This window comes from Protopterus annectens, chromosome 1.part0, assembly GCF_019279795.1.
Source record: "Protopterus annectens isolate FY-2018-M chromosome 1.part0, PAN1.0, whole genome shotgun sequence".
Classification (NCBI taxonomy): Eukaryota; Metazoa; Chordata; order Ceratodontiformes; family Protopteridae; genus Protopterus; species Protopterus annectens.
Genome location: NC_056725.1, coordinates 891,754,501 through 891,898,679, shown reverse-complemented (window position 1 = coordinate 891,898,679; position 144,179 = coordinate 891,754,501).

Below are 144,179 nucleotides of genomic sequence, written 5' to 3'. Positions count from 1 at the left end.
AAAGAAGTCAACCAGGTTGAGCAGGCATGATCTACCTTTCACAAAACCAAACTGCATGGGATCTAGAGTTTGGAGATTCCCTATATTCTTGTTAATTAGGTCCATCATGATGCATTCCATAGCCTTACATATCAGACTCATCAGGCTAATGGGACGATAATTCCCAGGGTCTGCAGTCAGTCCCCCTTTATAAAGAGGTATGACTGTAGCAGTGCACCATTTGGTAGGGACAAAGCCTGAGATGAGGCTGTGATTGAACAGGACACACAGATGTTGTGCCAGTTCACTTTATAGTTCATGTAGAACACACCTAGGGATATTGTCACGTCCCATGAAAGCTGTATTCTTGGCCTTGGACAATGCAGCTTTAACCTGTGCTGCAGTAATGCTGGGTGCCTGGCATACCTCCAGTATTGTGATTGGTCCTTTGAGGGTGCAAAATGGGTAAAGTTGTCACTAAATCTGTTGGCCAGCATGTTGGCAATATCTGTTGGCTCAGTATAGGCTGTACCATTGTGCAGTAACTCAGAGCAAATATTGGTATTGCCATGGAGATTCTTGATATAACTATAGAAGGCTTTGTGGTTGTTTTTAGTATCTGCTGCAATTCTGCCTTCATAGCTGGCTTTAGAGGTTTTGATGTGGGATCTCAACTTTTTGTTGAGGCTAATAAGGGAGTTTTTCCAGTCTTGGGACTTCACCTTTTTCTGCAACAGTTTCTCTTCCTTCTGTTGTAGAGTTAATTAATGACAGGGGACCACTAGATTGGCTTCCTTTTTTGGAGGAGAGTGTCTTGGTTCTATTGGGTATGGCTAGTTCCATGCATTTATGTACATGTCTGTACAGTGCATTGGTGTATAATTTGGCAGTCATACATCTATTTTCCATTGACATGGGTGCCATGAAGTTAGCCATCTCTGTTTTTAGGAGCCCAAAATCAGCTTTGGAGAAGTTTTTTCTGGTGGTTACCTTTGTGTGTGTGTGTGGGGGGGGTGAGATATGGATTTCCATGGTGATTCATTTGTAGTTGGATCTAACCAAGGTGGAATTCACTATTGGTGTAGAGCAATGGTTGTCCATGTTAGTGATAACCAGGTCAAGGATGTTGCTTCCTCTAGTGGGGGTAAGAATGAGCTGGTCCAAGGCATTGAAATTGATGAATTCCAGGAAGCATTGGCCCAGTGTATTGGGGCATGAGTAGTTTTCCCAGTTGCTAGAGGGGTAGTTGAAGTCACCTAGTATGAGAGTGTTGGGTTGGACCCGTAAAAGTTTTCAGGGTGCTTAGGAACATGGAGTGAGAGTCTTGGGACATGGTTGTGGACCTATAGCAGGCTACGACCTGAATAGCCATCTTACCCTATGTTAGTTGTACCTGAAGTATCTCGGATGCCTTATGCTGGGCTACTAGTCTGAAGGTGTGCATATCCTTTATGAATATAGAGACACCACCGCCTTTGGAGCTTCGGTCCAAGTTCTGGGGCCGAATTGTGTGGAATGAGTTATAGCCTGGTAGTGCAGTGGTGCTTTCTGCTGCCTTGAACCAGGTCTCTGTTACAGCACAAATGTCGATGTTCTCCATTTTAAGGAGTACTTTGAGCGAGTGCATTTTGAGATTTAGACTTCTATCATTGAGCAACATGACTCTCAGATTGCATTTGTTTGTAGCTTTTATGGTGATAATTTGGCCTTTGGATCATGACCTAGAAAAGGCATTATAGGGGTGGCAAGAGCCTTATCCAGTATCTGGATACCCAGGGGTAACAGATGCAGGCCATCTCTGGCAAAGCATTGAGGTCTGTCAATCATGTCATCCCAAGCAGACAGATAATGGATCTCCTTAGAATGACATCAGAAATGTAGCCAATTGTTGAAGTCAATAATTTTCTGCTTGTACTGTGGTATCATTCTGGGCAATGGTAGGATGCTGCTCAGGGCTAGGGTCATACCTGCCTGGGCCACATAATCCGAGAGCTCCTCCATGTCTCCTTTCATGTAGTCCAGGGTGGTGTATCTCAGGTCATTCACACCCACATGGAGAATGACAGAGTCATCCTAGTACTTGTTGTGGTGTGATCTGAGTGTGTGTGTTATGTGTCAGATTCTGGCACCTGATAGACTGCTGACTGTTACCTTCTCCTTATTCATCCTAGTGAGTGGGACATCAGTTTGCTTCACTATCAAGTCATCTATGATTAGTGTAATGGTTAAGCTGTTTTGCCTTAGGGGCTTAGGTTGAGGAGCACACTGTGTAGGTGAGCTATGTGTCTTGTGGTCTGTGCTGTGTTATGGTGGTTGAGTGCATTTCTGCCTTGGAGGTCTCTGATGTTTGAGTAGATTTCTATTGAGAGCTTCTGCAAAGGTGGTTATGCGGTTTGTGTTTTGATGTGAGAGCTATGATGGTGGGTGTTCTAGAGGGCTGTGTGTTGCATGTGTTGTGGTGTGGTGCAGGTGTTGACCTTCTCCTCTTGACCAGCTATTCCAGTCTTGGCTTGAAAGTGCATTGCTTCCAATTTGGATAAATAAGTGCATTTGTCACAAGTCTGAGTATTGGGAGGTAAGAGAAGGAGCAGAGGGTTGTCTGTGTACATGAGGCAGTTGCTACACTGCCTCAGAATTCCCAGATTCACCAGGTTAATAGGAGAAAGTGCAGGGAAATGACCTTTAGACATGCCAGGAGGGATGGTAATTATTACTAAGTACTGGAGCTGTTTACTTATATATTCCTTTTACAGGAAAAATGTCACTCATGGTGTCTCAGTCTGTACAGAGCACTGCCAAATACTTGTAGAGAAACTAATACGTATAGCCTGAAAATTTAACAATGAAGTATTTAGGCAGGTATTCTAAAGTTGGAAAGAAATCAAGCAGTAGTTACTGAAAAATAAAGAATTAGCTTGTCAAGAATTATGAAAATAGGGGAGTCACATGAATGGCTACTGCCTGGCCACTACTAGTGCTGATCTCACCAAAGCTTCAATTTGTTGGGATACAATACTCATTTGTTTCTTCTCTCATCAGAAGCAAAATGTTAGCAAAAATCCCAAGAAGAAAAGGAGGCCACGGCCTGTTTAGCGATCCACAGTCTTGTCCCAGATGATGCAAGGGTCTGCAGGCTTGTAGCCTTTTTCTGGTACATGCCTCGAATAGCAACCAGACCAATCAGGTATGTTAAGCACAGACACTCACTCCCAAACAGAAAGAGTCAGGAATCAATGCACTCTGCTCCTACTCTCACCAGGATCAGAATATAAGCACAGATTCCAAGCTTTCAGCTATAAAGCAGTTATTAAGCTTTCTGGTGATCACCAGTCCCCAGGAAATTTTGTAACTGCATTCCTTCTCACACCAGGGGAAAGCAGAAGCATTAATCCCAAGATGACTACTGAGAGGCAGGATGTAAGTTCTCCAATAACTGGCAGTGTGCACTAGAGGAGTTAGATGTGAAACCTGAAAGTAGGTGACTTAAGTTTTACTTGTCTAGAAAGTTAAGTTTTAGTGAAGAGTTAATATTTTTAAAATAGCAAGATAGATTGAAAGGGGGTGGTCACTTTTGTATTCTGGTACTATGGAATACAGTAGGATGGCTAATAAACTGAAATAGTTGAAGGGGAGTGATTTCAAAAAATTATAATTTAGTGCTTACACCAGCCAGTAAAAGCAGAGAAGAAATGAGATATATGGTCAAATTAACATAATGGGCAGGCAATTAGAAAGACAGTGGTATTTAAGATCACAATAGTAACTGGGTGAGAGGGTGGGAAAAATTTCTGTCTGACTCACAAGAGACAGAGCTGGGGTCTCTTTTCAAGTTTTAATAGGTTCATAGGTTCATACTAGGCTATCTGCCCAAGCGCATTTATAAGCCTAGCCCAGAGTTTTGTGGCTTTCGCCACCCCTTTAGTTTGGAGGATACTATGCCCATTATTTTGCTGTGCCTCTGTCAAGCAGTGACACTGAGATAATCCCTGGGGTATATCTGCGATCTCCCATCCATTGGTCAAGATTTCTCTTGAACAAAGCCAGCGAGGTGCTCTGCCTCACATGTACCGGGATTTTGTTCCACGGCATAGGGAGTCTCTGGGTGATGAATCTGTCCCTCCAGCATGTCCTATTAATAACCGTGTCAAGGTTCAGGTCTCCCGCCCTTGTAGTTCTGAGGGATCTGTATTTTTTGAGGTGAAGCATGTTCATCAATTCTGGGTTGGACATGGCCTTGTATGTCAGGCACAGGTCACCTCTGAGCAGACGGTAAGCGACTGAATAGAGCTGAAGTTCCTTCAGTCGGGCAGCATAGGACATATTTTTGAGACCCTTTATCCTTTTGGTGAGGAACTTTTGGGGCCTTTCCTACTGCTGTAGGTGTCATGTCAGATACATTCCAAATGGGGCATTGTACTCAATCATTGGTCTGATGAGTAATGAGTTCAGGGGGACGATGACTTCCCTTGATCTAGATGTTAATCCCTTCATGATCAGGTGGGCAATGTAGAAGGTCTTCCTAACTACTTTGGCGACGTGAGTGTCAAATGAAAGGTTACTGTCAACCTGGGTGCCCAGGTCCCTGATAACCTTTTCTGTGCTTAGTGGGTTGCCACCTATATGGTAGCTAGGGGTAACCTTGTTTTTCCCGAAGGGTATGACTATGCATTTTTTGGTGTTTAACTTTAGGCCATGGCTCTGGCACCAGTTTTCCATTTCTATAAGACCCTTTTGAAGGATATCTGTGTCAGATGTGTTCTCAACTATGGCGCCCAGTTTGCAGTCATCTGCAAATTTTGTCAGCCATAATCCTCCTGTGTTTGCTTGTACTTCTGAAAAGTAGATACTGAACAGGAGAGGGCCCAGGACTGAGCCCTGTGGGACACCACTTGTGACAGGCTTTGAGTCTGACATGGCACCAGCAACTCTGACCCTGTGGGTTCTGTCACTTAGCCAGTTTGCAACCCATCTTGTGACGTATGGGTTTACATTTAAGCTGATGAGTTTTTCAATGATACCTGAGTAGGGTATTGTGTCGAATGCCTTTGCCAGGTCGAGGTAGGCTGTGTAGACTGCCTTTCCCTCATCAATGGCCTTGGTGACTGTTTCGAAAAAGTCAACCAGGTTTAAAAGGCATGATCTGCCCTTGACAAAGCCAAACTGGGTCGGATCCAAGGTCTGCAAGTCTCCTATGTCTTTATTTATGAGTTCCATTATGATCCTCTCCATAGCTTTGCAGATCAAGCTTGTCAAACTGATGGGGCGGTAATTTCCCGGGTCGGTGGAGGCACCGCCTTTGTGAAGTGGGACCACAGTTGCCGTACGCCACTCCTTAGGCACGTATCCTGAGGTGAGGCTGAGATTAAACAGCTGCCCTAACTGCGGGTTTAATTCCTCATTGAGTTCATGGAGCACACATCCGGGGACACCATCTGGTCCCATGGATGCTGTGTTTTTTGCCTTGGAGAGAGCAGTTCTCACCTGAGCATTTGAGATGTTTGGGGGGCTATAATTCTCTGGTATAGATATCTCACCTTTGGGGGGGGGGAGAGTTTGCACTGAACCTGTCAGCCAGTATGTTGGCAATGTCTGTAGGTTCAATAATTTTACATCATTTTGAACTAATTCTGAGCATATCTGGGAGTTTCCTCCCAGGTTTCTAACATAGCTAAAGAAGGCCTTATGATTGTCCTTTGAGTCCTTAGCGACTCTTCTCTCAAAATATGCCTTGGATGATTTTATGAGAGATCTTAGTTTTTTACTTATAATGATCAAGGGTGTTTTCCCTTTTAAGGATTTTGCTCTATCTTGTAGTAGCTTCCTCCTTTTGTTGTAGAGCTTGTTTATGGCTGGGGTCCACCAAACTGGACGCTTTCCTTTGGTACAAAGAGTCTTTGTTTTGTTTGGGATTGCCTGATCCATGCAGTCCTGTAGGTGCTGGTATAAGGCATTTGTAAGTGATTCAGCAGCTTGAGTAATGGTTTCCGCAGTCTCGGGGGCCTTAAAAGAGACCACACTAGCCTTTAGAAGTGTGAAGTCGGCTTTTGAGAAGTTCTTCACTGTGGTCTTTTTTATCTCCGGTGTGGCCGGGATGTGGACTTCCAGTGAGATTAGTTTATGGTCTGATCTCACCAGTGAAGGGTATACCTCCGGTGTTGAACATTGTGACCCCATGTTTGTGATGATGAGATCTAGTATGTTAACTCCTCTTGTGGGGATGGTGACTAGTTGTTCCATGGCATTAGAGTTTATGAACTCTAGGAACCTTTGGGCTAGAGTGTTGGGGCTTGAGTAGTGATCCCAGTCTATATTCGGGTAGTTGAAATCACCTAGTATGATGGTGTTTGGAGATACATTTATCACCTCCAGTGTTTTCAGGAAAGCTATGTGAGGTTCCTGAGATTGAAAGGGTGGCCTGTAACATGCTACAAATTGTAGAGCCGTCTTGCCTATGGTTAATTGCACCTGGATGGTCTCCAATGCATCGTGCGTTGCCACCAACCTTGAGGTGTGGGTGTTCTTGATGAATATAGACACCCCCCCTCCTTTCTTGGTGTTGTCTGGATTTTGGGGCCGGAACGCATGCTATGAGGTAAAACCTGATAGTGCCGGGGTGCTCTCAGGAGCCTTGAACCAGGTTTCAGTCACAGCACAGACATCGATGTTCTCCATACTGAGAAGGGCCTCGAGTGCGTGCATCTTGAGGTTGAGACTTCTGGCATTGAGCAGCATTACCCTTAGTTTTTTTCCTTTTTTGTGTTCTAGGGTGGTAGGTTTAGAATTTGAGCCTTGCCTAAAAAAGGCACTATGGGGTGGCAAGAGCCTTTGCCAATATCCGGAAGCCCAGGGTGACAGGTGCAAGCCGTCCCTTGCGAAGCAGCGTGGCTTGTCCAGCATGTCATCCCAGGCAGACAGACATCGGATCCCCTTTGAATGACACCAGAGTTTAAGCCAATTATTAAAGCTGATCATCTTGTCACTGTATTGTGGCATCATTCTTGGTGAAGGTAGGATACTGCTCAAGGTCAGGGTCATACCTGCCTGGGCTACATAATCAGAGAGCTCCTCTATGTCTCTTTCATGTAGTCCAAGAGGTACGTCTCAGGTCGTTCACACCAGCGTGGACAATGACAGAGTCGTACTTGTACCTGCTGTTGAGAGACCTGAGTGCTTGCATTATGTGGCGGATTCTAGCGCCTGACAGGCAGCTTACTGTGACCTTTTCCTTGTTCAATCTGGTGAGCGGGACGTCAGTGTGTCTGACTATGGAGTCACCAATGACGCAGTGTGTCTGGCATTGTGTTTGGCCTTAAGGGCTGTGACTGTTTGGCACACTGACTATGTGGTCTATGTGTTGCATGTGTTGTGTCCTGAGATGGCAGTTGTTTGGGTGTCTGCTTTGGTGGCCTCTGCTGTTTTGGTAGATTTTTGATCAGAGCCTCCGAATATGTCTTTGTGTATTTATGTGTATGATTTGAAGTTGTGATAGTACTATGTGAGACTGGGTTTGTGGTGTGTGTGGTTACCTTCTCCTCCTGTCTGGTCTTACCAGTACTATGTTGAGAGAGCTCAGCCTCCAGTTTGGCTATATAGTTGCATCTCTTGCATGTATTTGTGTTTTGTGGGAGAAGGAGAGGGTTGTCCGTGTACATGAGACAATTGTAACATTGCCTCAATATTCCCAGATTCACCAGCTGAGCAGGAGAGGACACTAGCAACTGATCCCTCGACATGCTAGAAGGAATAGACAAGGACTTTAAAAGACTCCGGGGGATGTGGGTGGTCAGAAGGGGTTTTTGGCTGGTGGGGTACTATGTATAATAAAAGTGCTATATCAAGTAAAAAAGTACTTTAGGAGCAAGTGCTAGGCTTTACAGATAGAGAAAATTCTACTTAGGAATCAAGTAGAGTTGAGCTTTTTAGATATAGAATACGCTGGTTAGATCAGCAGTACAGTTCAAGGAAGGCTGTTTTAAGGGAAAATTTGAAGAGAGGACTTTAGGTAGCCCGAATAGTTTAACCTTGATTAACCGCCGCTGCTCTTGTGTGCTCCTGTGGCAACTCTGCGCTAAAGCGTGCTTTATAGCAGGGGGCTGGAAAAAAACAGGAAATGACCCAAAATGGCCAATGAATTACCAGTTACTGTCTCTAACCACTCCTCTGAGGACAAACAGGCAGCTCAGTACTCCCCACTCTCACTGGTGAGTAAAGAAACTTCCCTCTGGCCACACAAGAAAATGGAGGAACACAGGAACCAAATACAAAGCCCAGGGATCAGCAAAATCTGATCACTGGAACAACTAGCTAGGAAAGTTAGGAAAGCAGAAGTATTTTTTGGGTTTTTTTTAGTTTTTTTACACACAGACAGAAAATACAGTAAATGCTTTGTTATTCGACTAAATGCTATCAAAGGCTAGTACACTTGAGTGTATTAGCCTGTATGCAGCTACAAGCAAAATACAAGTAAAACACAATGTAAAGAAAACAAATCACAGTATACAAAATAGAAAAAGGCAATAAGTAATACAAAATACAACAAATAAAAAGCAAACTAACCTTTCCCTCACAGCAAACTGTAGCAGAGTCTGGGTGAGCCTTTCCAGTAAATTAATTTCCTTTAAACATCCCTCTTCTATATTGTGTTCTCAATAATTATAGCTATATCATCTGTGCATGTCAGAACAACTAATATCACCACCTCCTTTTGCATCAAATGTCTAGTATAAGCTACTTCACTCACTGTCACATTTATCCATAATGCAAACAATATCCCACTCATTGGTCATCCTTGTCTTATACCATATTTAATGCATATTTCTTTAATCAGCCACCCCTTCACTAACCCTGCGATCCTATTATTCTGAGATACTGACATGCATACTTTCCTAATTCTATTACTTATTCCATATTTCTTTATAACATTCCACAAAGCATCATGTCCCACTGTATCAAATACCTTACTAATATCAGCTACCATAAGTTTCACATCCTCCATTTTACTTATAGCATCAACTACAATTTCTCTCAAAACTAATAACAACTCTTGGCATTCCTTTTGTTTTACACCATGTCTACTTTCTTCTGTAAATATCTAATCCTGCATTTAATTTTAATCAGCATTATTCCCATAAAAATATTACAATCTGTACTATTTAAAGTAATGGGGCTCCAGTTTTTTATTTCATTCTTCTCATCTTTCTTCCATATAAATTGCAACATCTCACTACATAACTCTACACAAGAAAGCCTTTCTCCATTCATTCAGTACATTTATAAAATGTCCTCTTTGCCAGTCCACTGATTTATTCTGCATAGCATATTTTATACCATCTGGGCCTGATACTGAATTAACATTTACTGTCTTAAGTACTTTACCCAATTCACTAATAGTAATTTATTGTTCAAATTCTTTTTAACTTTATCTGTACACAAGACCTAGTCCTAATAGCGCTATCAAAAGCTACAAATCTGCATCAATGGGTCCTGACAATATCCCTGGATGCATCTTAAATAGCATGAAGCATGATTTATCCACACCTATAGCAACACTGTTCAATCTCAGCCTCTATGCAGGCTTTGTACCAAATGAATGGAGAACAGTTGCAGTCATTCCCCTGCATAAGGGAGAATCTTCCACAGACCCAGAAAAATACAGACTCATAAGTCTGATCAACTTCATATGCAAAGCCATGAAAAGTGTTATCATGAAACTGATCGGTTAGAATATAAAAAACCTCCAAACACTGACTCCAGGATTTGTCAAGGGCTGGTCATGCTTACTCATCTTAGTGGATATTTTTTGGGAAAGTTCACCAAAGCAAGTGATGAAGGCAAAATAGTACATACCTCATACATCGACCTGGTCAAACCTTTTGATACAATTCCTTACTCAGGCATAGTAGAAAACCAAATAAACTGGTAATAAACCCCACTGGATTGCCATCTTGCTCACAGATAGGACACAGATAATAAAACTAGGGAAAGTTACTTCCACAAAGAGACCAGTCAGCAGTGGAGTCATGCAAGGTTCTGTGCTTGGACCTCTACTGTTTGGCATTTATTTTTCTGAAGTAAAAGCCAATACCAAAGGGTTCTGACTGACTAAGTTTGCAGACGACTGCAAGCTAGAAGCAGTCATTGAATCCACAAATGACTTAGCCAACCTGCAGGAAGGTTTGTTTCAAATAAATAAATGGTGTCAAAATCACGGTTTGAAACTAAATGGCAAAAAAATGCACTGTTATATCCTTCAGGAAGTCATCTACTCCAGGGAATTACCACAATGACAATATTCCACTAAGAGTTAATCCCATTGTTCAGGATCTGGCACTTCAGTTTCATCCCATAATTTTTAATTAATTATTTTTATTCCCTTTCATATTTTAATCTACTTCCTTTCTACTGTTAACTCCATATTGCTAAATGGTCTGAGAAACCTGTCACAACTGTATCACCATCTGCTACCCACAAGACTTCTGATAATGCAAAATTAATCAGTTTCAGATAGAAGTGTCTCCTTCTGTAAGATCACTGAGTTTTGTTTTACACACCTAACTTACAACATTTTATCACTTAGTGTATTTTTTAATTTCTTGCCCGATCTTTTTATGTCTCCTTAAATCACAATTAAAGTCCCATGTAATTATAATTTCCACGTTAATCACCTCAATCTAATATTTGTGGATGCAATGCTATAATTCTACAAACATGTTCTCTCTATCTCATAACAACAGTTAACCTTTTCAGTTTTACCAACATTCAGGGGCGGCCTGTGCTATCGAACTGCTGGACTGCAGCCCCCTCAACAAAAAAAAAAAAAAAAAAAGAAAAAAAAATTTTTTTTAAATTCGTGGACTTCGCGCATGCACAGTAGCCCAGACTACTGCGAGTCTACTGCGCATGCTCCATGCAGTCCGGCAGTCCAGGTAAGGAAACATAGGAGACGTCTGTGCACTTTTAAAGTGCACAGACTCGCTGGGAAAACACGTCGGGGCCAGACTGCAACAGCAGCAGTCAGCGTCGGGACTGTGGATTAGGGTTTGGATCACGGGAATCTCACGGGACTGTGGATTATTGCACGGGCATTTGGATTAACGTTATGGAGAATGGGCAGCAAGGACAGGTAAGTGTGTTAATTATTGTTTAGAATAGTAGGGAAGTGTGTGAATGAATGTATGCCTATTTGAATGGACTGGTGTGTGTTTAGAATGGTAGGGAAGCCTATTTGAATGGACTGCTGTGTGTTTAGAATGGTAGGGAAGCCTATTTGAATGGACTGGTGTGTGTTTAGAATGGTAGGGAAGCCTATTTGAATGGACTGGTGTGTGTTTAGAATGGTATCGAAGCCTGTGTGTGTGTGTGTGTGTGTGTGTGTGTGTGTGTGTGTGTGTGTGTGTGTGTGCGCGCATATGTGCCTGTGTCTGTGTGCGTGATTGTGGGTGGATGAGTGAGTGTGGATGTAGAGGTGACTATCAAATCTGTCAATATGGTTGCTCAATAATTCTGGACATAGCCAAAGGTAATGGAGGAATAAATGGCCATAGTCAAGATCATTTTAAATACCGGAGTTCCGTTGTGGCGACCCTAACTGGGAAAAGCCGAAAGACACAACAACTAATTCATTTAAAAAGTTATCAGAACAGCAGGCATTCTATCCACATAAATGGTCAAACAATAAGAAGCGTGAAATTCTTAAATCTGCTATTATTGCATGACTATAAGCCTCTGTAACTTAGTCAAATGAAAAATGATACAAAGAGCACACAAATATATAAGGCACCCTGAGGATATTTGGCAAACTTGTGGGCAGCTGAGAGGAATGATATCTTTGCCAACATGATAATTGGACAGCCAGAGGACACAACTGCTGCAAGGTGATTTTAGTACCAGCAGTACCAAACAGTGACTCAGAGAAGAGGTCTTTCTCACTGAGACTAAAGCTGTCTTTGTCTCTGAATTGCTTTTCCACAGTTTCATAAACTGATCTATCTGTGGTAGGCATTTTACACAATCTTGGAACTTTGCTTCCGAATCTTGCCCACTGAGTCATTTACAGTGACTTGTTTTCTTCACTTATAACACAAGCAGTACTAAATTTAATCTGTATGAATTAAGTCACCGTGTTGAATTTTTAGCACGTACACTGTCAGAAACATTTGGACATCTGTAAATAAGGTACATTTCATAGTACTTATCATTCTATTACTTACTAGTTTTCTCATACAAATATGTTTTACTAGACGATTACTCAAAATGTAATAATAAGTTAATGAGAACACCAAAGCCAGTACACTTTCAGAAATAGTATCATCATGGTGTAGTAGCAGCATTGTTGCTTCACAGCTGCAAGTTCTCAGGTTTCATTCTTGGCTGGGGTTCCTTCTTTGTGTGGTCTGTATCTATTCCCTGTGTTTGTGTGGATTTGCTTTTGTGTCCTCCCATGTTACGAAGACATGTCTGCATTATTTCTTCCTGGACCTCTGCTGAAAATTGTTTTTTTGTTCCAAGTCAGACTGTCCTGATTAACAAATGTTAAATAAAATTGACAGGCATTTGAATTTCAGACTTCAGGTTTCTGAATGTTTAAATTCTTACATATTTGATGGTGCAGTGGCAGTATTGTTGCCTCATAGCTACAAGATTTGTGGTTTGATTCTTGGCTGTGGTGCCTTCTTTGTGGAGTCTCCATCTTATCTCTGTGTTTGTGTGGATTTGCTCTGGTATCTTGCCATTTCACAAAGACGTGTCTACAGTATTTCTCCCTGGGCCTCTGCTGAAAATTGATTTTGTTCCATCAGAAGTAAAATTGACAGGCATTTGAATTTCAGACTTCATAGTCTTCAGAAAATACATAGTAAAACAACTTTTTATTCTAGCAATAAATATATAGTAACACAACCTTTTATTATAGCAATTTTTTATGTTTATAAGATGACTGTTTGAAATTTTTCCTTATTTTTGGGACTGTAATACCCTGTTAGTGGCTTTGTCCGGGTTTTTTGTGCTAAGGTTGACAGCTATGGCAAGAACTGAATTCACTGAATATGTTTGAGGGCTGTATTCCCTCATTACTGGGTTTGTCCAGGTGTTTTGTGCTAAGGGATTGACAGCTATGATGAGAACTGAATTAATTAAAGGATAGCCATTTAAGTTTCAGACTTCCTCTCATTCACAAAACAGCTGATTTGGCGTAGTGGTATGTTGCTCTTGACTGTTTTGCACAGGGACCTTGTCTGTAAAATGTACGATGGTAACACAGCATTTTTCTTTCACAAAGCAGGTGATTTAGCATAGTGGTATGTTCTGACTCTTTTTTGCACAGGGACTTTGGCAGTAAAATGTATGGTGGTACCATGGTAACACAGCATTTTATTCTAGCAGCTTTCCAAGATTATACAAGCAATGTTTAATGTGTCCCTGGTTTTTGCCCTTTTGACCCACCCCAATAAATTTTGCTTTTCCCAGACTTCTTGTGCTGCGAAGTTGAGATGCAGTTGAGTATTGAGCAGATTTTACAAGGAGCTGAGAGCTGCAGGGGAAGAGAAGTTTAGTGCTAATAGCACAACAGGCTGTGTGCTTGCTTTTGATGCAGAAGGTTGTTGGTTCTACTCCCATAAGGGGTGAATGCTGAAAGTTAAGATACTAATTATGAGCCTGTTATCAGTTTGCCATCCGTTTCCTATTGGAATATTACTCGCTTATTTTTAATGTAATTTAGGCAATTTATTCCACAGGGGCATCAGACACTTTATTGTTCGATGAAACCATGAAATGTAAAGGTGATTGCTAGCACCAACCTCTTCATTACAGATTTATTTAACGTGGAATTATTTAGATTACTTTTTTACTACTTCAGAGATTGTGCATATTTACTGATAATGGTGGACTGTAGAATTGTGCATATTTACTGATAATAGTGGACTGTAGAAGTTTGAGTAGACTTTTATGATGGAAATGTTCTGAATTGGACAGTTTTGTTTCATTGTTTACTGGAAAAATGTTCAAAGCAATAGGAAGGTGCATCAAAGAGCACATGTATGTTTCATATGCAAGGGGCCTATGATTTGAAAACAGCCCAGAATGAATTTTTATCTGCCACAAGTAAAATGTATTTTCTTTGAATGTGGATTTTAATGTTGTTTCAGTGAATGTGAGTTTCAAGGGCAGAGAAGGTTTAATGCCAAGTTTGTTATGTCTTAGTGTTTGTGCTGTAAAATGCAAAAATAAAACTTTCAAATGAAGTTCAAATCATCATAGAAGTAAATCAGTATGCACATTAGTGTTTATGGTAAATGGAGTGAAATAGCAAATTAATGGATCATTGGAATGGCTGCAGGGAGGCTGCATTCGACCAGGGTTTTGTGAGGGGGGAAGGGCAGCAAATTTAGACAGCCCCAGCTGAACCATACCTCCCAACTGTCCAGATTTTCAAAGAATGAATAGATGTTTTGCTTCTTATTTTTGATTTGTTCCTCATAAAAATTTGTGGTTTTCTGGCAAATCATTTAGGAATTAAGTCACTAAATATTTACACACCTAGTTTCAGACTTCATAACCTTCAGAAAAATGCATGCTAAAGTAAGACCTGTTCTATCAACTGTCCCAGTTTATAGAAGAGCATTTTTAGTACTGTTTATATGTTCCCCCCAATATATTTGGCCTTGTCCAGATTTATGTCCCAGTTTATACAAGAGCAATTTTAGTACTGTTTATATGTTCCCGCCAATATATCTGGCCTTGTCCAGATTTATTGCATTAACAGGTTGAGAGGTACATGCAAATAAATTGCTTTACAGAATTAGGCATAGCCAAACCTCTGAACTGTCCCTGATTTTGACTCAAAATGTTGCTCTTCCCATAATGATCCCTCCATAAAATAGCAATTTTGGAAGAAAACATGGAGGGTTTATAATTAAGAAATAACTGTAATAATCAGATTACTTTTATTTCAGAAATGCATGTAGATTATTTTATTTTGTCAGCTGCTCAAGTTAGCAGTACTAATATTAAAGTGTCCCTTCTTTGACAGGTTCCCAGCTGTATTGTGTTGCTATTTTATATTTTTACATCACATTTTTGGTCCATTTTTCATAAAATTGTGTTTGGCAAATTAGTGACAAATAATTAAAGACTGAAGTTAGAAAATAATGACAGATATTTGAGTTTCAGATTTCATACCATTCAGAAAATTCATACTAATGCAAGACCTCTATTAGCTTTCTAAGGTTATAAGAGCGATATTTTAAAAATTGTCCTTATTTTTGAGCCTTTGTCCCATTTCTTTGTATGGCTTTGTCCAGATTTCTTGCTCTGAGGTTGAGAGGTATGACAAATGTGTCAGGGCCATCAAAAGTCAGCCAGAGACATTTCAAACTGTGACATACTTGTTACACCCCACTCCCCCATGTAGTGACTCTGGATGTGTCGAAGCAAGGCAAGGAGTAGTTATGCAGTGTAAATGTGCAGAGAATCCCACCCATCCAAGGTAGACACAAGTACTAGAGTGGCTTTTCATCTGTCCTTGATTTTTGCAGAATGGTCTGGTTTCTGTCATATTTTTTGTACTGTTGATTTATGCTTATTACTCAAAGTGCATGTTGCTCTGTGTTTACGTAGCAATACTTTAATGACCATCAGGTAAGCTTGGCTGAGATTGCAAGATGCAAGTAAGCTTTAATAAGCATACTGTTAAAGAATTGCCAACATTGAAAGCCTTTCTGTTGCCATGTAGAGAATACTTAACTAGATAATGTATAAGCCTTAGGTATTGAAATGCATATGCCAGTATTTGTAATAAAGGACAGAATTACATTATTTTAAGAGTCTCATTACACTTGGAGACTTACAGTCATCTCTGCAGGCTTTAACCATAAACTGAATGCCAATCGTGTGGTCTATAACCTGTACAGTAATCCTTTTAAGAAATGTATCTTGAGCTTATTTCTTGTTTGCTTTTCATTTTTTACTTTGATCATGTTTTCCCCATGAAACAAGTAGTTGTTAGGCAGCAGGTCTTTTTTTGGATAAGGAACATTTTTACAAGTGGGGGCATCAGAAATGTCTACATTCAGCATGTTACTTTAATAAAGCTGAATATAAATTATAATTAGAACTGCAGTGCAAGAAGTGGTTTGAGTTGAGTGCTGCTTGTTTTTCTTATACTTGATTTTGACTGGCATTCCATTAATGTACTTAAAAAAAGTAATTTATTTCTTCAGGCCTCACAACCTTTTTTGTTTCCATCTAGATATTAAGCTGTCATGCAGCCAATGCATTGAAATATTTTTATTCTTCTACACTTCATTTTGTCTTGATTGGGCTCTCATGACAACTGTTTGGCACCCAATGCAGTATATTTAGTTTTTGTGGTTTGCTACTACAGGTGTTTGTGTGTGTGGTAGGGAATACCTCAGGCTTGAATCCTGTACCATGTATGCAGGTTTTAAAGACCTTAATTCCCTACCCACCACCATTTGTGAAAAAAAAACTGCAGATTTTTGCCTCATGTTTGATCTGATCTGTTCCTCATAATATCTGTGGTTTGTAAATGCTGTAATGCTTGATATTTGATGGGGCAGTTGTAGCATTGTTGCCTCACAACTGCAAGTTCTCAAGTTTGCTTCTTGGCTGGGGTGCCTTCTTTGTGGGGTCTTTATCTTCTCCCTGTGTTTGTGTGGGTTTGCTTTTGTGTCCTCCCATGTTACAAAGACATGTCTGCATTATTTCTTCCTGGGCCTCTGCTGAATTTTTTTTTGTTCCAAGTCAGACTGTCCTGATTAATAAATGTTAAATAAAATTGACAGGCATTTGAATTTCAGACTTCAGGTTTCTGAATGTTTAAGTCTTTGCATAATTGATGGTTCAGTGGTAGTATTGTTGCCTCACAACTATAGGTTTTCTGGTTTGATTCTTGGCTGGGGTGCCTTCTGTGTGGAGTCTGCATCTCCTCCCTGTGTTTGTGTGGATTTGCTCTGGTGCCCTATCATTTTACAAAGACTTGTCTGCAGTATTTCTCCCTGGGTCTCTGCTGAAAATTGTTTTTATTCTGTCAGCAGTAAAATTGACAGGCATTTGAATTTCAGACTTCATGTTCTTCAGAAAATACATAGTAACACAACCTTTTATTCTAGCAATTTTCTAAGTTTATAAGATGAATATTTGAAATTTGTCCCTATTTTTGGGAATGCATTCCTCATTATTGGCTTCGTCCAGGTCTTTTGTGCTAAGGTTGACAGCTATGGCAAGAACTGAATTCACTGAATGTTTGAGGGCTGTATTCTCTCAGTACTGGGTTTGTCCAGGTGTTTTGTACTAAGAGGTTGACAGCTATGGTGAGAACTGAATTCACTAAATGATAGCCATTTAAGTTTCAGTCTTCCTCTTTTACAAAGCAGCTGATTTGGCGTAGTGGTATGTTGCTCTGTTTTGCACAGGGAGCTTGGCAGTAAAATGTATGGTTCTAGCAACTTTCCAAGATTATACAAGCAATGTTTGTGTCCCTGGTTTTTGGGCTTTTGACCCCCCCAATACATTTTGGCTTTTTCCAGTTTTCCTGTGCTGCAAAGTTGAGTATTGAGTAGATTTTACAAGGAGCTGAGAGTTGCAGGCGAACAGAAGTTTAGTGCTGCTTAAGTGAAGTTGGTTTGCCTTGTTAATAGCACAAGTTGTGTACTTGTCTTTGATGCAGAAGGCTGTGGGTTCTACTCCCACAAGGGGTGGATGCTGCTGTACTGAGAATGTTCTCCTTGGTGAAGATACTAACTATGAGTCCGTTATCAGTTTGCCATCCATTTCCTCTTGCAATATTACTAGCTTATCATTTTTTAATGTAATATAGGCAATTTATTCCTGAGGAGCAACAGGCACTTTATTTTTCGATGAAACCATGAAATATAAAGGTGTTTGCTAGCAGCAACCTCTTCATTAGTTACAGATTTCTTTAATGTGGAATTATTTAGATGACTTTTACTTCTTCAGAGATAGTGCATATTTACTGATAATGGACTGTAGAATTGTGCATATTTACTGATAATGGTGGACTGTAGAATTGTGCATATTTACTGATAATGGTGGACTGTGGAAGTCTGAGTAGACTTTTATGATAAATGTTCTGAACTGGGCAGTTTTGTCATTATGGGTGCATGCATTTTGTTTCATTGTTTTCTGGAAAAATGTTCAAAACAAATTTAAAACGCCCTCTAACAACTGTAATATATTGTACAAGGAATATAATTTAATACAATGAGGAAGGTGTATCAAAGAGCACATGTATGTTTCATATGCAAGGGGCCTATGATTTGAAAACAGCCCAAAATTAATCTTTATCTGCCACTGGCAAAATGTATTTTCTTTGAATGTGGGTTTCAATGCTGTTTCAATGAATGTGAATTTCAAGAGCAGAGAAGTTTTAATGCTAAGTTTTCATTGTGAGACTGCATTGCTTTGTTTAGTAGATGACTTAGTGTTTGTGCTGTAAAATACAAAATAAAACTTTCAAATGAAGTCCAACTCATCATACAAGTAAAGCAGTATGCACATTAGTGTTTATGGTAAATGGAGTGAAATAGCCAAGTAATGGTTCATAGGAATGGCTGCAGAGGCTCTTCAACCGTGATTTTGTCAGGGGGGAAGGGCAGAAAACTCAGACAGGCCCAGCTGAACTATACCTCCCAGCTGTCCAGATTTTCAAAAAATGAATAGATTTTTGCTTCTTATTTTTGGTTTGCTCTTCATAAAATTTGTAGTTTTCTGGCAAATCATTTAGAAATTAAGTCACTAAATAATGATACACTGAGTTTCAGACTTCATAACCTTCAGAAAAATGCATGCTAAAGTAAGAACTGTTATTCTATCAACTGTCTCAATTTATACAAGAGCAATTTTTAGTACTGTTTATATGTTCGCCAGTATATTTGGCCTTGTTCAGATTTACTGCATTAACAGGTTGAGAGGTACATGCAAATAAATTGCTTTATAGAATTAGGCATAGCCAACCTCTCAACTGTCTCCGATTTTGGCTTAAAATGTTGCTCTTCCCTAATAATCCCTCCATAAAATAGCAATTTTGGAAGAAAACATGGAGGGTTTACAATTAAGAAATAACTGTAATAATCAAAGTTATAGATTACTTGAAATGCATGTAGATTCTTTTATTTTGTCAGCTGCTCAAGTTAGCAGTACTAATATTAAAGTGTCCCTTCTTTGACAGGTTCCCAGCTGTATTGTGTGGCTATTTTATATTTTTACATCACTTTTGGTCCATTTTTCATAAAATTGTGTTTTTTGGCAAATTAGTGACAAATCACTAAAGACGGAAGTTAGAAAATAATGGCAGACATTTGAGTTTCAGATTTTATACCCTTCAGAAAAGTCATACTAATGCAAGACCTGTTCTATTATCTTTCTAAGTTTATTAGAGCAATATTTAAAAATTGTCCTTATTTGTGGGCATTTGTCCCACTTCTGTGTATGGCTTTGTCCAGATTTCTTGCTCTGAGGTTGAGAGGTATGACAAATGTGTCAGGGCCATCACAGTCAGCCAGAGACATTTCAAATTGTGACATACTTATTGCACCCCACTCCACCATGTACTGACTCTGGATGTGTCCAACCAAGGCAAGGAGTAGTTATGCAGTATAAATGTGCAGTGTGTCTCCCCCTCTCCCCCCCATCCAAGGTAGACACAAGTACTACAGTGGCTTTTCATCTGTCCTTGATTTTGCAGAAAGGTCTGGTTTCTGTCATATTTTTGTACTGTTGATTTATGCTTATTACTCAAAGTGCCTGTTGCTCTGTGTTTAAGTAGCAATGCTTTAATGACCATAATGTAAGCTTGTCTGAGATCATAAGATGCAAGTAAGCTTTAATAAGCATACTGTTAAAGAATTGCCAACATTGAAAGCCTTTCTGTTGTTGCCATGCAGAGAATACTTGACTAGATAATGTATAAGCCTTGGGTATTAAAGGACAGGATTCCATTATTTTAAAAAGCTCATTACACTTGTTGGAGACTTCCAGTCATCTCTACAGACTTTACCCGTAAACTAAACAGAATGCCAATCATGTGTGGTCCATAACCTGTACAGTAATCCTTTAAGCAATGTATCTTGAGCTTGTTTCTTGTTTGCTTTTCATTTTTTACTTACATGTTTTCCCATGAAACAAGTAGATAGTTGTCAGGCAGCAGGTCTTTTTGGATAAGAAACATTTTTACAAGTGGGGGCATCACAGAGATTTCTACTTTCAGCATGTTACTTGGCACTTTAATAAAGCTGAATATAAATTATAATTAGAACTGCAGTGCAAGGAGAAGTGGTTTGAGTTGAGTGCTTCTGGCTTTGCTTGTACTTGATTTTGACTGGCATTCCAGTAATGTATTTAAAAAGTAATTTATTTTTTCATGCCTCACAACCTTTTGTTTCCATCTAGATGTTAAGTAAGCTGTCATGCAGCCAATGCATTGAAATATTTTAATTCTTCTACACTTATTTTTGTCTTGATTGGACTCTCATAATGATGGTTTGCCATGCCACCCAGGGGAGTGTATTTAATTAAAGTTAGTTTTTGTAGTTTTGAGCATAGCTCCTCCCCTTTCTGGTTGGCCACACCCCATCCCCTTGACTCCACCCATTCAGCTGACTCCTGCAGCCCCCCTTTGATTTGAAGTCACCAGCCGCCACTGCCAACATTGCGTCTAATATTTCTATTGTTTCTACACAACTCAGCTTCACTGGACAACTTTCACTTCAATATTATATATCACTGCTACACTCCCCACCCCTCCACACACAAACACACTCACACACAGTTTTTCTTGGGTCTATATCACTTTGTCTAACACTCTATTTGGAGAATCTGAATTAATCAAACTCACTTTAGAGAAAGTACAATTTAGTGAATTATCGTTTCAGCAAATTTACTCATAGGGAAAGGAAGTAGTTGGCCATCATTGGGAATTTACCCTTTTCCCCACTGTAGTGTGATCTTGGAGTTGGTATATTTAGTTAGGAAGTGTGTGGGAGGCACAGCCCCCCCATGGGGAGGTGCAGGGTAAGCCCCCACTTTTCTGTGTTTTAAATTGTGTAGTGTTTCGTACGGTTGCTAGCCTACCCACTAGTTTCTTTCCCTGTCAGAAAATTCACTGAAATGATTGTGCGCTAAAGTGAGCTTTCGGTAAAGTGAGTTTGCTTAACAGAGATTTGATAAAAAGACTGTTCGATTAAGTGATATAGACCTGTTTTTCTGTTTGCAGTCTTCTTTTTTTTTTCAGGAATTTTGCATCCTCTAACATAACATCATGTTTAAAACAACATGCCAGTATCCATAACCTTCTTAAAGTATTAATAATACTGTTCATATTTACTGAAAGTATACTGAAATTGTTACTTTACTTTCTTTTTAAGTTTACGGGAAATATTTTTAATTTTTGCTTTCTTATTTTTACTTTTTCCTCCATTGAATGTTTTTCTTCACTTTCTGCAGAAATAAGCCCTTGATCCTCAGTATTAGATTTTTTATTGACTTGAACTTCAAAAAAATTATAGTGTCAGTCCCTTCTTCTGACCTTTTTTTCCTGCATGCAAACTCTCTCTTCGTTTTTCCCCTTACATATTTTTTTTCTTTTTCTATTGTTTCTTCTTCAGCTAGCGCCCATTAGCCTCATATTGTCTTTCCTCATGTGCATTTTCTTCCCTTTCCCCTTCTTTTTCATTATTTACTGCTCGCTCTTGACATTATATCCAGAATCTTCCTTCTTTTTACACAACCTGTATTCAGCCACACATCTGCTTGCATATGTCTTTTCTCTCCACACTGGCTGCATTGCATTTTGCCACAATCAATAATTAAATGAGAAAAGGCCCCACAAAAGAAACATGATTTAGGTAGGCAAACATATCTTAATATTACTCTATGATCAGACACAAAAATAACACTTTGCAAATATTTTAACGTTTTTTTTTTCACATTTCAAAACAGCTTTCAAACTCCACCCTCCATTCCAAAAGTTTTACTCATCTGTAACTTTCACAATGGTAACTATAGAGTCACAAAAAATCCTGCTTGCATTTTTTAACATCTTCTTCCAGTTCATTGGTTCTAAACTGCAAAGTAACATCTAACATCTTTTTTAACATTTACATTACTACCAGGAAACAAATAATTGTTCCTTGGAAAAATGTCCTTCCTTTTTCACAGAATTCAAGAAATTTCATCAATAACCCCTCAGACTGAAATATTAAGTCACAAAAGTCTCTCTCTCCCTGTATGTATAAAAATAGCAACATTTCTTGAGCTTTAAATTCCAGAATAGTTAACAAATTATTCCATAAATAATATCTGCCTATTCCGTTCTTATTTTTGTTTTTATTCTCGCAGTTGGCCTTGTCTTCTTTTTAAACAGTTTTACTTACAGTTTGTTGTTCTTCGTCTTTTTTACCTGATGTCGCTGCTGCATAACTTTTAGCTGCTGCATTCTCTACTGCCGCATCACCTAGCTCCTTTTTCACATTACCATCCTCAGCACTTCCAAAAAAGTTATCTGCCATCTCACTCCGTGGAACAGCAGAACTTTTACCTGAATCACCCTGCTTGATTATTTTCAACAGAACATCATCGACAAGCCCTTCTAACACCAGTTTTGTTATCTGCACCACTCCAACAGACTCAGCTACTTCATTCACCATTGAGACAAACAGCTGAACACTGTTTATTTGTATCATCCACCACACAGGAAGCTTTATCTGCTTTTTGATTCTCCATATCGAGCATTTTTTTCCTCCAAGTTCTCATCTTCCACCTTCACATTCTCCATAGCTTTTCTCTTTCATTCCATGCTGCAGCTTTTCTTAGGTCTCTTCCTTGCTGCTGTAGCAGCAGTCTGGCACCATCTAGCAGCTCCAAACAAACAAGAGTAGGGAAGTTTTCCACAGTCAGTATGAATATCACCTTAGCTATCCTCCTGAAACAAGGCTATTCAGCCTAGTGGGACTAATCCTGTTGAGAAAGTGTAAATAAATAAATAAACTAATTTATTTGTGTTTCATGGGCAGCTACAGTGGTGCAGTGGTTAGCGTTGTCGCCTCACAGCAAGAGGTTTCTTGGTTCTCTCCTTGGCTGGGGTGCCTTCTGTGTGGAGTCTGCATGTCCTTCGTGTGAGTTTCCTCCCACATCCCAAATATCTGCTGTAGGTGGATTGGACAGTCTAAATTGGCCCTAGGTGTGAGTGCATGTGTGTGTGTGCCTTCTGTGGAAGGTTTAGTGCCAGGCTGGCAACTTGACACTGTAAAACTCCACTGCCAATCATGAGAGGACAGGTGATCTGCTGTGGCGACCCCTAACTGGGAACAGCCGAAAGAAGAAGATGAATTTATTTGTGTTCTATTTTTACCCGGTTGGCATAGGCTTTTGATGGGTCTGTAATAGCAGTTGCATGCAACTCCAAAACACTGATTAAATGGGTTACTAATTGCATTTTCAGCAATTACTTGAGATGCTTTTAGGTAACCTCAATTTCAGAGTGAAGTTGAAGAGGTTACACTGCTTAAAAATAATGAAACTAACCATCCCTGTTTAATAAGCCAGCACTGACCCTTTTATCCATACAATCTACAAACATACACTTTTCATACTAAATGAAAGCAGATCATGCTTTAATACAGACCTTATATTTTGCATGCAAATAGCCCACAGATAGGCCAAACAAGGATATATTGGGACATTTACATGTTTCCCCTATCCACGAGGGACAGGGATGCTAGATTGATGTGAATTTGTGGTTACTCTTGTATTTGTCCAAACTGTAATTGAACTGAGTAAGAGAAGCACTTTGATTTATGTGGAGTGAAAGATGGTTCCATAGATGTAGTATCATCTGTGATACAAGTGTAGCCCTCCAGGGCATTCTATTTATTTCATAAAAAAAAAAAAAAAAAAAAAAAGACTGAGATCTCTTGAGCAGGTTTTTATGATACCACTGGACTTGTGAATGTGAAATATGTCTGACAGAATAGGGTCTGATGAAGCCCATTATGCAAGTAAGGGGTCATCATTCAGTTGCAAGCATGATACTGACAACAGAGATAAGGCTTTGAGGTGGTCTGTATAGTTTTTACAATTTAGGACCTTTATTTTTTTAATGAGAAAACACTGTATTCATTGCAGTTGTGACAAGTGTTTGGACAGGTACACACTGAGTGGCGTGTTATACTCAATGATCAGTCTAGCAATTGCTGACTTCAGTGGAACAATTACATCCTTAGATCTAGACACATTACATTTACATTGAAGCTGTGCAATAATTAAAGGACTTTCTTACAACACTGGCTATGTGGTGATCAAAGGACAGTATATTGTTGACATAGGTTCCTGATTCCTAACTACAGAATCAATTTTCAGAGGTGTGTTATCAATGTCATTTTTGCAAGAGGAGTCATGCCCGCTAAAGGATAAAGTTATAGACCTCTTGGAATTTTGTTTTAGTCCATGTTTTTTGACACTAACTATTTGTTTAGAAAAGTACATCTTTTAGGATCTTGCTGTCCTCTAATGAGTTTATGATAGCACCACATTTGCAGTCATATGTAAACTTGGCCAGTTACAAATCTTTAACATTAGCTTTATTTCCAAGAAGAAAATATTAAGTAACAATATCCCAAGGACTGCACCCGGGTGTGCCTTCATTGAAGGTTGAATGTCAAGCTGGCACCTCGGCTTTCGTGAAAATCTAATGCCAATCATTAGCGGACTGGAGTTCTGCTGTGGCGACCACTAACCGGGAAAAGCCGAAGACAAACAACATCCCAAGGACTGCACCTTGCGTTTAGGTTTAGATGCAAGAACCAGCTTCATCTTAGAAACAACTTCAACTTATCGTAGGTTTTGGCTAACTTTACCCACATCAGATACAATCACTTTTTCCCCTGTAAATGTCTCTTTACATCAAACTGTGCTTCTGATGGCAGTCTGGGAAATGCCAGTGCTTCTCTATTTTGATAGCTGTTTGTGATGAAACTTTTGTGGTCAGAAATAATTTTTGCATGACTGCAAAATGCTGCAATGCATCTTAGGAGTATGATTAGGGAAACAACAGCCAGCACACTCATAAAAGTAGTATAAACATATCAATGCCGTAACCTGAATTACAGCATTGTGCTTTGACAAGGTCTGAAAAAAGACATGTATAGTGTATCTTCTATGTCTGCATTTTACAAGTTATTTTGTGAGACCCTTTCATTTCATGCAATTTTGTTTCACACTGAACCTTTCTAAATGATTTCATAGTGATCTGAATATAGTATATATCAGTTTTTTTTATTATAACCGACTTATGATGTCTTTTTGACATGGATGCCATGAAATTCATAATTAGAGCAAGGCGTGAGAGGTGAATCTTGGCATCCATGTCAACAACACAAATCAGAGGTTTATGAATAGTGTGCCCCAATCATATTGTCCTCTAGTGCTTCAAACAGATAACAGTCAGAAATAAAATGTCCCTCTGAAGAAAGAACAGCTGTTAGACAGATCATTCGGCCACAGAGTTTGTATGTGTGGCTGAGTGAAAGTTTAACAGCACTGAAAACCTGCTTTGCATTCCGCCAGTGTTTATCCCTACAGCAAGACCTGATCTTAACATTACTAAGGGGGCGTGTAACAAAAGTTTATTAAGCAGCTTATTTACATCAGAAAGGTGCTCTACAAGTTTGCCCTTACTGGAATATGATTGCAAGCTCTATACACTGCAACTTATTAATTTAGTTTCTTAAATGCAATTGTGTTACCCTTTGAAATATGTTTGCATTGACAACATAGTTGTGAATTATCCTTTACTCACATAGTAATGGGTGTCTTTTTGAAGCTTTTCTTGTCAAACTAATTTCAAATCAGTCTGCTTCTGCCATAGACTGATAATATTTTCTTTCTCTGCATTCGTATTCCAAGTGTCTCTTAATTTACTGCTGTTTCCAATAACTCAACTTACTGCTGTTTCCAATAACTCAAAATACACAAATGATGCTATCTCATGAACAGCATAACATTCACTGACAGAGCTAATGAGACAATTTACTAAAGCTGCTTGCTGAATGTGTATAGGTTCATAGGTTGATACTAGGCTATCTGCCCTAGGGCATTTATAAGCCTAGCCAGAGTGTGTTTGGCTTTCGCCACCCATTTTAAATTAATTTTGCTATGCCCTTTTTCGAGGTTAGTATACTGTGCCTCTGTCTAACAGTGACACAGAAGTGATACCCGGGGTAAACCTATGATCCCCCATCCACTCATCAAAGATTCCTCTTGAAGAGAGTCAATGAGGGACTCTGCCTAACCTGGACTGGGATTTTATTCCAGAGTGAAGGTAGCCTCTGGGTTATGAATCTGTCCCTCAAGCATGTCCTATTTATTTCAGTGCTGAGGTTCAAGTCTCTCGAGCGCGTAGCTTGATGGGATTTGAATTTTCTGAGGTGCAGCATGTCCATTAATTCGGGGTTGGACATGGCTCTATACGTCAGGCACAGATCGCTTCTGAACAGGCGGTATGCCACTGAGTAGAGCTGGAGTTTCTTTAACCGGGCAGCATATGGCATCTGTTTGAGCCCTTTGATCCTCTTGGTGAGGTACTTTTGGGGTCTTTCCATTTGCTGCAGGTGTCTGGTAAGGTACATCCCAAAAGGGGCATTGTACTCAATTATGGGCCTGATGAGGGATGAGTAAAGAGTTACGATGACCTCCCCTGGTCTAGATGTGAATCCCTTCATGATTAGGTGGGCTATATAAAATGTTTTTCTAACCACTTTGGCCACGTGGTTGTCAAATGAGAGATTGCTATCAACTTGGGTCCCCAGGTCCCTAATTACTTCTTCTGTACTTAATGGATTACCACCTATGTGGGAATTTTTGGGCACATTGTTTTTGCCAAAGGGGATGACTATACACTTTTTGGCGTTTAGCTTGAGGCCATGGCTCTGGCACCAGTTGTCTGTTTCTATGAGGCCCTTTTGGAGGATGCTTGTGTCAGCTGGAGAGTCGATTATAGTGCCCAGTTTGCAGTCATCTGTGAACTTGGTCAGCCACAGTCCTTCTGTGTTGGCTTGTACCTCTGAGAAATATATACCGAACAGGAGAGGTCCCAGGACTGAGCCTTGTGGGATGCCACTTGTAACTGGTTTGGAGTCTGACATGGCTCCAGCAATTCTAACCATGTGGGTTCTGTCCTTGAGCCAGTTTGCAACCCATCTAGTGACATAGGGGTTTATATTTAAGCTGGTGAGCTTATCTATAATGCCCAAGTGGGGTATTGTATCAAAGGCTTTTGCGAGGTCCAGGTAGGCTGTGTGTACCACCTTCCCCTCGTCAATGGCCTTGGTGACTGTTTCAAAGAAATCGACCAGGTTTAAGAGGCAGGATCTGCCCTTAACAAAGCCAAAGTGGGTAGGATCCAGTGTCTGTAGGTCCCCAATATCTTTTTTTATGACGTCCATGATGATCCTTTCCATAGCTTTGCAGACCAAGCTAGTCAGGCTTATGGGGCGATAGTTTCCAGGATCCATTGAGGCACCTCCTTTGTGGAGAGGGACCACTGTTGCTGTATGCCACTCTTTGGGTACATATCCTGTGGTAAGGTTGAGATTGAACAGTAGTTTTATGTTTGGGTTTAGCTCTTCTTGGAGTTCATGTAGGACGCAGCCCAGGACACCGTCTGGTCCCATTGATGCTGTGTTTTTTGCTTTGGAGTGGGTGGCTCTTAACTGAGCATCTGAGATGTCAGGGTGGCAGCACTCTGCTGGGATAGATATTTGCCCTTTTGGTGGGGAAGGGGGGGGGGAGTTTGCACTGAACCTGTCAGCTAGGATGTTGGCAATGTCTGTGGGTTCGGTGTATTTTTTGTCATTTTGGACTAATTCTGAGCATATCTGGGAATTCCCACCCAGGTTCCTAACATAACTAAAGAAAGCCTTGTGATTATCCTTAGTGTCCTGTGCAATTTTTCTCTCGAAGCTGGCCTTAGACGATTTTATGGGTGCCCATAGTTTTTTGCTAACACTGATCAGAGATGCCTTCCCTTTTTGGGATTTTGCTCTATCATGTAGTAGCTTCCTCCTTCTATTGTATAGTTTGTTTATGGCTGGGGTCCACCAGACAGGACGTCTGCCTTTGGAGGATTGGGTCTTGGTTTTATTTGGCATTGCATGATCCATGCATTCCTGAAGGTGTTCATAGAATGTGTTTATAAAGGATTCTGTGGTCTGGGCCATATTTTCCACAGGCCCGGGGGCTTTGAAGGATTCCACCTTGGTTTTGAGGAGTGTGAAATTTGCTTTAGAGAAGTTTTTCACTGTGGTTTTCTGGGCAGGGGGTGGGGCCGGGATGTGAATATCCAATGAGATTAGTTTATGGTCTGATCTTACCAGTGATGGATACACTTCTGGTCTGGAGTATAGAGTCCCCATGTTGGTGATGATCAGGTCCAGTATGTTTTCTCCTCTTGTGGGAGTGGTAACAAGTTGTTCCATAGCATTTGAGTTTATAAATTCTAGGAACCTTTGGGCTAGGGTGTTGGAGCTAGAGTAATGTTCCCAGTCTATGTTTGGGTAGTTGAAGTCGCCCAATATAATGGTGTTTGGAGAGACCTTCATATTTTCCAGTGTTCTCAGGAAGGCCGAGTGGGGTTCCTGGGTTTGGGAGGGTGGTCTGTAGCAGGCTATAAACTGGAAGGCAGTTTTACCCACTGTTAGTTGCACATGGATAGTCTCTGATGCTTCGTGCTGTGCCACCAACCTGGAGGTGTGGGTATCTTTGACGAATATTGATACTCCCCCTCCTTTTCTGGTTCGGTCCAAGTTTTGGGGCCGAAAAGCATGATATGAGGTATAACTTGGTAGTGCTGGGGTGCTCTCAGGAGCCTTGAACCAGGTTTCTGTTACTGCACAGATATCGATGTTCTCCATGCTAAGGAGAGTTTCGAGTGCATGCATCTTGAGGTTTAGACTTCTGGCGTTGAGTAGCATAACTCTTAGTTTCTTATCCCTTGTGATACCTATGGAGGTGGGTTTGTCTTTTGAGCCTTGCCTAAAAAAGGCACTATTGGGGTAGCAAGAGCCTTTGCCAATATCTGAAAGCCCAGGGGTGACAGGTGCAAGCCATCCCTAGCGAAGCATCTTGGCCTGTCGAGCATGTCATCCCAGGCTGACAGGCATTGGATCCCCTTTGAATGACACCAATACTTAAGCCAATTGTTGAAACTGATCATCTTGTCTTCATATTGTGGCATCATTCTTGGTGAGGGTAAGATGCTACTCAAGGTCAGGGTCATACCGGCCTGGGCCACATGCTCAGAGAGCTCCTCTATGTCTCTTTTCATGTAGTCCAGGGAGGTATGTCTCAGGTCATTCACACCAGCATGGACAATGACTGAGTCATATTTGTACTTGCCTTGGAGTGACCTGAGTGCTTGTGTTATGTGGCGGATCCTAGCACCTGACAGGCATCTCACCGTGACCTTCTCCTTGTTCAGCCTGGTGAGTGGGACGTCAGCATGCCTGATGATAGAGTCACCTATTACAAGTGTATCAGGTGTGTTGTTTAGCCTTAAGGGCTGTGACTGTTCAGCACACTGGCTTTTTGAGCTATGTGTTGCACGTGTTTTGTTTTGGGGTAGCAGTTGCTTGGGTGTATGCTTTGGAGGTCTCTGCTGCTTAGGCAGATTTTTATTTAGAGCCTCCGAGTATGTTTTTGTGTGTTTATGTGTTTGGTTTGCTGTCGTGGTAGGTCTATGTGAGACTGGAATTGTAGTGAATGTGGTTTCCTTCTCCTCCTGACTGGTTACGCCAGTACTGAGTTGAGAGAGCTTAGCCTCCAGTTTGGCTATATGGTTGCATCTCTCAAATGTGTTGGAATTTGTTGGGAGGAGGAGAGGGTTGTCTGTATACACGAGACAGTTGTAACATTGCCTCAAGATTCCCAGATTCACCAGCTGGACCGGAGAGGAAATTGACAACAGCAGGCCTGGATCTAGTCTATGGCTTGGATCTAGTCTATGCTACAGCAAACAAGGTGCACCAATTCCAGTAAGAAACAGTTCAAATATGCAGGCACTATAAGCCTTTAACCAGTAATTCCCAGCTCAGAAGGGCAGAGTCCAGCCTCTCCTCCCACAAGAGTGCAGACCACGAACCTTCTTAATGTAAAATAACTGGCCTGAAGCCCAAGTGCTTAAACCAGAAATAATACACTTTTAGAATAACAGACCCTGAGCCCTCAATCAGCAGCTCCCAACTTAGAAGGATGTAAGCTTCCTGTCCTGCCACCACAGTGCAGGCCACAAACCTTCCTAATGTAAAACAACTGGTCTGAGCCCAAGTGCTTAATCCAAAAGACTTAGAATGATAGCTACACTTTAATCAAGTTACTACCAAGCAGTAATAGTTTGCACCTAGAAATGGTGGATGCCATGCCTAATTGCGACATATTATTCACTGCCACTCTAAAGTGTGATTATTAATGTGTGATTCTATCTAGATTGCATTATACTGAGTATTTTGACTTTCTTTGAGGCACAAAAATCTCAAGAGTTATTTCATATAAGTTGCAGAAGTGGGGGGCACACCCTCACTTAAAGGGTATGGGTCGGTTATGACACCCTGCATAAAGCTTTATAGTATATTTTTCATTTTTAATTGATGTCAGTAATGCTATTTTTGTGATCATATTTACAACTGTAGACCACATAACAATTTTATTTCTGTCATAGAGCTGAAAATGGTATTTGATCATCATATTAATGCTATTCGATAAGTTAATTGCTTGTTTATTGCTAATATTAATAGGTTTTATCAGTGGGTCTGGATGCAGTATATAAAAACAAATAATAAAAAGGATCAGTCTGTTTACTGAGAGATTGCAGTCACTGAGACTTGGTTCAGGGCTATGGAGAGTACCCCGCCCCTGCAGGGCTGCAGTGCCTTCCACACATACAGACCCCAAAATGAACATGAAATAACCAAAAGCAGAGGTGCATCCATTTTCATTAAATCCAAATACACCTTGTGACTGGTGAAACAGTACAACTGTCTTTGGCTACTCCAGGTCTAAATAACTATAGGCAAAACTCCCTACCACATCATAGTTAGCTACAGATCTCCACCATGAAGCAGCAGAAACACACCACTTACCTGGACTTGCTTGAATCTCTCAGTATACAGCCAAACACCTTGGTCATGGGAGATTTCAACTACCCATCCTTCAACTGGGCAGCTTACATAAGCACAAATACGACCACGCTGAGGTTCCTGGACATTGTTAACTCAAATGCACTGGAAAAGTTAGCTTGCACCCCAACAAGGGGCTCAAACATCCTAGACCTAGTACTTACCAACATGGGGGCTACTGCACTACCCCCAGTATGCTGCCCTCCCTAGTTAAGTCAGACCATAAATCTGTCTTGTTTGAAGTGAAGATCAGACCAGACACACCCACAAGAGAAAAAAAAAACAAGAACAAATTTCCCAAAAGCAAACTATCACCTCCAAATTGATGGTATAAATGATTTCAAAGTCCCTGCTAACACAGGTAGCAATTTGTATGAGTAGAAGTACACAGATGCCCTATATACCCACTTAAGCAAATGTATTGACTCAGTAGTACCTGACAGGACTAAAACTGGGTCCTCTTGTAAAGTCCTCTAAACAAGTTACAAGCCTAGACTGGCATCCCTAACAAAAGACAGTTATAAGGCATTGTTTGGCTATGTCAAAAAACCTCAAAGGGAATACCCAGCTAGGTGCTAAACTTATAGTGAATAGCATCATTCACATGAAACCTGAAGAAATTGCCAACCTGCTGGATGACAGATTTGGCAACAATTTTACCCCATGTCCCTACCAACCATACCCCATAGCATTCCTGACACCTGTCTTCCACCATTTATCTCCAAAGAAAAGGTTATTCAAGCACTTTCCAAGGCCAAAGACATGGCCTTTATGGGACCAGATAGCATCCCAGGCTGAATACTAAGCAATCAAATACAAGACCTAGTGGAAACACTTAGCTGTCTCCTTAATCACAGCCTGAGCACTGCTTTTTTGCTGGATGAGTGGAGAACAGCAACAGTAATCCCTTTGCACAAAGGGGGTTTCATCAACTGACCCTGGTAGAACCATTAGCCAAACCAGCCTTGTCTGCAAGGCCATGGAAAGAATCATCATGGACCTTATCAACTAGGACATAGGCAGCTTTTAAACTCTTGACCCAACCAAGTTTGGTTTTGTCAAGGGTAGATCTTGCTTATTAAATCTGATGAACTTCATTAAGAAAGTCGCCAAAGCAGTACACACTGCCAGTCTTGATTTAATCAAGGTGTTTGACACAATTCCCCACTCAGGAATCATTGAGAAACTCTTGCAGCTGGGTATTAAACCATTCATCACTAGATGAGTAGCAAAGTGGCGCATTGAAAGAGCGCACACTGTTAAAGTTGGGGTATCCAATAGACCAGCTACCAGTGGTATACCACAAAGGTTTGTACTGGGCCTTCTACTGTTTGGAATTTATTTTTCTGAAGTCTGGTCAAATGTTGATGGCCTGTGGCTTGCTTACTAGGTGTGTAGATGACTGTAAACTGGGAGGAATCATAGAATCCTTAATGACATCAACAAATTAGAGAAGGGACTGACACAGACAAATGACTGGTGGCATAGGCATGCACTGAAGCTGAATGCAAAAAAAATGCCTTATTATCCCTTTTGACAGATAAGTACTCCCTGCTAGTTATGATATACCTGCATATGTGGAAGATACCTGCATATGTGCTATCAACCCAAAAGTGTCTATATCACAATGTCGAAGACACATCTTCATTGCACCAATAAAAACGACAACTGAAAACAGCAAAACTACATATGAGCGATTTCTTTCCCAGCCTCAGTGACCACTCATCCACATACCTCCTGAAACATCATGTTAACTATGCTAATCCCATAATTTATAGACAAATCCATAACAAAATAATATTCAACCCCCACTCCTTCATCTCTTCGCTACAAAACTGTAACTGGACACCACTAAAGCACCTCCGTCTAGATGAAACTGTCCACTTCCTCTAGTGTACCTTCCTCAACATGTTACATACACACACTCCACTAAAAAACACCAAAGTTAAACCTAAAAACTCCCCATGGCTTCATAAAACCACCCAGGAATTAATGAAAATCAGAGACAAAGCCTGGGATCACTGGCGTTTAATAAAGCACCCCTCTGCTAGGCAATCATTCCTTGAATTACACTATAAGGTAAACTACAAATAACAACAGATAAAGCCCATTACTAACTGCCTTAAACTCCTCCCACAACAGCCCTAAGCAATTGTGGTCCTCTATAAACTCAGCACTCCACCCAGGTAAAGCAGACACCCCCTTACCTGTCATCCTCTCTAGCTCCACCAGTATTGCTGACTCCTTCAATAAACATTTTCCTGAAACCATTCTATCCCTAGACAAACATTTTCAACCCTCATCCACCCCCTCACTCCCAACCCTGATTCTCTACCCCCTCCTTTTCATTTTCCTCTGTACCTACCTGTTATATAAAAAAACTCCTAACAAAACTTAAGCCCACAAAACCCGCTGCTGACAACATTCACTCAGAATACCTAAAAATTGCAGCAGACACCTTAGCCTACCCTATCTCCATTCTGTATCAGAAAGTTATGTGCCCTCACTGTGGAAAATTTCATACATCATTCCCCTTCACAAGGGAGGCTCCTCCACTGATGTTTCCAATTACCACCCTATCGCCATCCTCTCCCCACTCTCTAAGATCATGGAGAAATCCATTAACTCTCAGGTACTTCACAACCTCCTAGCTAACAATCTTCTCTCCAAAACCCAACATGGCTTTAGGCCATATCACAGTACAACTACTGCCTTGACCTCTTTCAACAGCACTATCCTCCATCATAAAAACAATAGATTATTCTCCTCCGCTATATTTCTAGAGCTATCTAAGACATTTGACATGGTATCACACAAAATGCTACTCTCCATTCGCAATAATCTCTTCTTCTCCCACTCTGCCACCAACTGGTTCCAAAGCTATCTGTCCGGCTGATAACAATCTGTCATCTGGAAAAATACCCTATCACCTCATCTTCCCATTTCTCTGGGTCTCCCCCAAGCCTCCATCCTTGGCCCTCTACTATTTTCCCTGTTCAACAACAGTCTTTATACCTCCACAAAACATGCTTCCTTCATGCAATATGCAGATGACTCCACCCTCATCTGCTGTGCCCCCACTCTACCTGAACTTCTAAACATCACTCAATAATCATTTCTATCTATATAAAGCTGGCTATTAAACTCCTATCTTCTACTAAATCCTAACAAGACCAAACTCCTTATCTTCCAACCCTCCAAATCCAACCAATCACCCACTTCAACATCCTTGCCAAAGACAATACCATCATTTCCCCTTGATCACACCAAACTTCTTGGTGTTGAGATTGACAAACTCATATTTGATGTCCATATATCTCTTACCATGAAAAAAGTATACAAAACTTGGGGCACTTCATAGAAATAAACTATACCTAACCCAGGCAGCTAAAACCTCTATTGCCTATTCCCAACTAATATCCACCTTACTCTATGCATCACCAGTGTTTACAAACCTTAGGCAGTCCAACTTAAACAGGCTTGAAACCTGCTATAATAAAATAGCAAAATTTGCAACTGGTGCATCCTACCGTAGCCATCACTGCCACTCATTAAGAGAACTAGACTGGCTTGAACTTCCACAAATTTTTCACGTAAACCTAGTTTCTTTTGCCCACAAACTAATAAACCATCCTCATAAAATCCCACCACTTCAGAATCTTCTCCAAATGTACTGCTCCTCTAGATCCCTATGATCCAACCGCAAAATTCTTCTTCTCATCACCAAACCCAACATTTCCTCAGTGTAGCCATATTTTCTTATGCCATACCAAGACTTTGGAATAACCTTCCTCACTCTATAACCTCCTTATCTTCTAGCAATCAGTTCAAGACTGTACTCAAGTTTTATCTAAAACTACACTGGCTCTGCCCCGTGCCCCTTTCCTGAATAAAAATACTCATTCATGAAACAATCTTAAACTCTCATCTATATGCTGCAGAGCATGTTAGATCTAAGTTCTTCTGCCTTTACAATGTTATTGCAATAAGTTCTATTTGTCTCAGTCCATCAAACTTTAACCAAATCTCTACCTGTTTTATTGTATTTTTTAATTTGTTATTATTCTTGTATCGAATGTCTTAATTGTATATTATTATTATGTATATTTTTGCTCTGCAATCTACTGTTTGCCAAGATCAATACTGTTAACACAATTTATACACATGGAGCTTTTCTTGCTGGGCCTTCACTGAAAAAGGACCTGTGTCCAGTCGGAATTTCCCAATAAACAAATGTAAATACATAAATAAATAATATAGACAACACCTTTCTAAGCTGAAACACAGTGGTGCCTGACTTGAGAATGGAGGTTGATAGCAATCTAAACTTCGATCACCATGTGTCCACAGTAGTAAAGAAAGCATTCCACACTGCCCATCTCATAAATAAGGGCATCACATCCAAGACCGGGGGGGGGGTCTTTACTCTACTTTTCTCAGCCGTTATCAGGCCACTGATTGCGTAAAATGTTCCCCTCTGTATGTATCTTGCTAGACACCTGCATCTGCTGGACAGACCACAGAGGTTTGTTTCTGACTAAGAGAATTCAGGGCCTCCAAGGCATGCCCTTTATGGAAAGACAAATCCCTATCACTGTACTTGTACAGGCCAATGAAAGGCAACCTGTGCTTGGCCTACAGAACAATCTCTGACCCTTTCCTAATGGAAATGCTGCACATCTGCAAATCAAATGGAACAAGAGTCACTCACTCCAGAGATCTCAACCTGGCCTGTGATGTTAATAGATCTTTTTCAAGAGACAGCTTTGTCTCCCAGCAATTGCTGCTGCTCTGGAATAAGCTCCAACTTCATATGAAGCAGAGCTCCTCAATGACCCTATTTAAGTACAGTCTTGACAATTGGATGGGAAGCTACAAATTTACCCTAGGGATGGCACTTATGGCCTTCATGGACAGGGCCACTCGGTGCTGATCATAGTATCAATGACCATCTAAGGTCAACTAGTGTACTCTGGGTTTTTACATGGCTAGGTTCATAGAGGTCCTAGGGGCTTTATCCTATTAGCCTCCTATGAAGCTATGGACATGTTATTTCTTGAATGTTATAGGATGCAGACATCTCCGTATTGCCTACTCTGTCTGCTGCTTACCTTCTTTGGTTTTGTTTACTTTAACATAGAGGATTGTGATAAGGTCTCCAAGTATAACCAAGCTGAAGTGCATGGAATGCATTGATTATGCTCAAAAATCAGCTAAAAGATGAACATATTAAACATTTTTAGACGTTCAAAACATGAGAAAAATAACTTAAATGGAAAATCTTGGAATCTAAGCAGTGAACACAAAATAGAGTTATGACTGGAGATCAATCATAATTATTTGTAGTGCATGGAGCTTGAAATATTTTACTGGCTTGGGAAACTGGCAAAACACTCCTTAAACATTGTCAAACACACAGCAGCAACTTCTTTGCTTAGGAATTCTGGACAAATTCAAACATAATGGGTGAGCAAAGAATCAAAACCAGTTTTAAATATTACTCTATTCCAAAATTTAATAGAGCAGCAGATTTTGCATTAGTATGCATATTCTCAACATAGGATGTTTAATACTTTAATGTCTGACATTATTGACTGCCTGTAGTCCTGAGTAATATATTTGAAAATTAAAAATTTTACAAAGGACAGGGGAAGTATGAGGCAAAATCAGGGATGTTCTGCATAAGTGGTGACTTACAAGAACTACAGTAAGAAGAAGGTAAAACAGCTTTTAAAGACTTGAACACTTCATTCTCCCACACTTTTGCTTTGTAAGAATGGTGTTCTAACAGCTTTTACAAACTGCTCTACCTTCTCCTATTCTTCTTTGACAGCCATCACTGTCCAGTGTTAGTCCCTAGAGCAAGAGCTGATCTTAACAATGTTTAGGGCACCCTTAACCAGGTTTGCTAAGTAGACTTAAGTACTGTTAAGATCAGATCTCACTCTAGGTGAGCATTTAATTTTATCTTTTTCCTGATTTTGTAATTTAAATAAAAATATTTATGGGGTAGGGTTGGCATAATGCTTAAGTTTTTACCTCACAGATGCAAAGTATGCTTTTGAATCTGACCTCTGGTTACTGAAACTAACATACCCCCTACATAACCTTTTGAAATGTCCTAACTATTATACTTTTTCTAATAAATGCACATAATACATAGTGACACAATTGGGTTGGGTTATACAGTTAGGCTTATGAAGACCCTGGTGGTTGTTAGCCTAGTATATACCTATGAATTGTGATATGTGAGGCATCACAAAACGTATACACTTCCGTGACTCACAGAAGTGCATAAGAAGGTTGTCTTTTCCCAGTTTTGGAACATAATCAGTATCTGCCATGTATAACATATTTTGTTTAGCACATCAAATGTATTTCTTACTTTTTTAAATACTTAAAATTTTCAAGGATTCTGAATATGCCTGCAGTGATAAGAGGCATCTAAATGTATGAGAGGTCGTGCTATTAGGACAGTCACTACAATAGGATTTTGTGTGTGTGTATATTTGGGGGTTGAGTGTTGAAATAAATAATTGGCAATACTGGTTTGATGAAGTTGATTTGATGCTTCAATTTTCACACTGAGGGAGCTAAGAATTCAGATATATGGAAAAATCTGTAATATCTAATCAAATGCCACCAGAATGAAACCAATCAAATCAGTGATCATTAATGTCTGTCTCTATACAGTTGCACAACTATTAGCTGCTTTGCAGGCCTTACTACAAATCACAATTTGATTGTGTGTACAGCTTTCTAAAAATGACAAGGGGTGGTACATGTTTTGAAATGATTATTCAGACTAATCAGATATGCTAACTCTTTGAGCATGGCCATATATCCTGAAAAGTGTGTGCAGTATGCTTTGTCACAGTAAGGACAGTTTGTACATCACATTAGATGAAGATTTCATCCATCATCACCTGAACATGTTAGCAATGGAATCCTACAGATGATTTTAAAACACTCCACAGTACATGAGCACTGATAAACTACTGACTTAAGGTAACATGTTAGTATTATCCATTAGTACTGTCAGGTTAATCTGCAGACACCATCCACCAACCTAATAGATATACACATGTACAGAGGAGTTGGAGTGATTGGATGAATACAAAGATGAGCATACACCGAGTACTTTTTTGGCACATTAATGGTAATTTTTTGGTTTGTTGTCATTAATAACATTATATGCTGTTTTGGATGAAGTGAGTGACATTAAGGATACGAAAGGCTTAAAAGAGAGACAACAGGATTATGACAAGCAGAATAAGGTTAGCTAAATATGTGATAGTAGTGGGGATGGATGTCACTTCAGATACTCTTTTTTGGGCAGTAATCAATATATTTCCATGAATAATCATGACTGTGGCAAATTTTAACATGTGGGTGATTAGAGCCTACACATATATCATCACACTAAGAAATGCTGAAAGAGGCATGTTGAATCAAATACTTGAAGCTATTGTCAAAAATATCTTCAGATAAGTGATTTATTCAAAACACCCCATAGGAAGTTGAATTTTATTACATTCAGCAGTCCAAAGAACTTTCAAAATAAATGTTTCAAACTACCGCCTTTACTTTGTTTCACACTGTGTTTCTTTAATGCAATGAGTTTAAGCAGCATTGGGCAGAGAAAACCAGACTACTGTGGCCGATGGCAAAAACTTACCAAGTTTTGCCATAGGACATGAAGATTTATTCACTGCTGGTCAGCATTGGTATGCCATGCCAAACTCAGTGCAAATGCAGAGGACAAAACGTGAAGGCTTTATTATGGGCAATTTCTGGCCATGTGTGTTGTGTGTGATTCTATTTGACCAGAGGTATAAAAATGGGATAGATTGAAAAGTAGTGAACCAGAGGGCAAGCAGGGGGAAGAACAAAGTGGAAACAATAAAGGAATTTGCAGGAGAGAATTAGGAAAGAATCATAGCTATCTACTTCTTTAACACTGTAATGTGAACATGGTTAGAACATTTTATGAATTTGGACTGTCACCACAAAACAAATGGGTGTCAACAAAGCACTCATGTTGTATAGCCAGTTGGACTCAATCAAATGAGTCAAGAAGACACATATGTGAAGAGGAGAGATATGCATGGGACAATTTTTTTTTTGTGGGGCAGCTGCCCATTTTTTTTTTTTTTTTTGATATCAAGAAGAGAGGAATGTGAGGAAAGGGACATAAGAATATCAGGATCAAGTAGGTAGGGTAGGCGAGGAAGCATCTGCAGACAAACAAAAGAGACACGGTGATGGTGATGGACAGAAAAGGTTGGGGGACACCATGATTGGAGTAGGTAGGAGACATCAGAGGCACATATACATCAAACATGGCAACAATGACAATATAGTCCTCACCATCAGACCTGTCATCACTGTCCCCTTACATGGTTCCCTGTGAAATTGCTTGATGTGGGGGTCTTTTGCATTCTAAAGAATAACTTCTCCAAATGGCTGAGGCGGGCACAAATGCCACTTTCTATCAATCATGCACCATCCTGGCAGCTCTTGGTGGATGATGTAATCCCCATCTCCACCAATACTCCCATAGGGTGCCAATGCACCAGCAGCTGTGGCAATTCTACCTGATGTGGATGAGCCAGGTACTGCAGGGACTGTGAAGCCTGTACTGCCAGTTTGCATCCCAGAGGTGCTGGGTGCTGATGTGACAGCTGGTGGAGGGTTGGCAGGCTGAGATGCAGTGGTTTTTGTTGGTTGGCAGAAAAGTATGACATCAAAAGAGTGTGCTCCCATTTATAAAAAAAAAGAGAAAGGGATAAGGGGTGAGGTGAGAAAAAAAAAGAAAACTGATGTTTAGAGCCATTATATGTCACATTCAAATTCTTTATTACAATAAACATACATTTCTTATTATATAGCTATATAGCTTTCCAAATCCAAAGTAGGATTGTGAATTGTAACAAATAATCCCTGCAATAATCAAATATTGCATATATGCTTTTAAAGACAATACAGATTAAGTTAACAACATGGCATTAAATCCAATTTTGTGGGGATTAAAATTAAAAAAATGATATTTTTGTAATTTGAATGTATTTGTTACTTGAGGGAATGGAACCCACCAAATATGAACACACTATTACACTTGCCCAATACAAGTCCCAAGACACACAAAAAAAGCATGCCTACTTGCTTTTACCGTTAAGATCTACATGCTTAAGTCGCTAGTTATATATATAAGAGCAATGATTTAATACAGTCGTTCCTTTGTGCTGCATACAATCACCTTGCCTCTCTGAGTCTTTCCAATGTTTCAGCATGCGCCTCCCTAAAATTTCCTGAGCAGCTGTAAAGTAATGAAGAAGAGAAAAAGGGACATGAAAGCACTATGCATCCCAGTCTTAGCTATCTACAGCTTTCCATAACATTTAAAGTTGCATTATCTGTGTAATTACACAACTGTGAGGTGTCAGCATTTTTAAACTTATCCAGCCACTGGTTGAGTTGTGCCTGCTTGCACTGTTTCAGGTCATTATAGTGGTGCCTGCATTGCTCCCCAGTACATGGTATGCAATTTGTACTGGAGACAGACTTGGCTAGACTGTTCCAAACTTCAGCCTTATAATGAGATTTTGACTATAGTCCCCCTGCAGCAGCCTACATCTGTAGCCCTTTATTAGGAGTGCAACAAATAGTTTTGCTTCCTTCACACTCCACCTTTCAGCCCTGAACTTGGCACCAATCATCCCAGCTCCTGCCATGCCTGCACAGGTCCTCTAGCAACCGTAAAACTGTTTTCCTGCCAATTTATAATATCTGGTTTTACAGCCAGTGTGCAAACCCACAGAACCATGCCAACCACATATGCACAATGTTAAGAGAAGAGCAATGTTGCCAAACAAAGAGGAAGGAAATTTATGAAATAGGAAGAATAATGTGACGGTCGGCATTAACTTGTGGCATGTGTGCTGCTATACCTGGCAATAGTTTGTCCAGTGGTCAACAGTGAGATGGTAAATGCGTTGTCTTTTAAGACCTGGATTTGCAGGGATCAATTTTATGTTTTCACACATATTTTGTGGAACCCTATGCACTGATAAAAATAATTTGTACAATGTGAGATTCAAACCTATATATCAAAAAGAATACATATTTCTGCATAAGCATTTTTTCCTCATTGCTACCAAACAAATATTTACCAAACATGGTCATTACTAATATAAACCTTAAAAGTGACTGATGCTATATTTCAATTAACCATGTATGTGTTTGCCACAACTAGGTCCTGGTTTATGCATTCTCAGGTGTGATGCATGAGTAATGTGTGACAATATACTGAATATACTTGTATTACTTTCAGAGTAGATTATTGAGTGCTGGTTCAGACCACACAATACATTCTATTTTACAGCTATAATAGTATTAACAGATGTATGTAGATGACTGTCAGTAACCTATGAAGTCCATCCCAGATCGGAAAGTACATTTATAATTACAGAATCATAATTGTCATGCTAAACTAGTTACATATTTAATAGATATAACACCATGTGTATGCTCAGTCAACCTGCTATACATAGTTATTATTATACATAATTATTTTTACATTCTAATATTTATGAAAAATTGCATGGGACACCATTAATAAAAAAGTAGAATGTTCTGGATTAGAAACCTGTCTCAGCTGGGATCTAGCCATGAACATACACCTGATGCTGCAAGGAAAGCTAGGCAGCAGGTGTATTTTTTACACTCAGTACTGTCCAGAGTGGTAATGGCTGTGCATTGCCACTTAGCCTGTTTGATCAAAGAAAGGCAAAGCAACTAAAGTGTTTCAAGTTTTTCATTAAGCAGAGAAACATATTTGTGCACAAGTGTACCAGGCAATAGTGAAGATATACATATTTTGTTAATACTCATTATGATCCTTCCTCAGTAAAAATAACTACTGTGGAACTCAAACCACAGTTTACCTATCTTATATATTGTATACCTCAATTTATTTGCACCTTGTGCTGCACACACAGTTGAGTCACAGGTGTAATTCCTGCTGTCATTATTATCCAAGTTGTTAACCTTGTGCAGTGCCATTAAGCTTGTTTGCACTTCTTAAAGCAACTGACATTTTTTAAATATTCATACATTTAACCATGTTTGCATTAAGCCATGATTATTGCAAATATTAAAGACAAAAAAATAAATAAATTAAACAAATGTTAAACAATTACTCAGCTCTGGATTTGAACTATCAGAGTAATGAAATAACAAAACACAGTTGGAGTGTGTTATCTCTCTTTGCCACAGACACAGCTTTGCAGCAGCAATCAAAGTATGTGCATACAAGCAATTCACATTTTCTCTACAGTATTAACAGGTCATACACTTGAACAGTCTCAGTTGGTTGTACATGTGTTACATAACATGCCAAGAGTGATCACGCAACCATTTATGAATATGTTTGCACAAATGCAGCTCTGTCTTCTCTTTGTATTCTGCTCATTCTTCACTTATCTCTGCTGTAATCTCAGACAGCATTTTGTATAATTTTTCTTTAAATCATTGATAAAAATACATGACAGTGAACAGCAGTTTCCATCAAAGGCAGGAGAGTCTTGTTATTAGTGACAAAAATTGTAAATGTATAGTGTTTTGTTTTATTTAGAAGCTTACTGAAGTTAGTTCCACAATTTGTAAGTGAATCCTCTTTGACACACCCTCCGTAATGAATGTTGTCTGAATTGCAGTTGTGTTTCCTTCTCTCTTTTCACAGTTGCAAGCCATTAGCAACAAACAATGGTGTAGAGGCTACACTATGTTTACATCTGCTATATGAAGTCAAAAGTTTGGTATTCAGCAATTCTAAAGAATTCACACCTCATTTACATTTTCACAGTGCTCACAGGCCTGAATCTACACAATATTAGAATTCCCTTTGAAAGTGATTTCTCTGAAGAGAAGGCTTAATTTTGCTAGTGTATGCTTGTATTATTCAAGAACATTCTAGATTTTTTAAAATGTTACAAATGTATCTATATATTCAGGAGAAAAACAGAACATGTATCTGTCTACAATTCTTATACTTCATTGTTGGCAATAGGCAGTTTTGGCAGGCTTTTACATTTCTGAGAAAGGTTATACTTTCAGCACAATTATATTCGTAACATTTGATTTTTCAGTGTTCTATGTTATTGGACAGAAATGTAATGTACATCTTGTTGATACTGGTGCTATGCCTCTGAGGTGACCCAAGGCAACCTCCACAGGAATGGTAAGCACAGAGACTGGCATTCATAAATTGACTTTTCTGTTGAAAAAGTGCAGGCATCCTGATAATTGTGTAGAAAGCATATATGCATTACTTCTGTGGTATTCTGGTATGTACAAATCTTTGTTTGTTTTTTTTTTTGGTGATTGTGGAGCCTGAGAACAGTTTGTTAAAGTGGGGGTGGTCCTGATTACCAAGCCACCACTGACATCAGCTGACAAGTTACTGTCCACTGTCTGCAATCCAGACAACACAGTAAAGATCTTGCACCATATACTTGACATTTGTGCTGAAGTGTGTTTCATGGTCTTTCTCTTGAAAGTGTGTAGGCATACTTACATTTCTGTGAAAAACATGTAAAAAGTACTTATGTGGTATTCCTTGCTATGTAGAAACCTTTGTGAATGAGGGGAGGTGGGACAATCACCTAACATTCAGTTGTAGTAAATTAAATGTTTGTTTTAAGTGCTTATTGTTGACAAAAGGATACAGCAACTGATTATTTTTGTAAGAAATATATTGGTTATGTGATATTTATCTGTTTTATCCTTCTCGTTTTTTTTTTTGTCACATAGGATTATGTCATCCAGGCCTACAAATCTACAAAAAAAAAAACATTTCATTCATGATAAAAATGAGGTCATAATACAGGGTCTGAGGGAACCTTTCTGCTTGAGATAGGCTTTGGGGATATGGCTGCCAGAACAGAGACTGGAACCAGGTAGTCAATGATGTAAATACAGTCGGTGGTCGCAGCTGCAATTATGAACAAGTGTGACATTGGCCACTGATATGATTTCATCAGCATGGAGGAGGAGGATGGCTGCAGTTGCCAAAGAACAGATGGCTATGGGGGGTAGTCCTGCTACTGAGCCACCACTGACACCAAATGAGGAGTTCCTGTCCACTGTCAGAGATCCAGGCAGCTCAGTGGAGACTGTGCACTGTGTGCTTGATGTCAGTGCTGATGTGGCTGGGAGGACAAGCGTGTCCCAGCAGCAGAATCTAGGTAAGTTTGCATGTGGCAACATTTATATTTGCTTGTAGGATAAAACATGTAATTTGACTACTTCCTGTGATAACATTTTTTTCTATATGTACCTATTAGTAAGTTATACAGTTATACAAGAGAGATGTTCAGTACACATGGGGGTGGGTGTACATCTCAGCCAAGTTTCAGTTTCAGCTATTCTTTAAAGGACATATAGGTGATTCTGTATTCATTACCCCCCATGTGTTATTCCCGTTGTGATGCTTACTTGCCATCATTTCCTTGCTTCAATGCTGCCACGACCATCCTTCCTGCAAAGTGTGGACACATCTGCACATGGTAAAGAAATGTTTATTTGCTTATTACTAAGCATTTTTATACATCTGCGGTGGTGCAGCGGTAGCATTGTTGCCTCACAGCAAGAGGTTCTCCCATTCGATTCTCGGCTGGAGTGCCTTCTGTGTGGAGTCTGCATTTCCTCCCTTCAGTTGGTTGGGTGTTCAAAAGACATGCGTAAATGGGCGTGCCTTCGTTGAAGGTTGAATGTCGAGCTGGCACCTCAGTGTTTGTCAAAATCTACTGCCAATCATTAACGGACCGGAGTTCCGCTGTGGCGACCCCTAACCAGGAAAAGCCGAAAGATGACAACAACTAAGCATTTATTAGATATATAATTATCTGTATGTGTGAGAAATGTGCAATGAGTGAATGTATTGCTGTAACATCTGCAATTGTGTGATCAGTGTTACTTTTTTATCCCCTATGTTGGTTTAATATTTAGTGTAGTAGTAATTTCAGTCCTGTGTTTGTTGCTTGTTTTCACAAGTGATCTTGACAGTGGAAATGTAGGACTCTTATTCCCTGATGTGGGAGTATCGATAGACTCTGATGATGATGGTGGTGGACAAACAAGAGCACAGTCAGGGGGTGCAGAGGTTGAATCTGGCACTGAGATTGTGACTAACCCATCCCCTCTATTTTTTTCAGACACAGTCAGTATGCCTATGCCTGCCCATTCCACTGAGCCCTCAGAGAGTGGACAGGTTGGGGGTGACACACTTGATCAGGGTAGTGTGGTTACTGTGACTTCAGTGCCAGTTGATTTGGCTGTAGCCAAAGTGTGGGCAAGGTGCAACACAAGAGGGTTGGTAGAGGTGCTTGGAGGAGGCCTGTTGTCCACCCTCCACCTGATACTGGTGTGTCATTATGTGCCACTCGACGTATGTTTAGGGCCAACATGGAGGAACAGGTTCATTCCACTAGGGTCTCCAAGGACATGCTTAGTGTTCTAGATGTGGCACAGGCTGACTTGCATGACTGCCTCTACCTTGTGGCCAATTCAATGGATTAGAATAATGATACAATGGAATGGGCAGTGTCTGTGATGGAACATCTACTGGGAGGGGGACGGCATCCATGTGGCTGTAGATCCACAACATCATCTGCTGTTAGCCAACATGGCTGTGCCCACTCCTATTCCCATGCTGGCACTAGTTCCACTGCTCCATCAGTGGTCGAGGTGTCCAAACCCAGATGGGCAAGCGACTGGGTCTTAGACCTGGGCATAGTGATGAGGAGCGCTCATCCGGCAGACATTGCAGGTAGCACCAGCACATCTGACCATGTTCTCATGGTTGGGGGTGATGACAATGAAGTGATTCTTCTACCTTGCACAGCTCAAAGCTGTCTGACAAGCCAGGATGTAGAGGAAGCATACAGTTTATAGGTTCATAGGTAGATACTAGGCTATCTGCCCTAAGGCATTTATAAGCCTAGCCAGAGTGCATTTGGCTTCCGCCTCCCTATTAGATTAGCCTACTGTGCCTCTGTAAAGTAGGTCACAGAAGGTACCCTTTTAAGATTAGTTTACTGTGCCTCTGTCTAGCAGGGCACAGAAGAGATCCCAGGGGTGAATTTGCGATTTCCCATCCACGCGTCAAGATTTCGCTTGAAGAGGGTGAGCGAGCGGCTATGTCTAACATGAATTGGGATTCTATTCTAGAGTGAGGGGAGCCTCTGGGAAATGAATCTGTCCCTCCAGCATGTCCTATTTATTTTTGTGCTGAGGTTTAGGTCCCTGGAGCATGTAGCTCTAAGGGACTTGGATTTTTGAGGTGGAGCATGTCCATTAATTCTGGGTTTGACATGGCTTTGTACGTCAGGCATAGATCGCCTCTGAGTAGGTGGTAAGCAACTGAGTAGAGCTGCAGTTTCTTTAGTCAAGCTGTATAGAAGATCTGTTTGTAGCCCATGATCCTCTTGGTGAGTTACTTTTGGGGTCTTTCCAGCTGCTGCAGGTGTCGGGTAAGGTACATCCCAAAAGGGGCATGGTATTCAATTATGGGCCTGACGAGTGATGAGTAGAGGGGCACAATGACCTCTCTTGATCTAGATGCGAACCCTTTCATGATAAGGTGGGCTTTATAGAAGGTCTTTCTAACCACTTTGGCAACGTGATTATTAAAGGAGAGATTACTATACTATCTACGTTGGTCCCCAAATCTCTAATTACTTCTTCCGTACTTAATGGATTACCACCTATGTGGTAATTTGTGGGCACCTTGTTTTTCCCAAAGGGGATGACTATGCACTTTTTAGCATTTAGCTTGAGGCCGTGGCTCTGGCACCAAGCATCCGTCTCTGTGAGACCCTTTTGGAGGATGCTTGTGTCAGCTGGAGATTCGATTATGGCCCCCAGTTTGCAGTCATCTGCGAACTTTGCCAGCCATAATCCCCCCATGTTAGCCTGAACCTCAGAGAAGTATATACCGAACAAGAGAGGTCCCAGAACCGAGCCCTGTGGGATGCCACTTGTAACTGGTTTGGATTCGGACATGGCACCTGCGATTCTGACCATGTGGGTTTTATCTCTTAGCCAGTTTGCAACCCATCTTGTGATATAGGGGTTGATATTTAAGCTGGTAAGCTTATTTATGATGCCCGAGTGGGGTATTGTGTCGAAGGCTTTTGCGAGGTCCAGGTAGGCTGTGTGGACTACCTTGCCCTCATCTATGGCTTTGGTAACTGTTTCAAAGAAATCAACTAGGTTTAAGAGGCAAGATCTGCCCTTAACAAAGGCAAATTGGGTAGTTTCCAGTGTCTGATGCATGATACATGTTAGCTGACGGCTGTAGGCTTTTGTACACCAAATCTTTTATTTTTGCTACTGCTCTCTCCTCTAAACATGATAACTGACTCATGCTTATATTTGTAACCACAGAGGAAGGCAGGTGCCCCAACGTTCACTAGTAATCACAAAAAAAGCACCAGAATCCAGGAAAAGTGACACGAACAGTTTAATTCACTAACGCTGAAACTTCACAACACGTTTTCGTCCTTGACTTCATCAGATACCAACACTCTTGGTGCACTCATCTTAAATACATTAACTAATTAATGGTAGCCAATGACAAACAAATTGATTAATTAGAGTTAGTTAAAAGCACATACACATATATATATATATACACACACACACAGATTATACTTCCTAAAACCACCATAAAATTCATACCCTATAATAAACCACATATACAAAACTTGAATGATTGTGAATATAAATTTAAATATATAAAAATGAAACTTAAATAAAACTATGACATTATGTTCTAAAAAAAATTTTTGTAATGACTTTTCAAACTCATACTTACATTTTACTAGTTCACATCCACCCCACCAGAAGAGAAGTGTAGTTAAAGGTCAATTAGTTCGTCTTAGTAGAATGACCTCTGAAGACACTACTTATTTTAATGAATGTGGATTTTTGAAAAGGTTATTTTTAAATAGGGGTTACCCGAGTGAACTTTTTGATCAAATATGCAGTGAAGTTACTAGGGAAAGAGGAGGAAAATTTGCACCTATTTTAGGTATAAGAGGAGTATTTAATAGACAAGATTCAAATAACCTAAATAATGGTGTGGATTTTGAATCTGGTATCACAACATCCTATGATGGTCAGTCAGGACTGGTAAAAAGAATTGTTAATAGGGAATGGAACAACTTTGTTAGACTATCTGACTTGCACTGTATTTTTGATAAGGAACTGAAATTCACCTATAGGAGGGGTACTAACATTAAGAATATTTTGGAGAGAGGTACAACTGAAAAATTGTTTGGGAAAGCTACTAGGAAAAAAGTAGGTTTATTTAAATGTGGAAGTTGCAGTTATTGTAAACATCTTAATGTTGGACAAACATTAGACTTACCTATTAGACAAAGGACATTAACTCTAGGAACATATGTTAACTGTAACACCAAGGGTATAATATATTTAGCTACCTGTACAAAGTGTGATTCATTTTACATAGGGAAGAGTGAGAGAATGTTAAAGCAAAGAATCTATGAACATTTATATGACATCAGGACCAAAAAGGAAAACAATGCATTATCCAAGCATACCATTACATGTAAACTAGCTACATTTAGATTTTTGTGTTAGAATGTGTAATGGTTGACCCTAGAAAACACTGGTGGAATACAGAGAACTATTTTGGCAAATTGTTTTAGAAGCAAATAGAAAACCAGGTCTCAATAATATGATTTCAGCTCAGTTTTAAAATTGAGATCTGCTAAATTTTGGATTTTATGCAGACATTATTTTAACATCAATATTGTCATTACAAAAATTTTTTTAACAGGTGCATGTCATAGTTTTATCTGTCTCAGTGGTCATTAATAATTAGTTACATTTCTGCCTGCCTGCCTGTCTTTCTTACTCACACACACACTACTTTTGTGTCAGTCATGGCCTCCTGCCCCCCACCCCCACCCCACCCTGTGCAAATGATGATAACTGTGTCATCACTTTGTTTCTATCTTTTGCATTCATGGATGTATATGTATTTTTTCTGATGCATAGGATGCATAGATAACTGAGTGCTTAGTATATGTATTGGTGATGCTATTTTTAAACTTTTACTGATTTCTTACAGATTTTTTAATAAGTCATTGGAGCTCATTGCTGCACTTTTGAGAATGTAATTAGACTCTGGACTGCTTTTCTGTTGTGTGTATTTTAGATGCATGATACATGTTAGCTGATGGCTTTAGGCTTTTGTACACCAAATCTTTTATTTTTGCTACTGCTCTCTCCTCTAAACATGATAACTGACTCATGCTTATATTTGTCTCTGCTAATTGTTGCCCCAAATGACTAAAACAAAAATCTACATGGTGTAACCTTACTGCTTACCGCTGCTGAAATAACAAGTGTAGATAAAGTATAGTTATCTAGTTGTTTTTTATGAATGTATAGCATCTATTGTTTTGTTGTACTCTTTGTATAAATTGTTCTTTTCTCTTGGAGCTTTTCTCCTCGGGCTTCTACTGAAAATGGACATATATCCAGTTAGACTAGCCTGGTCAACAAATGTAAAATAATTAAATAAATGTAAAATAAATAAATGGCAAAAATCTATTGACATAAGTCAGTCCTGTCACATATTGATGCCTTTGCTGGACATCTCACACACATTCTATCCTGGCACATTTTCAAGTAACAGTATGCAAATATTTGCCATTCATTTGTGTTCTTACCCATTTACTTTCATGTTCCAAGTTCAACACCTACCTTGATAGTCCTGTAGTTACAACTGTTGTAATTTAGGGCTGACTTTGTCTGATGCTAGCAGTACACAGCCATTATATGGTAAAGAAAGGTAGTGAGCATTGCCTGGTATCAATTTTTACTGTATGTATGTGCATAGGATAAAAGCTGTACCCCTTAGGTGGTCAGAATGTGTGTAACCATTTCCTCTTGCCCAGGGTGAGGGTATATTGTACATGCCTAAACCTACCTATCCCCACAGCAGGTGGTGGTTCCCCCTCTGAGTCCTCACCTGTGTATGGCTGTAGTGACCTTGCCAGTGGTTGTGGAATTGAGTGCTTCTTCCCAATGATGTTCCTGTTGCAGCCATTTTCTCAGGATAATAGTGTGTAGAATAGCTCTGACTGTAATAATTTCAGAACAAGTACTGGGATCATATGCAGGGCACTCCCCCCGACGTACCTAGGCACTGAAAACCTGACTTCAGCAGCGCAAACACACACTCTGTGATATTTCTTGTTTGAGCATGTGCCTCATTACAGCATTCCTCCATGGGTGTGAGTGTGCATTTCTGATGGGTATCATCAGCCATGGTTCAATTTCATACCCTGCATCCCCCAGTAAATTGCCTTGAGGAATATACCCCCTGAAAAATCTCTGGTAGAACTGTGACTTGTGCCAGAAATGGGAGTCATGGTAACTGCCAGGGTTGCCAGCACAGACATTTAGGATGATTTCCTTAGCCTTACACATGACTTGGCAGTTAATGGAGTGGAAGTCCTTTCTGTTTATGTAGACTCTTCCCTGTTTCCTGGATGGTGCTTTGATCTCAATGTGCATGCACTCCATGGCATCCAAGCCTTTAGGGAAGTGTGCTATTGAACAGAAATCCTGAATAACTCTAGTTCTATCCTTGGAATACAAGGAAAATATATATAATCACTGGCATACAGTAGCATAACATTCAGGAAATTATGTAGTATCCTGGATGCTGTTGCTTGTGGCACCCAAAGCATCTCCCATGTTGGTCTCTGGAAGGTTCCTGTAGCTAAAATTCTGAGTGGTACACATACCTTAGTCTCCAAAGGTATTGGCTCCCCTTGGCTTGCCCTTGCACTCAGTTGAGGATGACATATGTTGCAGAGTTTCTGAAGTGTGTCTTTATCCACCCTGTAGTCCTCTACTATTTATAACTCATGCCGACCATGAAAAGTTAAATGGGGTCTAAATGCCCTTCTCCTTCTTGCTTGAGATCTTTCAGCTGCAGTAGCAGCATAGACTTGAGCCTGTTGCAAATGCACATGCAGAAGAGGAGTAGCAGCCCCTAACATTCTTTCCCTCCAGTGTAGTTTATGTGGTTGTAATCCAATAGGCTTTGGAATTCGAGGCAAAAAAACTACACTAACTGTACATGATTGCTTTATAGCCTGTTGAATAGCTCTGCCATCTTGGATTGGTTGATTAACATACAATTCAGCTGGTTATGCTAAAATTAACATGCCATGATATTTACTGTGTTTGTGTGGCTCGACACATTATGTAGAGCCACTTACTGAATACAAATCGCTGCACTACTGTGTGTGTGTCATGTGAGCTGTGTAGTGTTTACTGAATCCAGCCCTAAATCTCACTGAAAGGAGAATTTAAAATCTCATTTTAGCATCATCTGGGAGGTTCTGAGAATGCAGCCATGCAAACCTCCTGCAAACAGTAGCAGTGGCCATAACCTTTGAAGAAGTGAAACAGAGTCAAATACACACTGAATAAAATGAGTAATAACTTGAACAACAGAAAAACATTTAATTATTTAAAAGTGTTTTCCTCACAAGAAGAAACTGCAGGCAAAACATTTGTCATACTTTCACAATTAGTCAGGTCAAACATTAACATACAAATTCAAAATTTTGAAAATCAAAGTTGCAGAAGCATACACTTTTTTCACATACTTATCAATAATTTTCCTTTCCTTATCAAAAACAGTAGGACTGGAATTAATCAAATGCTTAAGAGCAGAAGGATTAACTAAAACTAACGGCTTAAACTTAAACGTAAACTTAAGCTTAACTAAAGCTGGATCAGGTTTTAGAAGAGTGTAGAAAAGCTTAAAAGACAGGAACTTTATGCTTTCTGTCTACCTTTTTAGGGCCAGCGAGCTGACTGAAAGGAAAATTGCAGATGGTAACACACATCCTCCAAAGCTGATAAAACTGGACGAATGAGTGCAGGTTCTGGAAATTCTTTCTATAACAGCTCACAGTATTTTCTGAGGGACAGAAAATCCTTATTGTTATCCTTCCCTAATTCCACTCCCAGAACTGACAATAGTAACTCACCCTTGCCCACTGAGTCAACCCCCACCATTGTAATGGATGTGGTTAACCCCCTGTCCAAAGTGGCTAAAGGTTACACCAGAGGGATTTGAAATAAAAAACAAGTGATCTGAGATACAATTAATAGCCACAGTAGAGTCAACCACATGTGGCTGAGGCAAATTGCTAGCCTACTGTGAAGGCAAAAGCTGTTTGCTTAACTTTTTCTTTCTGTGGCTGGAAGAAGGAACAACTGTGAGACTGACAGGTTGTTCCATGGTCAAGCCAAAAATGGTGTCTGTTTCCCAGGAAAAACAAACAGCAAATATTGGTAAAACTAAAAAATCTTTAAAAGTCACTTCTTTCAGAGACAAGTACAGTACAAACCATTTTGATCCACTTTGGCATCCTGCAAAATAAAATAAACACAATTTCTCCACAAAAATGCTTATCAGTTACTTTAAACAAATTTTGAACTGACAGGAAATAAATGTGCTCCCATTTAACTACAGAACAATCTCCTGACAGTCCCTTAAAACACAAACTCTTAGCTTTAAAATAACTTTCCTGAAGAGGAAAGTATAAAACATACGCAAAAATATTAAATGGAAATGTTTGTTCCTAAGTAGAACTTATCTTCCCTGCAAAAGGAACAGCACAAACTGACCCTCAGGTCTCGAAAACCTCAGAGGAGTGTAATCTTCAGTGGCAGTAAAGCTTTGGAGGACTTGGCACCAACACATATTTTTAGTCAGCTCAGCTTGACTTGCCTGACAGACTGGGTGGTTGGAACATGCCCTGAAGCTTTGGAAGTTGGCCAGCTGTTATTCCCTATCCTTGTTAGGATATAACCCATATAGCTAAGGCTACTGTAGCAGTGATCAATATGATGAACATGGATAGTGTTGCAAAAATACAATCACACAAAACAAGATAATAAATTGTTAATGGCATTAAAGACACTGATGTTTCAATGGTTTGAAATTAGTTAAATGACTAACATTAAGTTTGAAGTGGTAACTAAAAGTTAACCATCTAACATCTCTTAATGGTATGGCTTGTCAGACAAAAAGTGATAGTGCCAAGAAATTAAATGTTTAAAAAATATAAGATCGACAGAAGTAAATCTTTTCTAAATAATGAAATAAACTGCCTAGATAGAAGGATCAAACTAAATGCAAAAAGGAACCACCATAATGATGAAAGAAAGCTTATTAAAATATAAAAGATGACAAGAAAGAATTTCTCCGAATAAGTCCACAATGGGAAAATCATCATGCATCTAATAAACAGATTATTACACAAGATAAAATTATAAGAGAAGAAGATGATGTTATTAGGCTTTCCTCTGAATTTTGTATCCAGCGATATCCTTCTATTCCCATGTTGTAGCATTCATAACATGAGAGATGGAGTATATATATATATATATATATATATATATATATATATATATATATATATATATATACACACACACACACACACACACACACACACACACACACACACACACACATAATTTTGTGAAGAATTATGTTTTGTATTGTTATAGATACCAGATGATTTAATTTTTATTTGTCGGGAAGGTTTTGGTGAAGTACATGATTTTGCGAAGGACTTACACGTAAAAATGTTTATAATATATCTGTTAATGGATTACAGTATGGCAGTGAGGTTACATTTTTAGATTTATGTTTGAGGGGCCTTGAAAATGGTATTATTCTTACATCTGTATATAGGAAATATATTGATGGGGGCAGTATTTACATGGGGGGAAGCTGTCACCCCCCCATTTAATAACATCTTTACTCTATGGAGAATTATTAAGATTTAATAGGATTTGTAATAATTATACAGATTTGTATGAGGAAATTTTACAAACGTCAGTAAGGTTTTTGAACAAGGGATATGACTTTGATGTTGTTAAGAATGCTTTGAATAAAATTGGGGGTGGGATATAACTTGCACAGAAATAATTAGAATGTTGGTATGATTAGAAGGACTACGCAAGGTCAAGAAAAGGTTTATTTTGTCTTGACTTATAATATTTTAAATAAAAAGATAGGGGAAATAATGAAATATTATTGGAAATTTCATATTAATGATGGTGAATTATCTAATATGATTTGTAATATGTCATTTATTTATTTCTTATAGCCGAGGACAACATTTATTTATTTATTTAACATTTGTTAACTGGGAAAGTCCTTATTGGAAATTTCTTATTAATGATGGTGAATTATCTAATATATTTTGTAATATGTCATTTCTTTCTTTCTTTTAGCCAAGGGCAAAATTTATTTAACATTTGTTAGCTGAGAAAGTCCAACTTGGAATGAAGCCAATTTTCAATGGAGGCCCAGGAAGAAACTCCCCAGATGCATGTCTTTCAATGTGGGAGGAAACCCACATGAAGGCAGGGAGGACTTGCAGACTAAACACAGAAGGCACCCCAGCCAAGAATTGAACCAGATAATCTCTTGCTTGGAGGTAACAATGCTACCAATACACCACTGCACCATCCGCAAAATTTTAAGTAAATGTTGGTTCGGGCATATTTTGTGTCTCCTAATGAAAATTTTCTTGTTTTTCCCAAGTTGGCTACTGTTCCTTTCAGAAATTGTAATGTATGTCAATTTATAGTACCTAGTTTTAAAATGATAAATAATATGAGATTTGATTTTGCTGGTGCATTTTCTTGTGGGACTGAGGGTATATCTATGCACTTAAGTGTCCCTGCAACCTGTTCTATATTGGTGAAAGTAAAAGAATATTTAGAACTAGTTTTCAGGAACATATTAGGGACATTAAGAAGCAGAAAACAGAAATTTATATTGCTACTCGTTTCATGGAATATCATAATAGTGATTTTACATTGTTACAATTCTTGAAAAAATTAGGAGACAATTTTATGTTGAAAGATAAATTTCTTTTTAAAGAGTCAGTTTTTATACTGAAATGTAATACCTTGGTACCATATGGTCTAAACTGTGAGATTAATTTGAAATATTTAATTGTTTTATTGTTTTATTGATTAAATAATTTGTGTATGTTTGTCATATAAGGGGATGTTTTACATTGCTGGTTACTTCTTAAAGGCTGTTGGACAGAGGCACTAAAGTTTTGTACAATAAAATCTTTTGGATCAGTAGCCTATTTATTTTATAAAATCATGACCAGTGTCCTGTATAGGGTCTGCACACAATGACAAGGCATGCGTGATTTGTCAGGTGTTTGTCCCTAAGATGCTCTGCTGTCATTTTGTTCCTTAAATATTTATCTAGACAACAAGAGACTTAAGAGATTAGCACTTGCTATGGAGGGTACACTGGGTCTGTCCAGTGAGCCTCTGAAGAAGAAGGTCAAAGAACTTAGGCTTGAATCTTTGGTGCGCATCTGAATCTGGACATCCCTGTTGAGGTTGATGAAGGCCCAGAAGTCTGTACAGTTGCTGGCTGTTTTCCTGTAGCAGGTACTGCTTCAGAGGTTGCTAAGGAAATTGCCATTAGCACATCTGCAGAGGTTTTGCAAACATCTGGTCAGGATGGTAAGGGGGAACCATGGCTCATCTCTTCAGACACTATACTAAGTACTTCTCTATACAAAGCTGGTGAAGAGAGTCCTATGTCTGTGTCAGAGGGTAGGCCTACGTCAGTCCCTTCCTCTCAGCCTAATGCAGATCCTCCTCTTAAAAAGAAACAAAAGCTTAAGCATATTTCACCTCCTCAGGGCCCTACTCCAGACTGGTAGGCTTTTTTCACAGGGCATTCTTAATGCCTTTATGACTTAGAGACCTTCCTCTGCTGTTTCTCTTCCCACAGTTTCTCCCACTTCTATTCCAAGGAGCTCTTCTTTGGAGTAGAGGCCTTCTGAAGATGAAGTTTCCTCTTCAGTTGACTCTCTTGCCTATTCCACCCACATAGTTTCTCATTTGGGTTATGCTCCCCTGAAGTAGAGTCAAATGGTACTAACTACCCTGAGGAGGACATTTCTTTAGTAGAAAGTATTTCCAGTATAAAATACTTCTTTAAATGGGATTAATCTCATGTCTCAGAGGTGCGGAAGAGGTACTATGATCTTTTACAAATTAACTCCCCTTCCCCTTCTGCTATACCCCCTGTGTTGCCTGCCTTTTTGGATGCCTTCCTGTCAGCATCCAAAGCACCTGACTCTCAAACTCCTGCCCCAAAAAGGTCAGATAGATTTTAAAATGTGCCAGAGGACAATGTGCAGATAGACTTTCTAAATGTTTGCCTTCCACTTCCTTACTTCTGTCTGATAAAGACAGTAAGATGATGGAGAGACTGGGTAGAAAAGGCTATACTTCATCTACACTTTCCTTTAGGGCCATTAATTACCAAACACATATGTCCAAATATGGTTTGGTCCTGCTCTCGCAGACTCCACAGCTGATGTCAGACAATCCAGACTCTACATTCAAGGCTCAACTCTCCTTCCTCTTTACAGCCTCTTCCCAGGTGACTCATCATTCAATAAAGTGCAGCTATGATTCAGTTGAAATATCTGCCAGATCAGATGCATCTGGCTTGGTCCTTCGAAGATATTCTTGGTTGAGATTACAGCCCTCGCCTGATGATATCAAAGCAAAACACATGGATGCTCCTCTTGATACCTCAGCCCTCTTTAGTGCTAATACTGCCACCCTTTTTCAACTTACTTCAAGAAAAAGGAAAGGAATTACAGGAACATAAGCATATTTTTGTGTCCTTAGTTCTTAAGTACCACAGAAATTATCTTTGTGAGGAAACAGTCCTGCACCCCTCCTTCTACTTCCAAGAATGGGCCTGACAAACAAAGCTCTTCCAAGACTCAGCCTGCCACTGCTCAAAAGCCTCCTTTTCCAGACAAACCAGGTTGTCTGTGACTACCTACCCAGTCTTACAAATAGTACTCTTTTCCAGCTCCTAGCTCACTCCCTTTCTCCTTGGACAAACATTACCACAGACAAATGAGTGTTTTGTATTGTCCAAAATAGATATTACATGGTATGGAACACTATTCCACCCTTCACGGGTATCCCTCAGGCCCTTCAAGACCAGCTTTGTCTTTTCCCTCAGGTACTTCATGACCTGATTTCACAGGGAACCATTCAATAAGTCTCTTTCCAAAAAAAGAGGAAGAGGTTTTTATTCCAGGATGTTTCTAGCTCCCAGGAAGGATGTCCTATGGAAACCCATCTTAGACCTGTCTCACCTCAATCCCTTTCTTCAGGTTCCCACCTTCCACATGCTATCCCTCCAAACCTTTTTCCCACTTTTACTGTCTCAGGCCTTTCTGGTTTCTCTGGAAATCAAACATGTATATCTTCATATCCCCATTTATCCCCTTTACAGGAAACACTTAAGTTTTTATGTTGCTTCATCTTATTTTCAGTTTTGCACTTTACTCTTTGGACTCTCCATGGCCCCAAAGGTATTCACAAAATGCTTGCCTCCTGCTATTGCCTTTTGCAGACTTCAAGGAATCCATATTTATCCTTAGCTGGATAACCTGATCATTTAAGCAAGTCATCCAGAAATTCTGCTGGAGAACTTCCACTCAACCATCAGCTTGCTTCTAAGCCTGGGGTTCACTGTCAACTACAAGAAATCCTCCCCCACTCCTTCTAAGGACCAGGTCTTCCTGGGCTGCAGTTTAAGGACAGATCTTATGATGGCATTTCTGCCCCTGCAGAAAGTGCAACCTCTTGTAGTCTACTTTCAATAACTCCTACCACTCACTTCCTTGACAACCAGGGAGTTTCTATGACTTCTATGATTTATAGTATCCATTATCCCCATGTTACCCTTGGCCAAACTCCACATGAGGAGATTCCAGTGGCATCTGAAGTCTCTCTGCTCCCAGCATGCACTTCCCCTGGATTTTGTTCTTCCTTTTCTTCCTTGTCTGAAGAAAGAACTGCAGTGGTTGATTCAGAAAATTTGCTAAACCCAGGGCTCCCTCTGCAGCCTCCTCTACCTGTGCAGGAGCTGTTCACAGATGTCTCAGACCTCTGATGGGGAGCAACACTGGGAAACTTAAAGGTCCATGGTCTTTGGTCCCCCTCTATAAGGAAGGAACACATAAACATCAAAAAAATGAGAACTTTGATTTTTGCTCTTCAGACTTTCCAATTTTTCCTTCCCCCAGGTTCTCTGAAGCTGTTCACAGACAACACCACAGTCCTTTGGTATGGGAACAAACAAGGGGGAACAAAGTCTTATCTGCGTTGCAGGTTGGCTCTTCAGGCTTGGGAGATTGCTTCCAAATCAAAAGTCACATTGCAGGCAATTTACATTCCTTCAGCTCAAAATGTTCTGGCAGACACTCTAAGCAGGTCTATGTCTCAATCCCATGAATGGATGCTCCACAGGGATGTGTTTCAGGACATTCTTCACTGGTGGGTACCTCTGAAATAGATCTTTTTCCTCCCCTCTGAACAGACAACTTCTACAATTGTGTGCCAGACTCTCAGGTCCTCCGGTATGGAAGGTGGGCACCCTTTCAGCACCTTGGAAGGGGATGTTTCTTTATGCATCCCCTTCCCACTGAATCAGAAAGCCCTGCTGAAGATTCAGAAGGACAAACCAAATATCTTGTTGGTGACTCCCTTTTGACCAAGGCAGCACTGGTTCCCTCTTGTTCTGCATTTAGCCAAAGGCAGTCATTACAAGTTACCTTACAGGGTAGACCTTCTCACACAAGACAAGGGATCACTCATTCACCCACACTTAACAACCCTGAACCTGACTCTTTGTGTGATAGGCTTTTGATCCCTTTTTGATACCTCTTCTCTAAGGACATGCTTCTAGTCCTGCAGGAAACCAGGAAACCTACCAGGAAACCTAATACTAGGAAATCCTACTTGTCAGAATGGAAGAGGTTCTCCATCTGGTGTCTAAAGAAACAGCTAGATCCATTTTCAGTTGATATCCCTCTAGTTGTGTTTTATTTGTGTGAGCTGCTTAAGGCTGGATTGGCTTATTCTTATGTAAAAGCCAACTTATCTGCCATTTCTGCATGTCTGCCTCTATCCCCTTCCTTAGCCTCTAGGCTAGAGGTTAAGCTTTTTCTTAAAGGCATCCTTTATATCAGACCTCCCAGAAAACCTGTTGCTCCACCCTGGGATTTGAATTTTTTACTCGAAAAACTCACTCAAGCCTCCTTTGAGTCTACTGTCATGGCTTCCTTAAGGCATTGCACTTGGAAGACGGTGCTGCTGGTGGCCATCACTTCTGCTAGGAGAGTCTCTGAACTCCAAGTTTTAATGGTATGTCAATCCTTCCTCATTTTCCACAAAGATAGGATGTCTCTGCGTACTAACCTCTCTTTCATGCCAAAGGTGATTAATGATTTGTCCCTTAACTAATCTATTAATTTACTTACCTTTTTTCCCTCACCTCAAAATTCCAGTGAAAGAGTGTTACATACTTTGGATATGCATAGACAACTCAGATTTTAGCTCGATAAAATCAAGCCCTTTAGGAAATCAGAGCAACTTTTTGCTTCCTTTCACCTCAGGGTGCTGGGAAAACCTGTGTGAAAAACAGACTATTTCTTCACGGATTTCTAAGGACATTTGTCTCTGCTGTGTTTTCCATGGTAAAATTCTTTCTTTCTCAGTGAAAACTCATTCCAGTGTTGCTTCATCAGGGGCCTTTTTCAAGGGGTTGGACACTGCTTCCATCTTGGAAGCAGCTACATGGTCTTCTGTCCACACCTTTACCAAACATTACAAGCTGGATGGCATCTCCAGATCCAGAGCAGGGTTTGCCAGGGCAATCCTGCCCAGTTTTGTGGAGAGTTCCATGCTCCCTTTCCCTTTCACAAGCTTTGGAATTCTCCCTCATGTTATGAATAGTGCAACATGGGAATAGGACATAGAATAGTTGTGTAAAATCTTACCCTAACCATAGATGTCCTTCTCTTCCATTTTGCAGTATTCTATCTCACCCTCCTTCCCCCTTGACCCTTGTATTTTTCTGGATGGTAGTTTGCCTCTCCTTTTTATCCTTGGACTGGTATTCTGACTGGGGCATTCATTTCTGAAGATGGTACATGTGGATGTCACTTTTATGGCCTATGATCTCTGCTGCCTTTGAGAGATGTCCCACATACCTTGTAGTAGTTAAACTCTTTTGTATACTAGCTGGACATTTAGGTTATGTAGGTGGAGAATCTCAAGCTATGAATTTACAGCTATGGTAAGATTTTACACAACTATTCTATATGGAGCCAAAAGTAGTAATCTGGGTAGTATATGTTCTAGAAGAAAATGATCTCTGGAACTAAAAGAAAGTAGAATTATGAGTGTGCTAAATAAAACTAACTTAAATAAAAGGAAAACAAATCATTATGGTTTGGAAGGATTACAAACAAAGATGTAAAATTATTTAAGTATAACAAACCCTAACCTGTGAAACTACTATCTAGAGCAAGTTATCAGTTCATATTCCAGAGTATTGAAAAGTAGCAGTGGTAAAGCTAGTTCTTTTGGATAAAGGCTCACTGAACCTATCACCTAGTTATTCAGCACAAGGACATAATGGAATTTATAAATTTAGCATTTAATGACAGAAATTATATTAGATGTATGCATTTCCCTCTTACATACTCAAATGATTATTCTGTGCAAACATGAAACCAGTAATTATACAGCAATACAATATTAGCTATGGGGAATAATTTTTGTTTATAGATATTTGCTCTATATTCATAAGATCTGGCCATACTATTTTTGCGAAAAATTAAAAGGTTTAGTTTGACCCATATTTTTTTCATGAATAAGATATTGGTTAATTATGAGGGGATGGCTCTAGCTCTTATAAAAACTTTAGTGTATGAACACTGGGTGTGGCAAGATTCTGTCCTTTGCCCTCATGTATTGAGGTATTGCATGGCAGATTTTAAGATACCAAAGAAATTGAGCCAGATTCAGAAAAGTTTGCAGACACTATTTATGGACAGTGCAGCACCCCAAAAGAAGACATAGGTGCCTGCTGTTGATGTGATTTTAGAAGACACACTGAAGGCAGTCCTAGTATTTAAGTATTCAGTGTAGGATGATTAGGAATTCTGCACACATTGGTCTGATTCCAAAACATATTGAGTGCACATAACGCAACTCAAATGCAGCACACAGCTATGCCAACTCCATTTCTGAAATCCTCTGTGCATCCTTTATGGACTCCAAGAAGTTCAAGTCAATACTATGCATTATGGCAAACTCTGTAGTAAAACATCAAAGAATATATAAAACTGCAACCTGCTGTGTACTGCAATAACTGCAGTGATACAAGCCGTAAATGAAGCTGCGGCTGTGTACCCTAAAAGGCAGCCAGCTAGAGTAAGAGCCAAGCTACAATTAAGTAAAAACCACAAATCAGTGACCCAAAAGAAGAAGCAAAACAGCGTTTATTCCTCTGATGTCTCAGCTGGTGTCTTCACAGGAGAATACTGAACAAACTTCACACTCCATATATATAATACATCCATTCAATCAATTATCCAATAATCCTATTATTTAATTACTTCCAAAACTCTTTAAAGCAAAACTCTCCAATTAAAATCTACATTCATTCCTTGTGGTACCAAAGTATAAAATTTTAAAATATAAACTGCTTCTTTATACAATAAAACATTTTTAATATTTTTCTACAAATAATTATCTACAACTTTCACTGCCAACTAACCCATGAGATTGCCTCTGATGTTCATAATAAAAATGCTCTGCTACTGAACTAGACATTTTAACATTTTCAATGTCTCTGATGTGTTCATGCAGTCTGACTTTAAAAGGCCTTTTCGTTTCCCCAATAAAGATGGTAAAGTGGGCTCTTATGTGGTAAATTTGTCTGATTATAGTCTAAATATGTATGAACAGGCCATATTAGAATGCGGCCTGAAATTTATTCCTACAGTACTACTGAGGCTACATGACTTGAAATGTGATGTGTTCAAGTTTATTAGGAAATTGCAATTGAACTACATGTTTAGGCACAATTTAGAAGTTGTACCTCAGATTTCTGATAAAAATATTTCTCTTATGTATGATGATGGTAATGAAAAATTCTCTTTTAATAGTAATGATAGCTTTTTTCTCTTGTGTATCTGATGATGTTATTAATGCATATTACTTATTTGATACAAGTAGTATAGAAACAAAAAGTAAATTTATACCAGTGTTTAATTGTATGGAAATTATGCAGTTTCAAAATATGTTAAATTATTTTGTGGAGCAAGAATTTGTTGAATTTTAAAAAATAACTGAATGAATATTAATTACAGTCTGACCAAAAATGAATGGCTAGCACTGCAAGCATTGGGGAGAAATGCAGATCTGATATTCAAGCCTGCAGATAAAGGTAACAAATTAGTTTTGTTACATATTTCCCAATATTTAGACATGTGCTATAATCATTTAAATGATGTCACAGTATATGACAAAGTTCAGGGGGAGATGTATGATCTGGCTATTTCTGAGTATGAACAATTGTTTTACAAGGGTATCAGGTTAGGGTACCTGACTGAAGAAGATGTTAAAAAGAAGTTTTGTCATTATAATACTAGTATGGCATATTTTTATTGTGTACCAAAAATTCATAAAAGTATGGTTAATCGACCAGGGCACCCTATTGTTTCTGGAAGTAATTATTTTTTGCATAATATTGGATATCTTTTACATGAATTAATGTTACCCAAGGTATTATTGTTACCAGCCTATGTGAAGGATGTATCTAAACTTTTGTATAAAATACAGAGCATAGGCTGGAATGACCAGATGTATTGGATTACTCTTGATGTAAAGAGTTTATACACAAATATTTATCATGAATTTGGTCTGGAAGTAGTGAGATTTTTCTTAGGGCAAGGCCCAGCTACTGAATATATAGTGGAAATGTTATATTTTTGTCTTATAAAAAAATGTTTTTGAATTTAAAGGAGAGTTGTTTAGACAAAAGCAGGGCACAGCAATATGCCAACTTAAGCATGGGTTTGTTTGAACAAGAATGTATTTACAGAACTTCATTTGTTCAACAATATGTTAAAAATTATAGCAGGTTCATAGATTACTTGATTTTTTTGTGTGAAAGAGGGGAAACAAAAATTGATGAATTTATATCAGAGTTGCAAAATAATAGGTTTAACCTCAAATTTGAAGGTATACAAATAGGAACAAAAGTATCATTATTGGATGTAGAGGTAGATGTATCTAAGGGATATCTACATACTAAGATACATAGAAATTTTAAAGATCAAGTTAAGTACCTTAAGGCGACCACAGCAGATTGGTCAGCAGTTGAACTCTGTGCAAGTTGGACCACAGACAGTGTGCCAGGGGCCATACTACAATGGTGAGGCACATCTTGAACACCATCACGAACTCCAGAAGGGCTGCTAGTTGATACAGATAGTTGATGTGCTACAAGATACATATGCACAGATCAGGACAATGTGCCTACATCATATGATGGATATCATCAATGACATGGCATATATATATCTCACTGCAATGTTATAAATAATAATGACTTCACTTGCAGTCTACTGCATGTATATTTCACAGAATCTACATAAAGTAAGTAAATAATCTGTTTGTATGGCCAACATAAATTACATATATGATGCATAAAAAAAACACACCTGGCAAAATTTCATGGGAAGATGATGGTGTTGAACAGGGATGACCTTTAACTTGTGTAGGGAAAACCAGCATTACTGATCACATCATTTACACCATAAACCAGGTGCACACTGTTAAACCATACATAATGTGTGACGTACACATACCACTCATATGTGCACTTCAGGACATTGATGCACACTGACCTAGGAATGGTAAGAAGGGCATAGTGTTAATGGAGGTCAACTGCAGGATTAACAGCAAGGACAAGTATGAAACATACTTTATAACATACCATTGATAAGCTCCTAGTGTGTTGTACTTTGGATCCTGTCATGGGAAAGTAATGTGAAATACATGAAATACAGCACAGTCATGTATTTAGCAAAAATAATACAGGCAACATCACATATACAACACAATAATATGGGCTAATTATACTCACATGATGGATGTTGCAAGTGTACACCAGATGGGCATGTGTTGAAAAATATTGCCATAAATGTCCGGTATCTTGTGTGCTACACATTGTTGAAAGCTATGACAATTTTGCTGTGACATACTTGGTCTGTCTGCACTTGAAAATGCATGGCTTGCCCCTCCACTAGATGTACCTGTAGTGTACAATGGTAGTGAAACAGCAATATAACGGAAAACAGCAGTGCCAAGAAATGAGGTGGAGGCATTAAGAAGGTAGTGTTTACAGTAACAGTGTAGAGACACTCACATGACAATCACTAGTTTAGTCCTGAAGTAGATGGACCAGTTATTAATGCAAACGGCATTGCAAATATGGATTGGACTACTCTGTCTGTAGCTCAGTTGAATTAATACATGTCATTAGACTTTTGTTCATCATCCTCACCCTGTGTGGATGCATGTTCATGGTTCAACTCTCCTTCTGTAAACCAAAAACGGCAATAAATTTATATGCATTCTACAGCAATATGCAGTGTTTGCCTCAGTCTATGGCCCTGTAATGGGAAAAAGGCATAAATATTTGACCAGGAATGCCAACTTCAATCCCATCACCAGAGATGTGTTGCTCCCCTTTTGCTGTATGCAGTGAGGACAAAAGTAGTGTGACATCTTTTGGGGTCAGTGGTGGTCCACCACCAATGGAATCCCTTGCTCTCTCATAATGTGTCATTCTGTTAGCTGCATGAAGGATCATGCCCAAGCAACATAATTTAGAGGCCTTATGGGATCGGTTAAGGTCTCCAACTGCATTGATTATGTTGATGAGCTCGATCCAGATTTAACTTCTTTAAACAGTATCACCTGAATGGCCGGGAAGTTTTCTTCCATGTTGGTAGAGAGCATCAATTATGATGTCATTTTCCTGGGTGGAGAAGTTGTAATCCCTAGAACAGTTGGCCATCTGAAAGACAGTAATATGTACATGATAATATTCATGTTTGAGCCCATTTATGCATTTTATTCTGTGAACAGCATATATCAACATAAACACTATGTGTTCTGGTGCAATGAAAGTGTTTAACACTGTGTATGATAAATATTAATGTGACATATTACAAGAAACAACAATGCCCTCATACACAACATTGATAAACTCAATATAACTTGTAATATCTTTACAGTTTGTGAGTTAGATTAGAATCCCTGACAATGCATATTTATTGCATGGAGGTCAAAAGTCAACAGCATTATGCTACATGAGTCTGTTTGCATGTGACATCCAGTCATCAAATCCATTCATCCATTCATCACACCTTTTTCCATTTTTGCACATGGAGTCTGGATATCACTTCAGCAATGACAATCATCTAGAGTCAAGGTTTATACCACCAGGTGGCAAGCCATGCCACAGTGGTTCATCCACACAACACACTTACATCTATGGCCAATTTAGAGTGCCCAATCCATCTGATGCATGTTTTTAGAATATGGAAGGAAACCCAACCCATGCAAACACAGGATGGACATGCAGACTCTGCATAGAAGGCACCCCAGCCAAGAATCAAACTGGAGAACCTCTTGCTGTACGGTGAACATGCTACCCACTCCACCACTGTGCCGCCCATTGACATTCAAATACTACAACAAATAACACTTTGAAGAACTTATAAAACATGTGAGTAAATCTTAGGATCCTTAGCCAGGCCACAGATAGTGCAGCTCCTTAGTATATTGAGCCAGTACTAATAATACCTCGGTTAAGTAGCATCATTGAAGCAGCAACACATGTTTTTAACAGTTTTCTTAGGAGACACAAATTAATAAATATCCTTGATATCAACATCACATACTACATATGGATAGTGTTGGAAGCCATGTTTCCATAGTTATACAATTGAGTGCAAGGAATTACCAGCAAGAATTGCAGATGATCCATAAATCAGCCTTTATATACTGCTATATTTGCAGTGGAAGTCTATCTATACAACTGCATATCAGATTGAAATAAACTATTTAGAAGAACAGCACCTGCATGTATAAAATCCAAGACAAAACTGATCTATTAAATTATTAAATTAACTTATACGAACTTCTGTTAAAGATAACCTTTTGAGTAAATATTAATGTAAACATGTAACTTTTGAAATTACTAACGTTAAGAGATTTACTAATCAACAAAACAGAAATGGTACCAATTTCTAAAGTATCTCTCACTCTGGATCATAGAATCAAAGTGCACCTTGTTTGCACCCACCTTTAAGTACCATCTGCACCATACATAATCAATGATGTTCATTAAAATTCAGATTTTTGGAATCCATTTACGCACATCCATGTAAATTGTCTTGATGTGCTGAAACACCCAGGTGTACTGTGTAAACACCCAATAGGTATCAATAAATGGTACCATGTGTGTCACGTGTCTGTTATCTTCAATGATCTGATAATATGACATCAGTGCCACTTTCAAATATTGATATTGATATATTTAGTTATCAGAGCATAGCTAACTTTGAACTGAGTGCTACTTCAGTGAGCATTTCTCTGTTTTTGTATTCTCCAGACTTTTTCAACTTGAGGATCATGATGGCTATTTCGAGGAGGCTGAGATGTGTCCATATGTCCAACTAGACCAACAAGGAAATGACCCAGATGTTGACTGTGTATACCAAATTGGAGCAGAGGATGAAACCCTAACCCAGTAACTTCACCATCATTGACGTGTTGAACTGGATCACTAGGGATCATCGATGGAAGACAGGAATCTCCTGCACTGGAGTGCAGGCTCATAACTGCTGTAATGACCTGAATTAGAGGAATGTGGAGGAGTTTCAAAGGAGGGTCGCAGAGTTGCAGAGGCAGCCTGTAGATCTTTACAGTAAGTATCAGTATTCTATGTATACCTGAGCATTGCTATGGATTTTACAGATATTTCTCTGTCCCATATATATCAGATAGATGTTTTTATAACCATGCATGAGCTGCTGTGACAATTAGCTTGTGGGGATAATTAAATGGCCTTGGTAAATACTGTCCTCTTAAGTATGGGTTCAATTCCCATGTTGTTCATTTATTTAATAATGTGTATAACATCCATAAGTACGTTCTTTGAAGAGGTACGTATGTTCCCCAATATCTAACTACATAATTTCACATAGCCACTGTCTTCATGCATCACAGACTCCTATAGCACCTATGCCACGAATGAGTACGCACTTTGTAGTTTTCATTTATAGTCACATAGTATCACCTATTTCACCATTACATGTTGAAATAAAAACACATATATAACTTCATTACATCATTCCTCCTAAACAGTTATACAGACACATTTATTTAATTTGAAAAGTAATATCTGCCTGACTGCTTATACATATGTTTTTAGTTATGAGTTGATAGCTATTCCTTTACATTAAAAGGTCCAAAAATTGTGTACATTTTCCATATTCATCCATTTTCAGGAGGAGTTATAATAAACACCTGCAGTGCCTGTTTTCGAAAATGAAGCCCTTGCTGAATGTTAGTGTTGGCAGTATCATCTTAAGGGCAAGAAAGTCGGGCTAAACGTACATTTACAGAGGAAAATAAACACACTTGAAGGCAATTAATCTGGTTAAAAAAACGGAAGAAGGGGAACAACCATCGCTTCCTCCTTTATTATAAAGCATGTGGTCACATGACCTATCTTGACCACTCCACACCAATGACGTCAGTGTAAGAACACACATATGATCATTTACTCTCTTTTATTATTATCAGCCAACACTCCCACTTGGTCTTACACTGTATACAAATACATTTTAAGAACATATTTTGGATAACTTTTCTTCACATTCTAAATACGTAATACATAAACCGTTTAATCTTCGATTTTGTAGCAGGTTTAGTAAAGATATCTGCAACCATGTACGTTGTCAGGCAATATTCAATGCTTATTTTGTCATCATTAAGTGCTGAACTAACAAAATGATACTGAATGTCAACATGTTTACATCTCTGTCGGCTTACTGGATTCTTCGACAAAGCGATTGCTCCTTGATTTCCTCAAATATTATTACTGGCACACACTTGCACTCTCCATCCATTCCACTCAGCAGCTGCACAAGGTACAAACTCTCCTGTGTTGTTGCTGCCAATGCCATGTACTCTGCCTCACATGTAGATAAAGCTACTGTTTGTTGTTTCTTTGATTTCCATGAAATAATAGGCCCATCTCTATTAAGGCTAAAGCAATAACCTGTTGTACTATGCCTATCATTTGATCTGTTGCCCAATCTGCTTCTCCTGTAACACAGCTCTCTGTCCAATGTACCTTTTAAGTATCTTAACACATGTTTGGCTAGTGTTAAATGAGATTCACTTGGTTGCGACAAATATTGTGAAAGTTTACTTACAATCCAGTTAAGATCAGGTCTCGTGCTTGTCATAACATATATCAAACTACCCACAAGCTCACGATATTTTCTTATATTCACTGTCACATTCAAAGTTTGTTTTTTGTTCAGAAGGGGTACTTCTTACTTTACAATTAGACATACCAAATTTATCAAGAAATTTTGTGATGTACCTCTTTTGGTTCATCTTTACTTCACCACTATTCTGGGTAAAGTCAATGCCTAGAAAATGTCTTAGCTTTCCCAAAACTTTCATTTTAAATTTAGCTTTGCACATTTCTTTTACATCATTCAGTGATTCATTTTCAGCTGCTATAATGAGATCATCAACCCATATAATTAGGACTGTTTTCTCATTTTCAGCTTGTCTAGTGTATACACAGTGGTCTGCGGGGTTTTGGTTAAAACTATTTTCACAAAGATAATCGTGCAACATTTTGTTCCAGTTATGCCGTTTCAATCCATACAATGACTTATTCAGTTTACAAACCAATTTTTCATCATTATTTGCTTTCTTTTCAAAACCTTAAAGTTGCTCCATATACACCTCACAGTCAATAGGAGCATGTAAACAGGCTGTTTGTACATCCATCTGGTGAAATTCTAAATCGTACTGAGCTGTCATCTCCATTAGACTTCGTCCAGATGTCATACTTGCAGTTGGTGCAAATGTTTCATTATAGTCTATACTAGAAACTTGACTGTAGCCTTTAGCCACATATCTGGCTTTGTAAGTCTCAGTGTTATCTGCATTGTCTTTTACAGTGAAAACCCACCTACCCCCCACTGCATTTATATCTTCTGGCAGTGTGGTGAGTGTAAATGTGTTGTTTCCTTTAAAGACTTAAGTTCCTCCTTCATAGCTTTGACTCACTTCTCTGAGTTAGATGACGTCATGACTTCTTTACAGCTCTGCGGTGTTTTGCATATTAGTCTGTAACAATAGTCAACATTAACTGTCACATAATTGTTATTTTCAGCTTTACACTCATAGTCCTTCAAGTATGCAGGTGGTTTTCTCTCTCTTTTAGAGTAGTGCGTATCCTGCCTTTCTTCTTCCTGTCTTATTTTTGTGTTTCCATCATTTATTATAGATTCAGTGTAATTCACTTGTATTTCTTTTGTGATTTGACTGTCAGCTTTTGATTCTGACTTAACATGCACACTTCTGGTATTAAAATCCTCATCCATCACTTTTGGGTCTGTCTGAATCTGGCATTCATCTACATTCTTAGTAATGAACTTGACTAACCTGTGTTTAAGGACCCTTCCTGTGTCAGGATAATAGACCAGATATGATGGGCTGTTTTTATCATATCCGACAAAAATCCCCTTATCTAACTTCTTTTTATCTTGTTTGTATGCATAGCACACTGATCCAAATTCTCTCATCCTTGAAAGATCAGGTTTCTTTCCTGTTAGCATGAAGAATGGGGTCTGCCCCACATGCCTGTTGTAACATCTGCTGCGAATAAAAGCAGCAGTCATTACTGCATATGTCCACAACTCTTTAGGTAAGTCACTCTTTATCAACATACACCTTGCCATTTCAAACAGTGTTCTCCAATTTCTCTCTGCTGTCCCATTCTGATGGGGTGAGTAAGGTGCTGATGTGTCGTGTCTTATAACATTTTTATTCAGTAGTGACTGAAGTCTTTTGACATGAACTCAGTGCCATTATCTGATTTGATACACTTTACCCTCCCAAAAGGGGCTGAATCTGCAATAAACTTTTCAGTCACTTTGTGTCACTCTTGGCTTTCAGAAAGTAGACAAATATTACACCTGAGTAGTCATCAGTAAATGCTAAAGTGTACTTAAATCCATCCTTTGCTGCTGGCTCATTTGGGCCGGCCAAATCAGTATGGACTAGTTCAAACACAGCTTTTGTTCTTGCATCTGGTTCTCTATTTCTGCTCTGGACAAATTTACCTTGCGTACAGGTTTCACAATCTAGGTTAAGTCTCTCAACTTCACCTTTAATTTTCATTCCTTTTCCCACTTTTTCTAATTTTGACACATCTTCAAAATTACAATGACCAAGCACTTTATGCCATGCTTGAATGTCATAACAGCTCTGAGATGCATCATAATGTATCTCATCTTCGTTTTCTTCATCATATGTGTCTAAATATTAAAGTCTGTCATATTCAATTATGTCAAACCTGTTGCCGTTTTTATAGATGAGTTGGTCCTTTCCTTGTTTAAAGTTGATCGAGGCCCCTTTGGACGTTGCTGCCTTAACAGAAAAAATGCTTTGTGGATATGTCGGGATATACAGCGCCCGAGTCATCATCACCTTTACTTTGCGCCCCTCTGTGTTAAGCAGCCATACATCTGCATTACCTCTCTTCTGTGTGACCCCACAGGTTCTAGTCCTATCAGCTAATTCCACAATGTGCTCCTCCATTTGGAAAGTTGTATCAAAGTGTTTAAACTTTTTCAGATCGTTAATTATGTATGCTTTGGCTTTGGAGAGTGTGTTTTTTACCTGTGCAGCCGTGATTACAGGTACTTTACATTCTTCCGGTATAGAGATGGGCCATTTAGGGGATAAGAGAGGGGTAAAGTTAGCACTGAACCTATCTGCCAGGATGTTGGCAATATCAGTTGGTTCTGTATATTTAGTGCCATTGTGCTGTAACTCAGAGCAGATCTGAGTGTTGCCATCGAGATTCCTGACATATCTATAGAATGCTTTGTGGTTGTCTTTAGAATCAGTGGCAATTTTGTTTTCATAACTAGCTTTGCAGGATTTTATGAGGGATCTCTGAGTGACTTAAGTTGTGTCTGTGCCAGTGAAATGCTGTCATGGCTTAGTGGTTCAGTACTGTGACTATAATGCACAGTATCCTGAGCCCTGTCAATGCTTTTAATTTTCCTGCTGGGCAGACCTGACTGGTTAAGGAACAGTAAAGCAGGTGTGAGCGTGTTTACCTGACTTTGCTTGATTTTGTCTGACTTTGCCCGACTTTGCTCAACATTGCCCAACATTGCGCTGGTTAGCACTGTGCACAGCTACGCGCAATTGTATTTATTTGAACTGTATTGGTTCTGCATATGCCTCCTCATTTTTCTCATCATTGCCTTTCTACTCATTCTCTTCATCCTCTGTGTCCTGCTGCACATTTTGCAAAATGGCATCTTTCAGCCCTAGCAAGTGCAGGTGTCCCAGAAACTTTGTCTCCCACAACTCGTACTTCTTTTCATCTCTGTCAAAACATAGTCTATGCCATCAGCTTCCTACTTCCCTCCTGGGCCCATAACCTGTTGGTGGTATCATCTTAAGGGCAAGAAAGTCCGGCTAAACATACATTTACAGAGGAAAATAAACACGCATGAAGGCAATCAATCTGGTTAAAAAAATGGAAGAGGGGGAACAACCCTCGCTTCCTCCTTTATTATAAAGGACATGGTCACATGACCTCTCTTGACCTCTCCACACAAACGACGTCAATGTAAGAGCACACATACGAACATTCACTCTCTTTTATTATTATCAGCCAACATTTAGCCTAGTCTGTAAAGTTACTGGTCAGTATGTCTAAAGCTTGGGGTGCTGAGGGGGTGCCAATCAACATATCTGTACCTCTTACTTTGATTAACTTCACCCACAACATTTTTTGGAAAAAACATATTGCAATACTTTGTATTAATGTTTATGTTGTGCATGGTAACACCTGACTGAGTTAGTCTGTGAATTTCTACAAATATGACCAAAATCTGTAATGTTCTGATAACAATAGCTTTCTAATGACAGGGTTTGTAAAGCAGTATAAAGAGTAATGTGCTGACTGTTAGTTTGTCCTGTAAATCAACCTTCCAACTTGTTCTGGCTTGTTGTGGGTTCCAGTCCACATAGGAAAAACATATATATGTACCTGTTACCTTGGTAAACTTCAACCAAAGCATTTTTGGAAGAACCATATTGCAGTACTTTATATTAATGTTCATGTTGTGCATGGTAATGACTCACTGATATATAGCAGTAATGTATACACAGTAGCATGTCAATTTGTACTCAGTAAGTGGATCAACACTGTGTGTAGAGCTGTGCAGACCTGCTAAATAACATGACATGCTAATTGCTGCATAAACAGCTAGATTGTATGCTAATCAACCAATCCAAGATGGAGAAGCTATTCAACAAGGTATAAAGCAATTATGTACACTTAGTGCATGTTATAACCTGGAATTCAAATACCTACTGGAGTACAGCAATGGAAGCTACTCTTTACAAAAAGAATGTTAGTGGCTGCTGTTCCTCTTCTGCATGTGTATATGCAGCACACCCAAGTCTATGCTGCTGCTGCTGCTGCTGCTGCTAATAGACCTCAACCAAGAAGGAAAAGGTGTTTTGACCCCATTTAACTTTTCATGGCCTGCATGAGGTGAAAATGCTAGAGCAAAATTGGTATCAATACCATGTTAACTTAATTTGTATTATCTTTAAAAGTATATAGGCAATGTATGCATATTGCAAGGATTATTTGTTACAATTCTCAATCTTACTTTTGATTTTGAAAACAATATCTAAAGTAAATGTAATGTTCTGAATTCTTGTATGTGACATACAGTGGTTCTAATTATCTGTTTTTTTTTTCTCTTACCCCACACCTTATCTCTTTATATTTCGATGTGTTTTTTATGTGTGCGATCACACTGTTCTGATGTTATCATTTTCTGCCAGCAGTAAAATTGATTTCCTGCACAGGGAGTTAGGCCAGCCTCTGCATCTCAGCCTCTCACTCCTCTTTTGACTACTGCATCAACACCCAGAACATCTGGGACAAACCTGGCAGTGCTGCTTGTGCTGCCCCTCCAATACCTGAGCATCAGGTAGCATTAACTGGTAGCTGGTACATTGGTACCATCTGAGTGTATTGGTGGAGGTGGGCATAATGCCACCCACCAGAAGCTGCCAGGCATGGTGTATGACATCTTAGAATGTACCATTAGTACATGTCTCCGCCATCTGGAAAAGTTGCTTGTGAGAATGTAGAAAAAAAAAAACAAATGTCAATCAATCAAACAGGAAGCTAAGGGAAAGGACAGTGATAACAGTTCTGAGGGTGAGGACTAGACTCTCACATCCCTCCCATGCTTGATGTGCATATGCCTCCAATATCCCACCCCTATCCCCAATCATGGTGTTCCCCCATCCTTTTGTGTCCCTCACCATCCCTGTGTCTGCCTTGTTTGTCCTGTTTATCTGCACCTGTTTCCTCACCTACCATACCTGACCCTGACATTTAAATATCCCTTCCCCAACATTCCTCTCTTTTTGAAATAAAAACAAAAATATGGGCACCTGTCCCACAAAAAAATGTGCCCCATACATAGCTTTCCCCTTCATCCATGTGTATTTTGCCACATTTGATTTGGTCCTATTGGTTATACAGCATTATTGCATTGTTGTCACCCATCTCTGTTGTAGTGACAATCCAAATTCATCCAGTTTTCGATGCATGTTCATTTTACACTGTTGAAGTAGCAGATAGCTATTGTTCTTTCTTAATTTCCTCCTGGAAATTTTTATACTGCTTCTCCTTTGTTCTTGTCCCTGCTTGCCCCTCCCCCCATTTCACCACATTCCTATATCACCCATTTTCACACCTTTAATCTGGTCAAAATATAGAATCAAACACCACACACATGGCAGAAACTACTCCAATGAAGCCTTAACTTTTTGTCATCTGTATTTGCATGGAATTTGGCATCATGCACAAATGTAGAGCAACAGTGAATGGCTCGTCATGCCCTATGCCATTGGCCCCACTAATCTGGTTATCTGTGTGCAATGCTGCTTAAACTCGATACTTTAGAGATACACAGTGTTACACTAGAGTAAAGGCATTATTTTGAAACATGTACTGTGACAGTTATTTAGACTGATGAATGTAACAACATTTAAATTCTTATATGGAGTGTTGCCATACATCAATTGTCTGTTTTTTTTTTTTGTTGCAGTAGTTTCAAGGGTACTGGTGTAATACCGTTCTGATATCGTGTAAAAAAAATCAAATAAGATGGGTTTGAACCCTGTCTTACATCTTCTCTGAACATGAGCTTACTGCACTTACACCTGCTGCCATCTTCTCTGCACATAAGCTCACTGCTCTTGCACCTGCTGCCACAGGGAAAGCTAGAAAGCAGGTGTATTTTTTACACTCAGTACTGTTCAGAGTGCTGACAGCTATGCCTCTCTGCTTAGTATGTTTGTGTGAAGGAAGGTGAACCAATGGAAATATTACTATTCTCCCATTTAAGCAGAGAAGCATGTTTTCTCATTGCTTAACTCTGTGTATATGGGGAAAGCAATATCAGCAGTTTTAATATCCTTAATGTTATGCAAAACATTTCAAATAAAAACTACAATAAAAACTACAATAATAACATAGCATCTGTTAGCTAATTCAGCCATAGCACATATGCATACCTAATTCTCAAGTTCAAGTTGTATTCATTAAATGTGAATCTTGCATATGCAAACACTTTGCCATCATTCGTACAAACCATTTTCTTAGTGGTGCACCATGGATAGAGGTGTTTGGCAAGTGTTACTATGCTTATTGTGACTTATTTTTCATCCCATCAAAAGCCATTTAAAAAACATGACCACAGAGAAATGACTGGTTATTGACTGAACACATATTCAATCATAACTTGTGTGTGCCATGCCACAATGCACTTGAAAATGGGATATGTCAGTAATATGTCCTAATGTCAACTACACTACATAAATAAATAGCATGCATTGATACATTAGTTATGCCATTATACTGACAATCAACATTGAGATTGAATTACGTATATCTTATTGTGAACATCAGTATATCAATATATCACAATATGAACACACATACATCAACACTTGCACCCATGCTGTTCACAAAATATGTGTGTGTGTGTGTGTGTGTGTGTGTGTGTGTGTGTGTGTGTGTGTGTGTGTGTGTGTGTGTGTGTGTGTGTGTGTGTCACTGAAACAGGTACAGGTGTGTCACATTTCTGCAACATGCATTCATGATGGCTTATTGCACCTAGTTTAAAAATTGGCCTTCAAAAGTATATCTACACATTGCAAGCAAATCATAAAATCTAAAGTTTATGTTTTGCACACCAGTCTTATAACAGTATATGTTACCTGCAACATATAATGTTGATCTAATATTCTAAAAAGGCCACTATGGCAAGGAAAAAACAAACTTCATTGATGGCACAAATATTAACTACTGTGTACTTCAGATGGGAAAAAACATAGCTTGGGGGGGGTTCAATTAGTACAACAAAGTTTGTGAATCTCTGTATGTGTAACTGTGTGTGTGTAGTCAGAAGAGTGAGTCTGCATCCTACTGTCAACACCCAAGTCTCATGGAAAACAAAAAAAGTTTTACAGTTATACATGAGTACACAGCCATTTCCTACAGGCCTCCCAACGTCTTCATCCAAACATACATTGATGATGCCATCTGCTATCAAGTGTCCTGCAACAGAGCAAAAGTCAACCTTGTGTTGTAGTGCCTGTGTTAAGTACTGTGCTTTCTAGCTTGTGTACCTAGTTACAAAGGAGTTCTAATCTCACTGCAGTCAACTGTTGTGTTTTCATTCAGGTAGCTGTCATTGTGGGCAGCATTTTAGAACAGCTTGTGAGACCCTCCAACTAACATTAAGAAAAGTGTTGTTTTATAGCATAAAATGAGACTTGTGCTGTGGTGCTTCCATTAAGTATGGTGCACTATAGATCCACAGGTAGGATGTCTAATCTCACTGTAGTCAACTAGTGTGTGTGTTTAGTTAGCTGTTATTGCACAGACTATTTTACAGCAGCATGTGAGACACTCCTATTAATATCTTTTCAACTCACACTGCTGATGTAATCTGCTTTAAAGTATTGTCTAATAGTATAAAAGTCAAGCTTGTGCTGTGGTGCTGTGGTCTATGGATACATAGATAGGAGTTCTAATCTCACTACAATCAACTGGTGTGTGTGCGTGTGTGTGTGTGTGTGTGTGTGTGTGTGTGTGTGTGTGTGTGTGTGTGTGTTCATTCAGCAGTCAGACTGTTGCCAGTTTTAGAATGGCATGCATGTTTACAGTTATATAAGATACTGCTACAAACATCTTCTTGTTAACATATACTGATGATGTTGTCCTTTATAAAGTACACTCTGACACTTTCTAAATCAAGCTTGTGCTGTGGCATTAAGGGGCTATATTACATGATCAAACATTTAGGTGATCGAACACCTAAACATCAACCCATAAATGTTGAAGTCTGAAAATTGGTAATGGCCATTTATGCAAATCATTTACCTGGGAAAAAAAAAATGTGGTTGGTCATTGTTAGTGCCCTTTTTTTCCCAAATGTAGCGAGCGGGTTGTTGGTATATTTAGATAGGTTGGGGGGGGGCCCCCCCTTGAAGGTTGGAAGGTTTGTTTTATTTTATTTAGTTAATCGAATATTTTCCCAGGGGAAAATATTTGCATAAATGGCCATTCGCGGTTTTAAGGGTTCAACATTTATGGGTCGACGTTTAGGTGTTTGATCACCTAAAAGTTTGATCACGTAATATAGACCCGGCATTAATATTAAGTATTGTGTTCTCCAGCTTCTGTACCTAAGTAATAAAGGGTGCTAATCTCACAGCAATCAACTTGAGTATATGTTCATTCAAATAATATTTTTGAGACAATTATACACAGAGATGTTACTCTGCATCAATGTCAAACACCCCTCCTAATATCTTCTTCTCAGCATACAGTGATGCTGTTATTCTTTATAAAGTGCACAATGACACCATTGAAGTCAGACATATATAGTGGTGCTAGTCTTACATTGTATGGAATGCAACTTCTATATCTACACAGGTGTAATGTTCAAATCCGACCTCAGTCAACTACTGTGTGTGTGTGTGTGTGTGTGTGTGTGTGTGTGTGTGTGTGTGTGTGTGTGTGTGTGTGTGTGTGTGTGTGTGTGTGTGTGTGTGTGTGTGTGTGTGTGTGTGTGTGTGTGTGTGTGTGTGTGTGTGTGTGTGTGTGTGTGTGTGTGTGTGTGTGTGTGTGCATGTGGTTGGTAGTATACTATAGGCATTGTATGAACTTTTCAATCTTTTGTCATTTAACTACCTCTCAGGAGAACCTTTAACATACCTCCATGAATCCAGCATCCCCTTTTTCCCTCTGGCCACATAACATCCTTCCTGCAGAGGACTGGAGGATGTCATCATCTCAAAGATGCATACACACATCATGAAGCAGAGTCCTCCCATGACCGTTTGCAAGCCATCTCCAAAAAACTGGATGTGTGATTGTTAATTCTGTCATGGAGTGGTGCACATATCACATATGGAAAGACACAGTATGCAATACAATCAAACACATATACAATACACATACCCTTATTATCCTCCAGCATATAGATATAGCAATTTTGGTTTAAATAGTATAATGGCTATGATTTTCTGTGATGTTAGCCATTAGCCTAGTAATGTCTTGTGACCCTATAAACATTTCACATGTCAATATTGCTGTCATCCACATGTGCTGTGTTGAGGTGTGGATGCATGGTAGCACTACAATAGGGTATTCCAAACTGTAATGTGGGGTTCATAGTTTCCTAGGTTCATAGGTGTGTACTAAGCTAATGGCTCTGGAGCCTTTACAAGCCTAACCCATTGGATTACCCTGCCATCATGCCACCTGACCTTTTTTCCCAGTGCCTCTGTCGAGTAGAACCACTGGAGTGATCCCCTGGGTGAATTGTCTATTTCCCATTCACTCAAGATTTCTCTTGAAGAAGGCCAGTGAGGTGCCCTGCTTGACATGTATGGGGCGTCTATTCCATAGCATGGGCAGTCTCTGGGTTATGAACCTGTCCCTCCAGCCTGTTCTGTTGATTGTGGTAATGAGGTTGAGGTCACTGGAGTGTGTGGTGCAGAGGAATTGGGATTTTTTTAGATGTAACATTTCTAACAGAGCAGAGTCAGACATGGATTTGTAAGTCAAGCAGAGATCGCCTCTAAGTAGGTGATATGAAATAGAGAATAGTTGGAGTTTTTTGAGTCTGTCCATATAGGACAAGTGTTTAAGGCCTAGACAGTTGTTGCAGGTGTCTAGTGAGGTACATGCCAAATGGGGCATTGTACTCAATGACTGGCCTAATGAGGGAAGAGTAGAGGGAGTCAATGACCTCTTTCTTCCTGGATACAAAACACTTAGTAAAGAGATGTGCCACATAGAAGGACTTTCTGACCACAGTGGCAATGTGGTGGTCAAAAGAGAGGTTGCTGTCAACCTGTGCTCCCAGATCTCTTATAACATCTTCTGTGTTCATTGGACTACCATCAATGTGGTAATTCATGGGAACTGTTTTTTTTTTCCAAGGGGGGTGATGACACTTTGTTGGCATTGAGCTTAAGGCCATGGTTCTGACACCAGTCGTTTGTCTCAGTATGGCCTTTCTGTAGGATGTCAACATCGCTTGGGGAGTTAATAATAGCTCCCAACTTGCAATTATCTGTGAACTTTGTCAGCCAGTGTCCCTTCATGTTGCCCTGGACTTCAGAGAAGTAGATACCAAACAGGAGAGGACGAAAGACCGAACCCTGTGGGACTCCACTCATGACTGGCCTGCAGTCTGACTTTGAGTCAGCTACTTTCACACTGTGCATTCTGTCTGGGAGCCAATTTGCAACCCATCTAGTGATTTAGGGGTTGATGCCTAGCTTAGTGAGTTTTTCTATGATTCCTGAGTGGAGAATTGTATCAAAGGCCTTGGCAAGATCAAGGTAGGCTGTATGAACCACCTTGCTTTCATCCATAGCTCTGGTGACTGACTCAAAGAAATCAACCAAGTTGAGCAGGCATGATCTACTCTTCACAAATCCAAACTGTGTAGGATCCAGACTTTGAATATTCCCTATATCCTTGTTTATTAGGTCCATGATGATGTATTCCATAGCTTTGCATATCACACTAATCAGGCTAATGGAGTGATAGTTGCCAGGGTCTGTAGTCACTCCTCCTTTGTGGAGAGGGATGACTGCAGCATTGCCCCATTTGGTAGGGACAAAGCCTGAGGTGAGGCTGTGACTGAACAGGGCACAAAGGTGAGGTGCCAGTTCCCTCTGTAGTTCATGTAGAACACAGCCAGGGTTATTGTCAGGTCCCATAGAAGCTGTATTCTTGACCTTGGACAGTGCTGTTTTAACCTGTTCAGCAGTAATACTGGGTGCCTGGAATCTACTATTATTGTGATTGGTCTTTTGGGGGGAGGGGTAAAGTTGGCACTGAATCTGTTGGTCAGTATATTGGCAATATCTGTTGACAAAGTATAGAGGTACCATTGTGCAGTAGCTCAGAGCCAATCTGGGTATTGCCATGGGGATTCTTTACATAACTATAAAAGGCCTTGTGGTTGTCTTTACTATCTGCTGCAATTCTGTTTTCATAGCTAGCTTTAGAGGATTTGATGAGGGATCTCAACATTTTGTTGAGGCTGATAAGGGTTTTTTTCCATTCATTGACTTTACCTTGTTCTGCATCAGTTTCCTCCTTCTGTTGTAGAGTTTGTTTATGTCAGGGGACCACCAGATTGGCTTCCTTTTTTTGGAGGAGAGCATATTGGTTCTATTGGACATGGCTAGAAATATGCATTTGTGTATGTGTTCATACAGTGCATTGGTGTATGATTCGGTGGTCATGCAACTATTCTCCATTTGCATGGATGCCGTGAAGTTAGCCACCTCTGTTTTTAGGAACCCAAAGTTAGCTTTGGAGAAGTTTTTCATGGTGGTTACCTTTGCGGGGGGTAGGGGTGGGATATGGATTTCCAAGGTGATTTGTTTTTGTTCAGATCTAACCAGGGGGGAGTTGACTATTGGCACATAGCAATGGTCACCCATGTTTGTAATAACCAGGTCAAGGATGTTGCTACCTCTAGTGGGGGTAAGAACGAGATGGTCCAGTGCATTGGAATTAATGAATTCCAGGAAATGCTGGGCAAGTGTATTGGTACATGAGTAGTTTTCCCAGTTAATGGAAGGGTAGTTGAAGTCACCCAGTATGAAAGTGTTAGGTTGGACCCTAATATTCTCCAAGGTGCTTAGAAACATGGAGTGTGAGTCTTTGGACATGGTTGGGGACTTATAGCAGGCTACAACCTGAATCGCTGTCTTACCCAATGTTAGCTGCACCTGATGTATCTCAGATGCGTTATGTTGGTCTTCCAGTCTAGAGGTGTACGCATCCTTTATGAATACAGAAACACCACAGCCTGTGGAGCATTGGGGAGGTAATGTATCGAGGGTCGCTGTTGCCATTTGATTACATGTTCCTTCATAACAGCTGTAGTAATATGCCTCCTGACAACTGTTGACATGAGATGATACCATGTTTATTGTTGGCTTAGTAAGGCATGTGCTTTTGTAGTGGAATATATTAACATTCTGCATAGTTCTTATTCCACCATCACAGTGACACTTGCAGTATGGCACAGGTGTGCATGTGTATACCTGCAATCATTAAATGCAGCATGACATACATCAGTATAATGTCATGCTGATTACATGCGCACCTACATCTTGCTTCATCCATATGTTGTAATACTGTTGTATACACAAACATATAACAAGTTGTGATTCAATTGCAACCTTGAGGCCTTTATTGTATCCACAATTGTGTTGCTAATCCAAAGGATTACGTTGGTTTGAACATGTGCTGAGGAGGTATGCTGAGTATATTGGGAAAAAGATGCTAAGGATGAAGCTACCAGGTAACAGGAAAAGAGGAAGGCCTAAGATAAGGTTTATGGATGTGGTGAGAGATGACATACAGGTGGTTAGTGTGACACAGCAAGATACAGAAGACAGGAAGAAATGGAAACAGATGATCCACTGTGGGGACCCCTAATGGGAACAGCCGAAAGAAGATGATGACTGAGGTGTTCCCCAGCATCATTTTGTTATTGTCAGCATTTGTGTCAGTAACTGTTCTGCATGAGCCACATCCACCTCATTTGTAATGTGTCCATACGTGGTATCAGGGTGCTTACACACAGCTTTACAATGAAAAAGATATAGGCATATGATGTGCTCTTGATGTAATTACATTGCATAGGCAGAGTCGTGTGACTGTGTGAACAGTATCACTGTGTGGCATGCAATGTCTACCCAAGGCTGTATTTAGAAGTGTTGTCACAAATCATTTTTTAAATAACTATGAAATATTAAAGGGAATACACAACTAAATGCAGAGCTGTTTGTGGATGGAAACTGCCATACTCAGTCAGAGAAAGTAGACAAACTGCTAGCTGACAGTTTGGAGCTAACATCAACTCCTTGTCCCCACTGGCCATCTGCCAAAGTATAAATGTGGACATTATTCAGATTATTTTGTCAGGACAGCAGTTCATCTGTGTGCTCTCTCTAAGTCTAAAAACACAACATCAGTGGGCCTTGACAACATCCACGTTGCTTTTTCATTAACTTAAAAAACCTGACCTAGCAAACATATTTGGATCCCTACTTAACCACAGCCTCCAGACAGCCTATATTCTTGCAGAAGGGTATACAGCAACAGTCATCCAGCTGAATAAAGGAGGTCCATCACCTGATCCAGGGAATTATAGACCCATAAGTCTGACTCACCTCATCTGTAAGGCAGACCAAATAATCATCATGGACCTTATCAAAAAGGACACAGGTAATCTCCCAACTGTGCAGCCAACCTATTTTTGATTTGTTAAGGTTATATCATGTCTGTTAAAGCTGTTTTTTTAAGAAGGAAAAGACTGTTCATCCCGCCTACCATGACCTGTCCAAGGCATTTGACACAAATCCACACTCTGGTATTACAGACAGACTGTCTCAAGTGGGCATAAACACCTATGGCAGCAAATAGGTAGACAAATAGATCACAGGCAGGACATCTACTGTTGAAGTGTGTGAATTCACCTGTAGCAAGAAGCCAGTGACCAGGGCTGTAACTCAGGGTTCTGTACTAGTCCCTTTCCTATTCAGTATTTAATTCTCAGGTAATTGTATCCTAGGTGCAGCTATGGTGTGATTGAACAGCATCACAGATGTACCAGTACATCACATCAGTATTACCACTTGATAGTTTGCATGAACACATATGTATGCATGTCAGGATTTCACAGTAGTATAAATTTTCCATGGGAATGTCAAGGTGGTAGTGATTGTATGGCACATGTCTTGGGTTTGACATATGCTGATAGAAAAGTGTGGTCCATGTATTGTTTGGCATGTGAACAATATCATAGTGACAGTATCCTCACTCTGTGTTAGACTTTGCAGTGCTGTGGTTTCTTTGCACATGGGCATAACTGATGCATTACCATCAGTCTCACATAGTGCTGTACCATTCATTATAATGGATCATGTCTCAATTCACACATCAATTGCAGATGTGCAGACAATATCCATTTCTATTTCCTGTGGCAGATGAATGCAATGCACAGCTGTATGCTGTTGTTTTTAAGTGTTGTTATCCATATGGCCATACCTATGTCTTCCAGGGATGCTTTACTATCATTTTTGGCACGGTAAACTCCCATACATTTTGTCAGCTATACATAAGTATTCTTTGTGATGTATAACCATTAGGAGATTACAGTACAGACTTCCCTCGAATGTGTTTTACAAGATGCATGTGTGATACATCTTTCTGTGATGCACCCAGTAAATGCACAGCTCATTGGCAACATTGTTGGCATGGGTTACATTCTTGAAAGTGTAGATTGTGGCTTATCTGCCATGTGAACTTCTCAACTAGGCAGGATTGCTCCTAATTTGTACTACAGGTTTTAACACTGTCCCTGTTAACATCTCCAAAATGTAATTAGTTTTGAAGAATGTGTGCTGGATCCCCCTTATAGATCACCAACCAATTGTTGCAGTTGTACAAGTGTGTTCCTGCAGAACATGAATCTTAACTTACAGTCACATATTTTATGTCAGGGTCACATATTAATAGTGGTTTTATTCTAAAAGTCCATTATTATGCTTGCTTCCCTCTACTGTTGTCCATGAGCCTGTTGCTATGTGTCCCTGATTGGTTGATGGTTGAGAGTTATGCTGACATTTCAGTCATATTTAAGCAACTCATTTTGCACACCTTCACTATATACACATAAGCCTATTGTATATACTGTATTTGCTAAATGTCCTCTCCAGTGATCATGTCAGGATATTTACATCACAACCAGTCATCTGCATTGATATTTAACCTTGTGTGACAGCCACATAATATACTATGATGTGTAATGGCATGAATATTCTCACACAAAAGGTGTAAATAGCAGTACATACTGTAATATGTACATATGTGATTAATTTTCATGCTATTGCCTTGTCTTTGGAGTCTGTGTACATTGACAAACCCTTATCTGATGTACATTACCATGTCTCGCATGCCCAATTCCTGTTTCTTCTTTTCTGCCATTCATGTTTGTGGCCATTTTTAATACACCCACTTCCCCAGACTAGTGTATTTATACTGCATTCTATATACCCTTGATAATCACCACAAATCCTATATTTCAGTATGCCAAAAACATGTAGTGTATGTTGCACAAAGTACACTTTTCTATAATATGATATTACTGCAGTTATTGCTTTCATTGTAGCCCTGATGATCATTATGGCTGTCCACGCAATTCCGCAGAGCAAGTTTGTCTGAAGGTAAACTTGTCTGTATGCGTTATATACCTTCATACTGCTTTACATGGCTTTCTGGCTGGCAACACTGTTGCTGGCCATGACACACCGCTTGTATTTGTGTAAGCTCAATGTTCAGTATGCATATGAGATTAGCGCTGCTCTTCATCACACAAACATGCAAACTCCATGTAGGCTTCTAGCTAAGCCTACATGGAGTTTATTGAATCTCTGGGATAGTCTTTGAATATCTATGAATATGACCATAATCTGTAATGTTTTGACAACATCAGCTTTCTAATAACAGGGTTTGCAGAGCAGTACCTTAAGAACAGCATACTCTGGTTTGCAGCTTGGATTGTAAGGAAACAGGCCAGAATGTCTACCATCTTTGTGTTCTATGTATTCAAACCTAGAGAGGGGGCACGTATATTGCAAACTGTTATCTTGCTTTAATATATCCATAACATTTATTTAGCAAAGCATATTACACTTATTGATATTAATGTACATTTTGGGTGTAGTTGCAAATAACACTTTTGTTCATTGAATTCCTACTAACATATCCGTAATCTGTAACATTCCACTAACATCACATATTTAACCAAGGCGCAGTAAATCTTGCTAAATCTTATTATATGTCTGAGCAATTTTTTTAATATTGTATACTTTGTAAAAATGCTACAAAGGTCTGTTTTCTCATGAAATATTAAAGTCAATAGTAGAACAAAATCATCCTCAAATTTGGAGGGACTGGGATGGGCAAACTAACTGCTGAAATGAAGAACAGGGAAGATGTATGTATTTCATAAACACCATTGATCAGCAAAAACTCATGAAAAATAAACCACCAAAGAGCCAAACCATGCCATTCAATCTGCTGCAAATTTAATTAACTGATATATCTGGTAGATGTATGTATTTTCCTAGTGCTGTGCAATTTAGAAAGGAACATTATGGTCTTCCAGAATACTTTACTGTGTCCATACTGTACAACAACAGTTATGGTTATCCACAAACAACCTTTTATTCACAGCCAACATCAAGCCTTTGTAGTAAAAAATAAAACCACAACTGCAACCAAAATAGTCTTAATGCTTTTGTTCATTTAATGTTGAACTTCATCAGAAACTGTCTAAAAATCACTCATAGTATAATTAAATATAATGAAAAATGACATCACTTTGTAAAACATCCAATAAAAACAAGTATAAATTTATGGTTCTGGTCACAGAAGCTGTATGCTACATGACATTGTTACACTGCCTGAGAAATGTATGTTCTCCATTACTGTTAATGTTTCTGAGCACAGTGATAACATGAATGTATTTTTCCACATAGCACATGTTCATACTTTGCAATCCTAAACTAAGATCCATATTAGTAGACCACCCCCATCCAGATTATGTCATAACATAAAGTCTTTTCATTGTATGTAAAACATGTGTGTTTATTTATTTATTTATTTTTTCAGTTAAGACGTGTTAGGTGGACAAGTAGTTCTTAAGGTTAGAGTTTGGATGTGTAGTGTGAATGCAGGCTTGTCTCCCATGTTCTCCAATTTCTGCTCAAGAATACCAACACCTGAATGTAAAAATATCAACTTTGCATTGTGATTATATAGTGTTCTTCAGAAATAAATATCTACAAACTGTGGTGAGAAATGTTATTTGAGAAATATGTTATTCATGCAGTCTATTTTTTTATTTCAGGCATGGAAGATTGGAGTCAGAACAAAGGCATGTGCATCAAGCGGATGCACAGTCATGGGGATCAGCAGAGAGAGAGGGTTATTTTGATTATTTTACATATTTTATGAACTGTAATGTATCTTCCCCTTTTTACAGGCCCCGCATTTTTCACAATAACAAGTATATTGATTAGAATGCAGGAACACTCATCATGTATCAGTGAGGTAAGCAAAATCATTATGTGGTAGATGCTTACAACTGTGAATAAAATTAGCAATGTTGATATGTTTTGTATCATTTAGTCAGTGTTTCATCACACATTTTTTGAAATGACTCTACAACCTAAGTAACAGTTGTGTTAGTGTATGTGTTACACAACTATTTAGGTAGATGTTTTACATGCAAATCTGTGTTTTGATTACTGCTTGTGGTGTATGGGTTGGTACATTTGTATGTCTGGCTGTGTTTCCTGGTGATTGATTTGCTATGTACAGCCTGCCTATTCGCAGAATGAATCGGTATCTGCTCTGATAGTGTTTGCAGATTGTGTGGCATGTCCTTCAGTTCAACATTGCTATTGCATCTGCCTCAGATATCTTGGATGTTTTTGCAGAAACACAGTTATAGCCTAGGTTGACTGACACTTGAGCAGATACACATTTGATTGTGGCAGTTCGGTATCAGCAAGCATGTTTGCAATGTTTTGCTTTTTCAGGGTACTGACTGCTAATTGTTTTGGTAGAAAATGCAAACATCTGTATACATACAATACTGTTAGTAACAGATATATTAGATTCTCATATGTCACCAGTTGTCTTGACTGAATATAAAACATTGTTTTGAGTGTTGTACTCATTATATTGATGTGTGTTCAGCCAAATATCATGCTGCCTGTGTCAGATATTTGTCATATGACTTGCCTATTATCCACAATATTGTCATATCACTTTCTCCTCATTTTAATACTGACACTTTATGGCTGCTCTTATACATCATTGAAATCAGACAGTGCAATCTGTTTAATTTGAGCAATTGTATATTTTTACAAAGCTAATGACGTGTGTGTGTGTGTGTGTGTGTGTGTGTGTGTGTGTGTGTGTGTGTGTGTGTGTGTGTGTGTGTGTGTTTGTGTGTGTGTGTGTGTGAATATGTGTGTCTAGAATTGTTCAGAAAAGAATGCTGTCATCCTTTTAAGGCTACTACATATAGGGCCATAGGTAACTCTGTCCATAATGGATGTGTGTCAGTCCTTTTGTCATCATAATCATATTGTGTTGTGCTACGATATTCATGGGACTGTTCTGTATGATAGACATTTGCTTTTCTTTTTTGTTGTGTTTTGCAATTAATCTTTACCGAACATAGGACCTGTGGATGTTCTCCGATCAGAAGATGAGGACAAGCAATTGCAAGGCCACTGCCAGAGTCTTCCAAGAATGATGGGGACAATGATGATGAAGATGATGCTGAGGAACCTGGATATGCCCCTGCCCGAGCCATCATGCCTGCACCCCAGAGGAGAAGTCAACATGACTGGGATCAAGATAGTTATCAGAAAGAGATCTGGAAGGTCATGACAAATGTGTTCCAAATGCAGATGAGGGACATGATGCAGTTCTTCTTTGAAGATATTTCACAGGTACAGTGATAGCTTGTGAGTTGATTTGGGAGTCTGAACCCCATCAGCCTCATCCCTCCAGTCTGTAAATAATGTCCGTGTGCTCCACTTGTGTTATGCTGCCAACATGGTGATTGCCATTTCACTGATTGGATTTGATATGCACTATGGTGCATGCATACCATGTATCTGTCATGCTTCTGCTTTCTTGTCATGTGACATTTACTTCAGTTATAATGTATGCATGACATACTTTAACACATTACACTTTCCACACACACATTCAACTGTCCATGCATTGTGCAGTTAACATGCATATAATGCAGCAAGAGGTAGTCTGTAAACATGTGTGCTAATGGGGTGACTGACAGACAACATACATTCTACATACTCCCATCACTAACAGTGTGATACACCTTGTATTTCTGTTTTGCTGTATCAGGTATGTGCAGTGTACAGCTATGTCATTCCACATGCATTTTGATGACAGTTATCATGATGTCCCACTGTCATAATGCAGTGCTGTGTTATAGTTTGGCATTACTGATACCATGTGGGATCATATACAAGTATATCCTCTCTATGTACAGTTCTCGTTTGCTGACTGCATCAAACAGCAATGTGACATTAATCTGTAGACAATGTTACAGGTAACATATTTTTTTCACAGTACATTACACCATGTTTGTTGTATGTAACATTTGTATACCCACTACATAGTGACATTGGTGTACACTTTCCATAAGTAGTTGTACATATTAAATGACTCTGTGTGTGTGTGTGTGCGTGTGTGTGTGTGTGTGTGTGTGTGTGTGTGTGTGTGTGTGTGTGTGTGTGTGTGTGTGTGTGTATGTAGTGGGATACATACTGACATACAAATGTACCTTGGACATATGAGGATTCAGTGATTTAATGCTGATGTGCTGTAATGATGTTCGTAGGAGGGTCCTCTGCTCCAAAATGACCAGGGTGGTTGTTATACACCTGCATTTTTTTTATTTGACATTTACATGACAGTGTATTTGCAAGTGCTTGTAACTTTTAGCTTGCTTACCAATGTATGTTGATTTGACATGAGTACACATTACTGTGTCTGTGTGTTTTATACATGTCCACTTCTGCTGACATCAGTAATCGATCTGGTCATTTCACATGCATTTTCCATTTGGTTAAATGTATGTCTGTGTTGCTTCTACAGCAGTCTGCTGTACACATGTATTTGCACTGTGTCACCTTACCTTTACTGCTTTACCCTGATGTGGGCCCAGGTTATCCACCTCCCACCATCATATTTCACTACTAATATTTGTAGGTATGTTTGCCTTTGTTAAAACAACCACTATTGCCATTTATTAATTTGACACAGTGAACATTTGCACATGTATAGGCATTATACAATGCAGGACATGTGCACACAAGTTGCTCACTAATGTTGCAATATATCTTTGTTCTCATTATACTTGTGTGTTACCCAGTGTAGTTTTTTGATATCCATGCACACAACCTGCTATATCTATTATGATGTGCTGTTATATTTTTGAACAATCAAATAAAATCTGTGTAGTGTCCAAATGAGCCAAGTGTAGAACAAAGTCACAAAAGGCAAAAAAAAAAAAAAAAAAAGACACACAAGGCTCAACCATCATTATTTTATATAAAAATCTTTTGGTATCATTTATGACTATGTTGCTAATGTCTTAGTTTTTACACTCAGCAATATGTTATTAGACTCATTTTATGTTTGTTAGTATATGATTGATTGATTTAGGGTGCTGGCATTTAATATATATTTAGTATATATGTATAAGTGCACCGCAGAATGTTGTTTGTACTAGTATCGAAGAAGAGTTTGGTTTTACTGGAAAGCTTTGCTGTTAGAATATTTCTGCACTCTTATTAAATATTGGTGGTTGAGCTGTGTGTGTTTTTTGCCTTCTGTATGGATGTATGTTGACATTGATTTTGATGTACATTCCATTTATGCCACTGACAGACATATATACACATCTGCCTGTGTGCTGCCTTTGACATGGCATATGTGTGTAACATATACACATTCCATTACACATTTGTTTGGGTTGTGTACACCTACTTGTGTATGTAACAGCATTTGTTGCTCTTCTGAAGTACAACTGTTTGGCACTATGCTTGGTTGTTTACCTTTCACATGCATTATCGTAGGTTTGGTTCTGTCCTCTGGTGGTGTTATCTATCATTGTTAGACCTGCATTTGCTCATCTGTGATACTGCTTGGATTACACATCCACTGCTGTTGGAGTTATTGAATATGTGTATACTTATCCGGTGTGTGCTATGATTCTATTTTATTACCCTGGAACACACTTCTACCATTGGTCTTACACATCCAGATATGACTGACACACAGTGTGTGACATGTTGTAATGTGATAGTGCATAAGGAGATTTGTTTTTCCTGCATTTCACCATAGCTGGAACTTATCCCACCCTGTTTGTCAACTTCTCAGTGTACTTGTTGCACAGTGTGTTGTCTCTGTAACTTACCTGCCCTTACTTTTTTTGCCAGCCTTTATCTGTCTTGTATTGTATTATTTTGTTCTGTGGGTATACCTGCAGTGATGACCTTCTCCTCTTTCCCTATATTTGCTTTTCCTTCTATTCTTAAAAAAAATGCTCTATTGCCTCAACAAAATCACCCATGTGCCTCTGCCTTTCCCTCACATTTTTAATTTACAACATCCCTCTTGTTTGTCCATCTTCTTCCCCCATACCCCACATCTTCTTTTCAATCTCCCTCTTTCCTTGGTGTGTCCATTACTTGTGGTCTCCATACAAGTCTCAAACTTATTGTTAGCAAATGTTAGCTATAGTGATGTGGTTATGACTGCCCTTCATCTTTAATTTTTTCATTAGAAAATTGATGGATTCCATCAAAATCTTTAAGTCCAAGCTGATACATTTTAATGATACATATATTATGTAGATATCCATAGTTGTCTCCAAGTGTGCTGTAAACAGTAATGGCAAAATATATCACAAATAGCCTTGCAGCTTGGAAGCACATATGTTAGGTTAGTGGATGACAAAAGGAAATAACCATAGTTGTCTGAGATGTTTCTGTGTCTACTCCTGCAAATTTATGTTACAAATGCCATGCGGCTTCCATCAGGATAGTTGTTATTTGTATTGGCTTTTTTTTTTTTTGTTATCATAATGGAGTAAGTTACATTTTGTAGTTTCCCTTAACCTTACTAAACCGATTCTGTCATTTTTAGACAACTATCAAGGTGCTTGAATTGTGATCATCTTTCTGAAACTGTTACTGTACAATGTGATTGGATAACCATTTCTTATTAATTACAGATTACTTGCATACTTCTGTACTGCTGCATTGATACTGCGATACTCCATCGTGCATGGAGGTATTCTGAGTTTCTTGTCTTTCATTTACATATTACATTATCCACAAGCTTCTCACTGATATCAGCGCAATGCACTGGATTCCACATACTTTACAGAATCCGGCCCTTTGATTTTCTTTGTAGAAAAATGTTTTTTTCATATTAAGATACTGATCAACAACACACTCACTTTCTCTATATCAGGAAGTATACTTTGAATCATATTAAGCTCCAAAAGATAAAGTCATAATAGCACACAATGTTTAAACACCTAAAATATATGTTTCCTGCTTATAAAATCGAATGACTTCATTGCATCAAAATTCATTAAAGTAGTAAATGGTAAACCCAAAGATTTTATTTTCTCAATCCAAAATTACTGATTGTGTCAATTCCCATTTCCAAAAAGCCTTTCTAGAATGACAATATTATATCATCTAACATTTTATTGCATTCCCTATATATTATTTATTAATAATATTGTGATCTATATTTACAATTGATAAGGGGGCAAAAAATGTGAGAGTTTCTTCTTCTTTTTCTCTTCCTTTTATGTATACGTAGTATGTGCTAAATTCATTAATTTTGGTACACACCAAGTGTGCATTAAAAATAGAAAATATATCATATAAGGATACTAAGATGCAGAAATTGTATTCATATCTACTGTGAACTGCTTGAATAAGAACCTATCTAAAGAAAAAAAAAAGAAAAATAAAGAACTAAATCCAGAGAAAAAGAGAGAGAAAAAAAGAAAATAAAAAGACATCAGTCTTGAGAATGATGAAGAAATATAGGATTGTCCATTTTTTGAATCATGGCCCTACTGCTAGAGCTGTTACTTCAATAAAAGCATCATGTGTAGACTCAGAAAGTAGTCACATTGTTTTATCATTACGTTTACCTGGAAATACATTATTTATTTATTTATTTTATTTATTTTATTTATTTTACATTTGTTGACCAGGCTAGTCTAACTGGATATATGTCCATTTTCAGTAGAGGCCCGGGGAGAAAAGCTCCAAGCATTGGCAGTGGCAAAGCATACAATATGTACCAATAGTAAAATGAGTTACAGTACATTGTTTAAATTGTAGGTAAGATAAACTTGTACAGAGTTCTTTAGTAGGTTTAAGCCAAGATCAAATACAGAGAGCAAACAAACAACATTTGAGAGATAAAAAATATATGGAGATTCCCAAATTTTTTTTTTTTTTTTTTTTTTTTAGTACTAGGAAGGAAACTTTATTACAGGTAGGCAACATAGAACAGTGGAGTAGAGAAGTATTGGGAGAGCAAGAAGGGGAAATGAGATATCAGTCAGGGTTAGTGCATGGACAAAGCCAGTGAGTTTTAAGATATCCTTTAAGATGTTTTTTTAAAAAGCAGTGTGGAAGCAAGGGTAGAAGGTTCACTAGGAAGCTGGTTCCAGGTTTTTCCCACTGTGTTGGTGAAAAGTGAGTCCCCAGCTTTGTTGTTGGATTTAATAGTGGAAACTAGAAGCTTATTAGCTGAGCGTAGTGTTGCAAGATTTTTATAGGGGGTAATCAGATTAGTGAGGATTGGGGTATTATTAGGGTGGTAAAGGATCTTTTGGGTGATAAGAAGTTGTTGACAAAGTAGTTGGTTCTGCAGTTCTAACCATCCCAGTTGTTTGAGGTTGTGACAGTGGTGAGTTCTAAAAGGGGTGCCAGTGGCAAATCGGGCTATGTTATTGTAACTGGTTGAAAGTTTGGTAAGGTTGTTTTTAGCTAGATTGGTATATATTGCAGAAGCATAGAACAGGGTAGAGATCAGGTGGGTCTGGGCAATAGTGGTTCTGGCTATAGGGGTAAGGAAGGATTTGCTTCTATAAAGGGTGCATAGTTTTTTGTTGACAAACTTTATAGTAGTATTAATATGGTCATCATAGTTAAGGTTGTTGTCAATCGTTATTCCCAGGAGACGAGTTGTAGTGTCAGGGGATATGTTTGTTCCATTGTTAGAGGTTACTGTGAAGTGAAGTTGTGATGACTTTTGAGTAGGAGCAAACAGCAATAATTTTGTTTTTTGGGATTCAGAAGGAGGCAGTGTTGCATGAACCAATTTTCAACAGTGTTAAATACTGTCTGTGTGAGGGTCTGGACTGAGGTTATGGACTTGGCTGAACATATTAAAGTAGAGTCATCTGCATATTGTATGCAGGTGGCTTGAGGAATTTTGGCATGTAGATCATTAATAAATATTGAAAAGAGAAGCGGGCCTAAACTAGAGCCTTGTGGTACTCCAATGTTCATAGGGAGGGGTGTAGAAAGATTTTTATCCCAAAGCACAGCTTGCTGTCTGTTTTCTAAATAAGATTTAAACCAGCGTAATGCTTGTGGGTCAAGTGATTGGGCTTTTAGTACATCAATAAGCATGTGATGGTTAACCATATCAAAGGCTTTTGAAAGGTCAATAAATAGTGCAGAGGAAAGAGAGTTATTGTTACGATTTTTGTTTATACAGTCAGAAAAGGATAGCAGGGCAGTTGTGCTATGGAAAGGTCTAAAGCCATGCTGGCAGTTGGCAAGTAAATTATTATGGAGAAGGTGGTCAAGTAGTTGTCTGTGGATGCATTTTTCCATTATTTTAGCTATTGGAGAGAGTAAGGCGATTGGCTGAAAGTTGGAAAGCTCAGTAGATATCCCACCTTTATGTAGAGGGATGATATGGGAGACTTTCCATATGTAAGGGATTGTGCTTTCTAAAATTGTTCTGTTTATAAGGATAGAAATGGGATAGGCAATGGCTTTAGCTGCAATTTGCAGGTATTCATCTGAAAGACAGTCTGCAGAAGGGGTGCATGGTTTGAGTTTTTGAAGGAGGTTGCAAATGAGGGATGTAGGTACAGGTTGTATATGAAAGGTCATAGCTGGACTATTAGTGGTATTTAATGGGGAAGTGGTAATAGGTGGTAATGTATTAGCTAGGGTTTGAATGGCTTCAGTAAAATAGTTATTAAAGGCATCAGGAATTTGGTTAGAGTTATTATGGTTGAATCCTGATGGGGCAGGAGTTTTAGAGTGCCCTGGCTGAAGTATTTTGTTGATGCCTGACCAGAACTTTTGTGGTTTGTTGGTGGGTTTGTTGGAGGTGAAGGTAATAGTTTTTTTTGTCTTGCAGAATGTCTTTTTGGTGGCATTTCTTAACTGTTTAAAGTAATGATGATCTGATGGACTTCTAGAGGTTCTCCATTTGGACCAAATTTTATTTCTTAGGAGGATCTTTTGCCTAGTTTTTTTGTGAGCCACGGGGCAATTTTGGTACTTTTTCAGAAAGAGCGATAGGGGGCATGGTAATCTAGGATTTTTAGGAATCTAGTATTAAAGTAGGTCACTGCTTCATCAAGTTGAAGATGATACATTGGTGACCAGTCACATGCTTTCAGTTCATTTTGGAAGCTCTCTGGATGAAAGTGTTTTTTAGAACAGGAGGTTTTAAAAATATTAGTATTAGGGCTATGAACATTTTGTTTAATAATATAGGTTAGAGCATGGTCACTGATATCATCTGTAAGGGTTCCTGGTTTATAAGTATCAAGATGGCTGCTTAGAAGGATCCAGTCTAGGGTGGTTTCCTTGCTGCTTGGTTTATGGATTCTACTAGGTGTGGTTATTATTTGTGAGAATCCGTAAAGATTTATGTGATTGATAGGATTTGGGGAGCTACAGGTTGCCCAGTCTATATTAAAGTCACCTAGCACTATGGTTTCCTGAGGTAGGTGGGTAGAGAGGCAACTAAGTATGTTTTCAAGAGTGTTGATATTGTTTTCAGGGGGGAGATAGGAACAAATTAGATAGATAGATTTGGAGTTGTTGATTTGAAGTTTAGCAGTAAGGGTTTCTGCATTAGTGTTTGACGGTAGGAGCACATTGAAGGGTGAAACTTGGAGTTCTGATTTATACAAAATGGCTACACCTCCACCCTTTTTGGTTTTGTGGTCACATCTCAGGATATTATATCCAGGAGGGGTAATTTCCTGGTCCTGAGTTGAGTGCTTTAGCCATGTCTCTGTAATACAGAGAATATCGAATGCATGCACTTCTACAAGTGCATGTAGGTGGGTAATTTTATTGTTAATGCTACGGATGTTAAGGTGAGCTATCAGGAGGGAGTTAGATGGTCTTTTGGGGGTAATGGTAGCATGAGATGTTAGGTTGTGTGGGTTACTGGGAACACCTGTATTGGGGCCGGGGTTTGAATGAATATCACCATCTAATAAGGGGTGGTGTTGAGGATATTGTATTAACTTTAGGATTTTGTAGTAGTTGTATGGGGTTTTCTTGTCATGGAAGTAAGTAACATGGGTAGATCTATGGTACTTTGGAAGTATGTAGATAGAAGGGGAGGTTATATTAATGTGGTTGAGGGGGTTTATGTGAGAAACTGGTAGAGTTTGCTGGTGGGGGTGGTGGTGTTCAGGAAGAGAAAAGTGTTCAAAGAAGGTTAGTGTGTATGGTAGAGTAAGAGAAGCTAGAATAGTAGTTGAGTAGTAGGTTTGTGTGAATATACTTGTGTGTTAAACCCATTAGGATGTGGAGGTAAGGCGGTAGAGTAAGTTGAGGGAAGGCATCTAGTATATGTTAAAATAGAGGTGGGAGAAGGAGAGAGTGTTTTAAGAGGTAGAGAAGGTTGAGGGAAGAAGTGTACAATAAAATAAAATAAAGGTGGCTGTAGGAGAGAAGGCTGTATAATGCTAACAATAGAGGATGAAGTAGAGTGGAGAGGTTAGGGCGTGGACTTAAAATGTATAAACTGCTTAAGGAATTGAGATTGGGGTGGGGTTGTTAAGTAGAAGTAGTCAGTGATAGGGTAATAAGGGGGAGTGTGGCTGTAAAAGTATAAGGCTAACAGCACTGGGGGTGGGTGGGAATTGGTGGTAGGGGAGTGGAGTGAGCCCTCAGGGCGAATGGAACAGGTAGAGACAGGTAATGGAGCAGCTAGAGGAGAAACAATCAGCAAAACTGGCTACTGAAGGTAAGTTAGGTAAGTCTAAAATGGGAAAGAGTAGAGATACGTAAGGAGTCTATTAGAAAACAGGAGGGTGTAGCAAGTTAAAATAAAGGGTAAAGTGTGAGGTTTAAGAGTAGGTCTAAGTCATTATATAGAGTAATAAAAGCAGAATAACAGATGGATAAGCAGGATAATAAAGGATGGGATAGGGGTTCCACCTACAGGACAAAGCTAGTATTACAGACAATTCAGTAAGGGGGTTAGCTAGTGTCAGATTAGGGAAGGGGGAAAGTTAGTAAGAGGGGTTACTATGAAGTGGTGGAGGTGTTTTGGTTGCAGGATAGATAGTTGGGGGGTAAAGGCTGCTGGCTGTCCAGGCTTGGAGAGTGCTTTAGAACCCCTAAAGCAGAAGTGGATGGTAGTAGGCTTTACAGGCAGGACATAGATAACATACTTTATTGCTTCCTTGAGAAAGGGTGCAGGGAACAGAGGCTGAGAGATGAAACCACTGTTTTTTGGACGGGTCCTTTGTCACCAGGTAGGTAGGTTCTAAGATGTTATAAGCTGGAACAGCACAATGAAGAGCAGGGTACTTGTGGGAGAGAAAGAGAGAGAGAGAGACAACAGTGGCAGTGAGTAGCAAGAAGTTAGCACAAAGTAAGGTAGTTATGGCAATATAACAAAAACAGTTAGAATTTGTACATTGACTTATTTTTGCTAGAAGCTACCAGTATCACATGTATGCTAGCAATTCTATGAGATTATTAATTAGCAGGTCATTTTCTGTAGGCTCAATAGGACAACATACTACTCATTAGCTTTAAGATATAAACAGACATAAATGCATGTGAATAACTGGATAGCCATATATCAGAAAAGTGCATGAAGAAATAGCAGGATATCAATATATAATCACCAGGTGGGTTAGGGCTGGTAGCAGGCAGGCTCATAATCTACACTAAGCATTGGTCCAAAGGAGGCAGCACCTTATATAATAAAACATATAGTACACCATTAAACAATTCTGTAGAAATATGCAATAATTAACAGGGACAGCTACTCAGGCGTTTCACCCACTAATGGTTCCCATTAATGTAGTCTTAGCATTCCACAGTTACCATTCACTCACTAGGCTAGCATACCAATCATAATGGTAGAAGTGTTATCTTTAGTGATTAGCAACAGAGCACTCACTGGATTCTACTAGTTATCACAGTATTTTCAAAGTATCTAATCCATGAGACCCTTAACTGTTACAGTAAAATGCAAAGATAATTATCTTTATAGCTGATAGCATGATAGCTATTAAGATAGGCTTTAACAATGGCTTCTAGACTTTACAGGGCAAGGAAATGTTTAGATTAGCTCCCTGAGGGAATGAAGTATCTGTTACAGGCTAGAAACTAGTTCCCAAAAGCAATGCAAACAGCATTGGGATCAACAAGTGAGCATAAGCTCACACTTAGTAGCTTCCACGTGGTTAGCATGATGCTAAAAGGCCATTCCAGGCTTTTTTTTTCTTAAATAAAAAAAATAAATAAAAATAAATTTAGCTCCCAATCTTCCTGATAGTCGCAGCACAAGCAGCAGTTAGATCAACTGGTGGGCTTCAGTATGCACATAGTAACTTTCACATGGGCCGCAAGATGCTAATGGCCGTAACAGTTTTATTTTATTTAAAGAAATAAAAACTAGCTCCTAACTTTCAAAATAGCCGTAAACAGGCTAAAAACTAGTACGCTAGCAACACAGACAGCAGCCGTTTAATCTGCCAACTAGAACTAGATCCCAACATTCAGAATAGCCGATAGAGGTTAAAAACTAGTACCCAAGCAAGACATACAGCAGCCGTTTATGCTGCCAAATAAACTAGCTCCCAACTTTCAATACAGCCAATACAGGCTAAAAAATAGTACTCAAGCAAGACATACAGCAGCCGTTTTAACCCTCCGAGTAAACTAGCTTCTAATTTACAACATAGCCGTTACAGGCTAAAAACTAGTAAAAACTAGTACCAGAGCAAGACAAAAAGCAGCTGTTTAAGCTGCCGAATAGACTAGCTCCAAACCGTTAAAATAGCCGTTACAGGCTAAAAACTAATACCCAAGCAGCACAAACAGCAGCCGTTTAGGCCTATGACGAATGTTTGTGCTTTGGTTTCAGCGTAACAAGCAATGAAAAACATTTAATTACCATTCAACAAGCATGACAAACACTTAACTAACATTTAAAAGTAGCCCAAGCTGCAACTGTTTAAGCAGCCATTGCAGGCATAAATCAGGCACCTGAAACCTTAGCAATTCATGTAGAAGCTCCACGAGGGTGGCGTAATACTAAATAGCTGTTACTGGCTTAGTGAAACAAACAATCAACATGTTACAAAGGCAGCTGCAGAGTAGGATATGGCTTTTAGGCACACGGTAAAATTAACAGTAGTTTGGCTTTAAGCACATAGTTCGCAATTAAACACTTTAGCATAGAGCAGGACAAATACAGTCAACTGAACACTACTTACCAGAGGCAAAAGACACTGGGCCAGGAGCGGACAGCAGCTAGGGGTAGTACTAGGTAATTAAAGATGGCACCACACAGGACTATGGGTATTTATGGGTTTCCAAAGGATAAAGGGCAGAGAGGGGTGTGGAGAAGGTGTTCAATTGGTACAGTCAGAAGGGGGAGGTGACAGTCTACCTTAGAAGGCTATTGGTTGTCTTGAAGGTGATGCATAAGGTTCTGAAGGCTGCAGAAGTTAGAAAGGCAAAGAAGTGAGACAGGTAAGAACCTAGGGATAGGATAAATAAAAGTAGTGGTGAAGTTAGTAGGGTCTAAGATCTACAGTCAGAGGCAGGTAATGGAGCAGCTAGAGGAGAAACAATCAGCAAAGCTGGTTACTGAAGGTAAGTTAGGTAAGTCTAAAGTGGGAAAGAGCAGAGATAAGTAAGGAGTCTATTAGAAAACAGGAGGGTGTAGCAAGTTAAAATAAGGATACTATATACATTAGTAGGGCATATCTTCTCCCATAGGGTAGTATTACATTATTATTGACCTATTAATTCATCTGGAGGAATGTCTGTATGTACAGAAATGGTCGCATCAAACATATGCACCTTTTCTTATTTATGGTTTATTACATGAGAAGGTCTCTATCAGGAGTCTTAGAATGTATCCAAAATGGGCAGAGGAAAAGAGCTTGTATGATTTATTAAATCAGTGTGACAAAATTTGATAAGTTTAATAGAGGTCTTGGAATCTTCCATTGAGATATTTCTATGATAAACTATATTTCACAACAGAATTATTAAGTCCATGTTCTCCAAATATATTTATGTTGTTTCGTCTTGCTCTCATTTTGAAAACATTTAACTTTGCTTGAAGGTCAGACTGAAATTTTTGAACAATACCCATTTGATTCTGTAAATGTGATTGTTGAAATTCAGTTTCAACTGACTTAGCTTCTTTTGTTTGAAACTCTAATGCCTGATTATTATATTTATTAAACATCTCCCTTAGCCTCTCATTTAAATGGATTACAACTGTAACAGAACATTTAAGATATTCAGCCATTTCAGAAATGTTTTTGAAATTTCTCAGGCATAGACCAAAGTAAGTTTGTTTCCTTATATAAACAAGGCAATTGGCAAATAACTGTTTTATTTTTCTTGAAAGTGTCTAAACAATGAGAAGTAACTCAAAGGAGCATCATTCACTAAATGTGAATAATGAGACACTATTAAAAACTATTAAAAATTCTGACTAGTAAAATCATTAGATTTTCACAAACACATTTCTATCAGTGGAAGCCATATTTATGTTAATTTAGTTATGAGCTTTTGGGAGTCTAATATTTTATTACTGTTATAATTTTTGAAAGTGTTTCATAATCCTCACCATTACTGATGATTTTTTTTGTTTATTATTATTATTATTATTATTATTTGGACTGAGGGTGAGCCAGAATTAACACATTTTTTTAGATTTTTTGAACAGTAGCACTACTTTTCATTTTTACTTTTTACTTGTTTTACAAGTTCAACAGTAATTCAGATACTGCTAGTATTGTGCACTTAGACTTCCTGTTAGCAAAATATGTAGGCATTTCCAAGTTAAATACCCAGACAGTTAATAGAATACCAGTACAAATTCTGTTTTACATTTTGTAAGAATTAATCTCTTTCATTAAAAAATACGGTACTTACCTATTATCGCAACCACATTTTACATGACTGTGCAGTTCTGCATGGTAAGATGGTCAAACGGCATGAGAGTCAGTACCAGCGGTATAGTGTAATGGAGTGAGCTGGCTGTTTGCTTGGTGGATAGTAGTGAAAGTACCACAGTCAAATGTGTAAGGCCAACACCCTTTGGGATTCCCCGCAGGTGCGTGGACACTCAATGGTACCATGGACATTTAGAATTTCAGGCTGTTGGTGGTTGAACAAGACATCCTTTTGCCTCAGCAGTGAGGCGGGCAGACGATTTCCCATCACTTTGCTTGTATGTTCTCTACTGCTTAACATTGAATTATTTTTCTACAATTTCAGTTATTCTGGCAGCCTTGCACTCGGAATACTGCAGCGGCATGGCTGCTGAGCTTATTCATGTGCCCCCCACAGTAAAAGACCTGGCATTGCTGTCACGGCTTGGCAAACGGTTCATCGCTTCTTCTGTGGTGGAAGTGTTATGACAATCACTGTGAATTTACATTCAAAACATTTGTTTAGCTTTGCAACTTCAACTTCATGGCAATTATATTCTATTAGGTTAAGACTCAAGCCGCAAAGACAAAACACTGTTTTGTATGTATTTGAACAGGCATCGTAGTAGCATTTACAGCACAGAAGAAATGGGCAACTAATGATTTATGTAATTTTCCATTACACCCTGGAAAGTAAATAGTGTTATAAAGAGTACATAGTAAAAAAGTGAATTTTGTTACCCAGAAAAAAAGATACCTTGAAGGGCTGATAGAAAACATAGCGATAGTCAGTCCTTTCCAATGTGGTTGCGATAATACGTAAGTACCAAAAACACTTTAGTGAAGGGCAATTTGTTAGCATGCATGATTTGACATCATAGGTTGAAGTTAGGAAGAAGAATATTTTTGTCAGATACGCATCATAAATTCACTAAACAGGTTATCCTGACTCCAATGGTAAAGGAAGTTATAGGTCCTTGCCAGTCAATTAGTGGACTAATTCCATGAGACGGCAAAACACAAAATGCAGTGGAATAGAGACCCAGAATGTCTTTCACATATACTATAGATAGCTGCACTATAAATATTGTCAGCTAATGTAAAAATGTATGAAAATGTAGGACAATGACCATATTTTACTAGTAAAGCTGAAAGGAACATAAAGAAAATGTTTAAACCAACAAAAACAATGACTATCATTATTTAAAGAAACAAATAACTTTTAAGTGTTTTGGTTGCAGTATGTGTTGGTTTATTAAAGATGGATCTAATATAACCTGACATTTGAGTAGGGCACACAGAATGGCTGCTGGAATATTTTGAATATCAGTGACAACTTGAATTAGCTACATTTAAATGTTTTATTGGTTTCTACCTCTTACATAACTTGATTATTGGGCGGCGCAGTGGTGCAGCGGTTAATGCTGTTGCCTCACAGCAAGAGGTTCTCCGGTTCGATTCTCGGCTGGGGTGCCTTCTGTGTGGAGTTTGCATGTTCTCCCGTTTCCGGTTTCCTCCCACATTCTAAAGACATGCTTCTGGAGAGTTTCTCCCCGGGCCTCTGCTGAAAACAGGATCTGTGGAACCTAGTCGGACTTTCCCGGTCAACAAATGTTAAATAAAATTATATAAAGGGTGATTATTCATAACCATTATGCAAATGTATAAAGGCTATCCACTCTGTCTACATATTTCTGCAGCATACAGGTCATTTATTCTAACTCAGTATCCATAAATTAACTTAAATAAATGTAGTAATAATGATATGTAAATGAGAAATGATGCACCCTACATGCAATTCATAGTCAAAGTTTTGTGCTTTTTCACACTGTCCACAGATTTGTAATAAAAGGCAACATCATGTCATGCCTACTCCATCTACTTTGCAGTCCACAATGATGCTTTCACTTGCAGCTACCCTAGCTATTTCCAGGTGCGAGCTGCTTTTCTTGAATGAGCCAAAACCACTTGATTCCAGCTCAACAGGCAGAGATATAGGCAGACAATTTATAATTTTGACAATCAGGAGATACTTGATAGGTTCAGAGAGGACAGGGATATAGTAAGAGTCTTAGTAAGAAGGTATAGCCCTAACATGGGCAGTGGGGGAGATGAGTGTCCTTCCTATTCATGTGGATATAAAGACATGTATAGTCCTCACCATACTTGCCACTGGGACCATACAGAGGCATATACGTTTATCTATTTTTGCTGTCATCAATCATGACATCAGTGAGAAATCTAAGTGGAGTTGTGGAACAGAACTGCAACACAGCCATGTCCCAGACCAATATTGCCATTAAGATTGCCTTTGGCTTCTTGAAGATTTGTTTTAGGTGCCTGGATGAGTCTCTGGGTGCCCTTCAGTATTATGCAGATAATGCATGTGGGATATTGCATGCATGTTGCATTCTGCACATGATCATGCACTGGTCTGATGGTGAAGTGACCCATGCTGCCAGTGCAGCTCCCAGTTCCAATCCTACTATGACTAATGATGACAAGCTAGCAACAGGAGTAAGGGTCTCCTTGAGGCATGTTCATGTACAGCATACAGTTGTGCTGGCACAGAGGCAGCCTTTAGTACACAGCTATGGACCATGACATTCAGATTAATGATTATTTTCTTGTACAAAACATAGAGTACAGCTGATGTATGCAGTGAAAGCTGTAGGTTATGCTTTTTGGAGCATGGTCTACTGTCACTGTTCATCAGATGTTCTTCCTCTTCTTTAAATAATTATTTTTTTTATTTCAGAATAGGCACTCAAAATATTGTTAACAGAAACCATGCCTGCGTATTCACAGACTCCTGTTGAGTGATGTCATAAACCATTATTTATGGAATAATCACACTTTTATTTGTTTTGCACATTGCTTTCTGCTGAGATGGTATACCTAAGTATGCATGTACTGAATGTCCTGAACTTGTACAATTAGAAAAAAAGTGTTACTTCAGTATTTAACATGAGTTCAAACCTTGTAATTGAATGAAAACATATTGGCAAGGATTCACAAAGCCTCCGTGTAAGAGTTATAACTCTTACACGGAGGCTGCAGTTAAACGGAGTGATGTCAGCATGCTTTGCATATTCATGAGAGCATGCTGAATCACACCTAAGGCTAACAGGGTCCATGTAAGACAGTAGGGGGCGTGTCCGTTGGCCGAGCCCTGCAAGCGGACACGCCCACAGAAGAGTAAAAGTGGCCAAAGTAAACACCCATGACAGAGTCCACGGAAATGTGAATAAACACAACACAACACATGCCCCCACAGACTATGAACATAAAATATATAAATGAACATGTTATATATTTTTTTTAAATTGTAAAGATGTTTGCCTGTGAGTGCGCTGCTTATGCTGGCGTTCGTAGCACAGCTACAGTTAGCAGTCAGTGGGAAAGCATATAAGAACTAAATATGCAAAGTAAGCCAAAAAGCAATAGCGTAGCGGTAGAGACATCAGCTGAAGAGCAGGCATTCATGGTTTGAGCCCCCACAACACCAAGTTTTATTTTTAGCAAAATAAGCACGAAACAAGTCCCTGACAAACATGTACACATATAAAATCACATTTTATGTAAAATGTAATGAAATAGTCCATTTATTTTGAAGAAATGTGAGGTAACAAAACAATAAAAAATGCCAGACATGCCTATAGCTGAGCTACAGTTTAACAAGGTGAGTGAATCTGCCCGTAGGTGAGCAGTGGTTTAACAGGTGCAAAATGAGTGCCCGTAGCTGAGCAGTGGTTTAACAGGTGCAAAATAAGTGCCCGTAGCTGAGCAGTGGTTTTACATGCTGAGACTGTGTGACCCTAGCTGAGCTGAGCGCAATATGCATGCTGATAGCCAAATGAGGCTTAAACCAGTGCACCCCATTTGCGCAGAGCTATGCACCGCACCAACAAGCTAACTGACGGGCAACGTTGAGCAAGCTGTAACAAAACTGCATTTACACAGACACACTCCCTAGCCTGTCTAGACAGTCATAAAATATAAAAAGCAGTGGCTAGGTTCGAACCCAGAATACCATGCACCATAGTCAAGGTACTGAACCACTAAGCTACAACAGCTCTACTCAGAAATGCAGTAATAGCAAATATATAGGAATGAATAGAAAGTGGAGCATGACAAAGCAGGTTTTGTGAAGTGGGTACAATTCCAAAATGGCCAATCACAGATAAGTGCAGGAAAAACGGCATATATAAGCCCTATAGGCAGAAATACACAGCATAAACGATTGTAGAACTGACTTGCAGCCAGAATGTCAGGTGTAGGTGAGGGTAGTTGATTTTGAGCACACAGGTGGGGCATTGAGGAGTCCAGATACATGGTCTGGCTCCTAGTCCACAATCATGAGGCCCAACTCATGCAGGGCCAGGTCCTGTGGAGAGCATATAGGGCTGAGGCGTGGGACCGGTTGGCTCATGATCTTACCAGTGCCACAGGGATTCCAAGGACTGGTGAGCAGGTCCGTCACCAGCATGCGGACCTGAAGAGACGCAAGCAGGACCAATTGAACCTTTGTATACAGGAGGCCCAACAAATGCCCAACGCCCCACCACTGAGTAAGTTACATTTAATTATGTATGTAAGAAATTAAATTAGCTGATATGATGGAGATGTGTATTCCAATATTACTTCATTTATATTACAGCTGCAGGTGTCCGTTCTGCGAACCACAGAGAATATGGCAATAGGCGGGTGCGGTTGTGCCACCAGGCAGGTCAGTATTCCACTCCCAGTAACTGTAAAGAAATATAAAAGTATGACAGTTATCAAAAGAGTGCAGTGTAGTCACTAAGTAATAAAATGTGCAAGTAACAGTGTAAAAGTGTTTGCAAGTATTGCTTGATTACAAAAGTGTGTTGCAGTCTGAAATCCAAACAGAAAAATGAAAATGTCTGAAATAAAGTCTGAAATAAAGATGCCCCACCTGTAATATCATAGTGCACAACCTGCAGCAGGCTGAAAAGTACAGCTGCAGAAGATAAGCAACTCACATGTGTGAAATATATCCCTGTTGAAATACTGAAACATGACAGAAGTGAGACTGCTGGAAAGGATTGTAATAACTACAGGTAAAACATGTCAATAAAGCCTAGAAGTAAGTACCATCCTGAATAGTAAAATGAAAACAAGTGAGAGGGTGTGAGAAAGAGTTATGAATCCACCAATGAAGTAGTAATAACCCCTGTATAAAGTATATTGCAGTCAGTACAGAATGAAATGAATGTGACAAGTAGAACCAAACTGCGAAATGTGTCCAAAGTGTAGCTGCAGCTGGAATGTGTATCCCAAAATCTGGATATGTTGCTCTCAGTCTGCAATATGCAGATAGTATGATTGTCTGAAATATCAAACATCCACAGTTGTCTATAGCTATATAAAGCAAATGTAGCAGGATGATGTAGCTGAACAAAGCCAGATATGAACGTGTATGAATAACAATAAATTGTATATTGATGTAGCAGTAACAGTCCTATCACCAAATTGAAGTAGTTATCATATAGGAAACTGTAGTTAGAACAGTAGTGTGTATATATCTGTAGCTATTAGAAATGTACAGCATATGTATTGGTATTCGAAGGTGTTAATAATATTTTCTTCACCCCACCCTATAACCACGTATAATCCATTCCACATGAAATTGGTATGTGCAATCACAATTAAAACCCCTAGACATTTGTCCTGATGGGTCATAAATATTTGCATGTCCGTTGATGCATCTGCCCTGTTCATACATCCAAACCTGATGGCCTGTTGCCATCAATCAACCCTGCATGTTGTTGGACTGTGTATTGCTGTTCAAATTATGCATGTGTTATGCTTGCTGTTCAATGATGTGAATATCTGGGTGTTTGATTAATGGGAATACTAATGCATGCTGTTACAACTATTTGTGAATGGTATTGTATGTTACTAACCAAAACTGTCATGACATAATGCAAAACATAGAATGACAGGGAAGGCGGGTTCCAGCAGACCCACCTCTCCCACCTCAGCTGGCGAGTGCACCTGGCATTAGCGCCCAGTTTGGACCCTCCTCCGGTGGCCCTGTGCCACCTGTGGGTGGAAGCACTGCAGGGGATGGGGCCCGTCCCCCCTCTGCAAGCGTGGCCAGAGGAGAACCACCACTCACCCTCCGTAGCGTCCGGACTGTGGTGCATAGGGAGATCCGGGACTCTATTCTTGAGTCCCTACGCTAGCTTGAGGCACAGGTGGCACAACTTACGGGCATGCCTGTTGCCCAGCCTACACAGCCCCCAGCACAGCCCTGTCCTGGGCAGTGAAGGAACAGTGGCAACTGCCCATGGGTGGGGATATCAGTTCCACTGTTGCCATCTGTGGGCTCATGTGCTCTGTATATCCAAACCTCCATCCCCGTCAATTGTGTAACCCCCCCCCACATGTGTCATACACTGCCCCATGTATGGTCTTGTTTGTCTTGTCTGTTGACCTTCCCAACCTACCTTCCCAGATATACCAACTTCCTTCACCTGACATACCACTCTCACCTGAAAAAAAAAAAAAAAAAAGGGCACTCTGTACCCACAAAAAAATTACGCCCCATACATAGCTGCCCATTCCGCACATATGTCTACCAGACATGGAAACTATCAATTACAATTGGCTGTACAACTAGTATTATTGTTGTCCTTACACCTCTCTCAGGGGTGGAAGGTATCAAATGTCACACCAAATTACAAACATGTGCACAGCTGTTGCTGATGAAGAAATGGGCAGCTATGGGCCTTACCTACATCCCTCCTGCAAAACCCAAGCTTGTTTCCCTACTGTCTTACCCTCTTTGTGACCCCTTTTTCACCACTTTCCTGTCTCCACATTTTCATTTCTTTCAAAGAAAATAGTGCGGGTGTGCGCAAGAGTAAGCACGTTTAAGTGGTTGTAAGCGGGTGTGTGCATGTGTGCGCAGAGCTAAACGCCAGTGCGCATGCTTGAGCTCCACGCAAAGCAGTGCTAACCCAGTTAAAACTGCTTAAAAGTGCCTTAGTCACTCTGATTGACAGGTCCTGTAGTCAGTTCAAAAGCAAAATAAAATCCCACTGTCAGTCCCGAACCCAGGACCTTGGAAACAGTAGTCTGCATGACTTACCACTGAACCATGACTCTTATACAAGAACATTGTGCTAAAATAAATATATCATGTAATAGTAGGAATGAATGTAAAGGGAATATAGGATGTGTAGTACACAAAGCATGTCATTTAGAATTACTGTCAAAACTAGTGGATTTCCATAATAGTAGTGTGTGAACAGAAACAGCCATGCTAGTTGGTAGCTAGTAGGTAATAATGTCACCGTAGCACCTTGCAAGCCACACACATACTCACAGCAGGATAATCACTGCCCATACCCCACAACCTCTTACAGGAACACATTCGGACCAAGTAATAAAATATGTGGAGCAAAGGGCCAAAACCAGGGACACATTACAAATAATGTTACAACAAACTCAGACAGTTCAGAGAGTAACAGGTTCTGCATTTTGTGGGATGTGTGGAAGGGTATGAAGTCTGAAACTTGAACGTTTGTCACTATATTCTGACTTGAGCCCAGAGTGATTTGCCATAAAAAGCTGTGCATGAGATATTGACCAAAATATGAGGCAGAAATGTGGACAACCTGCAAATATTTGTACATATGAGAGGTCTGACACCACCATATTTTAATAGTTAAGAGCCTAGACATAGCAACAGTGAATGAGTTACAGGGATGCCCCACAGACTCCATGTGAAATGTACAAACAGTAGGCAGAAAGGTGTAACAACACATGGAATGGTAACTATGGAGTTCTGAAAGTATGCACCACTTGCATGGCAGAAAAAGTGTAGTAATACATATGCTCATGCTAACCCACAGTCACAACTGCAGCATACCAGACAATTTAATGGGTGTACCCCATTGATATGTACCATTCCATGAGGCAGATAACAGATGCACCTGAGAGTCTCTGGGGCCTGCTCAGCAGCATACTCAAATACCCTAATAGATGTCAAGGCCCACACCATGGCCAGACCACACTGCATGCTGTAACACCCTAGCAGATATAGCAAGCATTCCAAGGTGTGAATGTACATGGAAAATAGGAAAGCCACAGCAGCTCACTACAGTCAGGACACCTAGCAGGCATACAAGTAGTGAGTGTAAAGGGAAAATATTGAAGCCTTAGCAACAAAGTGCAAGCAAAAATGCAAGGAAAGCACACAGACACATTAACAGTAGTAGTAGTTGTAGGTGTCAGTGCACATACACAGTTAGTACAGGAAACTAGAGAAATGCATGGAGGAATGTTAATCTACAACACAGCTGGAAATATGAGAGAGATACCAACCTTTACACTCACAGAACATTGTCCACAGCATACCAGCATGGTCCCTGCCCTTAAAATCTGAAAGGGCTATGCCTATCTCACATACCTTTTTATAGCACTGTTCTGAAATCACAGTGAGAACTGCAATCAGTACACAACTGGCTGCATGCAATTAGCAAATGCTGACTAACAATTGGTGCAGAGGCCATCACATGGACATATGCAGATACCTACAAAAGTATGCTGTACTCCCAGTCCACACATGCAATACTTTCATTGCACCCTGAGGAGGACGTGAGAGACAGACAGCGAGAGAGAGAGAGAGAGAGAGAGAGAGAGAGACAGAGACAGAGAAAATCGAAATTAAGCAGACACAAACAAAACTGTTCAGCAACAGCCACCTGAAAGCTGACAACTGGCAAATGGAGCAGCAGTACAGAAAACCATACAGCAACACAAGCAGCTGTGACAAACACAGGTAATGTAAAGTAATACTATAAAGGGCTACATATTGTGAACCCTCCATATGTGTAATTGGTCTGTATCCATATGTATATGAAGATGTGCAAAGGGCAGGGGACATACAGCAACTATCAGTGAAGGCTGTACATACATTTGTATGTGAGAGCATCTATGTGCACATATCAATGTAGGTTGACTGTAGGTTGTAGTGCAATGTACAAAGTAGGTTTCACAGTTATGTATGTTTAGCAGTATGTTAGTGTGTGTATACAGTATGGTAGACAAACATGTTGATATACCTGTCTATCATATGGATACGTATGTATGTCAGAATATGTATGTATGTATGTATATATATATATAATATGCATATATGTATACATACATAGATAGAGATGTAGGAATACATAGACAGATGTAGATAGATAGAATATGTACAAACATATATATGTAATACACACATACAGATATAGATATATGTAGATACATATACATAGACAGACTGATCTGACTATCTACAGGTATGACTGTATATGATGACCTCAACACCCTCTGTCCCACCCCGTCTGTCACTCTCACCCCCTCTGTGCCCCCCCTCCATATCTATAGCAATATATGTGCATCAATATATATATATATATATGTGTATATGTATACAGACATATATATTATATATATATATATATATATATATATATATATATATATATATATATATCTATATATATATATATATATATATATATATATATATAGAGAGAGAGAGAGAGAGAGATGTATATATATTCTGAGTGAGGCACATGTGTACAGATGTATTGCAACAGGAGCCTGGTGACAAAGGCATGGAGTGAACACCAGTGTCAAAACTGGAGTACCATACCCCATTTCAAATCACGTACACCAGTAACCACCAGATATGTGATTGGCTGTCCACCACTGCATGTGTCAGGGGTGAACAGGGTCATACATGTGTACAATAGTGCCCCCAATGATATTCACAGTGGCACACTATTCTTGGAATACCTGCACATGGTATGTGTCAGCAGACATGGTGTGTCAGCTATGGACATGTAGGTCAGTGTACCCCTCCACACCACATAATGGATGCCATGGTATGTACCTCACATGACAGCTACAGATATGGAGAAGGACACAGCGACATGTACAACACTGTGACAATGCACTCAAACACATTACCAATGCACAGTGACTGATAACACCGCAGAGTACACACATACTACCCACATAGAGGTTACCACTCCGGGATTTACATACGTAAGTCACACCCATGACAGATGTCCAACAACCATAGTAACACCTCACACCATCCACAAGCTAAATGAATGCTGTGTGTCGTCCATGCCACTGTAATAGAGAACACATGTGGAGGTAAAGGTTCCTACCCACAGATAAGACATACCCTGCAATAAACCACACAGTGTTAAGAAGCAAGACTCCCCATGAGTACATGTCACACATACCCCTGCTGAATGTTAGTCAGATAGGTAATATGCCATATGAGTCACCCTGTGTAACTGTGCGACAGCAGCAGGTACCATCACATTACATGTGTCACAATGGTCAGGGCAGCAGAACAGTATGCTGCTGTAGTCCCAGGGGCAATAGCATATTGTATAGTATCGTATTGTAATGTATTGTATTGTGTTGTATTGTATTGGTATGTTGAGGTGCCTCCTTCGTGGAGTGGAACCACTGCTGCTGTGCGCCAGTGTACAGGTACATATCCTGTAGTCAGGCTAGTGTTACATAGCACTTCTATATGTGTGTTTAGCTCCTGTCAGAGTTTATGTAGCATGCAACTGGGTATACCATCAGGTCCCATTCATGTTGTGCATTCTGCTTTCCTGAGGGCGGCTCTCACCTGGACATCTGTGATGACAGGGAGGTTACAGTCAGCTGGGATAACTATGTCTTATTTTGGGGGAGAGGGTGGGGTGACACCTGCACTGAACCTGTCTGCCACAATGTTGTCAATACCTGTGGTTTCAGTGAAATATTTGTTGTTGTGTACTCACTATGGGCATAGAGGAGGGATTCTGACCAGGTTTCTAACATAACTGAAGAAGGCCTTCTGGTTATCTGTAGTGTCCCTCTTGATTTCCCTCTCAAAGTTGCCCATGGATGTTTGTATGATGGAAAATAGATCCTTACCAGTGCTGCTCAGACATGTCTTCCCTTTATGGAATTATGCTCTGTCTTGCAGTAGCTGCCATCTTTTGTAATACAATCTGTCTATGGCTGGGATCCACCAGACAGGATGCTATCCCTTTGTGGAGAGTGTCTTGGTCATATATGGGATGACATGATCCATGCATTCTTGGAGATGTCTGTAGAAAGCATTTGTGTAGGGGTCAGCATTGTGTGTTGTGTCTTCCACTGGCCCAGTGGGCTGAAAGGATACCATGTCACTGTTACAAAGTGTAAAGTTTGCATCTGCAATGTTATTCACTATAGTCGTTTGTGCTGGTGGTGGAGGTGGGATATGTATTTCCAGGGCAATTAGTGTGTGGTCAGCTCACAGTAGATGATGATGTAGGCCATACAGTACCTAGATACAAACCCCCGGAGTGAGGAGGTGCTCTGGACCTGAATCAGTGTTCTGACTGCTGGGGTTTGGTAGTATGTCTTATGGAGTGTGCCAGGTACTGTTGCACAGTTGCTGGCTGAGCACTGATACCTGGCCATTTACATGTGTATCCACCAATAGACAGACAGATGCTATATATGTGAGATATGTTGTATCATAACAGTTGAGTAGCATGTGTAGTATGTGTTCCAAATTCTGCTGACATATATTGCTGATATTGGGTTATTTTCTTTTTCAGGTACATGGCTCACCCGCGAAATCCCGCTTACTCCGCAGCTGAGGATGAGGAGATACACCAGAGCCTGGTGCGGGATTATGCAATACTCTTTTCCCGCACCAGCCAGAATCAGCAGGAGAGGGCTGCACTGTGGCAAGACCTGGTCCATTGGGTAAATGACATAGGCACTCATAATAGGTCATATGAGCAGGTACGACATCACTGCAGTGATTTAATCAGAAATGTCCTTCAGCATGCGTCAGATATCCACAGGCAACAGGTCACCACAGGTGGTGGGGTGGCTACACATCCCCCACTCACAAGACTGGAGGGACTACTCATGAGTGTAGTGACTCCAGTCCGCCAGCAGCAACAACAGCAGCAGACATTCATTATGATGGAGGCTGGAGCCAGGCAGCAGCAAGACTATGAGCGTGCAGGTAATATGCCATATGTATAGTTGACTGTTGTGTACACTGGTAGTTAATGCATGTGCGAGGTGTGTCCTTTGTTTGTAACTGTCACCATAGTATTTTATGTGCAAGTGTGATATCCTCAGTACTAGCAGCTGACCTGTGAAAGGTGACTGTTGTACTACTGACCTGTACCATACTCAGTAACAATGGCACAGTTGTGCCCACTGACATTAGTTTCTTCACGTCTGCATGTCCCTCCGGTGTAACAGCAATGCAGCCTATCCATGCTGGTGAGTGTGTATTGACAATACCTGTAATAGTCTTGATAGTAATAGTAATATTAGGCTCACTTAGTAGTGCTCTTTGTATGCATGTAGGTGTGTCTGTGCGTTGATATCATGCATACTGAGTAGTGTACAATTGTGTGCAACTGTGTGCATGTGTGCATGTGTGCATGTGTGCACCTGAGCATGTGTGCACGTGCACATGTGTGCATATGTGCACCTATGCATGTGTGCACCTGTGCATGTGTGCATGCGTGCATGTGTGCACGTGCGCATGTGTGCATGTGTGCACCTGTGCATGTGTGCACCTGTGCATATGCACAGGTGCACACATGCACACATGCACAGGTGTGCATGTGTGCACCTGTGCATATGTGCACCTGTGCATGTGTGCATGTGTGCACGTGTGCATGTGTGCATGTATGCACCCGTGCATGTGTGCATGTGTGCATGGGTGCACCTGTGCATGTGTGCATGTGTGCATGTCTGGACCTGTGCATTTGTGGATGTGTGCATCACTGGTAATGTGTAGACATTGTAAACTGTGTTTCCTGTTTCCCTCCCACAGGTTCTGGTGCTGCTCTGGTGTCATGCAGCAGGGAACCTGAATCAGGTGCCATGGGTACTGAAAATGATGACATCTGTGTAATGGCACAGGAAGGTATGCCAGGGTCCGTCATTGGTCAGCTGATTGACAGCACACAGCTGTCAACCCCATCAATGTGCACAGTTATCCTGCCAATACACCCTTTGTCACCAATGTCCCTAGGTGATGGACAGCATACAGTGGGCATTGACCAGGGTAATGTGGTATCTGTGGCACATGCCTCCCAAAACAGCAGCCATGGGCATGGCCCAGAGATGATACCACGCAGACAGATGTCCAGGGGTTCTCGTGGGAGCATCCATGGGCGTACTGCCCCTGTCAGACATGCCCACAGAGGTCTTACAACCTCAGCTATGTTTCGGGCTGTCATGCAGGCACAGTCACGTATGGAACGGTACACCAGACAGGATCTGAGGGAGCTGACAGCATGTCGCTCAGCCATGACTGACAGTATGCGTGACATTGTGGCTGCCATCCGTAATTTCACCGATGTCATAGACAGACGTTGTGAGGACATATAAGACCGGTTCCACAACTACATGTCCATGAGCCAGGGCGATGGTGGATGGTTGAGGTGTCGACGTGGGCGTATGCCAGCAACAGCAGCAGCTGGCAGTCGTTGCGGATGACAACAGGGCTGCGGTCGCCACCATAGTGCCAGCAGCAGCCCCAGCAATGCTGGGTCTGTGCTGTCATCAGACCGCCCAAGGAGACCACGTGCACGTGGCTCTGGCCAGGCCCGACAGGGATCTGTGTCCAGTCAACGAACACCTGCTTCTGATGACAGTACCCAGTCTGGGTTGGTACCGGATATGGTCCGTAGCACCCCTGCAAGGCACAGTTACTGTGTCCGTGGCCAGAGACACTGATCTGTATGACCTGGCAGGTACAGTCTGTGGCTGTCCACAAACACCAGTATATGGCAGCCATGAGGTGGAACTGTGTGCATCCATACATACATGTGAATTGACAGCACCTAGGGCTACCACATACACGCACACACTGCATCAACATTGCCCCACCTTGTACTGCTGTCCCTGACCAACACACATACACATACATGTCAATCGGTGGTATCGGTGGCTGACTCAGGCATACCAAGTTCACAAACTGTGCATATGATGAAACTGTGCCACCTCCTGCAATCTGTAACATCAGTGCAGGTACAGGTTAACATGTTGCTGATGCACAGGGTGACTACATAGACGTGTAGTAATAGTATCATGTTGTTAACAGTAATGTGCGCTGAAATAATTGTGAGTATATCACAGCATGCCTGATGCAGTAAGGGTGTGATTGTCATGTACTGTTGTCTACACCCATGGTAAGTACCATAGTGTATCATCTGCACATGTTGGCATACTGGTGGTAAGGATGTCAACAGAAGGCTACATACATAGGTAGCACAGGGGATAAGGTAATGAAAGTATTAATACGCAATGATGGACATGTAAACTGCAAGTGGCATGTTGCCCACACTGGACTCTGCAATGCGGATGTTTGAGGATGTTGATATGTGTGCAGTACTACACGACTGGTACAGGACACACAGGAGCACCCTAGCACTGCAAGCTCACATTTCATACCATGATAGACAGCCCCAACACACAAAACTAACTGTCACAGGAGGGAGAGTCCCCATACATGTCAGGGATACTGTGGTGGCAGGCCAGGTAGCATACATCCTACTAAGTATGGAACCACTGAGTGAAGGCTTAGTGTCTGTTATTTGCCATGTGTATTACTGCAGGTATGAGCACATGGGTTTCCATCCAGTTTTTGTACATCCTGACAGTACATGGTCTGTACACTTGTGTGCGCTGAGACTGGACCCTAGCCATCTGACCTGTGTATTTCCATGTACATGTGCATAGTGCCTGCATATTTGCAGTGTTACCTACTGGAAGTGGTACAGCTTGTTTGTTGTACAATGGACTACATGCAGCCCTGCTTACTGTAGCTGTGTTTGCATGCATGTTTGCTTGCAATTGCCCTGGAATACTGATCCCACCTGCAATGCATAGTTACAGAGCTTCTGTGGACTCCTAGTGACATCTGCATAGCTTACTATATGTATGTCCATGTCTCACTTGACAGAATGTCACTGTTTGTCCTGTTCACATGTACGTTGCCTGTGACACATTGCATATGATTTACCTGGCATTTGTCCACGTGAGCAGTCATATATGCTACTGCTAACTAATCACAGGCACTACACCCTCACATATTCATCTTCTGTTGAACCACCTGCTTTGCTAGGGACGGCTTGCACCTGTCACCCCTGGGCTTTCAGATATTGGCAAAGGCTCTTGCTACCCCCATAGTGCCTATGTTAGGCAAGGCTCAAATGACAACCCACCTTCATAGGTATCACAAGGGATAAGAAACTAACAGTAATGCTACCCAATGCCAGAAGTCTAAACCTCAAGATGCATGCACCCGAAACTCTCCTTGGCATGGAGAACATTGATATCTGTGCAGTAACAGATGCCTGGTTCAGGGCTACTGAGAGCACTACCAGGTTATACCTCATACCATGCTTTTCAGCCCCAAAACTTGGAATGAACCACAAATGGAGGGGAAGTATTGATATTCATCAAAGATACCCACACGTCCAGGTTGGTGGCAAAGCACCAAGCATCAGAGACTATCCATGTGCAACTAACAATGGGTGAAACTGCCTTCCAGGTTGTAGCCTGCTACAGACCATCCTCCCAAACCCAAGAACTGCACTCGGCCATCCTGTGAACAGTGGACATATGAAGGTCTCTCCAAACACCATTATATTGGGCATCGTCAACTATCCAAACATAGACTGGGAGCATGACTCTAGCTCCAACATCCTAGGCCAAAGATTCCTAGAATATATGAGCTCAAATGCTATGGAACAGCTTGTTACCACTCCCACAAGAAGGGGAAACATACTGGACCTGATCATCACCAACATGGGGACTCTATGCTCCAGACCAGAAGTGTATCTCTCACTGGTAAGATCAGACCATAAACTAATCTCACTGGATATTCACATCCCGACCCCACCCCCTGCCCAGAACACTACAGTGAACAACTTCTCTAAAGCAAATTCACACTCCTCAAAACTGAGGTGGAAACCTTCAAAGCCCCCAGGCCTGTGGAAACTACAGACCAGACCGCAGATTCCTCTATAAACGCATTCTATGGACACCTTCAGGAATGCATGGATCATGTGATCCCGAATAAAACCAAGACCCATTCCTCAAAAGGCAGACATCCTGTCTGGTGGACCCCAGTCATAAACAAACTACACAATAGAAGGAGGAAGCTACTAAATGATACAGCAAAATCCCAAAAAGGGAAGGCATCACTGATCAGTATTAGCAAATAACTACAGACACTCATACGATTGTCTAAGGCCAGCTTAGAGAGAAATTGCACAGGACACTAAGGATAATCACAAGGCTTTCTTTAGTTATGTTAGGAACCTGGGTGGTAATTTCCAGATATGCTCAGAGGTAGTCCAAAATGTCAATAGAAACACCAAACCCACAGACATTGCCAACATTCTAGCTGACAGGTTCAGCGCAAACTCCCCCCCCCCTCCACACCGAAAGTGCAAATATGTATCCCAGCAGAGTGCTGCCCCCCTGACATCTCAGATGCTCAGGTAAGAGCCGCCCTCTCCAAAGCAATACACACTGCATCAATGGGACCAGACAGTGTCCCGGGCTGTGTCCTACATGAACTCTAAGACATGCTACAACCAAACATAAAACTACTGTTCAATCCCAGCCTTACTACAGGATATGTATCCAAAGAGTGGCGTACAGGAACAGTGGTCCCTCTACAGAAAGGTGGTGCCTCAACGGATCCTGGACACTATCGCCCCATAAGCCACACTAGCTCGGTCTGCAGAGCTATGGAAAGGATCATCATGGACCACATAAATATAGATATTGGGGACCTACAGACACTGGTTCATACCCACTTTGGCTTTGTTAAGGGCAGATCCTGCCTCTCAAACCTGGTTGATTTCTTTGAAACATTCACCAAGGCCATTGACGAGGGAAAGGTGGTCCACACAGCCTACCTGGACCTCGCAAAAGCCTTCGATACAATACCCCACTCGAGCATTCTAGAGAAGCTCACCAGCTTAAATATAAGCCCCTATGTCACTAGATGGATTGCACACTGGCTCAAGGACAGAACCCACATGGTTAGAATTGCTGGAGCCATGCCAGACTCCAAAAGAGTTACAAGTGGTGTCCCACAAGGCTCAGTCCTGGGACCTCTCTTGTTTGGTTTATATTTATCGGAGGTACAGGCCAACACGGAAGGACTGTGGCTGACCAGATATGCAGATGACTGCAAACTGGCCGCCATAATCGACTCTCAAGCCGACACAAGCATCTTCCAAAAGGGCCTCATAGAAACAGACTACTTGTGCCAGAGCTATGGCCTCCAGCTGAATGCAAACAAGTGTATAGTAATCCCCTTTGGCAAAAACAAAATGCCCACAAAGTACCATATAGGTGGTACTCCATTACGTGCAGAAGAAGTAATTAGGGACCTGGGGACCCAAGTTGATAGCAATCTCTCATTTGACAACCACATGGCCAAAGTGGTTAGAAAGACATTTTATATAGCCCACCCCATCATGAAGGGATTCACATCTACATCAGGGGAGGGCATCGTGCCTCTTTACTCATTCCCTCATCAGGCGCATAATTGAGTACAATCCCCCTGTTGGGATGTACCTTACCAGACACCTGCAGCAACTGAAAAGACCCCAAAAGTACCTCACCAAGAGGATCAAAGGGATCAAACAGATGCCATATGCTGACCGGTTAAAGAAACCCCAGCTCTACTCAGTGACATACCGCCTGTTCAGAGGCATTCTGTGCCTAATGTATAACGCCATGTCAAACCCAGAATTAATGGGCATGCTGCACCTGAAAATATCCAAATCCCATCGGGCTACACGCTTGAGAGACCTGAACCTCAGCACTGAAATAAATAGGACATGCTGGAGGGACAGATTCATAACCCAGAGGCTCACTTCACTCTGGAATAAAATCCCAGTCCAGGTTAGGCAGAGTCCCTCATTGACTCTCTTCAAGAGGGATCTTGATGAGTGGATGGGACATTGTAGGTTTACCCCGGGTATCACTTTTGTGTCACTGTTAGACAGAGGCACAGCATACTAACCTCGGAAAAGGGCATGGCAAGATATATTTACAATGGATGGTGACAGCCAAACACATTCTGGCTAGGTTCTTAAATGCCCTAGGGCAGATAGCCTAGTATGAACCTATGAACCTATGTACCTTGTTCCCCATTGGCCCTATGTGCTGTTAGTCACCTTGGCAATCACAATACTATGGTAGCATGTGCAAAGGTCAGTTGTCAGTCACCTCTATGGTACAGTTGTGCAATATGTGGGTCATGTGGCAATGTCACAGCTGCCACATGTACACAGTCAACCCTCTCCCCTACACATGGACATACAACACATGTATGAGATGGAACCACATAGCCAAACTGGGGACTAAGCACCCTGAACCCAGTACTGGCATAACCTGTCAGGTGGCATGCAATACTACAGTGACTACAATACCAGTCTGATGTAGACCTACACTGACAGCAATACAAGCACATGAACTCACTGGGCCATTTGTGGAGCCTTAGAATAGCATCCTGCCTGAGCGGCACACACCTCTGCAGCTGGCACACAGACATTATGCCTGAACACATCACGCATAACACATAGCACACAAATCCTGTGTGCCAAACAGTCACAGCCTGTACGGCTAGACAACACACCTGCCACAGTTGTGTTAGCTACCTTTATTGTCCGGTACAGTGTGGTCATGCTCACCAGGCTGGACAAGGTGAAGGTCACAGTGATATGCCCGTGGGGCACTATGGTCCACCACATAACACAAGCATACAGGTCAGTCAGAGGCATGGACACATATGACTCAGTCATTGTCCATGCCACATACCTTCTCCTGCTGTACTTGTAGGGTGTTGACATCATCATTGTTTAGAAAGGGGAATGTGCATCCTGTAGTCTGTTCTCCTAGTTGCCAAAAGGGACATTTCCCTCACACAAAATTGCACACACACTAACCCCCCTCATCCAAACACACACACTTGCAGGATTCAAACCCCTACTTGACTATGTTATGATACTCAAGATGGATGCATTAGCGGAGCATGCTATTTGCATTACAGGGAGGTTCTCCTTCTCCTGTTGTACTTATATGGTGCTGACATCATCAGTGTTTAGAAAGGGGAATGTGCATCCTGTAGTCTGTTCTCCTAGTTGCCAAAAGGGACATTTCTCCTCTCACACACTACCCCCTCTCATCCAAACACACACACTTGCAGGATTCAAACCCCTATCTGACTATGTTATGACACTCCAGATGGACGCATTAGTGGAGCATGCTATTTGCATTACTGAGAAGTTTCCCTTCTCCTGCTGTATTTATAGGGTGCTGACATCATCATTGTTTAGAAAGGGGAATGTGCATCCTGTAGTCTGTTCTCCTAGTTGCCAAAAGGGACATTTCCCTCACACAAAATTGCACACACACTAACCCCCCTCATCCAAACCCCTACCTGACTATGTTATGACACTCGAGGTGGACACATTAGCAGAGCGCACTATACGCATTACTGGGAGGTTTCCCTTTTCCTGCTGTACTTATAGGGTGCTGATATCATCAGTGTTTAGAAAGGGGAATGTGCATCCTGTAGTGTGTTTTCCCAGTTGCCAAAAGGGAGATTTCTCTCACACAGACTTGCACACACACCAACCCCACTCAAACACACAGCATTTGTAGGATTCAAACCCCTACCTAACTATGTTATGACACTTGAGACAGATGCATTAGTGGAGCACACTATTCCCATTACTAGAAGGTTTCCCTTCTGCTGTACTTATAGGGTGCTGACATCATCACTGTTTAGAAAGAGGAATGTGCATCCTGTGGGGAGGCAGACGCCAAGCACACTCTGGCTAAGCTGTCATTTCCTAGGGCAAACAGCCTAGTGTTGACCTCTACACCCATATGTTTAATTGTCAAATACACATTATTTGTTGCTGATAGACTGTTTGCAGGTCTTTATTGCCATAGCATTCCCTGTTTGTATGAACAACTTGTGTATCTGTGGAAGATGTTTGCATATGGGAGGGATCCACTATATCACATATGTCTCTGTAGTCATTTAACTGTGTGCACTGGGCAGATTGCTGTAATGTGGTTGGTTCCTGGAATAACACGTACAAATACCAGATATGTGTGGCCAACTGCTAAACTGAGAATTGACCTAAGTGTGTGAGCATGCCCAGTTCAGCCTTCCCATGGCATGTTGTCTGACATATGTCTCATTTATCAAAGTGTGTAAGCATGCCCAGTGTGAGCTTTCCATATGTTGAACTCTGCAGCCCACCGCATTTGTGGATGAGTGTGAACTTCAACAAAAATCTCCCGTTTATGGTTGTGTGTTGTGTGTCATGTGTCATGTTGTGTAGTTACTGTCCAACTGCTTTGTGTGTGAACACAACAGGGATTATACTGTGCCTGCAGGGTTTGCATGGGATACTTTGCATACAGTTGTCAACATCCTTTCATACTGACCTAACATTGTAGTACTGTATAGTGTACTGGTTCAGTACTTTGACTGTGGTGGACAGTATCCTGGGCTTTAGTCCTATCACTGCTTTACATTTCCTCCATAGTGAGCACAACAGCCTGGTTAGGGGCCAGTTGTGCACATCTGACCATGTTGCATTATGTTCAGATATGAACTACTTAAACCAGGCTTGTCCAACATTGGTAGTTTATTCCACAACATAGGTGTACATTTGCAAACACTAGCGATGTGCCCTAGGCCATTTCTAATGCTAGTCAGAGAGTGTGTTTGTCCTTTGACACACATTGTAAGTGGAGTTTGCCATGACATATGTCATGGTTAGTATACTGTGCCTCTGTCTACCTGTGACATAACAGTGATACCCAGGGTAAACCTACCATCTCCCATCCACTCATCAAGATTCCTCTTGAGGAGAATTGATGAGTGACTCTATGGAGAGCCTGTACTGGGAGTTTACTCATGGGTGGGGGTGGCTTCTGTGTTATGGATCATGCAGTAAAGCTTGTCCTTTGTATGTCAGTGCTGGGGTTCAGGTCTCTCATGTGCATAGCTCACTGCCATTCAGATTGTACAAGGTGCAGCATGTTTATTGATACCAGCTTGGGCATGGCTTTATACATCAGGCACAGCTTTCCTCTGGGTGGGCAGTATGGCAGTGTGTGTAGCTGCAGTTTGTTTAATCAGGCAACACATGGCATCTGTGCAAGCTCTTTGATACTCCTGGTGAGGTACTGTTGGGGACTTTGCAGTTGATGGAGGTGTCTGCTGAGGTACATCCCACAGGGGCTATTGTAGTCAATTGTAACGCTGATGAAGGATGACTGCAGAGCCACAATGACCTCCCCTTATCTAGATCTGACAACCTTCATGATTAGGTGGGTATATGGTATGTTTCTGTAAACACTACAGCCACATGTTTGTCCAATGCAGGATATCTATCACCTTGTGTCCCCAGGTCTCTCATTACATGTTAAGTACGTAATGGGTTAACACCTATGTGGTAATTGGTGGGCACTTACTGTATATCCACAGGGGTTGACTATACACTTTTCTGCAGTTAGCTTGCTGGCATGGCTATGGCACCAGTTGTCTGTTCCTATGTGGCCCTTTTGTGGGATGCTTGTGTCAGCTGGAGGGTCACATATGGTGAGCAGTTTGTAGTCCTCTGCAAACATGTTCAGACACAGTCCTTCCATGTTGGCCTGTACCTATGGGACATATATACCAGATGAGGTAGGTCCCAGGACCAAGCCTTGTGGGATGCCAGTTATATCTGGTTTGTAGTCTGACATGGCTGCAGCATGTCTGACCATGTCAGTTCTGTCCTTGGTCTGGTTTGCAACCCCTCTACTGACATAGGGGTTTATATTTAAGCTGGTGAGCATATCTATAATGAACATGTAGGGTATTGTATAGAAGCCTTTGCAAGGTCCAGCTACGCTGTGTGGACCACATTGCCCTCATCAATTACCTTAATGACTGTTTCATATGAGTCAAACATGTTTAGGGGCAGGATCTGCACTTAAGAAAGCCACACTAGGTAGGGTCCGGTGTCAGTAGGTCGCCAATATCTTTATGTCTGCGGTACATGCTGATCCTTTCCATAGCTGTGCAGACCGAGCTTCTCAGGATTTTGGGGTGGTAGTTTTCAGTATCCATTCAGACAACACCTTTGTTGAGAAGGACCACTGTTGTTGTACACTGCTCTTTGGGTACATATCCTGTGGTAAGGCTGACATTGGGCAGTAGTGTGATTTGGCATTCCATTCTGACTCAGCCCAGGACACCATCTCATACCATTGCTGCTGTGTGTTTTGCTTTGTAGATGCTGGCTGTTACCTCAGCATCTGCAATGTCAGGGGGCCAGCAGTCTGCTGGGATACATATTTTGCATTCGGGGGGGGGGGGTTGCACTGCACCTGTCAGGATGCATGTTGGCAATATGTGTGTGTGTTTGGTATGTTGTTTGTAATATTTGTGTGAGTCAGAGCATATCTGTGAATTCCCAACATGGTTCCTAACATCAGTTGTGGAAGCCTTGGGATTATCCTTAGTGTCCTGTACAATTTGTATCCTCATAGGTTCATAGGTTTATACTATGCTATCCACCCTAGGGCATTTGTAAGCCTAGCCAGAGTGTGTGTGTCTTTTGCCACCCCTTGCTATGTGAATATTATGGCCATTTATGATTTGCTTTGCTGTACCTCTGTCTGGATGTGACACAGTGAAGACCCCCAGTGTAACTCTATGATCATCTATCTACTTGGCAAGATTCCTATTGAAGAGTGTCAGTGAGGGGCTCTGCCTAACATGGAGTGGGATTCTGTTCCAGGGTGTGGGGAGCCTCTGGGTTATGTATCTGTCCCTCCAGCACATCCTATTTCATTATGTGTTGAGGTTGACATCTCTCACTCTCACAGCTCCGATGGCTTTGAGTTTTTGGGAGTGGAGCATGTCCATTACTCCTGTGTTGGACATGGCCTTGTACAACAGGCATGCAATGCCTCTGTGTAGGCAGTATGTGACTGCATTCAGCTGGGGTGTCTACAGCCAGGCAGCATATGACATATATTTGAGACCCTTTATCCTCTTGGTGAGGTACCTTTGAGGTCTTTCTAACTGCTGCAGGGGTCAGGTAAGGTACATCCCAAATGAGGCATTGTACTAGATTATGGGTGTGATAAGAGAACAGTATAGGGGCACATTGACCTCTGTTGACGTAGATGTGAATCCTTTCATGATACAGTGTCCAATATAGACAGTTTTCCTAGCCACATTGGCAATGTGAGTGTCACATAACAGGTTACTGTCCACTTGTGTCCCTAGGTCCCTGATTACTCCTTCCATACATAATGGTTTACCACCTATGTGGTAATTTGTGAGTACCTTGTTTGGTATTTGGTGGGACATTCATACTGTCCAGTGTCTTCAGGACGGCTGGGTGGGGTTCCTGTGTGTGAGAGTGTGGTCTGTAGCATGCTACAGACTGTACAGCAGTCTTGCCTATGGTTAGTTGCACATGGGTGGACTCCAATGCCTTGTGCATTGTCAGTTACCTGGACATATGGGTGTCTGTGCTGAATATGGATACTCACTCTCCTTTTTTGTTTTGTTCCAGGTTTTGGGGCCATGACACATGATATGTGGTATAACCTGGTAGTGCTGGTGTGCTGTCAGGAGGCTTGCAGCAGGTTTCTGTCACTGCACAGACATCAATGTTCTCCATACTGGGGATGGCCTCGGTAGCATGCATATTGAGGTTTACACATCTGGCATTGGTCAGCATTACCCTTATGTTTCTTTCCACTTATGTTTTGTAGGGTGGTGGGTTAGTCTTTTCAGCCTTGCCTACGAAAGGCTCTATGGAGGTGGCAAAAGCCTTATCCAATATCCAGACACCCAGGGGTAACAGGTGCAAGCCATCCCTGGAACAGCTGCGTGGCTTGTCAAGCTTGACATCCCAAGCAGACAGACATTGGATCCCCTTGGAATGACACCAGTAATTGTGCCACTTGTTATAACTGATCATTCCGTGTTTGTACTGTGGTATCATTCTTGGTGAGGGTAGGATGCTGCAAACGGTCAATGTCATACCGGCCTGTACTACATAATCAGAGAGCTTATCTATGTCTCTTTTCATGTAGTCTGGGGAGGTACATCTCAGGTCATTCACACCAGCATGGACTATGACTGCATCATATTTCTACTTGCTTTGGGGTGACCTGCATACTTGTGTTATGTGGCATATTGTAGCAGCCTACAGGCAGCTTACAGTACCCTTTCACTTGTTCAGTCTGGTGTGCGGGACAGCAGCGTGTCTCACTATGGAGTCACCTATTACAACTGTATCAGGCATGTTGTTTCTCCTTCTGGCCTGTGACTGTTTGGCACACCAGCTTTGTGTACTATGTGTTGCATGTGCTATGTTTGGAGGTTGTTTGATTGGGTGTCTGCTTTGGAGGCCTCTGTTGGTGTGGTGTGTTTGTAATTCGGGCCTCCGGGAATGTTTTTCTGTGTTTATGTCTTTGGGTTGCAGTTGTGATAGGTCAATGCGGGACTGGGTTTGTGGTGTGTGTGGTTACCTTCTCCTCCTGACTAGTTTTGGGAGTACTGAGTTGAGGGAGCTCAGCCTCCAGTTTGGATAGATGGTTGCATCTTTCACATATATTTGTATTTCTTGGGGGGAGTTGGGGGTTGTCTGTGTACTTGGGGCAGGTATAACATTGCCTCAAGATTCACAGATTCAGCTTGTTGTGGCTGGCCTTAGTGGATTGTATGTGTGGACATATTTTATTGCCATACTACTAATCAGTGATTACTTCTTTGTTTATGTTTGCTTTATCATGTAGTAGCTTCCTCATTCTCTTGCATGGTTTTGTTATGGCTGGTGTCCACCATGCCAGATGCCTGCGTGTATGGCATTGTGTCTTGTTTTAATTTAGGATTGCATAATCCAAACATTCCTGGCAGTGTTCATGGAATGGCTGTATTACAGGTTCTGAGGTGTGGCCCATATTTTGCACCTGCACAGGACCTTTAATGGATTCCACATCAGTTTGGAGAAGTGCAAATATTGCTTTACACATGTTTTTCACTGTGGTTTTCTGGCCAGGGACTGTGGTCAGGATTTGTATATCCAGTGTGATTACTCTATGGTCTGGTTTTACCAGTGAGCAATACACTTCTCGTCTTGCCATCCAGTACCCATGTTGCTGATTATCACATCCAGTATGCTTACCCCTCTTGTGGGAGTGGTACGATGTTCCTGGGCATTTTGATTTATGGATTCTATGAACTTTTGTCCTACAGTGTTGGAGCTAGTATAATGCTCCCAGTCTATGTCTGGGTATTTTCAGTCACCCAATATAATGTGGTTTGAAGGACTTGATATATTCATGTATTCCAGCATAGGCCAGGTGCAGTTCCTGGTGTTGGGATGGTAGTCTGTAGCAGGCTATAAACTGGGGGGCAGTTTTAGCCACTGTTACTTGACCATGGCTAGTCCATGCTGCTTCTTGTTGTGGTACCAACATGGGGGTGTGGTTATCCTTGACAATTATTGCTAGTCACCCTCCTTTTGTAGCTTGTTCCATGTTTTGTGGCTGTACAGCACAGTATGAGGTGTAACCTGGTAGTGTTAGGGTGCTGTTGTGAGCCTTGACCCAGTTTTCTGTTACAGCACAGATATCAACATTCTCCATACTGGGTGAGTTTAGACTGAATGCATCTTGCTGTTTAGACTTCTGGCATTGGGTAGCATTACATCTAGGTTCTTATCCCTTCTGATACCTATGGAGGTAGGTTTGTGTTTTGAGCCTTACCTATTCAGGGCACGCTGTGGGTAACAACAGCCTTTGCCAGTATCCATACGGCCTGCACTGATAGGTGCACACCAGTCCTAGCAGGTGGGGCATCATGTCATGCTCAGCATGTCATCCCAGGCTGGCACACATTGGATCCCCTTTGACTAACTGCGATACTTCAGCCAATTATTGCACTTGATCATCTCATAGTCATATTGTGGCATGATGCTTGGTGAGGGTAGGATGTTAGTCATGGTCCTCAGGTGTGCATATAGTACATGGTGTTACATTACGTAACACATGGCATTCATGCCTCAGGTGGTGTTACAGGGCTGCCTCTGTCGGATGCACATATTACACTCCCTGTACATGTTTGTGAGCAGGTCATGTCATTTTAGGCATCCCTGTTATTATTTGAGTGAGTCAGAGGGGGAATCATTCCCAGGGTTCCTACTGAGCCAGTGTATGTGCTATGCGTTGCCTCTTTGCCAAGGCCAGGGCATACTGGGCACACCTCCTTCAGCCTACTGGGGCAGGCTCAGGTTGTTCCTCCTCCGAGTCACGCTCTGCCTGTGATGGCCTTGGCAATGGTGGGGGGCTGTTTGGCCCAGCCCTATGCTGGTTCTGCTGCAGCTGTTTTCACAAGATCATATTATGTAGCATAGCACATACCATGACAATTTGTGTACAAGTAGTTGGTGTGTACTGCAAGGCTCCACCAGATGTGTCCAGACACCGGAATCGTGACTTGAGCAGCCCAAACACACGCTCTATTACATTACGTGTTTGTGCGTGTGCCTCATTATGGCGTTCCTGTTCAGGTGTGTGTGCATTTCTGATGGGTGTCATCAGCCACGGCTCCAGTGCATAACCTGCATCCCCCACTAGGTGTCCATGTGGGATGTCCCCATTGGCAAATGTCTGGTAAAGCTGCGTCAAATGCCAGATGCGGGAATCATGGTAGCTCCCAGGGCAGCCAGCACACACATTCATTATTATGCCCTGGGCATCACACACGACCTGGCAGTTGATGGAGGGGAAGCCCTTGCGGTTAATGTAGGCCTTACCCCACTCACCGGCTGGTGCTTTGATGCGTATGTGTGTGCAGTCTATTGCACCTACTACCTCAGGGTATTCCGCTATTTGCTGGAAGAGACGCATATTGCTGGCCAATACCTCACGGGCATTGGGGAAATATACATAATCACTGACATGCTGACATGGCATCCAGAAATTGGTGCAGTACCCTGGGGGCTGATGACTGTGATATCCCCATCATATCACCAGTTGGTCTCTGGAAGGTACCTGTTGCTAGTATTCTTAGGCCAACACATACCTTGGTTTTCACTGGGATGGGTTCCCCTCTGTTGGTTTTGTGTGTGAGGCGTGGCCTGCACAGCTCCACTATTTGCTACAGGAGGTCTCTGTCCACTCTATAGCGCTCTACTATCTCCAGCTCATGTAACCCATGGTAGGTGACCCTGAGCCTGTATGCTCTTCTCCGTTTCCTCACTGTGGGTGACGTCTGGCACCATCTGCATTGTCACCACCCTCAGCAAGTCGCCTATGTCTCATTATGACAGCTATGGCAGTCCCTAACATTTCTGCTCTGAGTTCAGCTTTTTCAGTTTTCACTTCTAATAGCTTACTCCTGTCTTGCAGTGTCTCTTGAGAGAAACATCCTGCACTGCTGTTTGCAGAGTTTTAAGTGCTGGGCTGGGCTACTATTCTGCCTGTGTAATTGCCTGCTTCTAATTGTTTTCACCTGCTAGCTCCAGCAGTATTCCCTGCTAGCTTCCTACTAAATCTGTTGCTTCCTTTTTCCTCTCTGTTTCCTCAGGGGGGAGCCGTGTGCATACCAGCAGAAACACGCTCACAGTGGCTTACACGCGCGCACACATGCTTACATGGTTCAGAATCTGCTTATTCGTGTTAAAACGCGCGCATACCCGCGCAAACAGTGTTAAACATCTCCCAACACGCTCCCACATGCTCAGTCTGCCTTACATGCATGCACACTGTCTTACTCGCGCTTCATGGCGCACACACGTGCGCATGCACGTCCAGCAAGAAACTTTGGTGTAGGCAACAGTGTACACCTTCCATTTCTTGACTTTCCCATGCTTATGTTGTGGCACTCCTATTTCCATGATATGTGTCTGACATCTGTCATGTAACTCTGACCTCCAATGAACTGCATTTCTTTCTGCCATTCCCCCCTGTGATATCACCTATCTCCTACTCTGTTCCTCCCCTTTCTGTAACGCTTACACTACTCAGAATGTGCTCATTTGCTATGTGACAGTGGAATTCAGTATCCTAACACTCATTTGCATCAGATTGCCTACTAATGCTTAGTTACATCTCTTTGACTCAGCTTCCCCCCTTAGCAACCACTACACGGTGGCCATGTTGTTTTTGGTCTGCTGGTCCCTGCATTGTCATTCCATGTATTGCATAAAACCCACATTTGTGGGTTTATAACCTTCATTTTTATGTTTTATATAGTGCAGCCCGTTTGCACGGGGCTACACTGGGTTTAAACATCGGCAAAAAAAATATATATATTTTTATTAATTTTGCATCAGGTTACCTTGCCAATGGCCTCATACTTGGCCATTGGCATGCTGCTTGACACATATGCACCCTTTATTTGGAGCTGACATGGCTCCATTAGAGTTTTTAGAAACGTACTCAGTTGTCAACTGAGTACATTTCTGCAGCTAAAACGGCTCTTACACAGGCTGCTTTGGGTTTCCCGGATCGCTAATCTACCTCATTTGCATGCTATTCGGCTGCAAGTGAGGTGATTAGCTTATCCACGCCCACTCCATGTAAGAGATGTTTTAGCTGGTCTCTTACACGGACTTTGGGCTGTTCCTGGATCACGATGGATGCATGGAGTCTTACACTACTCTTAGACTCCGTGCAAGCCTTCATGAATCCTGCCCATTGTATTATTTTTTACATTATGCAATGCTTCCTCCTTTTGAACTATGTTGTCTTTTAAGGTACTGCATATCAAATTATTACATTTTGTCATATTAAAAAAATCATGATTTGTCTGGGAGGGTGAAGTGGCCACATTGTTTGTTTATATGGCAGATATTCACATTTTCTTAATTTTCTAATCAGTGTTTTCATGAATAATGGTGTATTACTTCTTTTATGTTGTAGAGAATTGCCAGCTGTAACAATGATAAGGCATATTACATTAATGGTGTTAATGAGTACAGTCCTATATTATGACAGACAAATGTTCTTTCCACAGTTTAATGGGGTTTAAAACAGTACTATTAGAGAAATGAAATGCATGCAGCTAAAAAGTGTCCTAAGTTCCTCCTCTCCTTTTTTTGTATTTTGGCTTTATTTAATAATGTATTCCCTTTCAAGATAATCACTGATTTGTGTGCAAATATCAAATTGTAAAAAAAAAAAGAAATGCCATGATAGCAAGTCAAGGTCAAATGTGCCATACGCATCTCCTAAAGATAGGCTAGGTGATGCTGCAAGTGATTTTAAAGAGGGTTTATCATGAGATCTGGGTAGTGAATTGGTTTGATATTGTGACCTACCTGATGCAGGTGAGCCTGCAGATACTGATCTGACATTGGTCTATATCACATAGTCGAAGTTTAATAACTTAGAACACGGAATGTTCAAACCATCCTGTTCGAAGTTAAAAAACTTCGACTATGGATTAAAAACAAAAAAAAAAAAGAAAACAAAACAAAATAAACTGTTGTAAGCAAGCAAGCAAGCCCCCCTGCACTCCCCCATACCCCACTACTTAAATATACCAACTCCAAGATTGCACCACATATAACAAAATAGAATGCCCCCATGGAGATTTCTGTTGAAACGTTCGAACTTCTGCAAATTCAAACTTATGGTCTCAACCATATGAGGTTCGAACTTGCAGAAGTTTGACTATCTGATAGGAACCCATCTGACACTGCTGTAGGACAATAACTGAGACATTGAATGAGAGGTTCTGCTAAGTATAAATGAATGCTGATGTGGCTTACATGAACTTTGTTGTGTTTGATCTCCTTTACTGTTTACAATACTTTCTTGAGAAGCACTTGTATCTCACTTGATCTGCTTACTCTTGTTTGGACAGTACCTCCATCCTCTTCCTTTTCAAGACTGACTCCTTGAGTCTGATAAGTCCTCAGTAGTTTACAAATGAAAGCAGCCATGTAAGCTTGGTGTGCCACCTTACTAAACATCTGTGTGATTATGGCCTTATTCCTGCTATTTGCCATTTTCATTTACTGCTGGAAATCCTCACTTATACCCTGGAGGAACATTTCCAGCAGACTCTCTGTTGCAGTGCTCTGAGCCCTCACAATGTCACGGCACATATTTTGCTGGGTAGCCAATGTATTACATGCTTCCTGGGGTAGCTGTGACAAATCCCTGCACCTGTTACCTTTTGTAAAGGTGCCAGTGTGGACACTGTTACTTCTGAATTTCTGTTGTCATCCAAAAAAAGTGTTCATTTGGGTTTGGAAATACTGGTGCAGAGGTGCAAGAGTTTGTTTCCTGTACAAGCATGAGAGTAATATTAGCATGTGCTCGACTTTGGGATGCATTGTCTCTTCCTGCAGGGTCATTATCATGTTATGAGGTGTGAGACCTTGCCATTATACTTGGCGACTGCCTGCCACTTTCTTCAGGCAGTTTCATAAATATAACTATGTTATCATCATCATCATCATCATCATCATCATCATCATCGTAGTCATCATCATCATCATCATCAACAGCCATTCTGCTGTTAATATGCTCCAAATGTATTGGAATAGTGGAACTGTGTCTGTTGATGATCTTGTAAAAGATTAATCGAAAGCATTATCAGTGAAGAAGTAACACACACTATTGTATGCTGAGTAAAGAGGTGGTGGGGTCACTTACTAAGCACACTGCCTACATTGTCATTACTTAAAGAAGTGGGTGGTTCACCCATTAACAATAATGGTTATGTGGTAAATGTAATCATTGTGTGTTAAAATTCAGTTCTCTATATACACATATATTAATGGTTTTACACTGACCTTCCTGAGTATACACACGTTTCTGCAGACGTTGATAATAGCCAGTGTTCACACCACCTCTGAATATTCCAGTCCCATTATCTTTTGTGTCACAGGCATCCCCATGAATGAAGAAGAGGTATTCCTAACCTGGTGCTTAAAGAGATGCATACTGAAGCCCACCCTCAGTACTGCTATACAAAATTGCATTCTGCCTCACCTTTTCTCTAGCACATCCTACCGTATCATTTGCTTTCTTTTTGTGCTGTTTTAATGTGCAGTTCCTTCTACCAACACTGTTTATATCCATAACAACTAGATCCCATGCCCTTGGCCTCTCAGCTTGTTTGGGCTCCCATTTCCCCAAAAGACTTTTGCCATATGTCCTGAGGACGCCATGAAGATGCATCTGTCACTATGACTGAAGTTATCCTTCTTCTGCCTTGATCCCTGGTTTTGAATAATTTTTGCACCTAAATCTATGACAGTTCCACACAAAAAATATTTGATGTGATCATCAGTCAAATAGCATAAAGAAAGGTATATGCCTGTCATCACCACAAAAAAAAAAAAATCCTGACAGAAAGCCCATTAGATACACATACAGAGCCTCAGTCCAGCCAAGTAAGTTTGTGTTGAACTGATGTTTTCACAATCATAAATGCATTCATAATAGCAAGGCAAGCAGTTTGTTAACAGATTTATCTTTCCCTACCACTTCCTTGTATTCATAATACTGTGTTTTTTATTTAGCAGTGACTCTCAGAAATCTCACAGAAAAGACACATATATGTTGAGCCAACAAAACATCCTTGACACTTGTGTACTTCACAGTTAAATCACTGCCTTGCTACCATCTGTGCACAATCAATAAATGACATCAAAATAGTTTTGCAGTGATCATTAAGCATTTTCACTGATGCTGTAATGAATTTCCATTTAAACATGACAGTTTTATAGTATTCACTTAAGCCATTGTAATATGCCCACCATCTCAGTAAAGGAAGCATTTATTTAGGTAAACTCGATAATCTTACATCATTTTGAACTGTTTAATATTAATTTGCAATATTTCTATTCTTTTTGCTTACTTTAAAAACTTGGCAGTTTTGTATGCTATTTGGAACCTAATTTGAGTAAACTCAAGTTAATATGGTGGTGTTAAACTTGTTCACTTATGTTCACGGTCATTTACATGTTTTTATGCAGATTATGCCTTTTTTGAGTTATCTCTATGAATTGCAGTAATATGTGAATGTGGAAGGCAACGGTTTATATAAACAGGCCTTGGGTTGTCATGAATGTGACCTCAAGTTCAAATGGATGAGCTGTAGCTAATGTTGGAGACCTCATCAGCCCCTTATAATCTCCAGAATGCTGCTGAAATAGACAGATAGCCTGAGTTATTCTTTAATCAGAAAATGTTTAGAAAAAGCAAAACTGAGTTATGTGCAGCTGAGTTTGCACAATCATGATGCATAATCCCTGCCCATCTAACATCATCTGGCATATCTGACATACCATGCCACCTCAAAGCACTCAATATTTACTAAAAAGTTGGTATTAACACACACATGAATATTTATTTCTGCAAAAAGTCCTGCTCCCCTCAAAAAAAAGAAAAGAAAAAAAAACAATTAATAATGATCCTATACTGCATGAGGAATGTATAAAAAGTATTCCTTCATGTTATTCAGGTGTAATACTGCAAAAAGGTAGCAAGGGTGAACAGCAGTAAATAACAAAAAAGCTGATGATTTCAGTAATGAATTGTATCCACCATATAATGAAAAGGGAATGTATTCCATTAAAGAACATATAGGTGAAAAACATTTTTCATTAAACCACGCCAATAATAACAGTAGTAAGCCACTAATAACAGTAGTAAGTTTAGTGTCCCTGCTAGTTAACTGGGTTTGGTCATGGTGATGTCACACCCTGGAGGGAGTGGTTCTCAACCTGTGAAACAAATCCCTGCTTATACTGTGTATATTCTGATCATCGAAGAAGTTAACAAACTTTGAAAACAGTCCACTCAACGAAAGTATAAATAACTTTATGATATCTTTTATTGTTGTTAGCACACGCTTTCAGAGAGCTCTATGTCCCTCCTTCTTCAGACACAAAAACAAATCAATGCCTAACTACAATTGTACTATATATACCTTAAGTCAATTAACTTAATTAATTAATTATGCAAATTGCACTAAACGAAGCCAAATATAAAAAACGAAGCCAAATATAAAAAACGCACCTTGAAGCAACTACAAATACTCAATACCAAACTGCTAAAATCACAAAACAAAACCTTACATTGCCATACGATTAATGTGCAATTAAAATAATTGTACAAACAAGAAAAACCATGTTAAATTTATAATCAGGTATAGGCATAAATACATAACTATAAAAAAAATATATATATAAAATATATATATATATATATATATATATATATATATATATATATATATATATATAAAATATATATATATATAAAAGTATATACAAGTAGTACCAGTTGTGTGGATACATTCAATATATATATATACACAAATAATACAAATGAAAGCAGAATGCATAGATGTGTATATACAACATTTAAAACCTTAGTTAAAAAGACCATTTTAAAACATTTTAAAAATCAAAAAATGGTAATAAAAACTAGATAAACTAGATTCACCTTTTTAAGTCAAGACTTTTTAAAATACAGCTTATAGACACATGGTCATTCAAGCCAGGATAGATATATGCAGCAGTACGAATTTGCCAAAACAATTCTTCTAATTCTAGCTGGTTCTGCCAAGGGCCACCCCTAATGTCATAACTGACCATCTTAAGGACAGTAAATTTTAAATGATGGTCTGAGAATTCATTGATATGCCTTGCCAAGGCATTATTAAGATCTCGTCTTTTAATAGCATATAAGTGCTCGTAAATGCGCTGCTTCACTTTCCTTTCGGTCTTACCGATGTAAAAGGCAGCGCATTTTTGGCAAGTAGCAGCATAAACAACACTTCTAGATTCACAATTAAATTTACCTGTGACATAATACATTCGGTCCCTAAGTTTAACTCTAAGAACTGTGTCCACATAACTACACTGCCTACATGCCCCACATTTCCTCATGCCCAAATTACCATAACCTTTGGGTTTAGGCTTAAGCTCCAGAAGTGATTTCAAATTATATCCTCTTCTGAAAGTAATTTTTGGGATATCACCTAGCTGTTTAAACAGAAAAGGGTCGTCAGTGATGAAAGTCCAATTCCTATGGAGGACATTCCTAATGTCAACGTGGTCCAAACTAAATGTACACAAAAATCTAGTTCCTATGGATTCCTTAGTTGTATTATGGGTTTGATCAATGTTGAGCCCCCACCCTACTCTTGGGATGGAATGAACATTACAATCACTGGTCAAAATTGATTTATAGAAACCGGCCTGCCTTTTACAAATGACTTTGAGTTTAATCTCTGAAATAAACAACAAGGGATCCCCCCTATTGTTAAACATAGCACTCAAAAGTTCACATTCCTCCAAAAAATCTCCTTCATCAGATGTCATCCTAGCTGCCCTAACCATCTGCCCTTTAACTACAGCCTTCTTTTGATGGCTAGGGTGGCAGCTAGAAAAGTGGAGGAACGAATTGGAGTAGGTGGGTTTCCTATAAATGAGACTCTTATATTTTGAATTAGCTAAATCCTTAGTCAACAAAATGTCCAAATAGCTAATACTCAATTCCTGCAGGTTGTAAGTGAACTCCAAAAAGTTGGTCATACTAGAAATGCTGCCAATAAACAATGGAACCTGAGATGGTGGTGCTTTCCAAATCAGGAACATGTCGTCCTGGTACCTGGTGTACCAGGCGACACATTCACCGAACAATTCGCTGGGAAAAAGGAAATTCCTTTCCCAATAAGCTAAAACACAATTAGCAAAGCAACCCCCACACGGGGAACCCATTGCTACCCCTGATTTTTGCAAATAGGTCTTACCATCAAATAACATAAAGTTGGAGGTTAAAACCACTTCTAACAGCGTCTCAACAATGTATACAGTGTTATCATAAATTTTTTTATGTCTTAAAAAATCGGCTACCCATTGAATACCCAATTCTTGCGGAATCACTGTATATAGATCTTTAATGTCAATGGTCAGAAACCACCACTCCCCAACAAAAGGCACCTTGCTAATGTCCTGGAGAAAAGACCATGAGTCCTTACAAATCTGAGGCTCCTGTTCTAACAAGGGTTTTAGAATATTGTCTACAAATTTTGCACAAACGTAGGTTATCGAACCTCGGCCATCAACAATAGGCCTAAATGGGGGGTCGTGGATGGCTTTATGAATTTTTGGAATGCCAAAAAGAACTGGTAGCTTAGGAGCTAACATTGTCAAATACTGGTATACCTCCTTGTCAATAAATCTTTCCAAAAACAGGTCTTCAATAATAGATCTTATCTTTGAATAACCCATGTTAACTTCATTCATTGTCACTGGTGCATAAAATTCACTGTTCAGCAACTTTGCCATTTTCTCGGTATACAAAAATTGGTCCATAAGAACCAGACCACCCCCCTTATCTGGCTTCATGACCCTTATGTTACAATTCTGCAACATTGTGATAAATTCCTGCTCGGATCTAGTGATGTTAAAACCTTGTTTAACAAAGGGTAATTTATTTGTTGATAATGCCCGAAGGTCATGCTTGCACATTTTTTCAAAAAGGCGCAAGGACTCTTGCAAAGGGGGATTGTACGTACTAGGGGTTTGAAATTTACACTCAACACACTCTTTGTCACCCATTAGACCTCTTAGATTCAATTTCCTTACAAAAAGTTTGAGATCGACTATGGTTTTAACCAAGTCAAAATGTGAGTCAGGTACAAATGAAAGACCACGTGAGAAAAATTCCACCAAATCGGGGCTAATATTAAAAGACGTATAATTATATATCTTAAAATCACCCTTAGAGTCACATGTAATCTGGGGATTAAAAAAATGTCTCATCATTTCCTCCTCTGATTCCTCCTGTTCCTGAAGTTGCCTTGATTGTACTTCCCCCTCGTGTTTGTCTGTCTGTTCTTGTTGTTCCTGGGAAAACCCTGTTCATTTGTGTTATTCAGACCATCGGAGCTACCTGGGGCTGGAGCTTGCTGGTAATTGTTAGCTCCGTTGTTACCACAGTTGTTATTAGGACCAGTGTTAGAACCATTAAGCAGTCTTTCACTCTGACGGAGAGGTTGAACCTCTTCTTTCTGGTTACTAACCACATGGTTCTGTTGGTCATTTGTTTCATTCATTAATTCAATACCAGAATTGTCAATAAGTCCAGACTCATGAGGTGCTTTAAAGATTAATGGAGGGCGAGGGTATGCCTTGTTGTTGCTGTAATCACAAGTGTCCCTAGCTATTTTCTTCTTCTTGATGTTAATAAGTTTGTTTATGGTAGCTTCAATACTGGTAAAGGTACGAGAATATTCATACTTGTACCTCAAAAAGTCTTTATCCTTTTTGATACTCTGTTCGAGAAACTCTAAATCAGTTTGCAGAATTTGCACCTCTGTTTTATACTGGGCAATAAGTAAATTGATGAACTCGAAGCCCTGCCTATTAAAAAGTGCTAGCAAATCTTGGTGGAACTGTGACCCTTCAACGAGCCCAACGGGGTAGCGCCACTGCCGAAGCCCTTTAGGGATCAGCTGCTTAGACACGCATTCTTGCAAATACGAAATTTCAAGTTGCAGTTTCCTGCACTTGAACAGTTTTTGGTCTAAAGCACTTAAAAGGTTTGCAATGTTACTCACAGCCTGGTCGAAGTTAGCCAGTTGGATTAGGTCATTGTCATTATCAGAACCACTCTCAAAAAAATTATTGTTGCTTAAGAAACTACCAATTGTAGATAACAAGTTTTAATCAAGCCCAGATGCTTGCATTTCTTCGTTAACACGCTGAGTAATAGCTCCTTGTTCAGCCTGAAAACAACTCGTTTCAGGACTACACGTGCCATTGTTAATGCAGTTGCTTCCTGGTTTCAATAAACGCGTATTACACGCTGGTAATGGTTGTTGCTTCATTACATTATCCATCGCATTGGAACCTAAAACCTGGTTGCTTGTAAGATAACAACCAGTGTTAAGGTTTGCTGCTTGTAAACAGTCAATCTGTTGAGTGAGGTTATCCATACGCCCCATTACTAACCTCAGTAAAACCGTCAGGTTGCCTTCGGCATTTGCCTCGTCTCTCTCAGACTGGTTATGAGGATGGTTTTCACCGTTACCTTCAGATTGAGTGAACATGGATCCTTGAGAGGCTGCTTCTAGCTCGCTCATGGCAAAAACCCAAAAATCAAAAGTACACAAACCAACTAAGAAGTTAACAAAAAGCGAGCTTTGAAAACAGTCCACTCAACGAAAGTATAAATAACTTTATGATATCTTTTTATTGTTGTTAGCACACGCTTTCGGAGAGCTCTATGTCCCTCCTTCTTCAGACACAAAAACAAATCAATCCCTAACTACAATTGGACTATATATACCTTAAGTCAATTAACTTAATTCATTAATTATGCAAATTGCACTAAATGAAGCCAAATATAAAACATGAAGCCAAATATAAAAAACGCACCTTGAAGCAACTACAAATACTCAATACCAAACTGCTAAAATCACAAAACAAAACCTTACATTGCCATACGATTAATGTGCAATTAAAATAATTGTACAAACAAGAAAAACCATGTTCAATTTATAATCGGGTATAGGCATAAATACATAACTATAAAAAATATATATATATATATATATATATATATATATGTATATATATATATATATATATATATATTAAATATATATATATATATAAAAGTATATACAAGTAGTACCAGTTGTGTGGATACATTCAATATATATACACAAATAATACAAATGAAAGCAGAATGCATAGATGTGTATATACAACATTTAAAACCTTAGTTAAAAAGACCATTTTAAAACATTTTAAAAATCAAAAAATGGTAATAAAAACTCGATAAACTAGATTCACCTTTTTAAGGCAAGACTTTTTAAATTACAGCTTATAGACATATGGTCATTCAAGCCAGGATAGATATATGCAGCAGTACGAATTTGCCAAAACAATTCTTCTAATTCTAGCTGGTTCTGCCAAGGGCCACCCCTAATGTCATAAGTGACCATCTTAAGGACAGTAAATTTGAAATGATGGTCTGAGAATTCATTGATATGCCTTGCCAAGGCATTATTAAGATCTTGTCTTTTAATAGCATATAAGTGTTCGTAAATGCGCTGCTTCCCTTTCCTTTCGGTCTTACCGATGTAAAAGGCAGCGCATTTTTGGCAAGTAGCAGCATAAACAACACTTCTAGATTCACAATTAAATTTACCTGTGACATAATACATTCGGTCCCTAAGTTTAACTCTAATAACTGTGTCCACATAACTACACTGCCTACATGCCCCACATTTCCTCATGCCCAAATTACCATAACCTTTGGGTTTAGGCTTAAGCTCCAGAAGTGATTTCAAATTATATCCTCTTCTGAAAGTAATTTTGGGGTACCACCTAGCTGTTTAAACAGAAAAGGGTCGAAAGAGATGAAAGTCCAATTCCTATGGAGGACATTCCTAATGTCAACGTGGTCCAAACTAAATGTACACAAAAATCTAGTTCCAGTTCTAGGTTATTTTTTTTTTTTTTTTTTTTTTTTTATATTCTGATCATGGTAGCACCTCTGAAGGCAAGAGGCTGCACTCTGAGCTGGTCTGACAAGGAGACCAAAATTATGCCATAATATTTTGAATAATTTGTACCTGGATAAGATCCAGTTGTGCATTAGCAGGTCTGAGTAGAAAAAGACTGTGATCTGTCAGGTATTTGTTGAGCACCAGTCATCCTGGAAAGATATCACCTACTCTGGAGACCAGTGCAAATGCAGGTACAATGACCTACAGGAGTGTAGTCCCAACCAGCTGGTTGAATGGGTAGATCAGGTAACAAAGGTGGCGCCTCTGCGGACCCTGGAAACTATTGACCCATAAGCCTGACTAGCCTAGTCTGCAAGGCTATGGAGAGGATCATCATGGAACTCATAAACAAAGACATTGGGGACCTACAGACACTAGATCCTACCCAATTTGGCTTTGTTGAGGGCAGATCCTGCCTTTTGAACCTGGTCGACTTCTACGAAACAGTCACCAAGGCCATAGATGAAGGAAAGTAGTCCACACAGCCTATCTGGACCTCGCAAAGGCATTTGACACAACACTCCACTCAGGCATCATAGATAAGCTATCCAGCCTAAGTATAAACCCCTGTGTCACAAGATGGGTCACAAACTGGCTCAAAGACAGAACCCACAGAGTCAGAGTTGCTGGTGCCATGTCAGACTCAAAACCAGTCACAAGTGGCATCCCACAAGGTTCTGTCCTGGGACCTCTCTTGTTCGGTATTTACTTTTCTGAGGTACAGGCCAATGTGGGAGGACTATGGCTCACCAAGTTCGCAGATGACTGCAAACTGGGCGCCATAATCGACTCTCCAACTGACACAAACATCCTTCAAAAAGGTCTTGCAGAGATGGATAACTGGTGCCAGAGCCATGGTCTAAAGCTAAATGCCAAAAAGTGTATAGTCATACCTTTTGGCAAAAACAATGTGCCCACAAGTTACCACATAGGTGGTAACCCATTAAGTACAGAGAAAGTAATTAGGGATCTGGGGACCCAAGTTGATAGCAATCTCTCCTTTGACAACCACATTGCCAAAGTGGTTAGAAAGACCTTCTACATAGCTCACCTCATCATGAAAGGATTCACATCTAGATCAAGAGAGGTAATCGTGCCCCTTTATTCATCCGTCATCAGGCCCATCATAGAATACAATGCCCCCTTTGAGATGTACCTTACCCGACACCTGCAGCAATTAGAAAGACCCCAAAAGTACCTCACCAGGAGGATCAAGGGACTCAAACAGATACCATATGCTGCTCAGTTAAAAAGACTCCAGCTCTACTCAGTTGCATACCGCCTACTTCGAGGCGATCTATGCCTGACATATAAAGCTATGTCCAACCCAGAATTAATGGACATGCTCCACCTCAGTAAATCTAAATCCCTTAGGGCCATGCACTCGAGGGACTTGAATCTCAGCACAGAAATAAATAGAACATGCTGGAGGGACAGATTCATAACCCAGAGGCTCTCTTCGCTCTGGAATAGAATTCCAATTCATGTTAGGCAGAGCACCTCACTGACTCTCTTCAAGAAGAATCTTGATGAGTGGATGGGGAATCGTAGGTTTGTCCCAGGGATTACTTCCGTGTCACTATTAGACAGAGGCACAGTAAACTAAACTTTAAAAAGGGCACAGTATACTCAAATCAAGGGGTGGCGTAAGCGAAACACAATTGGGCTAGGCTTATAAATGCCCCAGGGCAGATAGCCTAGTATGATCCTATGAACCTATAAGAGTACCACTGTCAGAGAAATAATGGGGATGAGAGACTAAAATCCAATCCAGAATACTGCTGCTAGAGGGTTTTTTTGAGGGGCGTGTAATAGAGGTGATTAGCTGTGAGAAATTGTAAAGGTTGATGTTAAGTGGGTTTGTAGGAGACTGAATGGAGGCCCAGTTAATATTCATGTCTCCTAAGATTATAGTTTCATTTCTAATGTTATTGGAGAGCCAAGAAAGGATGTCTTTGAGTGTGGAAATATTATCCCCTGGGGGGATGTATAGGGAAGCTATACATATGTGTTTGTGTTTGTTAACTTGAAGTAGTGTTAAGAGAAGTTCAGCATTATTAAACTGAGGAGTAGGTTTGTTATAGGGAATAACTGACAAGGAGGATGAGTAGAGGAGAGCAACTCCTCCCCCTTTTTTGTGGGACCTGTCTTTTCTAATGATAACTACACTACAGTGGAGGAAAGGGCAAAGTTCACCACAATGGCCAACTGACTCCTTTCATTGCAAAAACTTATGATGATCTGGATGTTCATGAATGGAAACTTATGTCATTTCCATCCCACCATTTTGCAACTCAATGGATATATGTAAAATATAGATGTACATCTGCATGACACCAAATATAATTATGTACACAAAATATTTGCATTGTCACATAATTTAATTTATAGTAGGTATTTTACATTAGTTAGTAGCTGACTACATGCAGACCATTTTTGTAAAGTAAGGATTTTGTTTGTGAAAGTCATAAAATATTTATTAGTATGAAAATGTTGTAAGATCATAATTTCTTCCACAATATTGACTGCACATGAAAGATGACTGAACTCGGTTAGACACCACACCCTATTCTGAGTGGATGCTAGGGGATTAGGCTAGAGATTACAATGTCAATTAAATGATCAGTGTAGTACCTACTTGCCACCAACACTATCATTTATATAAAAAAAATTGAACAAATAGGGGGGGTCTATCCCTTAACAAAACCATAGTACCCATCGTCTTCCACCTTCTTCAGCACAACCCTCTTGATGCTTTCCTTCTATGTTCCCCTCTTTATGTCATTTCTTTTCCAACCTTTCCTGTCTTCACCTTTTTATTCCGTTAAGAACACCATCAAGGAGTCCAAATAAGAATACCCCATATAAAACATTTTAAACTTCTTTATTTCTTTAAAATGTTAGTAATAAAAGCTTCACTGTCTGCTGCTTGCCCTAAGTCCTTCAAGTGTGACTGTGAATAGTCACATTCTTCCTCAATATCCAAGTATATATGAAGTCATATGAAGCCTAAGACTTTTACAAAGTTCGTCACATGCATACTCATGTTTCCAACCTTTCCCATCTCCATGTGAGAACTAAAGCGCATGGTGTATCAATATTCATTAAAGATTAATACACCTCTAGATTGGTTAAAAGCATGATTCCCTTGAATTACTTAAGGTGCAATTGACTGTAGCTAAGACCTCTCTTCCAGGTATTGCCAGCTATAGGACCCCCTCCATGGATCAGGACATCAACTCAGCCTACTTGGATCTACTTGTGTCACTCAAGATACAGCCAAACACCCTGGTTTGGGATGGCTTTAATGACCTAATCCATAGATTGGGTAAATTATACATGTTCACTTGCCCAAAGGTTCCCGGACTTCCAATCATCTGGACCAGCTGGTTGACACACCCACAAGGGGCTCAAACATCCTGGACCTGGTAATCACCAACATAGGGGACTGCTGCATCACCTCCAGTGTGTGACCATCCCTGTTGAGTTCTAACCACAAAACAGTCTTGTAGAAGTAACTATAACATAAGAACTCCTGTTAGCAACAACTAGACTAAAAAACTTCTCCATGCTCAATTACAATGTTATGTGACAGCATAAATAGCTTCCACTGATGAAACAGACACCAATGTTGAGTTAAACACCAATGCTTTATACAAGCACCTGCACAATTATATTGAGTCTGCTGTACCTGATAGAACCAAAGCAAGATCTTCAAGGAAAAACAAATCTGCCTGATGGACAACTGCCATTAATAGGCTATGCAATAGGAGAAAGAAATTACTGTCTAATAGTAGGAAGGAACGGTCTCAAAATTGGAAACAATCCCTCCTCAACTTAAGCAAATAAGACTCCTAGTGAAGTCCTCCAAAGCTAACTATGAATCCAAATTAGCTTCCCTAACTAAGGATAACCACAAGGTATTCTTTAGTTACATCTGTAAACTCAAAGGTAAGGACCAGATTTGCGCTGAACTCATAGATGTGAGAGTGTTCAATCTCGCCGTTTGTTCTTACACATGGGTTCGGAGCCGATCCTCGGCTCCGTGTCGGCCGCCTGCAAGCTCTGCATCGAGAAGAAGCTCGAGATCACCTAATACCCACAACCCCCCCTCTGCCTTTACCTCAGATCTAGTTTGCCGCTGCAGCGTTCGCATCACTGGGTTGAGCTCAAGCACCTAAGATAAGATTAAGAATTTATTCTTGTATTTTTCTTGGTACTTTTAGTGTATAAAGTTGTTTAGTGATATATTGTGTGTGTGTGGTAAGGTTGAGGGATACTCGGTTCCGTTAAGTTTGTTAAAACTTATTTAGAGTTCTCTTCGGGGCCTACCACCCCTTACTTGGATTTGACAACCGGATTGACTACATTACTGGATTTGACAATTTCACCGGACTTGACTATTTTACTGGATTTGACTTTCCCCTTTTTCTTTAGTGACATGTCTGAAAAGGCTAAATCGGGGTTTAAGCGTTGCCAATGTGGGCAAAAAATGTCAGTAACTGACAATCATAGTTCCTGCATCTACTGTCTTGGCCCTCTCCATCTGCAAGAAGACTGCTCTATTTGTCATTCTTTCAGTGGGAGGGTCATGACAGATAGGCGCAGGAAACTAATGGATAGAGGTTTGTTAAAACCTTCCTTTCAAGAGGCTCTGGATGCTTCTGACCAGGCATCCAAATCCTCGAAGGAATCGAAGACGTCGGAGCCCAAGTCATCGGCTCCGAGCTCTTCAGCTAAAGTTAGATCACCGGTTCCACAGACTTCGGGGCCGAGTGTTCAACTGTTGTCAGTTTCCGAGCCTCGAGTCTTGGAACCGGTGATGGAGCTCCCTCCCCCGACTCTGTTGAGGTCGGCTCCGTCTTTGATTCCTTCGACCCGTTCTTCCAAGCCCCTCTCCGACACTGATGTGGACCGGGTGGTGCAGAAATTATTGGAGCATACGGCCCTATCCAAACTTATCTCGGTTTCCACCCAATTGGTGTCGAAACTTGAAGGCCTTCCATTATCTCCATCCCTTCCTCCTCCGAGACCTGTCCAGTCCTCGGAGCCGGAAGAGGTTGATCTACTGATTGTGGAGCCCTCAGTGCCAGAACCGTCCTTTTCTCGGTCGGCTCCGTTCACCTCGACTCCGTCGGATCCGGTACCGGAGTCTCGGAGTCGAAGATCCATCCTTGGTTCCGGGGCCGAGAGTCAAACCGATGTTTCGGTTCCGACTCTTCCTCTCGGGGCCTCGGCTCGGATCGATTCGGCTCCGTCCTC